The following is a 132,852-nucleotide window of genomic DNA, read 5'->3' as shown; positions in this document are numbered from 1 at the left end:
CGCAGATGGCTTAACCAACCAAATAACAAAACTACTACCAAGAAAGGCCATAGTACATCTTATCAACATAACCAACGCTATCTTAAGCTACCAGCATTTACCCACAGCTTGGAAGATCGCAAATATCATACCATAGAAGAAGCCTGGAAAGAACCCCCATAAACTCGAAAGCTACAGACCAATCAGCCTATTATTCAGCCTTCTAAAAGTGACCGAGAAAGTGCACTCAGAAGACTTCAAGCAGAAACAGGCAAAATGGGAATTTTACCAAATGAGCAGTTTGGCTTCTGCAAGGGCCATAGCGCTGTTTAACAAATACACCGGCTAGTGGAGATCATCACAAAAGGCTACAACTGGAAACAACATACAGCTGCCATCTTCATCGATGCGGCAAAGGCGTTCGACAAAGTATGGCATCAAGGCCTTCTGTATAAATTCATAAAATTTAACATGCCAGTTAAGTTATCAAACGTTATCCACTTATACCTGAAAGACAAAAATATGCAAATCAAAATCAATGAAACAATATCATCCAGACGATAGGTATCGGCAGGGTTTCCTCAAGCACCTCTCCTGTTCTCAATCTTCATAGCGAAAATCCCTCGGAACCCAAGAACAACAATCACAGCATTATATGCATACTGGCAATACATATGAGCCCAAATCTGGCAATTAGAAAACTACAAAGTAGCATTCATATACTAGAAAAATGGCTGGCAGACTGGAGGATCCAAGTAAACCCCGAAAAAAGTCCAGCCGTACTGTTTTCCAGAGAGAGAGTCCACAAAATGGATGACATTCACCTCTTAGGTGTCAAGATCCCATGGCAGAATGAGATCAAATATTTCGGAGTAATACTCGATTAAAAAAAAAAAACTCCAGTTCAGCAATCACATAAAACACACTGCCTCAAAGACATCGAAAGTAATCGCTCAGCTCTACCCTATGATCAACAGAAAAAGCAAACTGGATACAAAAACTAAGTTGCTCATCTACAAGATGGTAATACTCTCGTTTATCACATACGCATCCCCCCGCATGGAATCATACCACGAATACAAACATCCAGAAACTACAGAGAATACAATACAAATGCCTGAGGATGATCTTAGATGCCCCTTAGTACATCAGAAACTCACTCACAAATCCACAGAGAAATCAACATCCCTTACATCTCTTCCCTACTCCTAGATCTAGCTGAGAAGTTCTTCACCAAGACAAGCAACCACCCAAACCCGTTGATCAAGGAAGCGTCAGAATATAATGAAGAGGAAAGATACAAACGCAAAAGGCCCAAGTCCATCTCCATCCTGCGTCCAGCTGAACACAGCTAAACTCACAGCCATCACGGGGCGAGCTTAAAGTTCATTAAACAATCCACGCAAAATACTTCCTTCAGAGACAAAGGGGAAAACGAAAATCATCTTTTTGCTTCACCCATCCAGCCAGTAATGCTATGCGTATATTAGATAACAATGTTTGTTTTATATTTTCAACCATTTCAGTGATTCTTCGATGAACAGTACTATTTGAAAGGCAAATCCGATCAAAAGACCTTTTTGCATTATCTTCAGTCATAATTTCCGCTATTATTTTTGCTGCAGGCTTGACCAAAGGTTCACCAATTGTATCCGCTGCACCATTTTTTGCTATTAATAGCGACACACGATATGAAGCTTCTAAAAACCTTAATATTTTCACCTCGATATTTCACCTTAATATTAACAAGTTCGACATCAGTTTATGAGATTCTTTAAAATTTTTAGTTTATTTTGAAACAATTCTACAGGTTTGTGATTGTATTCGTTATGTTTCGATTCAAAATGGCGATTTAAATTAGATGGTTTCATGCTTTCATTTTTTTTAAAGTTTTACCACAAATGACACATAATAGAATAGGTTCCTCTTCATTTTCTGTCCACGAAAATCCACATTTCAAGTAATTCATATTGTACTGACGAAGTGTTTTCATTTTCACCCTAGTTGATTCTTTAGAGATCTCAGAAGACACACCCTTATCAATTTCATTTGATCCAGGTAAAATATCAACGTTTTCTTGTTGCTTACAGCTATTTGTATCTGCTATATTGCTCTCCTTTGTGCGTTTTTATAATGTAGTCTTTCATCCATACTTAAGAATTTGAAAGCTAAAAATTATATTTATTACAGGTATTATAACTTCCGTACATTATTAAAGCAATAATGTCACTGCAAAAGTAGTACGAATCTATTAATCGTTATTTTAGCTAACAACAAATTTGTAATATGATCAAATGATGAAGCACACTGATTAAAATCTGCTTAACTAACTCCCACATCTACTTAATTACATCTACTATAATGATTCATATAATCAGGGCCGGCTCTACCGACGGTGCAAGACGTGCATTTGCACGGGGCGACAATTTTTTGGGGGGAGGTGGCAAAGTTGGCATAAACTATACGAAAAATAAGGGAGAAGGAGCAGCAAAATATGCTGCTACACGGGGCGACAAAATTCCTATGGGCAGCCTTGCATATAATTACTATTTTTATCAGTCACTATCGTATGCTCTTCATGTTGTTGTAGGCTCGCAAAGTAAGTTCATATACGAAGTTGAACGAAGTTTCACGAGTGATCGCTCACAAATTTACAAACTATTCAAATGAAGCAGTTATCACAATCTGAGTATGAGAATTGATACACAATGTATAAATAATTGAGAAATATAGTAGTTTAAAATAATTATTTTTTTCTTAATAATGATTCCATGCTTTAAATGATGCATAGCTGAAAATTGTCACGTAGCCCACTGAAGCCCTTTCAGTACCCCCAGTGGGGGTGTACGGGCACCACACTTTGACAAACACTGGCATAAGTCAACATATTCTTACGAGTTGCAACACCTGTCTCCTGCATTTGTTTCATTTTGTCTCGTACATTTCTTTTCCATTTTGTCCCTTACATTTTTTTCGTTTTGCCTCCTAAATTTTTTCCATTTTGTCTCCTACATTTTTTTTCATTTTGTCTCCTACATTTTTTCATTTGTCTCCTACATTTCAAAGTGGGGTACGCTCATCACACTTTGAGAAACACTGGCATAAGTCAACATATTCTTACGAGTCGCAACACCTGTCTCCTGCATGTTTTTTTCATTTTGTCTCCTACATTTCTTTTCCATTTGTCTCCTACATTTTTTTCATTTTGTCTCCTACATTTCTTTTCCATTTGTCTCCTACATTTTTTTCATTTTGTCTCCTACATTTCTTTTCCATTTGTTTCCTACATTTTTTTCATTTTGTCTCCTACATTTCTTTTCCATTGGTCTCCTGCATTTGTTTCATTTTGTCTCGTACATTTCTTTTCCATTTGTCTCCTGCATTTGTTTCATTTTGTCTCCTACATTTTTTCATTTGTCTTCTACATTTCAAAGTGGGGTACGCGCATCACACTTTGAGAAACACTGGCATAAGTCAACATACTCTTTCGAGTCGCAACACCTGTCTCCTGCATGTTCTTTTCATTTTGTCTCCTACATTTTTTCTTTTTGTCTACAAAATTTTTTTTCCATTTTGTCCTATAATTTGTTTTCATTTTGTCTCCCACATTTTTTTCTAATTTTTCGTCTATATTTTGTTTTCATTTTGTCTCCTACATTTTGTTTTCATTGAAATGGAGATTTTGAATGTAAACGTCGTTGAGACTTTTTTTTTTTTTTTTAGAAAAAAGACTCTTGATACGATAAAACTATAAAATAATTAAAGAACTCGATAGGAAATTGCGCATAATTTCTAAATTGTCTTTCATTTTACAGCATACAGCATACTGGGAAAAAAATAAACGTGTTATTGATCGCAATTTCACAAAACATTTACTACAAAAAAGGATGTTCATACACTCTGGATAACAAATGAACTAAAAAATATGATAAGGACAAAAGAGAAGCTCTATCACAAGCATAGGAAAAATCCCTACAATTTAATGTTTGAACACGACTACAAAAATTTCGCTAAACACCAAAAGGAAAAAATAAAGCACGAAAAAGAACATTTTGTTCTATCGAAATTTCTTTCTTGTAATAATGATAAAAGTAAAGAATGGAGATTGGTTAATATGCACACACACACACACACACACATACACGCACAAATGCACACACAAACTATTTGATTTTATAATTTATTCAGTTTAGATTAATTTTTTTTAGTTCAGATGAGATTATTTTTTCATTATTTATTCTTAGAATAAGCAACAAGCTAATAACATAATACAGACCTTTCAGTCATTGTGTTTCCTTGCCGCACTTGCAAATTATGTGTGTGTGTGCATGCATAGGTAGTGAGCGGATGTTATCAGATGACTGTGATAACATCCTTCGATATTATCTGTTAGCTTATCGTTTACTACTTCGATAAGCTAACAGATAGTTGTGAAAAATAATCACTTTGTTTGGTTGGTGGAAAGGAATAGTAAACGTTGATAGGAAAGGAAGGTCGTCAGTTGTTTTAATCATGTAATGCTATTCTCCAAACTGGTACCTGGGTGTAAGAAAAAGAAAGAAAAACTTTTGCCGGCGGTGAATGTTTTGTCATTTTCAAAGCTTGTATTAACTTCGGTTTTAAGTCAAAAAATAAAATAAAAATGAATTGTAATATCGATGGATTAGCATACATTTATAGTAACTTCACCTAAAACGATGATAAGTAAGACAAAGTCCACGAAGCCTTCCAACTCAGGAAGATTCCCACTAGACTGGATGCTAGAGTAATTCCTAGTACATTCAGATGAAGAAACATCAATTCAGATGATCACAGATGCTTGTAGATTTTTTCCCATCGTCCTACTTTGACATCTAGTTATTCCTTACAAATATACTTTCGAGTTCAGAATAACGTTATATGAATAACTTGGTGAAATAAAAACTAAAAGCATTTACTGCTACTATGAAATTTCGATTATTATCAATCAGGGGCAGAAGGAGTTACAATATAATCTAATATTCTTTTATTTATCTAACAATAAACATTTTCGATGCTTCCGTCATATTTCTACTAAATTAATGTTTTCCAGAATATCTGAAATTTCTCTTTAATCGTTATAATTGTTTTGTTCTTAATGATATGCAAAACCAATTTTTCATTTCTTATACGTTGCTAATATCCACTATTGAAATAAATTACATAATCTCAACTAAAATTATTTAATACTGCTAAGAGTGTTTAGTTGAATAAGCTCTTACGTCATTGAAGTCTTCTTCACTTCATATCACTTCCAACTGATTCAAATGTATTTTAATTACTGAATGAAATCAATTTTTGAAGACTTGTAGTGTGGCAATAGAGCACACGTTTTGAACTGTGACCTTCCGTTTATATCTATTCCATAGGATGCTGTTGAAGGATGCTTACCAGCGCAGTATTTTGGAGCTACCATGAATGCGATAGCAGTCACTGAGCTCGTAAGCAAATATGGATGATGTAAGAAATATGACACCAATAGATAATGCGGTATATGAGTCTTAACTAAAAAAATCCTAGTGGTAGAATTGCCGTTAATTTGAATGCTAAAAGTAGAACGGCAAATTCATACTAGAAGTACGAATTGATGCTAAAAGAATGAACGAATACTAAAAGTGTTTTTAATAAATAAATAAATAAATAAAAAACAGAGTACTGTTTCCTCAGAATATTATGCGTCGTACAGTCGCTACGATTTTGTCGCGAAAGTAAAAATAAAATTGAAAAAGTGATTTTTTGAGTTATCAAAGTTGGCAAAAGAATAGATGCCACTCGGGAAGACCCAGAAAGCAAACGGAAGTTGTAGAAATTGTAGAAGAATCTGTGGAATGTAGTCCGAAACGATCCTTTAGAGGAAGGTCACTCACTTGGACGTACCTGAAACATGCTCAGAAGGAGAGGGACTCGTTGATGATCTCTAGAAATACCCTTACCGAATAGATACCAAGCAGAAGCTCCCCCAATAGTATAAACTAAAAGGATTTTGGAGGAGCTAATCAGTCTCTAGACTGAACTGAAGTGGATTTCTCACAGTTCAATTTAAACTCTGCCTTCTACACTCTCTATCCAAAAAGAGACCGATCTTTTGGTAGGAAATAAAACACAGGCCAATTATAATTATTCAAATCATAAATTTCAAAACAATATACTCTCCCTCAGCTTGGATACAGCGTTTGGCATGGTCAATTAATTCGTTAAATGAGTTTTTTAAATCACTTTTTTGGGATACTGTTGAGGGTCGTGGTTACTGCCGCTTGAACGTTTTCAATGGTGTCGTATCGCTTTCCTTTCATCGGCAAATGAAATGCGAAGAAGGGAAAGAAGTCACAGGGTGCTAAATCAGGTGAATACGGCTAGTGATCCAACACACAAATTTGGTTATTGCTGAAAAAACTGCCCTCATGAATATCGTAATATTCATGAATAGCACGATATTCACGCCGTACGCGACGAATTCTCGCTACTAATCACTTCAAAACTTCGAGATAAAACTCACCATTGACAGTTAGGCCAGTGGGGAACGAATCCTTTCTGAATGCCCTTGGAATCGTAGAAACAAATGAGCATTGTCTTTACTTTTGACTTCTCCAAGCGACTTCTTTTCGGATGTCCCACTTTTGGTGGTCTTCACTCAGCACTCTGGCACTTTGTATCGGGCTCATACTGAAAACACCACGTTTCTTCACCAGTAACGATCGTTTCAAGGATGTTTGAGTCCTTACGAGCGATTTTAATGGATTTCATGTAGTGTTCAATTCGATACATTTTTTGGTCGTCGGTCAACTTGGGAACAAATCGCGCACTGTTTGAATTTTGAATATTTTGGGGCTTTGTGTGTGTGTGTGTGTGTGTGTAGGGCGAGTCACCCTATATTTTCGGACTTCGATGCATGTTTGATATTAGGAAATACTTGGCACATTGGTGGGTTGGCACATTGGTGGCATGTCCATACGTGTCATTGTTGCTCAACTGGAGCATCTAAAATCAACGGTTAGCACTGTGATCAACAAATAGAGGAGTTCTGGTATCACTATTGTAGAAAAACACCCATGGTGGCCACCGAAAATTACGGACAGGGACAGGAGGATGTTAAAACGGGTGGCACGCAAAATCCGGCTACAATCGGCACAGACCATCTGTGATGAGTTCCAGAGCTCCATTATCAAAATGGTGAGAACTCATACTGTACTAAAAGAACTCCATTTACTGGGTTTCCACGGAAGAGCAGCGGCACACAAGCCGAGCGTCACAACGACGAACAAAGCAGCTCGTCTGGCCTGATGCAGCGAGCGTGTGAACTAAACAATTAACCAGTGGTAAAAGGTACTCTGGAGCGATGAAGGAAGGTTCACCTGTTTCCAGTCTGATGAAAATGTGTTGAGGCAGACTGGTGAACGTTTGTTACCACAGTATGTTGTGCCCACAGTAAAGTTTGGCGGTGAAGGAGTGATGGTGTGGGGCGCATTTAGCTGGTTTGGAGTGGGACCACTGGTCGTTGTCCCTGCTTCCATGAAGGCAGTTCAGTATCTTGATGTTCTGGATAATCAGGTGCTGCCTACACTGTGGAGTCTTTATGGAACGGACCCGTGTTACTATCAAGACGACAATGCCGCATACCGTAAAGTTGCAGTTCCTATGGAATGGTGAAGAGATGGGTGTTAAACGATGCCCTGGCTTGCGCAGAGTTCTAATTTCAACCCCATCGAACACCTGTTGGAGAATTGAAGAGGCGATTGAACTCCAAGCAGCGCGTTCTCGATCTATCGCTGAACTCAGTACTACTTTGATGGAGGAATGGAACCAAATTCCACCTTCCATCTGTGGCACATTAGTGGAAAGCTTCCCTCAAAGGGTGCAGGAGGTGATCAAAGATTGAAACCAGGCAAACATATTAGGGTTCGCCTACCTGGTTTCAATGTAAATTGCTAAAATGTTCGGATAATTATTGGTAGATAATGTATAAAAAACCTTGCCTTGGTGTACAGTTGGTGACAAAAAAATCAATAACAGATTGGCCGATGACATTGACCTGTTAGCAGAGAACTAACATCCGTTACAATAATTAGCAGACGGACTTTCTAAGCCACTTGGTGATTATGGATTAATGGTTGATGATTCACAAATCATGAACGATTTCTTCAGGCAATAAGTATATGAAAATTTCAGTTATTGATGAAAAATTGGAAGAGGTAGAAAGATTCACCTACTTCGGAAACGTACAACAAAGAGATGGCCGGCTAAACTTTAATATCATGTTTAGCTATTGCTAAACATGATATTAAAGCATGCATTGCAAAAGTAACTGTTGCCCTTCAGAGGTTACAGACACTTTGAAAGGACAATAAAATGCAACCAGCTACAAGCCTCTATCTCATCGATACCCTTGTTAACTCTGTCTTCTGTACGAATGTGAGTTGGACATTGCTAAAGGAAGATGAGAAAAGACTATTGTCCTTCGAGATCAAGTGCTATAGAAAACTGTTGACGATACTATGCACTGTGCACGTGACAAACGACGAGGTTAGAAGGAAAATCGGCTCTATTTATAGTACACAAGAAAATATAATCACTAAAACACGTCGTATGTAGCTCCGGTGGCTGGGCCACAATGCTACATTAGAGAGTTCAGGTAAAATAGCAGTAGAGGGGGTTTGACTTCTTGTTAAAAAAACAGCGGAAGCGGCTTAGTCACCTGGATAGATAATATCAGAAAATGGAGCAAATCTGCACGTTGTCAATAAAAAACAACAACCAAGATAGAAACAACTTGAGAGACGATATAAAGGCTGTCAGCTTGACAGTGGCGGAATGGTCTACATAGACTATGAGCGAAGGAGAATGTTTTGAGGATTTAATAACGTGTAAATTTAATCCATTATAATCCAACTACTTCAGTACCCCCACTCTTGCGTAAGGAATGAGAAACAAAAATGAAGGGAGTGGTGCTCTTCCTAGACCTTGAATAGCTGTTTTGTTATATTGCTAACGGTCTCTTGAGAAATTCACCTTAAAATAGGCCATGATGAAAGTGGGACTTTGTTTTTTTTTTCAGACATCGGACCCATCAATTTATTTTCAACAAAATTTGAAATATACTTGATTCTTTTGTTATATAAGGTTATTCTAACAATATTTTCATAACTGGAGCAATTTTTATCAGACTGTTTGACTTCTTACGATTCGAAATACGTGATGTTTTATTTTATGTATTGCATCCTTACATTCAGTACTTAGTATGCTAAGTACTGAAGAAGTGGGAATTTCTTAGAAGGGGAAAAACTGTACGACTTCCGTATAAAACTGGCTAACTCACCTTGTCAAAATGAACACTCCTATAAGGATTCTTCATTTTCTATCGAGACCTTCTTGCATCCTAAATAACTGGCTTACTTTTTTTTACATCTGCAGTGTATTTTATATCATAGACCGTAATTGAATTTCAACTTCTTTGAACCCACATCTTCATCTTTGCTTTTGATATATCCACCAACTCTTCTTCTTCTTCTTCCTTTTTTCCCTCTTTTACGTTGAGGTGTCGAGGGTTACTCCGGGCAGTTAGCCGAGTGGCTATGCGCCTCAAAACCGTATGTCATGAAAAGGCGTGTCCTGGGTTCGATTCTCGTCGCTGACGTGAGGAGCTTAGGCTCTTTCTTAGACATAGCCAAGTTATCCGGTCTTAGGCGCGGACTGCAGGGTTTTTATCCTGGGATTTTTTGTTCCGCAAGCAGGCAAACCAACCTTCAGAACTCCACGCTTCTACAGACATAGGATTCACCGGGAGGCACAGGACCGACCACTTTATCCTCGAGTACGGTATCCCCTGCGTTATTCAGCAGTAATTGCAGAGTTATTCAGATGTGATTGAGAGATATCTTGCGAATGAAAATTTTGATAACTGCATGTGTTCTCCAACCGGTTTGTCTGTTTTACAGGGGAAGTAAAACTTAAGATTTCAAGATGTTCACCTCCATATATGAGGCCAACTTGCTGGCCGACTCATTTTAAACTACTTGAAATAAATGCTTTAACATTCCTCTCATCCTGAAAAGAATTTACCCAACACTTTCTAAGCAAACGTCACTTGTTCTTACTGATCTACGAAATTACAAAATTAGACAAACATTCTATGAACTTTGTGTATTGCAGTCAATATTGTAGAAGCAATTAATGACAGACTTAGTCACAAATGTTGACTTTTTATCACTTATTGATGAAAAGAAACAACTTGTGATTTTCATTGCTTGAAACGAAGCGGCCTAACATAACGGATTCGTGTGATATTTGCTTTCACATCATTTAAATCCAATCAGCCAACCAGCCAACCTTCAGAAACACTCGAAAACATGACATGGATGAATATAATATACATAGTATAGGAGAGCAAAGACAGGCAACGGGATTGGAGACTTGATATTATGAATTGAAGGGATTCTTGGAAGAGACTTTTAAAAAGGCATCGAGTTTCATGAAAACGAAATGTTTGTTTACAAACTGAATCACTTTCAAAGTTGTTTGCTGAAACTTGATCACTTCTGAGTGTGTATACAGCACCCCGTTACTAGTGATCACCTCGAGGTGTTATAAATGATCCACCATTTACATTTCTAATGTAAATTCTACACACGAATGATTTTAAATCTATTGTACATTATAGTGGCTGGGCTAAAAGTTAAATAAATTAGAAACTCTACTGTTTAGACTCAACATTATCCGTGGAGTCAGAACGCGCAGTAGAGTCAGTAGTCAGTTAGGAGCGCTTCGTCTGTTAAAGAATTCAAGAAGAGTTATGATAGATACTCATCTTAGGAGACCCGAACTATCTACACAGTATCTCTCATACCTCTTCTTGAATTATTTGACAGACGAAGCCCTCACAACTGAGTCAGGTAACGCACTCCACTCATTGACAACTCTCGTTTTCATGAATTTTATGCATTTAATTCTTCAAAATATTCGAAATCATTTTCGTTCTACAGTGAAAGTAGAAGCTATTAGTAGTTGTGAAATGCTATCATCAATATTCTATAAAAGGGTCTAGTTCTACAGTAGCATTATATTATTATTATTGATGAAATCGATGGTCGAGAAACATATTTAGGGTTACATACCTGACAGATATAGTATTTCCCAACTATAAAGGTCTGAATTGGAATTTCAGTTGCGATAACTAAAACCACAAGAAGTATTGGGTATTAATTTTGTGTATTTACCACCCTTTTTGTCCTTTTTTCCGGAATATCAAAGGTTATCAAGAATGAAACTCTACTACCTCCTAATGAGACTGGCTAACTTATCTTCATTAAAAGATAAGTAAAAAAAGAGGCCTATTGTTCATAATATGTGATATCACAGTACAGGACAAAATACTACACTATCACAGCAGCAAAACCGTATATTTATTCCTGATTCATTTTTTAGTCCAATTATCTTCTTTATACGTGTATATTTGTTAGTTAAGGCTGATTTATATAAAATTTAATTAATTGGTATTTTAGAGAAAGCTTTATTGAAAAATACTTAAGTAAATTAATTAATTTTCAGGCGCATCCGGATGATGGAGGTGATGTTCAATGTGTTGGCCTTTGTGTATCACCAATAGTTGATTCCGCTGTTTACACGGATGTAACTGATCTGTCGAAAGGTTTCGCACATGACGTGCGATTTGTCTTTCAAATCTACCAGGTGAAGAACTTTGACCCGATACATCATGCTTTTGAGATAATCCCCAAGACAAATGTCGCAGGTGTTAAGGTCTGTTGAACCCGGTAGCCATTTCATAGAAACTAGGCAACTGATTAATTTGTCCTCTGTAAAATGTTGACTCCATAATTGTTGAATTTCACGTCCTATCTGAGGAAGTGCTCCATCTTATATCAACAGCGTTGTCTTCAGGCATTCTCTTTGCTGCAGTTGAGGATGGGCGAAACTGCTGAACATATTCCAATAGATCCGGTCATAGATTCAGTTTGATGAATTTTTTTCGAAGTTTCTTCGGGGCCAGATAACGAACTGAGACATAAATCCTCTCCATACTGAAACCTTTCCTATAGTGAATGTAAAAGAATTTGATATGCACTGAGGTCCTGTTTAGTTAGATGCGGCAGTTTTGAGTGTTTACTGTTCCACAAACGTGAAAATGCGCTTCATCACTCATACAAATGTCCCAAAGCCAATCCTCGTCCACTTCCGTGTGCTTGATAGAAATGCCATCCGAATATTTTTCGGATGCTGGCATCTCCTGTTTGCAGCTGTTGGCTGTTACTGAGTTTATACGGGCACATTGAAGCGTTGCGCAAAGTTCTCCATACCGATGTGTATGGCAAATCTAATTGTCCTGCTTTTCAAGTGTAATATTTTGAACTAATTGTTTTTATTGTCATGATTTAGTTAGGATATTCTAACCACTACTGATTCCTTCTACAGATTGCTTTGTATAGGAGCGCTCTAATTTGAAACATTACGTAAGTTGGGGTTGTTGTTATTATTTGTGACATTCCAGTAAAGTTTTTAACTGACACCTGTGACTTTCAAAAATTTTCATTTAACGTACTCATTTGACTGAAACTAAAATAACACATGGGGATAAGACCACACCTTGAATGGGTTTCTTGGGGGATGAGGAGGAGGTAAAGAGGATCCAGAGGCGAGTGACCAAGATGATATCAAGTCTATGTAATGGACTTTATGAGAACTTAATGAAGGGTTTTTATAAGAATAATTCAGAGGAAATTTTTTAAAACAAGTCTGATAGTGGGAGAACTAGGGGACCATCCTTGGACACTGAGCAAGAGTGTAGTGACACAGCAGGGGGTGTCAGGAGTAGATTTTTTGCTTAGAGAATGGTAAATGAGTGGAATAGGTTGTCAGAATCTGTTGTGGCATAACTACGAATAATAATAATAATAATCACATCTAGGTATATTTTTGATTTTATCCAAACTGTTCGATTATTCACTCATTATTATAGGATCATGTTTTACAATTATTGAGTCAAAACCAACGACTTATTGAAGATGAGATGGATTCTGGTTATTTACCCTAAACCAGGTGAAAATGATCTTAGGGTACACGTGTTATATCATATTAATACTTATATGTTGATAATGAGCTCATGTGGAAGGTATCAACATTAATGACCCATTAATATTTTTTAAACACTGTATTCAGAAGAAACAACCATAGAAAATATATCGCAATGAGTCGCTTACATGAGAAATAGTGTTACATAATTACTACCAATAACAATCGGTTTAAGAATAAAAAATGACTCTGTAGAAAGTGAAAAATTTCTTGGAGAGAGTGCCGCTAAGCAGTCCAATGAAATCGAAGAGAAGCGAGTGATAGATTGTCTTTTGAACATTCAGACACATTCATATAGCTTTACAAACGGCTCCACCATGACAAAACATAGCTCCTTGATTGTCTAGGCAGAAGAGTCAGTTGGTAGAGTTCTTGACAATGGCACATCCTGATGTCTCTCTCAAGCTTTTCAAGAGACATTGGAGTTGTCAATCAGGGTATTCATTTTCCAGTGAGTCGATCTGTGAATACCATCGACTGCGGGAAGTAGAGTAAGGCGGACCAATGTTTACTTGTCTTTTCTTTTGTAAGCCCATTTCTCTTTCGACCAGTCCTACGCCTCCATCATCTATATCGTAATCATCTTTATAGCCCAACTGAATGTGTGTTTCGTTGTTCTTTCCAGAACAACGAAGTCTGAAAATAAAAAAAAGGGGAAAAAAGACAATTAGATCTGTAATAGATTTCTTGTTTATTAAAACTAAAGTATTTGCTTTAAAACGAAAATATTTTAACCGATTCATTCATTCAGATCATGGGTTTACAAGCTTCTTAATGACACACTTTGCTCAAAAATCTACATAGCTAATGAGACCCAATTGTTTCGAAACAAGTATTAGGCCAGCGAACTACTTACTCAGTATCATTTATAAAAGACAAATATAGGGAGTTTATATTTGTGAATTCAGTGAAAAAAAATCTGTGTTTTTGGTCTTTAAATATAATAACTATAAATTAACATAATTTTTGGAAATACTACATTATTAAGCATGCTTATGGAATATACAAATCTATATTTTTTGTCAGATTAGCGTGTGGACCACAGCTTATGCATTCATAATTTAGATAAAATGGAATTTTTTAATCATATTTATTTTTTCCCCCTCACATTTACCTGCTCCTAAGCCGGACATCACTGTCAATATAATTTTCTGCTACCCTCTGCCATCTATTAGTTAGAGAGCTCGTATTAAATTGATTAACTGGAGGTAACCGTTGCCATGTCGTATCGATAGGTGGCAGCACTTCCGGTTCTGGTTTATCTCGAATTGCTGGTAGTCTTTCTTTGAAAACTATGTTGGGTTGCTACAAATAAACAAAAGATGTAATTGACGTATTTTGGCTTCTAAATGACTTTAGATTTTTTTCCTTAAATATAAAGAGCCAATAGGCTTCATTTATAAATGAAGCGATATAAATATTATTTAAATTAAGGGGATATTAAATCCCACATTGTTTTAAAACCGAATAAGAAACTCAAAGATTGGAATCAGAGAGTTTCATGCCGAATATAGTAAACTATAAAAGTATCGGCGACTACTAGTGTGAGCTAATACACGTAATCCAAGTATGTAGTACAAACTCGGGCAACTCGTAGCAAAGGTGGTAAAGTTCTCTGATGAAGCCTCAATAAAGGCCGAAACCGGTCTGGGTAGTGACCTCCCACCATAATGTATAACAGCATATATTTCCTAGGAAATGTGTTTTTACATTATTGAAAATACCAAGAATAGCGATCAGAACTTTACCACCTTTGCTACGAGTTGCCCGAGTTTGTACTATGTACTTGGATTACGTGCATTAGCTCACGCTAGTAGTCGCCGATACTTTTATAGTTTACTATATTCGGCATGAAACTCTCTGATTCCAATCTCTGAGTTTCTTATTCGGTATTAAAACAATGTGGGATTTAATATCCCCTTAATTTAAATAGACTTTAGATTTATTCATATAATTGGATAATTTAAGTATATTACGGGTTATTGATTAAAATGGAGAAGTTGGATAGATTTAAAATTGTAACTCCTTAAAAATATTAAATTATTAACTACTATATTAACTACTTAAAAATATTAACTACTATATTAACTACTTAAAAATATTAACTACTATATTAACTACTTAAAAATATTAACTCCATGTAATATTCTTCCTTAGTTATTTAAATATTTATTCTTTAAATTATCATATCATATATTTATTGCTCAAAGAAACTTGAAATAATTGCAGAAAAAAACTAATTTTTTAAAGGAAAAGCAAGAAGACCAGTTTTTTAAATATAGTTTACAAAATTACATTACAGTGTTTATTCGGGAAAGGGAATATCTGGAATTGTAGAGATGGAGCCAATAGGAGAGAGACTGAGTGGATAACATAAAATGGCAAGAGGAATTCATTGGGAATGAGATTAATGTTACCTGGAAGTTGATAAAAAGGTCTCCGTGAAGGACGTTGCCTTGCATCCCGATAGTTAGGCAGATAAATGAATTAGATGTAAACTATCGAGTCATGAAAAATAGGAAATATGCAGAAGATAAAGGTCTCAGAGAAGGTATAAGTAAGAAGGTGATCAACAATTGAATGATGCATATAAAGTACTAGCTATTAACGAGACAGTTCTGGTAAAAAAAAAGTTGAAGAAAGTTATGAAAAATAATCCTGATGTAGCATCCAATTCCTTCAGAACGATTTACACTCATAAGCCAAAACATGATCACTTACCCTTGGTCGAGATAGTTCTGCATCCATCTTTGCATCGGGTTCACTAGACTAGAAGGTGTTCTGAGGTATTCTGGCCCATCTAGATGGAATAACGTCTCGGACATCAGCGAACCAACAAAACACGGTCATCGATGGGCGGAGGTTGCGTTTCGCTCGATCCAACAAATATTCGATGGGATTCAAATAAGCAGACAGGGGAGCAGACTGTCATTTTGGAAGAGTCCAGATACGTCGGGCAACATTGTCACCATGTAGGGAGATACGTGGTTCGAAATAATCTTCCCCAGGTATGAATTGTCGATAAAAATGTGTGGTCATTGGGGATGAGAGGACCCAGTAATGTCCACGAGACCAATTCTCATATAAAGATAACAGAAACACTGGTTGTTTCCAGCAAACCGAGAAATCTGTTTGGCTGAGTGGTCATAATATTTGGGCTCATAAGTGTGGATAAGCTCTCGCTGTAGGCATAAAACGCTGGCTTTCTGTTTAGTGTCACATTATATTTTGTATATTGAACAGAATAATGGGCGGAAGTAAAGTATAGGAAGTTTAGGAAGCAAAATATTTGTGGTGATTTTGGGAGTGGGAGTTGAACTCAAAAGGATATACGCAAAAAGGTAGTGAAGATGCCAGAGGATTGTTGAAATAATCGAAAGGATACTACTAAGTCATACAAAGACGTAGTTGTGCCATTACAGATAGTCGTTAAATTGATCGAATCAACGAATTATCGAAAAAACAGATTAAATATTAATTCAATCATAAAATAAAGAGGAACAAAACAGATGGAATAAAAGTTCATACCACAATTGCTTGTTCCTTATTCTCACAAATTGGCAAGGAGAACTTGTGATCCTCTTCGCATATGGCTTCAAGAAAGATAGGTTTCTAGGAAAAAAAACGAGGCAAGAGTTAATAATACAATATTTCCAGACTGGCATATTATTATTGTACACTTAATTAAAAGTTAGGTTAAATAAATTTAATAACGGAATGCAACAACGACACCTTTGGAAAAAATAAATAAATAAAAAATATGCTGTTTATTCTTTCGGCAAATGAAAATACAGATTTTCTTATTATCTAATTAAAATGTGTTTGTTTTTAAGTACAGAAAAATAAAGTGAAAAATAAAATAAAAATTATATATATATATATATATATATATATATCAACTGACATTGCAGACCATGAAGAATTAATAATTTAAATAAAAGTCATAATAGTTCGTGTTTTAGAACTACTACGAAAAGTAATATATATATATAAACACACCCTCTGTCCAAAAAGAAACCGAACTCTTCGAAAATAGAAGAAACTATTGGCGCCACCTGTTGTATCTTTTTGTTGTCGAAAGCGGCAACCTTCATTGGTGTTGTGTCAACTGTTTATGACATTTGTTTCATTAGAAGCCGAGTTATAGTGCCAAGAGTGACAGTGTGTTTTGACCAACGGTCGGAAAATGAGTTTCAAACAGAGAGCTGCGATTGACTTTTGTGTTAAACTTTGTAAAAGTTTCACCGAAAAACATGAAATGCTTTAAAAAGCATACGGTGATGAATGCTTATCCCGTATTCAAATTTACACGTAGTTTAAGCGATTTCGAAGTGGTCGTGAGACACTTTAGGGCGATGAAAAGTCGGACTGTCCAAAAACTGGACTGAGCGAAGTTAACATCCTAAAAGTGCGTGATTTCATCAAAGAAAACCCGAAATCGTCCGTGAGAAGATTGATTGAAGATGAATTGGGAATTCCAAAATCAACTGTGCACAAAAATTTGACCGAGATTTTGGGCCTTCATAAATTGAATTCGCGATTTGTTCTCGACAAGTTGACCGACGACCAAAAAATGTATTCAATTCGATACATTTTTTGGTCGTCGGTCAACTTGTGGAGAACAAATCGCGAATTCAATTTATGAAGGCCCAAAATCTCGGTCAAATTTTTGTGCACAGTTGATTTTGGAATTCCCAATTCATCTTCAATCAATCTTCTCACGGACGATTTCGGGTTTTCTTTGATGAAATCACGCACTTTTAGGATGTTAACTTCGCTCAGTCCAGTTTTTGGACAGTCCGACCATTGGTTTCTTATATTTTCGAAAAGTTCGGTTTCTTTTTAGACAGAGGGTGAATATATATATATATATATATATATATATATATATATATATATATATATATATATATATATATATATATATATATATATATATATATATATATATATATATATATATTACTTTTCGTAGTAGTTCTAAAACACGAACTATTATGACTTTTAATTAAATTATTAATTCTTCATGGTCTGCAATGTCGGTTGCAGGTGGCGTTGTTATTCATCATTCGTCTACTGTTTTGCAAATCATTATGCAGTATATAGTCGAGATTTATGATTCTCATTATTATTATTATAAAAACCTCCATGTAGTCAATGACTCATTGTGGGAGGTTCGATTATTACAGACATAATTGATCATACCGCTCCTTAATATGCTCGCTGTCTATGTGATCACCACACTCTCGGGCAATGCATTCCACTCATTCACCTCTCTCCATGCAAAGAACATGCTCCTCAGCCCCTTGCGGACACTCTCCTTATACAGCTTCCAGGGATGATCTCTTGTTCTCTTCTTTTTCTTTTTTCACCCATTCTGTGCAAAACTACCCCGACATTAATGTAGTAATAACCACTTAAGAGCTTCTGTGTCCCGATCATATCCCTCTCCTCCTCCTTCTATCCACCAATTTCTGCAAATTGTATTTTGTCAATCTGTCTTCATACTCAACATTCCAGAGTCCAGAAACCACCTTAGTCAATCGCCTCCGAACGTTTTACGACGCAATTTCATCTTTTTGAAAACCAGGTGACCAAATCTGTGCACAGTAATCCATATGTGGTCTAATCAAAGCCTTATGCAAGCGATCTATAACATCCTTACTTCTACCAGTCAGTGACCTCCGCTGTGTTGTCCTCACAATTTTAGGTCCTTATCTACAATTACTCCCATATCTCTCATCTCCTCTACCATTTCCAAGATATTTCCACCGATTGTGTACTATACATCCCATCTCTGCTTCTCAAATTTAAAAAGCTTACACTTTGCAACATTGAATTGATATCCCCATTCAGCCAGTATATTCAAGTCCTCTTGCAAAGCTACAGCATCCGCTCTACTCCTGATAGCTCTCCCCGACTTTGCATCATCTGCAAACAACTGCATATCACCATTCAGTCCTCTTCAAATATCATTTACATACAAATTAAACAGCAATGGACCCCAAAACAGACCCTTGAGGTATACCACTAGTAACTTTCCTCTACTGGGATATTGCTCCTCCATAGACAACTTGCTGATACCTATCAGACAGCAAATCTCAAATCCAGCGAACTAATCAACCTTTCAGCCCCATCCGTTCCAATTTAATTACCAGCTTGTCATTTGGCAATTTATCAAACGCCTTTGCAAAATCTAAATATACCACTGTATATGCAACACCTTCTCCAACGCATTCGTCACTTTATTATAAAAAAGTAACCAGATTGCTAAAACAATCTTCCTGTAACATATCCATGGTGGCCACCAAAGAGTATTTTTCTATTGTCAACCCAATTCTGAATCTTGGTCCTAACTTCTCTAACACCTTAACCACAACTCCAGACACACAGATCGGCTATAATTCAAAGCCTTAGTCTTATCACCTCCCTTACTGAATCAGGACAAGTTTATCCTCTTTCCACTCCTTTGGAACTTGGCCCAGTGCAAAAGTCACGTTAGAAAGATATATAAAAGCTTGTTAACTCTCCGGAACATTCCCTCAAAACATGTGGTGAATAGTATCAAGTCCCGCAGCCTTATTTACATCAAGTCTGTTCAATTCCTCATATATCTCCTGTTCACTTACTAACAGTTCCTCCTCCTCCTCCTCCTCCTTCCCCACTGCTTTCAAGTTCTGCATGGTATCACATTCACAAGAATGAAATACCTTTATAAACTGCTCATTAAATATCTCAACTATATCCTCCGCAGCCGTTATCATTCCTTCGTTTTCACCAGTGTATCCCATCTTACAATAATCATTCTTTCTTCTACTGGCCACATATCGATAAACTCCTTAGGATTTTTTTTTGGCCGCTTTAGCTAACTACTGCTCATACCACACTTTTGCTACCCTTATCAAGCGAGTCACCTTCCTCGCCTTCTCTTTGTACTTCTCATGCAACTGGTTGTTATAAATACTCATCTTGGGTTTCTTCCATAATACGTTCTTCTTCCAAATTGTATACCTTACTCTTCATTTATCCATTTCACACCTGCTCTATTTACCCTCTTAACCTTTGGAGTACATTCTGATATTCCCTCCACCAAATAGTTCTTGAGTATGGCCCAAGCAGCATCGATATCCTTTCCATCTAGTTTCTTTTTCCAATTTATTGCCGCAAGCTGTTCCTGAGCTTTTCCTAATTACCGGCCATATAATTCCACATATTTCCCTTTCTAACAGACGTCCTTGAATGACTGGTCACCCTGCAAGTGATCACCTCGTGGTCACTCTCACCAACTGGTGGAAGATTTGACACCTCATTTATAATAACATCATCTGATGAGCTGATCAATTCCAATACTCTTGATCCTCGTGTACCAACTGTTACGTACTGCCTAAGATAATTGTCTTTCAAAAACTCTAAAAATTCATTTTCTTTATACTCAGATTGAAGTCAATATTAGCATAATTAAAGTCGCTCATAACGATCACTCGTTTCTTGCTAGCTGGGCCGATTTTTCTATACATTTCCTACTCATTACCATAGCAACACCTACCTAAATATTTCATCCTGTTTACTTCTACCTCACACCATACTGTCTCAAAACCGTGGCCACTATATACATCTTGCAAATCCATCTTAGATGAGCACAACTCATCTGCTACCATCAACAGAACTCCCTTTCTTCCCTGCCTGTTTTCACGAATAATATCATATCCGTCCATCTCTATTACTGTCAGGGTGTCATCGTCATCTAACTATGTCTCGTTTATATTATGGGGATTTTAATTACGGGGATAAACTCAAGCAAAGTAACAATTTCGTTCCCCTTATTTCGAATACTTCTAGCATTAGTGAATAAACACAAGAAACCATTACTGCTTCTACAAGTCCTACCTACGAACGTCACTTTTCCAATGTGATTCTTCAATACTTTCTTCAGTCACTTCCTATTACACAAATCCCTAAAAGGTTTGTATAATTTGTAGAATTAAAATCTTTTGAACTAAAAATATTCCGAATTTGGCAGTCCCAATGTGTTTAGGTGCTGTTCATGTGAGTGTGGGTGGCTGGAAGCGATTTAGTTGGTGTAACAAAGAATACTAAATGCAAATACTGTAAGCTTCAGTGCTGTGTACGAAATTATCTCACATTTAGTCCACTCACGGTACACTAAATACGATAGGGTTACAATCTTCATGGGTAGGATTCACATTAAAAAATGAAATAATGTTCTGTATTTTTGGTATTCTTTCAAAGATCACACGCAAACCACTGGACACGTTATACAACATATTTCGTAACCGTTGAAGAACAGATTACAAAAACGAAACAGCAGACAGCAATTAAAGATTGAGCAAACACAACGGATATTCTCATTCTAGAAATCCCTCAGTGTTGGGCAGGACAAAAGTAGAAATGAAAGAAAATAAAGGTTGATATCCTTAAAATTAGACCAAAACTATCGGCGACAATTCTGATGAAAAAATTAATTTCTGTGTAAGATCGCACACAAATTATTATTAACGGCATGTTTGTTTGCATTTGATTCCTTCCGTTCATCGATTTCTCTTCTTTCTTTTTTTTTCTTCTATTAATCAGATTCATGCATTGAGGTCATCTTTTTGCAACAGATACTACAATTAGCATTAAATAAATGATTATTTTTTCTGCATTTAGCGAAATATCTTCCTTTGACTGATTTCATTTCGATTGGTTTCTTTCGTTAACTTGGGACTGGAATTATTTTTCTCTATTTTTAGATGTTCTTTCATTTTTTCCGTTCTATGATTTTTTCCCCTTATAATTGACATTAATTACTTATTTTGGATAAATTTATAGCCTTTTCGACTCTACTGAGAATACCAGGCGACATCCTTAACATTCTTTCCTGTGTTTCTCTTAGCTGGTTTATAAAAAGAGCATCTCACAGAACTTTGGAATTCTTCAAAAATCATTAATCTGTTGAATTACGTTTTCTGTAAGGGAATGCGAAAATTATTCAAGTTAAATGGATTTCATTAAATACGTTTAGTTTTGGGGATTCTTATATCATTAATAAAATATAACTGTATAAGTTATAAATAAATAATATTTAAAATTATTATAATTCTTGACCACAGAGATTAGTGAATAACTAACTCTTATTTAGAAGTATTTATCAAGTGTTAATAAACTATTTAATAACCAACTAGTTTCGCCAGCTATTGCTGTCAGCATCTTCACGGTACAAATAAGGTAGGCAAAGTTACATGCTAGATGTTAACTGACAATTCTAATTCAATAAGAAAATAGTACTGAGCGTGAAACAATACACGTGTTGCGGATACATGATTTACTTGTTGAGAAACATTTTGTGGTTGGCGCTGAAGTTCATTTCATGTGTGTTTAGTGATCTGATTAAGGTCTTCCATATATCAGTAGGATTAAACCTTGATTCCTATTGACGTTATTTGTGGAACGGGCGACTGTAGCTGCTTCTTTGAAGATTCAGGAACGGTAGTGTTCTTCTATATAAGGCATAAAACTTTTATTCCATTCAATAATGTGGTTGGTTGTAGAGAAGTGGGAAGAAAGGCCAGATATATCTTGTCTGTTGTTTCTTACATAACCGATGTGTTCCTTTTGTCTCATTTCGAAGCTTCTAGACGTCTGACCAATGTAACTAAGACCACAGGAACAAGGAATGTTGTAAACTCCAGCATACTTGTATAAAGGATGGAAGTCTTTCGGTGATCTTAGATATTTTTCTGAATAGTTTCAACTGGCTTGAAGGTCACTCTAATATTGTGTGGTTTTATATTAAAAACTCTCAACATTTTATTGAAAATTAAAAAACGTCCCTATCTCTGAAGATGATATACTTGCTAGCCTTGATGTTACTTCCCTGTTTACCCACATTCCAGTAGTTGAAGTAATCAACATCTTAGACAATTTGTTCCCACAAGACATCACTTCGTTGTTTAGTCACTGTTTCTATTCTAACTAGAAATTTCTAGTTATGGAAGAAAACCATTTACAAACAATTAACTGGATTGGCCATGGGTAGTCCTCTCTCACCCTCTTGTGCTGACCTATTTATGGAAGATCTTGAAACTAAAATCTTATCTCAGATTAACCCAAAACCTACAGCATGGTTTAGATACGAACCATCTTTATCATATGGAACCGCAAAAAGGAAGAGCTATTGGATTATCTAAACAAAATCAATTCGTTCCACCATACTATCAAATTCACACTAGAATTTGAAAAGGAAAAACAGCTACCATTCCTGGACATCATAATAAAGAAACAAGAAAATAACAGTGTCCACTTATCTATTAATAGAAAACCTACAAATACTGGACGTTATCTACACTTCAGCTCATCACACCACATCTCCCAAAAACTCAGCATTATTGATATGCTAAACAAAAGAGCTATACAGTTTACTACGGAACAAAGTGATCTACAAAAAGAATTGACTAAAATATCCAACGACCTATCCTTAAATGGCTACCCTAGAAGACTCGTCAACAAGATTATCTTCTCTGACATACTACAAAGACAACGCGATGTCACCCAATATATCACCACTATAACTATTCCATACATTGGTACCATTTCCAAAAAACCGGCTCTCCTCTTAAAACCACACAATATTAGAGTGACCTTCAAGCCAGTTGAAACTATTCAGAAATTTCTAAGATCACCGAAAGACTTCCATCCTTTCTATAAGTCTGCTGGAGTTCACAACATTCCTTGTTCCTGTGGTCTTAGTTGCATTGGTCAGACGTCTAGAAGCTTCGAAATGAGACAAAAGGAACACATCGGTTATGTAAGAAACAACAGACAAGATATATCTGGCCTTTCTTCCCACTTATCTACAACCAACCACATTATTGAATGGAATAAAAGTTATATGCCTTATATAGAAGAAAACTACCGTTCCAGAATCTTCAAAGAAGCAGCTATAGTCGCCCGTTCCACAAATAACGTCAATAGGAATCAAGGTTTAATCCTACTGATATATGGAAGACCTTAATCAGATCACTAAACACACATGAAATGAACTTCAGTGCCAACTACAAAATGTTTCTCAACAAGTAAATCATGTATCCGCGACACGTGTATTGTTTCACGCTCAGTACTATTTTGTTATTGAATTAGAATTGTCAGTTAACATCTAGCTTGTAATTTACTTTGCCTACCTTATTTGTACCGTGAAGATGCCGACAGCAATAGCCGGCGAAACTAGTTGGTTATTAAATAGTTTATTAACATTTGACCAATACTTCTAAATTAGAGTTAGTTATTCAAATAAATAATATTTTCTAGTTGGATTTCTCTTGTGATCATCCCCGATATATACGAGGGCTATTCGGGGAATGATGGAACAGCCGAAGGTGGCAAGAAGTTCTTGTGTTACACTGGTCGTGTGTGGGCCGGCGTTATCATGAATCAAAACAATGCCCCTGGTAAGCATGCGACGTCGTTTATTTCGGATCGCACGACGCAGTTTCTTAAGGATTTGACATACTCGCGTTGATTGTGGAGCCTTGACCCAAGAAGTCTACCAGCAAAATTCCTTGTCTGTCCCAAAACACAGTGCACATGATTTTCCGAGTGGAAACCGTTGTCTTCAATTTCGTCTTAACTGGTGATGAGGTGTGCTTCCACGCCATGGACTGTTGTTTGGATTCGGGGGTTGCGTGCGACACCAAAGTCTCGTCCCCAGTGACAAGTCTGCTCATGAAGCATCGCCATCCTCATGGTAGCATGTCAAGAATTCCAACGCACTGCCCAGCCGATTCACTTTGTGTTGTTCTGTAAGCAACTTCGGCACCCAGCGTGCACACGATTTCCGATAATTCAGTTTTTCCGAGACACAATTTCTGAAGATATGAACGTGAAACTTCTGGAAATTGCAGCGAGAGTGACGTCATAGTGAATCCCCTATTCTGTAGATTCTTCTCTTCATGAAATTTTATGAAACGCACCAAATCGTCAGTCGCTAAAGATGGTCGCCCGCTCCGTTCATCATCATACACACCTCTCCTTCTTTCATTAAAAAGTCTTACCCATCTTCGTACCATTGAAACACTCATTGCGTGTTCTCCATAAACCTCAATTTGCAGATGAATTTCAGCTGCTTTAACGTTCCTCGCATTCAAGTAACGGATAACTGACCTACTTTCACATGCGGCTGGCGATTCGATTTTCTTAGGTATTATAAACACACACACCAAGAATCGTACGCACGCGAGAATGTCTGAAAATGGCACCAACGACTTGCTAAGGAATCGACAAACTCAGCATGCATGCCTAACATTACGATGTTGCGCATGCGTGCTGAAATATTTTCATTGCATCGCTACAATGAAAATATTTAAAAACGGAGGTTATTTTCTGGACGTCCCTCGTATCATAAGAACTGGTAATAATACATAATAAATGAGCCAAGATGAAGAACCGTTTGCATTTTTTAATCGTAATGTTGTACAAGGGTTGACTGAAAGGTTCTCGGCATAACAATGAAAAAACGAATTAATCATTCCAAAATCATTTTTGATTTTTCAACATAATCTCCCTTAAGACTAATATATTTATTTCAGCGATACTACAGTGCATATTATCCCTATAGTGGTTCTCAGTAAGATCTGCAATATACTCCTCTACTGCAATCACCTCTTGATTCGAAGGAAAACGCTGACCAGCGAGGAAGAGTTTTAGTTTTGGGAAAAGATAGAAGTCAGAGGAAGCCAAATCTGCGGAATAGGGTGGATTTCCCAACAATTCACAGTGCAGATCCCTTAATTTTCCCATTGCCAAAACACTTGATTTTTTGACAAAAAAAGATGATTTTTTCCTTCTGCAAACCGAGTCTTTTCTCACGAATTTTTTCGTCTAGTCTGATTAAAAGATAGGAATAATATTCCCCAGTTATTGTTTTACTCTTTTTCAAGATACTTTATAAACAAAATGCCTTTCCCATCCCCAAACACCGATGCCATAACCTTTCCTGCTGATGGAACCGACTTTGTCTTCTTTGGCGCTGAACAACCGGCTTTTGTCCACTGTTTTGACTGCTGTTTGGATTTTGGTGTGTAACGGTGAATCTACGTCTCATCCATATTAATAAATTGACGAACTAAATCAGTTTTATTCTTGTTAAAACGCTCCAAGCACTCTTCAGAGATTTTCATGCGAGTGCTTTTTTGATCTGCGCGGCATCCGTCTTGCGTAAAGCTTTTTCATTTGCAATTCTTCATGAAAAATATATCCTACACGTTCTTTCCAAATGCCTGTTGTCTCAGCAATTTCACTCAGTTTGACTCGCGGGTCATCCAATACCATATCGTGCACTTGATCAATGATTTCTGTTGTTACACTTTTTGGACGTCATTCACGTGGATCATCTTCAAGGCTGGTACGGCCATGTTTAAACTTGGCAGCCCATTTCTTAATTGAAGAAAACGAAGGAGAAGAGTGCCCATAAACCTTTCTGAACTTCGAATGAATTTCGGTTGACGTTAAACCTTCTTTTACAAAGAATTTTATAACCGCACGATACTCAATTTTATCTATTTCAAAGGATACAGACAACACTTTTTCTTCAGCTGCATAAAACAAACTGCTTGATAGAATGACTTGCAATTTCATATGGATGCTTCGACAGATGTAACAAGTTAGAAAAAAATCTCTTGCTGATAGTGCTACCATCTATGGTCGAGGCCGAGAACCTTTCAGACTACCCTCGTATATTCTCTTGTCCATTGCTACTGTAGTTTGTGATGTATATTCTGCTTTCCTCTCTTTTGTGACACCACCTGAACGAAATTATTTGTGTGATTTTATAGCTCTAAATATATGTCTCATTTTCACAGCTGCTTGGTCATTGAATCTGTTTCATGCTACTAAAAATAGTACAGAAACAAGACAGATATATTTTCAGGTGATCGATGTTTCTTTTACGTGGAATGGAAGCATGGATTTATGGGAAGGATGTTTTTTAATATCTCGCTGAGAAATAACATTTTATATAATAAAATCATGAAAGTGTTGATTATGTGGGATTGTTTTCTTATACGAGCTTTAAAAATGCGCATTCATGAAAAGAGTTGCCAAACCCATATCAAGTTTAATTATATGATAAAAATTGTAAAATTAATTAGCATACCGTGATCAATTAATAATTTAAGGTAATGTTCTCTATCATAATGAATTTTGAATTAACTCTGATTCTCATTTGTTTGTCGAAAAATGTTTTTCGACATGCATGTAAAATATTATTACTATTTTAGAATTCTAATTGCTGATTCATTGATATTGGCTTCGGGAAGATTTCATTTGTACTCGATTCAAGTAAGTTTAATTTTGTGAATCTTGAATGGTTAATAGCTACTTTGCTGTTTTCTCAGTACTTGATGAAAGAAAAATAATCAAATTTTGTCTGCACCGCCGAATTCCCTTTGAAAGTGATGTGGGGTACTCGAAGACGCTGGCCATCTGCAAAAAGAAAAGTTTATCCAATATTAGAATGAAAAGAGCTGATCGGGTTAGGCTGTCCTTTCTGCACAATCCTGGAAATCACTGGTTAAACCGTGGTTGATTACAGGGACGACTCGTGCACAGGCACAGGGAACTGCAGCATCCTTAATTTTTCTCGATGTATAAATATGTTTATTAATTTATTTATATTTGCTTGTAATATTTAATTTTATCATCAACAATCCTTTACAATTCTCTTATTTTGTATAAAAAATAATAAAAATCCATCTTGTAGCACTTAGGAGGGCGAAGGACGCTAGCAGCACTCTGTTTACCCCATTGTCATATTGCTACGCGCGCATCATAGTGAGATGCGAGCTATCAGCGTAATGTGGCACTGTCCGTCGCGCAGTTCCACTGTTGGTTATATGCAGTTTGTGTCAGTAGTAGAGTGTTCGTAGTGCTTATCGGGTTTACTCCGTCCTCTTTAAATATTTGGACATTCCAATTAAGGACATTTGTTATAGTTTTCATTTTAGAACATTATTGGGCTTATTGACAATTATGACCTCAGAATTTTTAAGTAATTTTGAATTATACCAAACTGTATAATTTTATCGATAATAAACAATATTTTTTCATGTTTAATTTTTTTTAAATTTTTACCATAATTTTGATATTTTATCCAAACACGTATACACTGTACTTACAGTGTGTATGTATATTTCGAAAGTTGCAGCACCGCCACGATTTCAAGCCACCAGCCGCCACTGGTTGCTTAACACAACAAATTAATGAACTCCAGTTTGTAGTATGAAATATTCTGGTGAAGGTCGTGTCAGGGTGTCATAATGTTTGCTGATATCTTGGCGATGATTAAACTTGCCTGTCCAACATTTGATGTAATTATAACAGATATGAAAAAAAGCAAAAAGAACGTATAATTTTTTATCTATAGAACAAACGAACAATGTTAGCAATTGTCTTTGAAAAGTAACTAAATTAATCGATTTAGTTTATCAAAACATTAACGTTCTCGTTCTAATGATGTCAGTGACATTTCTGTATGTCGTTCACTGTTTTTGTATTGATTTGCGTTCATTCCGTATAAAATGTTATGACTTGGTGAGCACTTGTGAAATATTAATTATAGGAGACCTTTCAAAATAATTACATTTTATCCTAGTCATCCACGTTAAATACTTTATCATGTCAAATGAGAAAAAAGTATTATTTTTTTCACTAGAATACATAAACAACGATTTATGTATTCTAGTGAAAAATAAATAGGCCACGCTGTAATGAATTACCTTTGTGAGAGGACCCAACAATCAATTTTTAATTATGATAAAAAGCGATACCATTAAGTGGATTTAATGTTTAAGTAAATTGCTTATTAGTAAATGTTTCTATGAGCTGGGACTAAGTTCCAGCTCATACTGTCTCTTTCATATTGAAAAAGAAAACGTAATTGATATTAGTACTAAAATACGTATCATACTCCTGGTGAGAGTTAGACACCTATAACACACGTAATACTGTACTATAGATGGACTGAGGGCTAAATTATCTGGAAATCCTGTTCTAGCTAGAGACCGCCAGTATATTTGCAGAAGTGGAAAGTATAAGATATTAAAACGATAATATAGGGAATCATTAACACGATGTAACTTAATAAAGTGAAAATGATATAGAATACCTTGAGGTACGTGTTACCGAAGAGTGGGTCATAGTGGTTCGGTACACGAGGTTGTTTCGCATAGTGAACTTCCATTTGGAATGCAGCCCGGATCTGGTCTCTGTACGGCTCTTCTCCCAAGAATTTTCTCTGCACCTCTTCGGCTTCCTTTCTCTTCATTTGCACGTGTTGGTCCACCGCCTGCAGCGCCGACTGATGAAATAAAGAAACTACTCAATAATGAATAAATGCAAGTTTTCAAACATTTCAAAGAAAGATTCAGGAAACTTGGCGGTTTTATTACCAGTAAATAGTTAACTTATTGGTTAAAATATTTTACGTGTGTAGCATCGAATGCTGTCCAATCGAAAAAGAAGATGAAAGTTTGACTTAGAGCTTAAGTGAGATAATCGAAAGCGCAAGGCCAGGTTTTTCCTCTCCATTCTGTGGAATGAACACGTTTAGGGAACAATGCATGCGTCAAGTTCGAATTGCAACAGCAATGTATGAAATATCACAGCAAGGCATTCAAAAAAAAACAGTAGTGAATTGATATGAGCTTAAAGCTTAAGTGAGATTCTTCTCCGGGATGAAATACTGTGCACTCTGAAAGGAAAAAAAAAAGATTTAAACTTTGATATGTAATTGATTTCGACATTTCCAAACTCGTCTACCACAAATGTTTTGAACAACGGATGGTTCGCTCGTCTAAATCAGTGGAATATCACTCCTTAAAGGCGATACACCACTGAATGATTTGTATATGTTTTAAGTACATCTGAAAATATAGATTCCAACCAGAATCTATAGAACAATGAATGAATTGAAAGTTGGGAAGAGACAGAGAGAGAGAAAGAGAGAAGCACTGATATGTTTGACTGAAATAATATTGATTGTAGTCATTGGGAAATACTGGTGAAATAGATGTTTTCCAAAGATTAAGATACAAAGAAAGAATAAATGGAAATTGAGTCATTTTAGTCCTGTGAGTTTGAAGTTGTGCTCGGCTATTCATGTTTTTTTTTAAAAAACTAGGGGATGGAAGGGCGAATATTCATAATTCAGTTGAAGATTACTATGGACGAAACGCATACGTGATCGAAAATGGAATGGAGTGGAGTGGGAAAAAAAAGCCACATTTCAATTCCATTTTCCTCTCTTTCTAAATTTAGCTATATAGCTCAGATATCGTCTTTTCTACCCATTTACACGGTATTTCAAGTATTAACATTTCTCTTAGAACTTCGTTTAATAAAATAAAATGATTTTTTTGCGTGACAATGTCAGAGGATTAGAAAAATGACTCGCTTTGAATTAGCAGATTGAACTAAGTTTCATGATGCAAGTAACTTGATCAATTGCAGTAAGAATGAAAAATTAATCACACAGAAACATGAATAATACAAAACACTTTAGGGAAAAAAACTTTTCTACAGAAATATGTAGCGTTCCGAAAAGAATTTTGCTCTATCTCTTATTAAAATTTATGCCTAATACACAACCTGACAGGCATACAAAACTTTCTAAAGTGTTCAATTTTTTTTGTTGATTTCGGTTTAATATGACACCTCGACAGTTGTTCAATTGACCTACTTAGCACCTACGAGACTAGACACATATATACCGACTACTGGCTAGTCTTCCGTCATAATCTTCAGCTCGCCTATGTAGTTCATTTCATTTCTTACATTCATCAGTCACTCTTGTCAGTATTAATGAGTTATTTGAGATGGAGAATGGTGTGAACCACTTTTCGTTTATTATTTTTTACGCTCTCTGGTTGCGAATGTAGACGTGACAAATTTCACTCTCAAAACGTGTTGAACTTTTCAACAAATCTGGAAAGTTGACAATCTAACTAATGAATGATGTGTATAGTCTGATGTAGCTTTGACTAATTTTTCTCGTGAATTTTAATGTTTCTTTCTTACTAGTTTCTATTAAAATCTCACGTAGTTTCAAAGATTTACTAATTGCCATTTGACTGGAAAAATATTGCCTTGAATCCTAACTATGGTGCGAGAAACGTACCTTTATAAGAGCATTTTTTAGCTGATCTGAGTTAGTTGGTGTTATACGGAGCTGGAAGAGTTTTTCATCCCACAAAAACAAACTTCCAACCACAAAAACCGAATGAATGAACAGCTTCTCTTTTGCTATAGGCAATGATTTAGAATTCCACTTCATGTTTGTGAATGGCAGTTAGATGGCAGATGATTTTCATCGCCAGAGTGAAACCCTGCTTATTGAGGCCTGAAGTGGCTTGAAAATAACATCGTGTTGATCTCTAGAGCATGTTTACCGGATTGTTTATCCTTTTTGCACACTTGCTAGTACTCTGAGTACATTTCAGAGTACGTTAGTACTCTGAAATGTGGTTGGATCTTATATGGGGATGGCGCGTTTTTTTTCAAAGGAAATTCAGGTTTTTTTTTCATTCAGTAAATAAACGCAAACCGACTAGAACATATGAAGTTAACAGAAAAAATTCATTGTCCTCAGTTGCATCGACAGTAATTCAAACAAACCCCTGACCAAATGTAATCCACGTACGAACCATTGAAAACTTTTAGCTTGTGGGACTCACATTTGAGATAATTTGGATTTGTATTTTTTTAGCAGTTTTCTGTGACTGTTGTGATACATCTCTTTGTTTACTGGACATCTAATATGACATATTTGGTCACCACAGCATTGTTTTGGCTTATCTTGGTTCACATGGTTCTAGTGCATTGCAGTATTGGTTTTCAATGTTTCGTGTGGTGCTGCCATAATATATGAATCCTAGGAAAGATGTATAATATACTGTATATCTTTTACCCGCTTTTACTTTAATGACCACGATAAAAACATAGACACGACGTATATAAGTCTTAAATTTCTATTTTCTAAACTGTGAGGTAGTGAGGTATTTCTCTAGAGGGGTAATGTGTGTAAGAAGTCGCGCAAAGTAATTCCAGCATCAGAATACTAATGATACTTTTTTCCCCTTTTGCATTGCGCTTTTGTATACATTGTTTTCTACATGTACTCTTAAATCAGTGCGTATCATAAATTGCCAGTTATAAACCTATTTCGAACGCAGATTTTATAGAAGAGAATTAACGCAGTTGATACAATTAACGCATTTGTATTAACGCAGTTAATACAAAGTCGCCAAGTGATTCAAATTTTAGATCACACCTCATTGCATTAATTCTGTTGTACAAAAGCACTGCATCCAAAATAATGTTTACAACTAATTTAAACAAATATTTAAAGTTTAGGATATCATATAATGATGTTGCATTCGCTATTTTAAGCATAAGATTAAGAGTTATAATAATGCACATTAATCGAAACACGATGAAAAATTTATAAGCTGAAAAACATATTTATGTTATTTTCATAGTTAACTAGGAATATCGCATTAATAACTTAAATTTTAAAAAATATATATTATTTAGATGTGAGACAACATATTTCTTCTTATTCTTCGCTATCTGTCGCTCATACGGTAAGTGAAATTTCTAGAAAGAGTGCGTGCACACACACACACAGTACTGCAGTTTAAATATTTGATGTTGAAGCTAAGACACAGAAAAGTGATTTTTCTACGATCATGTCAACAGTATCTGTCGTACTGGAAAGTGGTGCCACCTGGGATATGAAAATGGAACATAAGCACGGCGTAGTTCAATAATTTTCTTCAAGGTATGTGCAACAGAAATGTTTAGTATAACTTGCAGATTTTCGTTTATTGAGTAAAATGAAATATTAGACATTCGTAATTAATAAGAATTCTTTTTTCCCCTGTGTTATCTTCATTAGCTCGGTGTGAACATCAATATTGTACAAAGACAATCTATCTACAAATATTGTATATATTATATTATCAAAGATTCTGCATTTTCACGGCAGGGTATAAATCAGTGTTGTGTTCAACCTTTGCATTAAAAATATAACACTCGAATGAGATCATGATTATGTTTAAAAGCAATTGTACTTTCGTAATAAGGTATTTTGCATTTCAAAATGCGTAACACCAATTAAATCTGTCTGTCCGTAGGCGAACTATTCCTTAACTATATCTGGATGTATTATATTCATATTTGGTATTTGGAATTCGTACAAAAAGTTGTCAACGCATCTTAGTTTTCGTTTCAATTTGGCTATTTGCGTGAGCTAAATTTGGCAAAATGTTTCACAATATAATAATAATATTATTATTATTATTATTATTATTATTATTATTATTATTATTATTATTATTATTATTATTTAACACCTCCAGGGAGTCCAAAGACTCATCGAGGGAGGGCACCTACTCTACAACTCTCCGTCTCCACTAATCCACCAATCACAACTACCTTCATCATATACCACAATAACTCCTTTTTGGCCGAATATAATTTAATAAAGTATGGTATTTAGGATGTTCACAATATCCGCTTTTGTGTGTAAGCATTCGTATCTCTTGGCAATACTGGATATTATCCCAGTTAAAGAAACGGAGGAAAACAAATAACCCGAATCATAAGCTTTCTCTTTTCTAGATGTGGATGCACAAATAAATTTTGGATAAAAAAAAAAGTGTGGGACCAGAATTCACGTTATCTAGGAATGATACATTCCTATTTGAGTTTTTCAGGCTGCATTTTTTACTCATACATAATTGGTGTAAAGTGCTATTCATTACTGCATTTTGTAAGTCGAAAATTTCGATGAAAGGCAGTCGCGAAATATTTGATTCTTATAGACAACTTTGGCAACTTATTACAGAACCAAGAACTTCAGGATAATACTAACCATGGAGAATCATTCCCCATTAAGCATTTCAATCATACAAGGCCATAAGCAAAGGATGCAAGAGTATTTATTATTAAATGCCAAGTTTAGGTCTGAAGTGGCTAGAGATAAGCCAGTGTGTAAATAAAGAGATCATTTGGTCAGTAGTTAAGAATATTTTTGAATTCTATTTGACATATGAAAACAAATGTGTGGGATCGTTACTTATAGAAGACTTGAACGAGTATACCACGAAGAGTGAAGTTGAAAAAAAAAAAAAAAAGATTCCAAGTTGCAAATGCGAAGGAAGATCTCCAAGAGCTTTGCAATTAGGAAATTACAGATTATAAAACGTCAAAATTTAAAGAAAATGATAAAAAATAAAGACCAGAATAATATACCTCGTTTAAAAGAAACAGATGATATGCGTGGCTGTAAAACAAGCACAGATGAATATTATACAGGAAAACACAGAGATACTAAGATCATTCGGCGTTCTCAGTTTTGTGTATACAGACGGGAGCGTGTGCTCCTTTTTCCAACCCGAAGTGAGTTTCTCTCTCCACTGTATCTGTTTGTTCAACAGATCAGTCATCCATTTGAAGAACTTGATTTGTCTTGAACAGTTTTTTTTTGTGTGTGTGTGTGTGTGTGTGTGTGTGTGTGTGTGTGTGTGTGTGTGTGTGTGTGTGTGTGTGTGTGTGTGTGTGTGTGTGTGTGTGTGTGTGTGTGTGTTTATTGTGAATTCAATTGTTTATATGAATCCAACCTACGAAATTTAGAAATCTATGACACATTAGTATGGGCTAAGATTTAGATAATGTGACAATCCTAAACACGACTAGACTAAATATGAAATTTCTTCAAGCCACATCAGGTCTTCAGTGAGCAGGAAAGGTAGTGTCATACCTGGCAATGAACTTCATCTGCTATCTACAGACATCATAAGCATCTATTGGCATAGTGGAGTTTGAAACCATAGCTAGTTTGGAGAGGGGAGATGCTATTCACTCGGCATTGTCCAACTAGATGGCATTTCTTCACCTTTGCACTAAAATGATCAGTAAACCTTCAGTCCCGAAATCACCTGAATAGAAAAATTATAAAACTAGATTATCCACTGATTAGTCTGTCTGCTTAGCCAAGTGAATAGCATCTTCTCAAATTAATAGAATGCAAATCTCACTTTGGCCTGAATTATGCCATTCTTTATGTGGTAAATGGATGTTATTACCCCGATTGAAATTCGGCTCTACTTATTCCAGGGCTGGATTTCATTCTTGGCCTTCACAACAGGATTCCCAGATTTCTAATCGTTACCCACCCACTGCACTAATGTTTACAACTTTATGTAGGTAGGACTGTCACGAAAAATAATATTTACAACTATGCAACGTTCCTCCAACTTATTCTGGCATTATCAGAAAGCTATTTAAATTATACTTTAGCGAATTTGCATATTAAAATGTCTACACAGAGCAAAGAAAGAACGTGTTACTAACACTTGTTGCGTTCATCTGTTCTACTTGTACTTGAGTGCTTATGAATTTTTTCTTAGACCTGTAATTTAACAGGCTTGTATGAAAAATCTTACCGAAGACGAGGCCAACCGATTTACAATTCAAGAAAATTCACAGCACTTAGGCTGCTTCCAAATGATGGATGACATTTGTCCTTTTCACTCCACAAAGCAGTCGGAATCCATATTATTATTTGCATGCTGTGCATTCCGATTTAGATTGCATCCAAGCAGAATTCATGCTTCATTCTTCTTCTTTATGTTAACTGTTTTGCATTTTGCATCCAAAATATACATTTAAAAAAAAAAAGTCCTATTTTGCCTATTGTTCTTCATCTGAAGAACAATAGGCAAATTTGTGTAATCGGTTTGTGGAACAAAGGGTAGGTATTTGAATTGCTTTTCTAGTAATTTAATGAATGATTTTCTATTATAACCACACATTGCTGTTCAGTATAAAGTCTTGTAAAAGATGACATGTTTAGCTCCTGAGGCCGGTTTAGAAAATTCCAAGCTACTGGAATAGTCGACAACGAGACGTGTGATGTTGGTGTTTGGTAAAAATGCATCTTGTTTGTTTTTGTAATGACACGTCTTTACTGTATAGCTCACTATAGTTACTTATCATCACTGAAAACCTATATTGTCTTAATAAGTGATCGTGTAATATAAATGAAAATGAAATTTTAATAAAATTTAGCACCCGGAGAACCATGATTTTTAAAACAAATTCCTTTGTGAAAATAAAATCACAAACGTTTACACGTTTTACTCTTTTGAGCATACTCTTCACTAATTTATCGTAAATTGAGACTGGCATTTTCACCATTCTTCCTTCAAAATAAGCAATAATCCATGTCCAGTTCGTGGACGCACTGGTCTGACCCCTAACAGGTTCTAGTTCGTCTTAAATGTATCTTTCGTTTTGATGTAAGGACTCGATGTGAAAGCCAATCCAGATTTTGGTTTATGGTTTTCCATAAAGCGCATAGTATTGGTACCTGCATTATGATATGGTGCATTTTGTTGAAGAGGATATGGATATGTTCCATACCTTTCTCTTGCGATGTAGGAAACATTACATTATCCAGAAATATTGCATGTCGGTCTTATTTCATCCTTCTACGAACTACAATCAGACCGAGTACATATCAAGGGAAACAGCTCCAGACATCACACCTTTGCTACCAAACTTCAGAGATGGACAATGAACTCGGATATAAGACATCACCCAGGTATCCGATATGTCCACTAGAATGGAAGAGGATGTAGGTTGATTTGATATTTAGCTTATATGCGACTCGACTGATGTTCTGTAAACCAAAACTATGCAGCATTTTACGTAACGTACTGCGTCTACTTCAACAAAATGTACCATATGCATTTTGTTGAAGTAGACGCACCAATAAATGCACCAATATGTAACTGTTATGATATCCTGTGATAACGGTTCTTTTGTAGTACCTAAGTTCTATTGCATGTTTTTGAGAGCGTAAAGGTTTAAAGTCGATTCTTGACTTATAGGTTTTTTCTTTGTACAACATTATAGGCCACTCTACATCAGAAATATACATAACAATATGTGGCATTTTAAAATGGAGGGGAGGAGAGATATCCCAATACTTTATTTTACACACGTATGTGATCTCTCAACAGTGTCTACTTGGTTTTAGCTCTTGGTATCTTTTGAGGTACCTTATATTGTCTATACTAAAAATTAAAGATGTCTAAAATTCTGCTAGTTTAGATACGTCACAGCTCTGATAACTGAACATGATCTGTGTTTTCCTTCCTTATAATTTATGATTTTTATCCGAACTGATTTAGGCATACTGGATTTAAAAAAGGTCTTGGTTTGGTAGATTGGTTCTAATAAAAATGGAGCTGCAATAGCTTCCTTTATTTAAAATCCTCATCAGAAAGAACTGAACGTATAAGTTTTCTATCATTTCTCATTCTAAAGTTTTGTAATCTTCAGCAAAAGGGGAATGTCTAGAATAAATGAAATTCATTAGAACGAACCAGCCTTAGGCCGCTAAATAAAATTGAATTAAACTAATATTAATTATTGTATTAGCAGATAATTATATAAGTGTAATTATATAAGTGTACAATGAAATCTTAATATAACTCTGCATGTCGATTTACAGTTTAACGTTTTATAGTTTAAAATTGACAGTTTAAAATTTATAGTCATTCATAGTATAACATACATACATACTCTATCATAACTGATAACAGGCAAATCAAATGAAGAGTAATAAAAAAAAAGTTCTTTAAAATTAAAGAATCTCTAGACATCCATAGACAAACATGCGCCATTTTGTTATTTGTTATTCGTTCGGTTGCGCCATCTACTAATTGTTCCTTTATATTACAAAACTGCGCGTTTGGAATTAAAATATGTATTTGTTCACAACGAACCGTACACGAAAATATAAAAGATTGGCATTTAAATTTACAAGATAATTTCCAAGATTGAATTGAAAGTGATATGTTTACCTTTACGGCCTGTCTTTCCTCTTCCAGCAGCTTGTGTACCATGGAAGGATTTTCCCGAATAGTAGACATGGACTAGAAAAATGTTGAAATAAAAATAATAAAAATGTAAAAGCATTTCCTCATTTCATATAACTTGGGAAGGTTTTAGGAAATTAAAAAAAAAGTCACGTAATGAAACCAAATATCAAATGTACTTACATTCATTTAAACGAATTTGATATTATTCTTCGTAGTAAGTATTGCTCTCTAAAGATACGGCTGGAAGCTAAGCACTGTCTATGCGTATTCCAATAATTACTATCTTCTTTCAGGTCAACAACCCTCTCTCTCTCTAGGTGTCAATCTCTCGTTCTCTCTCCCATAGTACAAGTCAAGTGGCGACATTAGCGATCACTGACTTTCTCTGTGAGCCACCAGTGCACGTGTATTACATCTACAAGGCGCGGGCATTCCGAGAATCATTAACGATACAATATAATATATGTAGATCGGTATAAGGTCATCTGTGTGCACGTTAATTAACATCTATCCCATAATGAATCCTTAAGAATGCGATATCCCATCTCCACTGACGGCCGATTCATATGATATTTAAGAAAAATATATTCTTAATTTTAATTTGATCTAATTTATTGTTATGTTCCTGCTAGAGGTAAATCGTTTCGTTACTACTAGATCTTTTTTAAAACTATACAAGATATTATATGACTTTTTTTAGCAGTTATAAAGCAGGCACGATTTTCCTAGAATTACATTTCTGTACTGTTCCAAAGATTTGGATTTTCATTCATTGAAATGCGCTTGCGTGTACGTGTTTTATATATTATTCAGTGCTATATCACAGGAAAACAGTCACTTACAAAAAATATAATCATTAACATTTGGTAATGTTTCGCTGATGTCACGCAGTAATCCCTGCAGATAACTATAATTATCATGGCAGAAAATAATTACTGATTATATATATATATATATATATATATATATATATATATATATTTCGAAAATAGAAGAAAGTAGTGGCGCCATCTGTTGTATCTTTTTGTTGGCGAAAGCCGCAACTTTCATTAGTGTTGTGTCAACTGTTTATGACATTTGTTTCATGAAGCCGAGTTATAGTGCCAAGAGTGACAGTGTGTTTTGACGAATGGACAGTCGTCACGAGATTGATGCCGTACGCGACGAATTCTCGTTATCAATCGCTTTAAAACTTCGAGATAAAACTCACCATTGACCGTCTGACCACAGAACGAATTCTTTGTCGATAATGCCCTTAGAATCGTAGGAACAAATCAGCATTGTCTTTACTTTTGACTTCTCCAAGCGACTTTTTTTTTTTGGATGTCCCTCTTCTGGTGGTCTCCACTCAGCACTCTCTGGCGCTATGTTTCGGGCTCATACTCAAAACACCACGTTTCGTCTCCAGTAACGATCGTTTCAAGGAAGCTTCAGTCCTTACGAGCAGTTTTAATGGATTCCTTCCAGTGTTCAATTCGATACATTTTTTGTTCGTCGGTCACCTTGTGGGGAACAAATCGCGAATTCAATTTATGAAGGCCCAAAATCTCGGTCAAATTTTTGTGCACAGTTGATTTTGGAATCCCCAATTCATCTTCAATGGATCTCACGGACGATTTCAGGTTTTCTTTGACGAAATCACGCGCTTTTTAGATGTTAACTTCGCTCAGTCCAGTTTTTGGACGGCCCGGCTTTTCGTCGCCCTCAAGTGTCTCACGACCACTTTGAAATCTCTTAAACCACTCGAAAACTTGAGTGCGGGATAAGCATTCATCACCGTATACTTTTTGAAGCATTTGATGCACTTCGGTAAATCTTTTACCAAGTTTAACACAAAAGTCAATCGCAGCTCTCTGTTTGCAACTCATTTTCCGACCGTTCGTCTAAACACACTGTCACTCGTGGCACTATAACTCGGCTTCTAATGAAACAAATGTCATAACAGTTGACACAACACTAATGAAGGTTGCCGCTTTCGACAAAAAAAGATAAAAAGAACAGGTGGCGCCATTAGTTTCTTCTATTTTCGAAAAGTTCGGTTTCTTTTTGGACAGAGGGTGTGTATATATATATAGGATTAATCGACCTATCGTACCATTAATTGGATTTCACTAAAGCTAAGTTACTTGGCTGTGACAGACCATCGAGCCTGAAGCAAAAGATGCCACAGGCGCATTCAAAAGGAATTGGTTACAAAGTTGAACCCTCTTTCAAAAATGTCAGAAATGGTGAAGCGGGATATGAATGCCAATGAATAGACAGAGATTTATTAATTATTTTATTTGTTTTTGCTAAACAGTACCAAAATATATTGACTAGTTAAAATTTCATCGAAATTGGACAATCTTTAGTAAGTAAATTATGCTAAACGTTAAGAGTAAAAAATAAAAATAAATAAATAATAAATACACCTTTTTATTCCATTATAGGGAGTAGGCATATGAAAAATGAATTATCATATTTCATAAAATACTCGAAAACCTTTAGCAATGCCATTAAAACGTGTAAGTGTTATTCTAATCAGGTTAGTTTGCATTAGTGTTCATTGAACTGATTAACTGACTAGTTTTGAGTTGCAGCACGTTATAAATAGTCTGGTTATGGGCTACTGGATTAGAAATCTGTGAGTTGAAAAGAAAAAGGATATATTTATAAACAGACCTTCTTTTACTATTCAGTTGGATCATTTTCGTAATTTTTATAGAATGTGAGATGACAATTGTAATAGGAATTATGATGTTATTAACTTTTTTCCTCAGAAAGCATGTCCGTGATGATTATATTTATTTGATCATGATCACGTAGTCAGTCATGCTGTTGACACCAGTCAGTGTGTTGTGTGTGTGTGTGAGAGACTGATTACATGAGATCGTGCTAGTCAAATGGCGCATAATGTTTGAAACTAGCACACGATCTGAGACTTAAAAAAACACCGGAAGAAATGCTTCTAAGCGCTTGCTAGAATCTTGATAGAAAAAGTCCGAAATGTTTAAATTAGATTTTTATTGTTTCTTATCAAAAATATGCTATCTGATTAAAAAAACATTCAGATATCCCATGACTCATACAGGTATAAAAATAAGCACACAGTCTTGTAATCCTTTATAGACAAATATCGAGGCGTCACCATCAGGATGACCTTTGCAAAAACTCAGATTGGGAAATTTCTACCCTGCTACAGCTGTCCCGATCAATAGATGAAGTAGAAATGTCTGGGAGCAACAACAGCACAATCGCAACTGGTCAGCCACATAAAATCACAGAGCAGGATCGCCAAGTACTGAAGCGCGTGGAGTGGAAAAAAAAAAAAAAAAACAGCTCCACACCTGTTCGTTCGGAGCCGAAGAACATAGATTTCCATGGCCTTCCAGCCACATACAAGCCTAACATCAGCAATGAACCTCTTAATCGGGTGGAGTGATTCAAAACTCGCCGCTATTGGACTCTGGAGAAGTGAAAACGCGTTCTCTGGAGTAATGAATCACGCTTAACCACCTTGCAGCGCCCGAAGAACGAATATGGGTTTTGCAGAACCAGGAGAACACTGCCAGAATGTGTTGTGCTAACTGTGAAGTTTGGTGGAGGAGGCATCATCATCTGAAACTTTCATGGTTCAGACTGTGTCCTCAGCCTGGGAATTTTGAGACTATCGCTTACAGTGACATTCTAGACAATTCCAAGCTTGAAAAACTTGACTGGCATTAATCCCTTAACATACAAAGACGTCTGTGACACGTCTTTTGTTTATTGCACCAAAATTGATTTTGGATTTTGGTTTCACATATAAATACAACTGAATAAATATAAATACAACGCCAGACAATCTTGTGCCTATTTCCTTTCAGCCGAGAAAAGTTGCCAACGGCGTGTATCGGCTATTTCGTTTGCGTTTGCACAAATTCATCATTATTTTTCAAATAATGATGAATTTGATCCAGAAAATCACTCTCGCCCAAAAAATTGGCAGAAAAACGATCGCTTTCTGATTTTTAATTGGTACGTTAAGGGGTTAACAGAGCTGTGATTTCAACCTCATCGAACACCTGTGGGATGAATGGAACGCCAATAGAGAGCTTGGCCAAATCGTATAACATCAATGATCAACCTCACTGATGTCCTCCTGAAAGAATGGGATGATATGGTGCTGTGGTAAGCAGCAACATACCAAAAATGTGGAAAATTTAGTGGAGAGCCTTTCCAGAAGATCGAAGACTGTTTTTGAAGCAAAGAATGAACCAATCCCATATTAACACATTTCATATTAGAGTGAGAGTTGGGATGAGCAGGTGCCCGGATATTTATGATCAGACAGCGTAATGCTTTTGTTTATTGCAGTCCATCCGAGTCACTGGCACATTGTGTCATATTTTTGGCTTCTGAAATTTTGCCTAAGAGATTCGTTTAATTCCAATGACAACGTAACAAGCATTTCAGAACAAAGTTATGGTAGTTTGACTCTAACATGTTGTTCTTCATGGCCAAATGCTAGGCTTGTATTTTACACACACCGCACATTTTTGTGATTAAGGAAAAAGAAAAAAACATTGTCAATATGTGTTCCCAAGAACAGAATTGAATGGAATAAAAGAATAGTTGATTCTGTAGGCATGAAGGCTGATAGTGAATGGATGATGATCAAGAGCTGCTCTTTTTTATTATTTATAGGCGTAAAGAAAAGTGGAAGAACGATGTTAATGAATTAACAGCACAAGGCCCATGAAAAATAAAAGGCAGAAACAGTCGTCTGTGAGAAAATGATTAGAGCAGGCTGTGAGAGAAGTGCCATCTGTTAATCGGATTTTCCTCTTCTGGACAGCAGCAAACATTTTAGGGGAGAGATGCACCACCCAATTATGAGAACAGTGTTCTAATGGTGGGCTGATGTGGGACTTATATAGTTTATTACAGGCCAGTAGTAATGTCTTGAACAAGAAGTACACCAAGTGACCAATGAGATAAATGTGATACATATCTAGAGATTTAGATGTTTTCAAAGATAAGGAGAAGTGAAGTCAGACATCTGTCTTACTAGAAGAAGAAGACAGATTGTGTTTTGGTAGAACGGAAGTCGAATATGTTGCCTTCGGCTCCTCTTAAATGGTGAAGATCATGAAGCTGGATTAATTTTGAATGACAAAAATTTATCAAATGCAGAAAAAGTAAATGTACTCTCATCAGCTTGGATTCTTTGTTCGTTTTAGGAGTCATCTTTGTAAGAGACTGGCTAAGTCACTTAAAAGCCCTTATAAAGGTTATTTGCGTGCTATACCAATTTCTAACATAAGTATTTCCAACCAATGGCATCGTCTATATCGACTGATCCTCTACTGTCATTGACAAAACTATGGGTAAAAATTTTGGCCAGCGAGAGAAGGCACATCGAGGAAATGTATGAGGAAAGTGCTCTACTGAGGAGAAATCTGAATTGGAATGAATGATCAACGAGAAAACCTCGCATAAGTGTGAAAGGCAGAGCACGAGATGGTAGTTTGATAATTAGGCCTGCGTCTCAGACCTGCTCAAAAGTCATGAAAACGGGGATAACCCGTTTTCATGACTTTTGAGCAGGATAAAGTTTTGAGTGTGGTAAATCCGACAAGAGATTTACCACACTCACATCTTGTGTCCGAAGAAAGGTAATATTAGCTAGGATAGATAATGTGAATCGAGAGTGCTGGCGAAATCCACATGTCACTAACTAATTAACTGATAAGTTGGTGGTGGCCAATCTTACGTGCTGACGCCATCAGCAAAAGATTTGTTACAATCCATACTAATCGGGATTCTTGTGCCTTTCTAGCGACAGACCAAAGGAAAAGTTTCATTTATTTCAATTTAAAATTTATCTCAGTTCATAAAATTTGAATTGAGGTAAATATTAGCACAAAGAACTAAGTTGATTGGATGTATATAACGGATTTTATCTAAATATATAAAATCTATTCTCGAAATTCCCATAAATTACGTTTTTGACATAAAATTGTCAAACTTCAGCAATAAATAACATGTCAAAATTATTTGTTTTATTAATACTTGTATAACATATTAATAAAACAAGCAAATGAATATAATTAATTTGTTTAATTAATATAATTTTCTTTCATTTAGTCTCGTATATTTTTAAAAACGATTCTAGCTGTCATAATAACAATACAACAACTACCTTATGTTTATAGAATCACCAGGAGTCGAAAATGACTCGATGGAAGAACATGCCAACAACAAAACAACTACCCAAAAATTATCTATAATAAACAAATCATCTATATAGACGAATGCTACAGTAATAATATAATGATTCCAGTTGCAGGCGTTCATGTATGATAGAATGTGTAAACCAAAATAAAATTTTAATGTTGACATTTATATTTTGCAAGTAATGCATAACTATCTCAGCAAAAAAAGATATATTTTTAAATGTCTCCTCTGTTGATAATGTTGTAACATAATAACAATGATGAATGGAACTAATTATAACGTCTTACTGCCCTAGCTATTAACAATAGTGGGCAATATATGACTGTTTACAATGATTACTGTAAATCCGAAGTGGATTGAAAACATATCATGTTTAGTGTCTGCAGCAAGGTTACTAACTTATCTATCGAGGGTTCCTATCATGGATCTGGGATAAAACCTCTTTCGTCTGCCGACGATACTATAGATCGTGCGCAGACTAAAGAGTCTATAGATTCCTTAGTGTGTATCACAATATGATTGAAGCCTTTTAATAAATAAAAAAAAACAGTGACTGTGCTTCTATCAATTCTTGATAGAAGCACAGTCATCATGAATAGGGATTTATGCACAGAAACAACACTTGGAGATAAAGTCTAATAAACGAAGGTGAGCTAGACGGTTGTATTGCTTGATAAGCGATAAATGTCTTTTTGTATAAAAATTTTTTCTTCAAGAATAACTTTTTTTTTTCTACAAGGAGATACAGAAACTAAGTTCCGATTGTTTGCCGACATTTTTACTATTATTTTATTGTTATATATATATATATATATATATATTCTGATATTGATCTAAAGCAGTTCTCCCAAAGCTGCTGACGACGTTAAGTGAGCTTTGAGTATGACTTGATGTATGAAAATAATATGTAAATATGGCCCGATTTAAATTTATTTATTGCGGAGAGAATTTTTGGTATTTTGTTTGGGTTCCTAGATATTAGTTCAGCTCTCATATGCTTTGAAAGTTTGTGTTTTCCTTTCAACTGTTAGAGTATCGATATAACACCCAAGGTATTAAAATACTTCTCCCTGTGCGAGAATTTAAGTCTCCGTAGTTCAGGTCGATATCGAGGATGCCATTTGGTACCTGAGTTTGAATTCTTACTAGGAGCATTTCCAAGACTTTACAAATAGAGGTGAGTTATTCGGGCTCATATATAGGTAAAAGGAATTTTCATCGCAAATTAAAAAAAATATAATACAGTGACCTCGTATCCTTAGTTGCTTCTGTCCAATTCACAACAACAACAGCTTAGTGCATGTAGTCATTTATGTTTCCTGTTATTTTTAATATTTTCGGTTTCATTGCTTTGATCGTTAACCTAATCAATGCTGCGTTTTCGCACAGATTATCTCGTGGATTCTGAAGAGACTGAATTGTCAGAGTCAATAAACACATCATCCCTGAAACTGCTTACGGGGAGCGGTTGACCTGAGGAATCTCAAGGAGTTATTTCGTATCCGTTTCCTGTGAGCTTGAATATGTATTCAAGACCGCATATGAAAATGAACTACGATAGATAAAATCAAGACCTTCTTCATGTTAGGTCAGAAAGACGCAAGTAAGGCAGTCTAGGAGGAAAATTAATTTTTTAATAGTTAGTAAATGATTTAACATATAACTGTTATATTTATATTTCTATATTGTGCACGCATGATAATTATTGTAGTTGTCGAGTATAATAATTTTAAATGTTTTATTTACTAATTCGCAATCGTAACTTTGAGCCCAGATGGACATTTAGAATTCCATCATGAGATTTAGATTAGTAGTTCAAGCTTGGAACTTTTGAAATTAAAGAAAAATTTCAGCTTAAAGAAACAATAGTACTATGACACACACACACACACACACACACACACACACACACACACACACACACACACACACACACACACACACACACACACACACACACACACACTACAAGAAAAATATTACTGTTATTCTTTTATTTTTGATTTATATTTGTTTTCTTTCATTTTCCTCTGAAGATGTGAAGCATTCACATACTAATGGAAACAGATTTATTACAAAGAAATTTAATTATTTTAATTCTGGGCCGTTTAATTATAGAGTAGCTGAAGGGCCGTAGCTTCGGCTCTTCAGCTACTCCAGTGTGTATATGAATTGCTATTTACGAAGTCAAATTTTCACCACCAATCTAACCATTGTCGAACAATAACTATCATACCTTAACTTAATCTCATCCACCAACGAAACTTTCATAACCCTCTAAGCAAACGACATTCTATCCAACTTCCAGGCGTGATCAGTTCTCTCCTTCCTACTATGTAATGAAAAAAAATCTTCGATGCCAATCCTATAAAATCCTTTTAATAACTCATAGGAATGCTCCCTATTCGCATAGGGAGCATTCCAACTTATCCCAATCTTTGTCATTCCTCTCTGGATCCTCCCCACCCACTACTTCATCCCTAAGGAATCCAGGTTACCGTATTTTATTCACGGCTTATCTTATTTAAGGCCTTATTAAAGCCGTATAAGGGGAATAATAACCTCGCCATCCCTGCTTATCAGCGTGTATGAACAACGTACTCTGATGTACTACTTCGATCACTTTTGCAATATGACCTCTAAGCTTCATTTCTATCACTACCGTAGTCAACTTGTGATATCTTCATCCTATAGTACATGACCTTATATTTGGCAACGTTGAACTGGCAGCCATTTACCTTTGCCCGTACTGTCAGTATATTTAAATCATCATACAGGATTTCTACATGATTAGTTTTTCCTGCTTTGCATAATCGACAAATAACCCAATATTTTCTTAAATGACTTCCTATATCATTGATGGACAAATTAAACAACAACAGGGGATCAAGTACTGAGCCCAGTGATACACCATTAGTCACCCGCATTCTCCCAGACTCAATCCCCCGCCTCCACAGCACTCTTTGATATCTGTCAGTCAATCAGCATCTTATCCGAATCACCAACTTTATATCGATCTCCATGAAACTGATTTTTTTCCAAAATTCATAATGACACACGAACAATGATATCATATGTATTCTTTGATAGTTAAATGGCTAGACAACACACTATACTTAAATGCTATCAATGTATATTCAACGCTGTCAGACTACCCTGTTTATTGGAAGTGGCTTCTAGAAAAGTTCAGTGTTCAATTTCTAGGAGTGGATTCCCAGATTATTTAATCCCTAGCTTGACCACACTCTTGTGTAACATTTGTTTTCAATCTTTCGTGTGTAGTTGTCTTAAAACTTGGTAAGAATAAAACTACATAAATTAAATATTCAGACTAGAGCAAACGGAGTTTTTTCAGTTTAATTTCTCTCTCTCTCTCTTCCCTTTTCGACCCCAGAATTGGTGGGTCGAAAAGAGAAGAAAATTTTATATTTTTTTCCAGCAGAAAGTTACTCTCATCAATATAATTGTAGTTTAAGAAAGGAGATGAAATTTCCATACCACTCTTGTTGTTGACGATGCATATCTGGGAATGTGGAATTGTCCGTTGATTTTCAGAACGTCCTCTTGATTTCCACTGGATTCTTTTAGAGGAACATGTCGAAAACCTATTATTGTCTTTCTTCACTATGTGTAGAAAATTGAAAAGTCTTCGGTAATGACCTAGTCATTATTTAAGATTGCGAGTACCAACCTTCAATAATGACTTTTTTAACTTGTAGTTCAAAGGGAAGAAACTGTCAAAATAGCAATGAACTGAAGGCATTCGTTTTTAAATGTGTTCACCATCGGATATGTGGTAATTCTACATAAATTCAAACGATGGACCCACCATAAAATGTAAGCGATATATACAAGCAGCAGTAATAAACATTAATTATTAGCTAACTGTATAAATGATTGTTATTGTTTTTCTAGGATTAAGCAACATCCTTCATTCCAAACGTTACAATAATCCGAATATAAAATAGGACTTTATTAATTAAAAGCATTTTTGAGTCACAAAGAACATCATGTAATGAAACTTTGTTTCAATTAAATGATGCTCGGAAAGACAAGTGGAACTTTTTATGAAAATTTTACATTACTTAAAGAATGGAAACTAAAAATGTGCCATCGTCAGTTACAATGTTCTGGTGCAAGTATAATACTTCCTCAATGTCAATGATTAACATTAATAACAGCTTAACCGTCCTTTTTATCATTATTATTTGCATGACTTTGGGAAAAAACCTGTTTTTTGAAACGCGCTTCGTATTGAAAGAGACATTTTAATCATACCTGATGAGTTTTCGTGAAAATCAAACTTAGAATGAAGTATATTTGTTCTGCGCATGCTTCTTACAGCATCTATTGCGTACATGATGTATCTCTCTCGCGCGTTGATATTCATAACATTCCTCTGTTTTTCTCTCTTTCACATACTGACAAATACACACCCACTAAAACTCACTGTAAACAGAGGATCAAAAACAGTGTCACTTACCCCAGGGAAGGTACGACTTACAATATCAAACTTCCGGCAGGCATATTGTTTATCTTTAGGATGACCAGCAACAACCATGATGTCGGTAAATATCCTCTGATCAAAAGTGTGTAAATTATTTCGCTGCCGTGAATACAGACTTCTACTATACATGCACACAAACGTATCGACTACACGGGAAGACTACACACTTACACTTCCTACTTCTTTCGCTGCTTACCTGTAAATGTCGAAACTTGTTACTGTCTAGCAATGCTTTCCATTTTGAGCCCACAGGGGACGGTGGCGATTCGGGCAAAGGCTTGAAGGCCATTGGTCGAAACCAGTTTTTACCGATTATCACTTTTCCCTACAAACGCCCAACTGGAAAATCGTGTCCAGTGATCCTTTCCCTTGGGAGTTGAAGCCAAACTGATCTTCTGGTAGAGTAGCGTTTGGAGTGTTTGGTTGCCAGGAAACGGAGCGATCCTTATGACAACACTTATGGAGGTAAATTGCCATTAAATGAGTGAAGTGCATTTATTTTCATGGCACGTGGGGTTGCTAGAGAAACTGTAGGCATCGTAATTCCGAACGTAAAAAGCAGACAGATGTGTTCCGCATCACCGCTGTTCCATTTGCTAAGTACATGAGTCGGGGGTCACAGCTGGATGCGATGTCCTAAAGTGTCGCGCCTACAACTGACATACTGCGAGAGAGCGGTATTTAGGAAACTGGGCTACGAGGAGTCATCAGCTCCTGGAAAAATGATTAACTCTTCTACAGAAACACTATACGGCACATATTTTAATTGGCATCTTTTAGAGTGGGCACGTGTGAAAAGAGAGTAATTTGTTCCGAGTATCATACCCGCATGTATTCATCCTTCAGTTACAGGCCACAGATTCCGCCCCTCTTTAATAATCGAATTAAGGTGTGCCTGTTTAAATTCTCTCTTAAAAAGACACGCCTTACTTTCGTTTTAAAATTAATTAGCAAAAGTAAAATAAAATCACATAGATATTAATTCTTAGGTTAATTCGTAAGCGAATCTTAGGTAAGTATTGCCTCCTTAAACAGCATATCAACACCAACTAAGTTCCTACGTTGCAAATGACTTTAATTCTCCCATCCCCATATTCAGAACAAAGATCCTCCGATCTCTACCCCCCCTTTTTTTACACGCAATGCAGGTAATTAAACTAAGGATGTAATATTATTCAATTTCGAGGAGAGAGTCCAGCAGTAAATCAGTTCTGCGGGTCGATCGTTAGATGGTACATGAGTCTGAACCTGATGGTAAGTATCAGGTGGCTTCCCTATAATCATGCTGCCATTTTGTGTATAAAGGGAGGTCAAGTATAGCAGGACGCAAAAGATGCTGTAGAGAACACGGATGCACACGAGACCGAATGCTTCCTATGAGGGAAAAATGTTCGGAACGCTTTCATTGCTACGCTGTCTCAACTCTAACTTTCGGACTGTGAAGCCACCATAGATCAGAAAAAATTTCCCACATCAAAAATACAACCAGTTATAGATCCAGTTATAGGTTCGAACGTTTGTTCAAGGAAAGCGTGGAGACCTTACTCCATCGTCCCAACCTGAATCGTAATGACTGTATATCTATATCAAAAATCTGGGAAAGTCTAATCAAGATTACTCATTATTATTTTTTTTTAATCATGTCTCTACTTCAAAATGTTCCGTTTTATACTTAATACTTGGTGATATAACATCACGCGGCGTGTTCTATTTTTAATGATCTATTGTTAGTATTCTAGCTTGTATTTTTTAAAACTGTTCTTGTAATACCACTGAGGATGATCTGCTATTTCCAGACCGAAATATTTGGTTAATTAAATATCTTTCTTGTATTTACGTGCATTTATCATTCAGTCTTATGTCACGAGTATCCTTAAAACAGCAAATAAAATGGTTATTTTTTCCCAATTTCCTGATGTAGACACCTATTCCAAATGAATAAATGAAATAATACTAACTGGAATGAGGCAGGGCTTTCACCGGCATTCCACCTGAAAACTTCGGTCTCCAACAAGTGTGTCAAAGCCGTTAAAGATAAAACTATGCATATCTCTGGTATATGGAGTCAAAAACTCTGACTACACACTCAGCCTGTAGATTGCATTTAGCTGTTATTGAATCAATTCCCACTTTGAAATGGTCAAATGAAGAAAACTTGTCTCCTGCGCTAACGGTAGTTCTAGTCTCTTGCTCCATCGCCAAGTTATTGAGCGGAACTTTTGCTTTCCACTTCTCTCGCTACCACACACACACACACCACTGTGACACCTTGACAAAAATAAGGCTGATTGCCTAACCTCAGACTATCCCTCCAATTCTTGTATACACAAAAGCGCCACCTTCCACCATACTGAGAACAACTAACTTCATGTCTCTTCTTATATTTTGTCAGAAAGCCACCAAAAGAATTCTCCGTACATTGGATACCAACAAATCTTCTATTCAAGATGATAGCCGAAGATCTATAGAGTTATGTTCAATAGCCCTTCAAAATTAACGTCCAACCTATATCCACTTTACAAGCTGACATACTCGTCTGAAATTTATCCGATAACTCAGAAGCAAGCCTATATTCAATCCATCTTAGAAAAAAAGACGCTCATAGTCAACTATAACAACTTAATTAGTGAAAGGTAATATGCTTTACAAGGATTTCCTACTAAAAGAGGTTGGGACATACTTATGGGCTTGCTCGTCATATTTCCATGACTTTTGATTAGGTCTATCAGAGGTCTACTCTTCAAGCTACCATCCTTTGTTATGTCTTCTACGTTTGCAGCAGGTAAGTTACCTTTCGAATGTATGTCCTAATGTATGGTTGTTCTCTTTATAATTTCCTATTTTCCTTTATAATTTAAAATGATTAAAAATACCAATGAAGCAAAATATTGTTATGATCAAACATTTTCCGTTTTTCCCTGTACAACTCTGATATACAATTGTTATTTTAACACCTCCCAAAATTAAATTGTGAACATGTCTTGGAACACATTATTATTATTATTATTATTATTATTATTATTATTATTATTATTATTATTATTATTATTAGGTTAGAATAAAAGGAACGACATGTGGCATCTGTTTACACTGTTCTAAATTTTGAACGAATCTTTCTTTATATATTTGGAAATCCTGATTGCTGTTTATCTAATCGCTTCCTTCTGATAGCAAAATGTATCGACAACTTTGCTTACTTTTCTGATTTGGGTGGAATTTGTTAACGAGAATATGTTGGCCCTCTAATATCGCTCTGAGTATCAAATTTCTGTAGTCGTACCAAACTTTAGTTATGGCAACCTTTTGGTGAGATAACAGAGTAAAACGTTGGTGTTTGCTTGTAATCGAAATAAACACACCGAAGTAGCAAGGAAAACGGATGGCGAACCTATAAAGAGAGACTGGGTTTTGCCGCTTAGTACCCGTAATTATGCGTCGAAGCTTTATTTCCTTATTAAGTTAAGTTATCGTATAAGTGAAGGGAAAAAACTGGTGTGATCATAAGTGCTTGGATCGCTTATTTGTTCGACTAGCTTTATTCAGTATCCACGTGCATTAGATAGTTAGAATGTAAGGGGCGAAATAGTTGAGCGAAAAGTCGTAGCCAATCTCTTTCTCAGGACTTTAAATATGGTAAGTTTAAATATTAGTTTTATATTCTAAGAAATAGGGGTTATCGTGCCGAAGTTTAAGACTTAATATTTATGTTTATTTTCTTTGTATTGAGTTGTAAACTATCATTGAAGCAATTTCTGAATCTGCCATGTTTTCTTTAGTTATTGACATTTCGATTGTATTTTGTAGAAAAAGATTTTAAAATAATAATATTTCAAATTAATGCTCTTAATTTGTATTATTTTTTTTCACAAACGATCGCAGTGAATATGTAAGTTCATTATAGATTCACTTGCTTGCATAATTTATTCAAAGGCAAATTCTCGCTGTTTAGCAAATGCGATATAATCCCTCATATCGAAAGTTAGTTACTGGTTTCCTGGGATAGATTTTTCGCAAGTATTCGCCGATCTATAACTAATGGTTGAGTAAATATAACTAATGGTTGAGTAAATATGTTTGCATATAGTAGGTTTTCTTAGGTATCACATATATATAACTTTTAATGGTGTAGATTACTAACCAAACTGGTTGGCTTGTTCCCATAAGCCAAGCTATTCATAATAATTTTTTTCGTTTGCGTAACTGACGTCAAATTAATGTTTCCTGTAAGTTATTTATGCACATATATAATTACCTAAAAACATTATTAACCATTACATGAACTACAAGTAAAAAACGTCTTCCTGGTTACTGTTATGGATGTAAACGGTGGAATCGTAACTGTAAATTACATTCGCACTAAGTAGATGGGAACAAAACCGTCTTTAACTTTAGTGGCCTATCTACGAACACTAACTGAAAATTATTAATTATTTCGTGCCTTGAATCCCATCTTCGTCTGTGGTTGCCATTTCCGGATGATAATTCACATAATCGTTTCCTATAATGTTCTCGATTGCATCACACAAGTGCTTCCATTGACAAGAATTATTACTTTCAAGTTGCCGTTTCCTCTTTGAACACTGGTATAATTTAAATTTATTTTTATTTTTACTTGAGTCTTTTTCAAGGACTCTGTCATTTAATAAAAGGAGATTATAATAAAACTTCATTTGAAAATTACACGACTCTTTTTGAAACTTGGTATCAGTAGGTGGCTCCATGAACGAAGCGATCTTCTCTGTAATTTTTAAGTTTCACTATTTTTACGTTTCATTCATTTATTCAGTTTCTCTAAGCTTCCTTTGGCTCTTATTGCCAATATAAAATGATCGTGAATTTCTATAGCTATAGTTTCCAACGATGGTGTTCTTCGGTTGGATAAGATCTAGGTTAGAATGGTGTCAGAATGTAAAGTGCATTTATGAGAGCTGTGTTGTGTAGATATACAATACTGTACTGGCAAGGGATTTTCTCCCATCGGAACAGATAAGACTGTTTCTATTGTATGTCCGCTGTAGAATATGGCTACACTGAAATGGCATCACATAATAGTGTAACCAAGTCCTGATAGTGGATAGCTTGGAATTTGTGTCTCATCCCTGTGACTGTAGCTGTTGTCGTAATATAGAAGTGAAATGTGTTCTGATTTGAGACTTCTTGTTCTTTCCAGATATACTTATAGAAGAGGCGGATTAAGAACGATATGGGCCTGCTAGGTCAATTCAGAATTTTTTTTTTCTGAAAACAGGTCCTTATCACGTCTGTATGGTTTTATGCAACTGATTGCTTTAATCCTTTAATCCTTTAAAGAAACGAAGAACCCATTTCTTTAGTCAAATCAATCAATTTATTCCGAATTAAAATGAGATATTTATAGAAAACGTTGTGTGTAACTGAAGGCCGCCAGCTCATCCAAGTTTAAAAAATGGAGTTACAAAAGTCACAAATATTTTCACCGAACTTGCCTCATGTTGTGTTATCAGACCTTTCGCATTGTTCTTATTCTAATTCTAGTTGTAGTTATGACTACTACAACATCATTTATATCATAGTACTAACTCCATCCGTCTAGATGATGACAAACCATGTACGAGGAGAACGTAACCTGTTGCTCCATACGCATCGGCAGGAACTGGGTTTTGTCTCACAAACGTACATCTAGTAACCAATTACAATTGGTTACTTATGTATGTATATCTTTTATAGAATGTTCTTGATAATTATGTGATGAATATAACGGTGAAAAAAAGAGTCCACTAGGTTCTGTTACATGCCATAAAGGTGACAGGAACGCATTTTCATCTGGGACATTGTTCCTACGCTTCCCATATTGTACTGTGATGTCAACAGAATCATCGTTAACTGTTGATTAATGGGAACGAGGTGCTTCGTCATTCTTTTGCTCTTTATGTCACTTGACAGTTTCTTCATGGAAAGACCTTAGCTTGGTTTTTGTACTATGCACCGCAATCATTGTCAGCTGTGAGTAATCAATTTGTGAGCTGAGAGCATTCAATAAGCCGTCCGTATTTCAGAGAGGAACCGATGCTCTGTTCTAGGCGATTATGCCCCTTTCTCTGACTTTTTTTCATAACTGTCAATGTAATATTCTGTTTGCACAACCATATACACAACTCCACAGCATACGATGCTACACATGCCATTATGTTGCGGTAGTTGAAGTGTTGTATTCGAGGGAGGATATTCAAATTCATCATCGAATCAGGTTTTTTTTAATTAACTTTTTTTAAATTTATGTGAAACTACTTATGTAAGGAATAGATATATTGCCTTTGAATCTAATTGTTTCTTCTGAGTGATATCTAGGAGGATTAAGAAGGAATCTTTCAATGATTCTCTTGAAATATCCATTAACTTTGAAAGAAGTTTTGGGATGGTTTATTTCTGTAAGAAGTTCATTTGCATCATCCAGAAGAGAACGGGCTGTATGTCCCAAGGTGGAAATTATTCCAAGCTTATGAGGAGAGATAGCTTTGGTTTCAAAATCTTCTAAGTAAATATTTGCGCGTACAGGGGATAAAGGATTACCCATAGCCAGTTCATGATTCAGAAGAAGTGCTAACATTACTCAAGGACAAGTTATCAAAAAAAAAAAAATGTTACCCCTACTTACACATTGCATCAAGTCTGGTTACTTCAGATTTCAAGATACTATATACAAGCGAAATCATGGACTGGCTCTGGGTAATCCTTTATCCCCTGTACTCGCAAATATTTACTTAGAGGATTTTGAAATCAAGGCTATCTCTTCCTTTATTTTAACACCTAAAGATTGGAAACGCTATGTAGATGATGTCTTCATTATTTGGAGCCATGGACATGAATCCCTTATGGTTTTCCTCGAACATCTCAATAACCGACATCAAAGTATTAAGTTTACTGCTGAGCTTGAAACGGATAATTCCTTGCCTTTTCTGGATGTCAAACTGATTCGCTCTTCTGGTAAACTCAAAATATCGATATATAGAAAGCCCACACATACCAACAGATATCTACATAGTCAGTTCCATCACTTCCCTCCTCATAAGCTTGGAATAATTTCCACCTTGGGACATAGAGCCCGTTCTCTTCTGGATGACCCAAATGAACTTCTTACAGAAATAAACCATTTCAAAAATTCTTTTAAAGTTAATGGATATTCCAAGAGCATCATTGAAAGATTCCTTCTTGATCCTCCTAGACATCGCTCAGAAGAAACAATTACATTCAAAGGCAATATATCTATTCCTTACATAAGTACAGCTTCACATAAATTAGCAAAAGGTCTAAGAAAATACAATATCAGAACCTTGTTCACTCCACTTCCAAAGATCCATATCTAAATAAGCCACCCAAAACCTTGTCATCATCATCTCAAATACCCCGGTGTATATAAAATATTGTGTGATTGTGATATTCCTTATTTTGGACAGACAGACAAATCTGTTGAATTACGTATAGAAGAACACATGAGGGACATTAGGGACATGAGGGACTTACATGAGACAGCGAGCCAGTGCATTATCAAGTCAAATCCTTTTCTCGGCTAATCCTAATGATGAAAGCCAAAGTCACACAGTCTGCTGGGAAAAATCTACTAACATCTTCCGTTGCAATGATGAACAAGAGAGAAAAATCGTGGAATCTAGGGAAATCATCTTCAATCCTGTTCATCTAAATAATAACTTGAGCTACAACCTCCTAGTCATTCAGCTGTAATCATGTACTGGCGTTCACGAGATGTTACTAGCACGTACTTTCCCAACAATACAACTAACGAAAGAACAGCTTTAAATACAACCACAACGTTTTAATGACAATTATGTATAGAGACTCCCTATGTTGTTCATAGTTTATTTAAGCTTCAGTTTTAGTGTTTTTTTCTTTTTTCTTTCTTTTATAATGTCACCTGATGAAGGCTGTTACAAGCCGAAACTAGCCGTGTTTTTATATTAAAACATTTTGTACTTAAATCTCGGTTCTAGTCATTCAATTCTTTTTAATTTATTTATATATATATATAGAAACGTTGAAGGGAGGTAGAGAACATCAAATCAACCATATTCACATAGGAAAGCATGACCGAAAAAGCCACCGGAAGGTACTAACAGGGACACAAAATTACAGAAATAACACAAGGCAGTAAGTAGTGTAAAAAACTTTATTAGGCGTAACTGAACAGTTCAATAGTAGTCTGATACAGAATATGGTTAATGAGGTGCATATCTGCCATCTCGGCGTTTGTAAAACGACGCATGTTCTTCGTACGACATCGAAAGATTGAATGAGGAATGCCCAAATTGCTCACCTGGAGCGCTGGCGAGCAGCCCCACTTACTTTCGGGTGGCGTTTCCGGTCATGCTTTCCTATGTGAATATGGTTGATTTTGATGTTCTCTACCTCCCCTCAAAGTTTGTATGTGGAATTTTGAACCACCCTGTGTACAAAAGGAAGAGGATGGGTGAGAGAACAGAACCTTTTGGAATCCCAGCATTAGTTTAATAGTGAGAAGATAAGGAATCACCTACCATCACACATAGCGTGCGTCCAGTCAGGAAGCTGACTGGTTTATTTGTTTTGTGCCTTCAAGGTGGTATAGAAGCCGGCTACTGATAGTTCTCTACATTACTTTAGACAGGACTGAGGTGAGTGAGATAGGGCAATAATTTGGTAGCAGTTATTTGTCACCCTTCTTAGGAAGATGAACATAGGCCATTTCCAGGCTGTGGGGTAGATACTACTGGAATAAGATAGTACAAACAGACGACATAGAACAGCGGCCAGTTGTGGTGTACAAACTTTCAGGACAACTGAAGGTCGTCAAGGCCAGAAGGCTTTTTTGTGTCTAATTTGGACAATTTCTTCTGATCTGTTATTGGCGAAAGGACAGAATAAGCATTGAGTATCTGGAATGGTCCGAGGGAATTTACCATTGTCAGTTATGTGTACATTGGAGGTCAAGCGTGAATCAAGGAGATTCGTTTTTTTTTCTGTGCAATGGAGTAATTTGAGTGTGATATGGGTGGAAGTAATGTTGGGCAAAAGTTCGGATCAAAAGGCTTCACCAACGTTCGTGCAAGATGCCAGTTTCCTGCTTTTTGCTCTTTCACATCTGTATTGGAAGCATTGATATTATTCTTGCAACTGTTTCGGAGTTTTTAGTGTAAGGCAGTTGTGGTATGCTTGTTTTTTTTTTCTTGTACAGCCTTAGCACCCTTTTTGAAGAACCACGGCTTAGTTTGGGGAGGGCCATTCAGAGTAGTGTGGGGAATGTACGTTTCCATGACAATAAGGATTACTTCAGTGATATCTTTGGTGGATATGTTTAGGTTGGAAGGCTGGAAACAATAGTCCAACAATGGGAATGAAGCAAAGAAGTCACGGAATCTGTCCCATTTGGCACTATTATAATGCCAAACTACTCTTTTTTGAGAGTCACTGTGTGAGCGTCGTTCAATTGGGAAAGAGACAAGCACTAGATTGCGGTGTGGATTACTTAAAGATCCCACTACATTCACAGTATACTTGGAAGGGTCACTAATGAAGAAAAGATTCAGATTGTTTGAAGAGTGGCTTGGATTATCTGGTATGCTGGTAGATATGTGAAGATTTTGTGTAAATCATTATTCTATGTAGAACATACGAGCTTAAATCAAAGTATCCACAAAATATGTATTAATATTGGCATAGAGCTCATTCGGTTTCAATGGTTAAGTTTCGTCAAGTGTCAACAACCACTCCTTGACCTGAATTCAGCCGCTCCTAACATTGAGTAAAGACGCTGTTTGCAGCCGATTCACCGAATACAGTTGCTGCTTGAGATTGCCATATCTGGATACCCTCACTTAGTTTAGTCTGTGGGTCGACACAGTTTACCAGGGTGTGTCTGCTACCAGTTTACAGTAGCTTCTTGGAGCCATAAATGAGAGTTAGGTGTCCAGTGAGAACCAATCCATCTGAACCACAATTATGTGCGACCGTCCAAGTGGAGAGGTACTATCTCTCCTCGACATCACATATACCTCAGTATAACAATAATAAACAAAATCCAAGAAAGAAGACTGTGATGGTTTGGCCATGTGACCAGAATGGGAACAGAAAGACTACCATCTAAAGCTCTGAATACAACGATGGAAGATAAAAGATCCAAAGGACTGCCCCAGAATTAGATGGATAGACAAAATGAAAGAGGACCTGAAAACCAAATCACAACAAGCTACACCAAACTAGACAGAATTGTTCGGACTCTCCCGGGACAGACAGAAGTGGAAAGAGTTCATTCGGCGTCATCATCATCATCCACATTAAGAAGAATATTGGCATAAAAATGATGGAAGAGAGAAGAAGAAGAAGAAGAATATTGGCATAAAACAAATACGTAACATACACATTTGTGTATGTTACGTATTTCCATGGTCCTCCTAGTTTTGAATATATACGTAATCCAGAGTATCACAATTTACTGGAAAGAAATCAGCTGGATAGCAATGTCCTGATAGATAGAAAATTATCCCCTTTCAAGATCTTTCTATTTGTCCCAAAGCGGTGACATTCTGCGGATCATGGTCTGCATAACATGGAAGATGAGTAGGAATCAACTTTTCATTGTTTCAGACCAAAACAGTTTTGCCTTGTTTGTGATCAGTCTTTCGCAAATCTAGGATGATCGAGTACCCAGAATGAGTAAACTGTAGAGCTGATTTCCTACTTAATCGTTAGTTATTACCTTCCTGTGTTCCATAATAAGTCAGCGAGATTTTTGTTCTTATCACTCGTCGCACGCGCGCGCGCGCGCGCGCACACACACACACACACACACACACACACACACACACACACACACACACACACACACACACACACACACACACACACACACACAACCTTCTGATGTCTCCACTGCTGTTAAAAATTGGAGTCACAGGATTACTAATTTGACTCAGTGACATATTACAAATATTCAATAATTATTTCCAAACTTGTAGGGAAACCCAACAACTGCTTCTCAACTAATCTGTAATTATAAGAGATTCTTTATGGATTCTAGTATCTTCATATTTGGTTTTCATGTGCAGAAGGAGCAAGCATCAAGAGTAAGCTGGATGTTTAAGGATGCTTTTAAAGAAAAGTATACATACATTTATCAGATACAATAAGGATGTCACTTTCCGTGTGTATATGCAAATAAACTCAAGTTTAATGCAACTCAATGGCTCTCGATTCAGTTGGGATTGATAGTATTGCACAAATACGACAATTACTACAAGACTTTGCTACTCCACATTATGAGCAACTTGATAGTGATGTAACAAATATCTAATTAATCATGTCGCAATTCTTGCGTGTGCGTGCGCGCAGGTGTGTGTGTGTGTGTGTGTGTGTGTGTGTGTGTGTGTGTGTGTGTGTGTGTGAGGGAGGGAGGGAGAGAGAGAGAGAGAGAGAGAGAGAGAGAGAGAGAGAGAGAGAGAGAGAGAGAGAGAGAGAGAGAGAGGGACACAGTTGCGCCAGAAATTAATTAGACATAGGGAAGAGAGATACCTTTATCTAGCGGAGTGTGGTTATCTCAAGTAAATTGGGTCAACCTTGAAATCATCTGCCAAATGATCTATTTATTTGTTGAACTGTGAAATCCATAAAGAATCTGATATCTTAGTGAAGACGGCATCCGATGACAGCGGGAAGAATAACAACCGATACCACTACGGTGTATTTTGAGCCACGTTTCTAAGAAATTCTTATGAATGAAGGGCAAAATTATAAGAAAATAAACTAATATCGATGGTTATACAGATAAATTGCTAAAGTGCGTGCATTTTATGTCTCTCTAAATGGAGGATATGAAGACATTTCTTTGAAAGTAATTTAATTAAACCCTTAATTGTGTTTATAATTTGCAATGCAAAAATTTGACTGGAATTCAGAATGCCATAAAAACGTTGTGCGTTGAGCAATCAGCCTTGAGTGAATTCGTCAGCGTCATTGGCGAGTATTTCACATGTATCGAAACCCCCCCCCTTGTATTTTCTCATTAGATTATTTAGATTTCTAAGCTAGTTGCCGTTTTAAACTCTACCTTTGCCGTTGCTTTCTGATCACCTGGTATTTATTTATTTGACTGAATAAACAATATAGTAAAGAGTTTTTTTAGGATCAGAGTCGTTAGATTTAGAATGAGACGTCAAGGATATCTGTTTTCTCAAATCCCGGAAATCTTGAAAAGAAACATACAAATAAAATTCTGAAATGTAATTTTCACAGGAGTTAAAAAATGATTAAATCCTGGAGAAATGTAAAATATGAGAACCAATCAGTAAATATCCTGTTTTTTCAGGCAAATATTTAAAATGAAATATTCAAATTTGTGGATACATCCGGAATATTGTCGATGGTAACTTGGTTAATTTGCTACATAATCTAATCCTTTGTGGTCTTTTATCTTCAGATGAACAAACACAACAGCGTATCCCAATATAATGGACCCCCTTTTTTAATCTCTAAATTATACACGACTTTGTATTTATCATGTATATATCGGATTAACTTACAAGACCATATGAATATTTTTTGCAAATTCTTGAAGCCCCAGAGAAAATATTTCGGTATATAATTTATAGATAATTTATATATGCATTTATCATTTTTTTTTTAATTTATAAAAAGTAGTTAATTAATGGTGCATGTTCAAGTCCGTTTCTAATTCTGTATCTGAGGTCCCTCACCAAGATATTGTCTTAGTAAGGTCTCAATGCTGACTTGATAGTGGCGATAAGGGTTTGAAATCTGATACCACATATCGACGGAATCGGCCTATTAATGCGAAGGCCTGCAATGACGTCACTGCTAAAAGAAACGTCATGCGCTAATTTTTGCTGCCTGCAATGCCACTCTTTCAGTTGCACACGATAATCTTCTTTAATGTTTGCTACAGTATAGCACAGAATTTCTTATAGTTTTAAATGATTTTTAAATCTACACTTAAAATCAGCGAGATTGAAACCAAGATTGAGATGATTAAACCAATTTTATTATTATTATGCTGACACCTCCTTTGAGTCCGAAGACTCATCGCAGGAGACCCAAACTATACACCCAATCCATTAAACCTTTCCTTGAACTCATTGACGAAGCACTCACAACTGAGTCAGGCAACACTTTATATTCATTCACAACTCTCCAAGCGAAAATTCGATCTTACACCCTTGTTAACCACTGTTACTTAATTTCCAGGGATGACTTCTTGTTCTTCCACCACTAGCCAACTGCTGAAATATTTCCCCTGCATCAATCTTATAAAAACCTTTTAGTAACTTAAATCTTTATATCATGTCCCCTCTTCTCCGCCTATTATCCAACTTATTCAACCGACAAACTCTCAATATATCAACATAAGGAACATTCTCAGACTACTCACCAACTTGGTCACTCGTCTCTGAATCTTCCCTGCTTGTCAGTGTGTTTTTAAACAGCTGAGTACTCTCGTTAGTACTCTGGCTATTTTAGCAACAGCCCTCTAAAATTCAACTCTATCTTCTACTATCCCCAATCCCTGGCTTCATGAATTTCCTGGAGCATAGTTCCATCAATGTAATACACAGCTTGTATTTTTTTAAAACTGATATTATTTTTTGTCCATATTGCCAGCTTATTTAAATCATCCTGCAAGCTCTCTAAATCAACTTGATTAACTATTACGCTACCCAACTTTGCATAATCAGCAAACAACTAAATATATCCATTCAAATTATTTCTTATATCATTTATATACAAATTAAACAATAATAGTTCAAGTACAGAGATTTGGGGAACACCACGCCACCTGCTTCAATAAGTATTCATCATAATTTTAATAATGGATAATTCCGAAAAATACATGTTTTAAGAATGACAGATATTCTGAAGATCTGTCTTGTTTCAAATGAACCAACAGGTTCGAAACACTTGTCAGTTCAATCGTTTCATTAATGAAACCCTTAATATACGAAGTATTAGTAAAAGAAGAATATATGCGCTTACAGGCAGAATTCATAGCTTTAAGATCATGCTAAATAATCACTCTGAGTCTTTTTAAAAGTTTGAAAGGCAAACACTTTGGATTACTATATGGTAACGATGGATATTTATTATCGGTATAATGTAAGTGTGATAATAACCAATACTTTAAAATAGATATCGTATATTTAGGACTGTCATTAAACAGCTGATTCCAATTTACAGGCAGACCCAAGTAAGCAAAAGAAAACGAAGCAAGTTTCTTCAACAAAGGCAGAAGAAAACCCAGACGTTGTTACAGACTACATCCAGTTAACTGGAGGACATGGACCATGGCAGTGGACTGTAGTGTTAATTGTTTTTATTGCATGTTTACCTTACGCTGGACACGAACTTGGGATAATGTTTTTCTCCTATGAAGTGGACTACTGGTGTAAACCCCCATCTCAGTACGAGAACCTAACGGCAGACGAATGGAAGAATTGGAGTATACCCCTGGAAACTGTAGATGGGGTGTCTAAATACAGTCAATGTGAGATGTACGATCTCTCCGAAACGTCCATATTTTTGCGCACGACGAACAACACTGTTCCCTGCACAGAATGGGTGTTTAACAATACTTTTTATCATTCCAGCATCATTTCTCAGGTAGGTAAGAATACCCAATGATCTAACAAGTGTAAGAAATCTGAAGTTTATTATATGTTTATTATGTGCTATACTTATATGCTTAATAAATATTTTAAAAAAGATAATTGACAAACATTTAATGAAAATGAAACGGATATAACTAAAGAAGGATTAGAAATCAGCCTGAAAGAAACAAGAAGTGGAAAATCACCCGGAGAAGATAAGTTAGGTTCAGAATTATATAAATATGCAGGAATAAGGTTAAAAGAAAGATTTCTGTTATTGTTAAATAAAATCTGTTCAGCAAGACCTATCAATAGAATGGAGAAAAGCAACTGTGCTTCCTATCTTTAAAAAAAAAGTAGTAGAGATGACCTTAAAAATTATAGACGTTTAAGTATTCTAAATTTCTGTTACAAAATATTTAACAGAATATTAAATCGAAAACTAATCTAATATTCTGAAAGCTTTATTTTAGAAGTACAAAATGGATTTATAAAAGGACGTTCATGTATAGAGTAGGCCTTTTGCCTAAAATTCATAATAGAGAAAAGAAGAGAATACAATTTAGAAATTTGCATTTATTGACTTTGAGAAAGCATTTGATAAAGTTAAAAGAAACATATCATTTAATATATTAAAAGAAAGACAAATACCAAATAATATCCTAAAAGTTATCACAAGTATATATGAAAATAATCAAATACAAATAAGATTAAATCACGAGCTATCATATACAAGAGAGATAAACCAAAGGATCCGACAGGGATGTTCCCTCTCAGTAACTCTTTTTAATATCCACTTAAATGAAATAATAATAAAATGGGATAAAGATTTACATCAAGGAATTAAACTTTCTCCTACAGTAAACTTAAACACTCTCCTCTTTGCCGACGACCAGATAATAATTACAAATTCTGAAGATTATTTACAGAAAGATATTTTAAGTTTAAATGAGATAGCCAAAGATTATGGTATGATAATATCCACAGAAAAATCAAAAACTATGGCCTTTAAAGGACAAGATCCAGCAAGAACTAAAATAGTAAGAGATAACAAGATCTTAGAATAGGTGAATTAATTTAACTACCTATTTAACTATTATATAAATTTAACTATAGGATGTATGATCACATATGAAAATGAAAAAGTAATAAACGTAAAACTTTCAAAATATTTAAAAATAACAGGTGTAATTAACTCTATATTTAAACCAAACCTAGTTCAAAAACAAACCAGGCTAAAAGTATACAATACATTAGCCTTACCGGTCTTAATGTATGGAAGTGAAATCTGGACAATAAAACAAAATGACAAACGAAGAGTAACAATAGATGAAAAGAAGTTTATGAGAAAAACTGCAAAGTATACTCTATTTGATCACACAAAAAACGAGGAAATTATGAAAGAATTAAACCAAGAACCAGTAATAGTAAAAATTAAAAAAATATAAACATAAACGGATGGAACACGTTCAAAGAATGAAAACCGAAAGATTACCAAAACAAGCCTTAAAGTACAAACCATTAGGAAAAATAAAACCAGGACGTCCTCTGAAGAGATTCAGCGATGACTGCTATGGCCGGATCAGGCCACGTTGGACCTAAATCCTTGACAAGCATGATAATGTATCTGCTATGGGAATGTTTGTTATTTTCACTGTCCTTGTTTCATTTTCGCGTTCTCATTTATTTGCTCTTTCTTCAAGTGGAACTTAATAATTCTAAAAAGATGTTTAATAAACAATAATAATAATAAAATTTAACACTTTGTATGAAGTATATTCTTGAAGATACTTCGTGTTCACGGTTCGGTATAGATTATGTGAATTTCATTGTACGGTGTGCGACCACCGCCAACATCAACGTGATTATTGGAGGTCCGTTTTTTATCTCTGAAGCAGCTTGGAAAAAAGTTTTGCCTCTAGACTAGAATTTCTGCATTATCTAATTAGCCTACAGTATTAAATGCGCGTATGTTTACAATGGTTACAAATTGGCAAATTTCATATATAGGTTTTGCAATGTACGTGTCGGATGGATATATATATATATATATATATATATATATATATATATATGTTAAAGATATCAGGCAATAAATGACACAACACACACACACACACACACACACACACACACACACACACACACACACACACACACACATATATATATATATATTTTTTTTTTTTTTCGAACGAATATTTAAGAACGAATATTTTCATACCTTAATTTTATAATTTATTAAAAGAAATAATTTAATTTTACTGGCTGGTTAAGCGAAAGGTTATAAACCTATGATACATTGGACTGCGACTGAATGCAAGTGATGGGGTGGTATCACACCGAGAGATCAAAATCATTTACCACTTTTATAACAATTTTTTATATGTTATTTATTCTACTTGAGCTGATCATAGAAAACCTAAATAGTTCAGTTTTATAACAAATAGGAAAGGCAGCATCAAATTGATTACGTAGTTCTTCATAGTTGTTCGGCTCAATCAAGTGATGCCATTCTATATCTTCATTTTCCTGACTAGTTATTACTGCTGCTAAGATTATTAATGTTCTGGGATAATGTGGGTTTATGCAGTGCAGTATTATCAATATGTTTATCCTCATCCGTGATAATGTGTTCTATGCAGTTGGTAACGTTATCCACTAGAGTACTGGTGATGTGTGCCCTTCCCACACGAACATTTTTGTAGCCAAGACACAAATAAGCAACTTATAATTCTTTGCATTAGCAGGTCACGCTTCAAACGTATGTTAAGGATGCCGGCATCATGTCAAGATCATATGATAAGGTCATTAGGCTCCCGTGTGAGGAGATACACGAACTCTCGTAGTTCATGTGGATTTTCCCCATGGCTCATTTCCATATTTTGTTTTCTTGATTAAAAACGAATAAACAAGGGCAAGTGTCAGTGTTGCATTATAATCACTACACAATTACCTACCTTGACCTTGTCTTTGTGTAGTGTCGCTTTGTTCATGCATTTTAGCGAAGTTAAATGTTCAAAGGGAAACTGAATGAGTTGCACGACAATTTTTATGTATCGTAAACGTGGTTTAACTTAATGCGTCCTCAGTTCATTATACATGTGCCACTTTTGTAATTAGTCTAATGTTATAATGCTGATTTAAAAGTATTTTCCTATAAATTGAGATGTCTTTCATATTTTGTCATTAATAATAATCGTATGAGCAAGTTGGTAAATCTATAGTTAAGTTAATTTAAGATACTATTCTTCTGTGTTGTTATATTTACTTGACACTTTTGTATTCAAAGTTGTATATATTTAAAGAACGCCATAATCTTAAATGAGAACCATCCAAGTTCCTTGTAGCAGTTTGGTTTTTATTAATGTGATAACTTTGAAGAACATTTTTTTTTCACAAGTAGCCTGCACACAATGAGTTTAGGTTTCAGTTATGCATCTCATGCACAATATATTGATTGTGCATGAGATGCACAAGATTGTGCTTGTTTTAACACAATACTAGACGTATACATATTTTAACAGCATCTAAAAACTAAGAATTACTGTACGTCCACAGATGAGAGACCCCCTCGACACTTCTGCGCATATCAGAAGAAGGAGAATCCATTCCGATAATAGGGTAATCAATCCGTCTTGTGGGATGAGTGTTTATTATTACCCATCAGAAAATTAACTTCTCTTTTATATTGTAGTTTACTAAGTGGTAGCTGTTTTGCTTGCATAACAGTTGGAAAATATTACGTATAAAGCACGTGATTTCGTGTGTTGGTGACCAATTCGTACATCCTTCATTTTTTTTCTCCCCTTCAACATGAACTGACTCTTCTTGAAACCAAGTCAATTGTGGTTCTCGTATCTGTGGTCGGACAATAGTTCAGTTTGACTTGAACAATGGTTTCAGTCACACGTGCTATTGGTTTAGAACAAGATCGCTCCTTTTGAATCTATTGGGGGTTCCATATAAAAAACGTGTCTGATGGACAGTGTATATTTTATGATTAGTAATAATTTCTTTGTAATTATTAAAATATTTCTCTTAAATATCTTTATGCATAAAATATACGGCTTTCTGCCGGTATACTAATACGTAGCCTACAAATGTGCTCAATTTTTCTGTTCTTTGGTATCATTAATTATTTCCAATATAGTTTCCAATGCAGCAGATTAGGGAGCGTAACCAGTGGATGGAAAAATTCATTGCTTTCATCCACATCGGGTATTCATCCAATTCATTCATGCCTTTGTTGTTTATCGATTTATATCTTCCATGTAACATATTTTTTTTTACCATTCGTAGAATACGATTGACCAATTTAAAGTTTGATTTGATTGTACATTTTTTATTTATTTTATTTTTATATACAGAATCGCCATATTTGAGTTTATCTAACTCGTATGTATCTTCCTGTGAAGTTGCTTACTGTGCTTATGGAATACTGTAACTAATAAATGACACAAACTCTTTCTATCAGTGTTTATATTTTCTCTCACTAACTTACGAAGCTAGTATTTGCATCCTTATCTTAGTACACACATTTTAACAAGCTATTAGTGATATTTGTATATCTTCATTATGATTGCAAAACTTCAAGCGGTTTACTTTGCAATGCTTTAAAAATAAAAATAGTACAAGACTAATTTAATTTTTTTTTCAGTGGAGTCTGGTATGTGAAAACGAGTGGCTGATTTCCTTGAGCCAATCCGTGTACATGTGTGGATACCTGGGTTCATTGCTCGTATTTGGACAAGCTGCCGACAGGTATGTTAGATTTTCTTTCACCTAGTGTACCTCTCTCTCTCTCCGTCTCTCTCACACACGCGTACACACTTGTCATGTGTCAAACTAAAGTTAGCAACATGAACCCTCCGTTCATTATAGTAACATTAGCAGTTGTGTCGGCGAGGGTAGGGGAGAGGAGGGATGTGAATGAACTTTTCAGTTTCTTTTTTTCGAAATAATTACCTTTTCCTCATAGCTTTCAAAAAAGAAAAATTTTGCGTTACTGACTAGAAAGATAAGTTTTCTGTTGTGCACTTTCTTTATGCTCAAAATGCTATTGATGAGCTTCTTATATAGGAAGCTCCTTAATGTGTTTTGGAAGCAATGTTCACGCAGACCAATTGTCGAGATATGCAGCAGAAGTTGACTGCTCTTCATTGGAATAATTTTTATATTTATATCTCTGATGCAGAGTGATTAGTCGATAAAATTATGTAACGACCTCAGGTTTTGCAAGATAGACATGATGTGACGTAATAATTTTCACACAGCTACCAATGCCGAATATTGTCCTTGAGTTAGGCTTGAGAACTGTATTTACGCAGTAAATTGTGTGTGTAACCAATCAATTCCCATGTTAGAGTTAGCGCTGCAGTTAGCTTTATAATTTGAAATTAAAATTTTAATTTCAAATTATAAAGATTTTCATAAAAACTCGCCCTCAAGTCAGAGAATTTTTCCTACAATTATTAATTCAACTTTCCCAACTATATGAGTGCAATGAATGAATTTTATTTCTTCTCTATTGATAGAAATAATTCAACCAGCTACTATTCTTTTTCATACGTAAACTGAACATTCAGAAGGCCTGTTTATATACAATTTTAACAAAACGTTTTTTTGCATAAAAATTTCTATACTGGAATTAACAAAAAAGCCAAATTACATTCACGTTTTTCATATTAATACGAGATAACGTAGAACAAATGCCCAGAGAGGGTATATTAATGTCGCACTTTAGACTAGAGATTTATTCTTGTAATTGATTCTTAAATAATGATAAGGGTAATAATAACCAACACTGTAATAATAACCAACTCTTCCAACACTGTAATACACGAACATGATTATCTGTGTTTTTCTTTGCTATACGATGTTAATATAGATTTTATTGCTTCTTGTAGATTCGGAAGACGTCCCCTTATCATCGTTAGTGTGGTTCTGTTGCTCGTGTTTGGAATGTGTACTGCATTTTCCACGACATATGTAATGTTTCTGATCATGAGAATATTTGTAGCATCTGGAGAAGCTGGCCTTATGACGAGTGGATTTGTTCTGCGTAAGTAATGAATACGAAATTATGTGATTTCAGTTTCTGTCAGCACATAGTAGGTTTTAATTGAATGTAATTGTTAGTCCTAGAGTTTTTATAATCAGATTATTAATTCAATTTCAGATCAGGTGATAACAAAAGTGCCCATAATGCCCACAGACCAACTTCTCTCTCTCTCTCTCTCTCTCTCTCTGTGTGTGTGTGTGTGTGTGTGTGTGTGTGTGTGTGTGTGTGTGTGTGTGTGTGTGTGTGTGTGTGTGTGTGTGTGTGTGTGTGTGTGTGTGTGTGTGTGTGACATATATTCACCGAATTGCCATTTTCTGCATAGCATCAAGTATTTTTATCGTGATATTTAGTGCACCATCCCTCCTAATCTTATCAGATTAGAAGCAGTGTCCTCAGCCAAAAAGGACACCCAGTTTTTAAGAGACTGGAAAGAATATGATTAGGTAATTTTCACCTCTAGTCAGGAAAGGCTTCAGGTGTAAGTTAGCCTTAAAAGAGAAACCTTTTGGAAATTTGAGCATCGGTAAAGGTAAGCCGAAGTGGAGTAAACTGTTTCTTGTGAGATTTCTGCCTTCAGGGCGTGATGCGTTTTGCAGACACTCCTGTTAAAGAAAACAGTCGCTGCAAAAAAAAAAAAAAACCTCCCCTTTTATGCATATTTTAAATTGAACCATTTTATTGCAATTAATTACTGTACTTCAAGTAAAGTGGTTCTTTAGATGAAAGACGTTTCGTCGTCCTGCTTATCAGAGGCCTAAAGTGGCTCGAAAAAAGTACCACGTTTGTTTTGTAGAGTGGAGTTATCAGATTATCTAATCCTTATCCAACCCATATATATTGAGAAATATCAAGCCTTTTAGTATAGATTTTTAATAACTTTGTAACGAAGCTAAACAAAAAATGGATTTTACATTTTAACTAGCAATTTTTCGTTTAACTAGCAGTTCTCTTCTAGGAATGACTCACACCTCTAGCATTATTATACGTAAATGCTCCACATTCAAAAGCTTCCCTTGGCCCAATGGTAACATAGAATAATGAATTCTGCTGGATTTTGGTGCTGGCCTGCACTACCAACTGTGCCTTTCTGGTCATCGGTTTCAAATTCAGGACTACAAAGCCTTTGGGAGAAGAGAGACGGGGTGTATGCCTTATTGTTACAGAAAGAAATATAAAAACAAACCATCTTCAATAAGATTTATGTGCTAGTGGTTACCCCCGAGTTTTTTTTAACTTTCGGTTCAAACAGTAATAACTTGAACTTCAAGTGGTGTCCAATTTCTAATGTACTAAAATGTGACACCATTTTTATCTTCTAATTGCAATTACGTGTCGCTTGGGGGCAAATTGTGTAGTATTATATGTTGAAAAACGTCAACTAAACGTAAGTTAAACAGAAAATGTTAGCATTAACCTGTTCGTAGTTTATAATTTTAATATATTGCAGTTTTATTGCAGTGATGGAGATTTTAGGACCAGAATATCGTTCCACATTTTCGATTATATCAGCATTGGGTTGGTGTATTGGGTATTCGTCTCTGCCTGGAGTCGCATGGCTGTTACGAGATTGGTTCTATTTGCAAATAACCATCACTCTCCCATACGTCATCGTTTTATGTTCATTATGGTAAGTAGTGCTTTTCGTTGCTTCTTCTGTCAATAAGATGAATGTGCACGTGCAGGTTAATCACTTTTCAGAGGTAATTTTTTTAGAAGACACCCCAACTTTTAAACTTCAAAGAATTTCAAAACATTTTGAAATTTTGAATAAAAGTGATCCATCTGTAGTAGTAAACTATTATAAAGAATAATATTGATTGAATTATTGATGCAAATGGCATCTAGTGGTGACATGGATAGAAACTACACAAATCGAACACATACTGAGGTTCAATTTCTATTTTACTGCTAAGCATACTTCGAATATTGTAGAAAGTGATGTGGTTTCTTTTTTTGTTCTGTTAAGTATACTGGTTTTTTTTTTAAGTTTAAATAATTTTAAATGCGGATTAATCTCCGCAAATTTGCATATCCGAATCCGCGTTGTAAGTAACAAGTGAATATAATTTAATACTTTGCACAATAAAGGGAATAATTTTCAACTTTCAGTAATTATCCCGTACTGCTTGATATAATCAAATAGTTTTTAATTTAAATAACACATTTCATTTTCTCTCACGTTCGGTACATAGAGGCTGATCATTTTAGATGAAAATCTAAGAAATATTTGTAACCGTCAGTAAAAGATCAAAGAACTTTAAACCACATCATTACGAAGTGTTTACTATTTATTACCAGTTTTTTTGAATACACAGTGAAGTAATGCGTTTGAACAGTGTTTCTCAAAGTGTGGTACGCGTAGTAACCTCGGGGGTACGCGAAAGGTCTTCAGGGGATACGTGGCAATTTTCGGCTATGCATCATTAACGCCTGGAATCATTATTAAGAAGAAAAAAGAATCATTTTGTCTATAAGATAACAGTCTGCCTGTTATCTCGCATGTAATTATAAGTAGCGAATTCATATTAGGGGAAATACCCTTTAGCACGCATGTACCTCAATTGTTTACCGTATAAAACGTTTATGTTGAAAAATTGTCTTCGTTTTCTGCCAGGAAAGTGCATTAAAAATCATAAGTGTGTGTTAATCTCAAGCTGAGCACTTTATTTTCCGGTGAGTTACATACATTATGTAATGCTTGCTTTTTTGTGTAAAAAATTATTTTTATAGTAATGGCCACTTTGCGATATACGCTTTTGTTAATAGGGATAAACCCACCCACTGTAAACTGCCAAGGTGACAATTGAACAAGACTGAAGATAGATTCGGTTTCGATCAGCACATGAGACGCAATCTTCGCGAACTTCTTCATAAGTGCTCCAATCTCTTCAATAGTTAATTAGTTGATGGGGAAATAGATTTAAATGAAGGGGAACTGGTACAATTAATAGACGACGTCGAACCAAATGGCGGGGAAAGTTCTGCCGAAGATTCTGATTGTGATGAATCCGTTAAAGAATTCAGTTTAAAGAATTCTTGTAAGGAATTAGCAGAAGGATTGGACTTGGCAAGAAAGTTATTTTATGGATAATGATCTGTCAATGGAGCGCTCCGGAAAATTCACGAGATATATTTGGATATTTGTTTCGTCCCGTATTATGAACTTAATAAAAAATTGCAGCATAGTGGTAAGCAAGGTCTTATTACTGACATCCACGTCCGGCCACTCATAAATGAAGAACATCTACGAAATGTTAGTATTGAAGACAGTGATGACGATTAAAATATACACTTTATTTTATTTTGCCTAGAATATTTGTATATTATGTGCAATTAAGTTTACGTTGAATTTATAATTTTTTCCAATTTTATGCTATGTATTTGTTTCATTGTTTATATGTTTTCTTAACTTATTATTTTCTTAACTTTCTTAACAAAGGCAAGTTAACTTTCTTACTTGACTTTGTCTTCAGTTCGCGCGATCTTTTATTAATACCGCACCAATCATATTCACTTCTTCATAGCTGCTCTATCTCTACTGGCTTACCATTGCTGTCTGTTTGGCGCTCATCTTTTACTTCTCATTAGTCATTTGTGAAGGATTGTTCATTACATATCTCAAGTCTTGCAAATTACTGGTAATTTTTGCTTGAAATAATGGGAAAGAAATTTATCTACGCTATTTGGGTAGATGACTTTGAAAATTCACACAAGGAAATTGTTCTCGATGCCAAAAGTAGCGATAGCGAGTAGGAGAACCTTGGTAAGTCACATTTTTTCAGTTTTTTTTCTGAATACTTTAGTTTCCTAAAATTCCCTGCATATATCTCGCACCACGATAAATGAAAAATCTTCGTAAGTATGGCATGAATTACTTGAAATGTGGATTTTCATGGACGGGAAATGAAGAGGAACCTATTCCATTTGTTCTATTAAAACTAAATCATAATTTTGTTTACATGAACATATAAATTCAAATAAAATAGACATTTACAATGAAATATACTTTATTTATTTATTTATTATTTTGATAAGGGAGTACTTGGTAATAATGGAAATTTAAGAAGGGATACGCAGATATCTGAATTTTGAGAAACACTGGGTTAGAAGATGTCATCTGAAATGTGATAATGTGCAGTTGTATTGTTAACATCCTTTACTCTCATAATTTGCTGCTTACATCTTCGTTTTTACTCCATTAGGCTTATACCCGAATCTCCACGCTTGCTATTAGCCCAAGGAAAAGTGGAGGAAGCTACCAAAATAGTTGAAATCGCAGTAAGAAGAAATGGGATGAAAGTCACCGACGTGAAGAAAAAGCTTGAAAGGCTATCAGAAGAATTAATAAAGGTAACATTAAAGTGGAACTTCATAAGCAAATATATTCTGTGTTATATTTTTTTCTATTCTTGTCGGAATGATCGGCATAATCCTACGTTGATGCGGTATATTGTATAACATCGTTTTGTTTAATTCTCGCTTCATTCTTCACAAGCAACAAGAGTATAAAGATGGATATCTGTATTCTCAAATGTGTCCAATAATACCGTAGCAGATAGCTTAAACAGTTTCTTTGGGTACTGTTTTCTTTCTCTAAATCGATTATCTTCTTTTGCTAACTACAAATTCCATTCAGAGTTTCCTATACCAATCTTTCTTCTCATATCAGAAAAAACATAACCTTCCGCAATATACAGAACACAACAAACAAACAAATTAAGCCCAAAAAATATCCACCTCCAACTTCTCACCTTCTTAAATTCATATCTGTAGTAAAATATTCTTCAGTATGTCGACCAGCATATAAATTCTCCAATATTCTGTCTGTTTCATCTTCCTCTACCCCAAAGGCTAAATCACGACAATAATTAGTCTATCGTCTTCATGGTTTCATATCAAAAGAGCTTTATTGATCAGTATTTCTTAGAAATTATGTTCATATGCTTATTGAGAAAGCGATATATTTCTGAGAAATGCAAATTATACAAACATCGGCATTTACGTCTTCTCTGTGACCTTGACCTCACCTATGACCTTTCTAGGTATATTTCCCACTAGTTTGAGAGAACATCTATCAAATAGTTTAGCTCATTCTTCCTTCGATTTTTTAATGATACTTGTGACATAATGATTAGAAACATATACACGTTAACACAAGAATAATGTTTAATTTGCCAAATATTTCGGTCTGAATATTACAGACCATCTTCAGTGGCTACATAGGAATAATTTTAAAAAAACAAAGTGGAATGCGAACAATTGATCATTCATACATGGAACGCGCCGCGTGATGTCATATCGCTAAGTATTAGAAGAGTAAACATTTATTAAAAAGCATAATTAAAGATATTAATTCAGAAATTCATATAATGATCTTAAATAACATTAGACTAATATAGGAAATTTACATTAAAAACAATTAATGTGTTATCCTGATTAAATTTTCCCACATTTTTGATACAGATATACAGTCATTACGATTCAAGTTAGGACGTTGAAGTAAGGCTTCTACACTTTCTTTAAATAAACGTTCAAATTTGTAGCGACATCTGTGTAGGAGGAGAGTCTTGGATCAAAGGATGTTGCGGTTTGTTTCTAATCCATGGTGAGCTAATCCAGATTTCTCAGGTTTGTTGTGTTGAATTGATGACTGATGCTCTTGAATTCTGTTTTCTATGGAAACTCCAGTTTGTCCAAAGTAAGAAAGATTACAATTACAAGGAACTTGATACACACCAGGTAGAGATAAGGTTGAGCGTTTATCTTTAGATGAAGGAAAATGGGTGGATAATTTGTTGATAGGTGTATAAGTGGCTGTTAGATTATATTTCTTTGGAATTCTCGAAATTGGTTCTGAAATCCCGGAAATGTAAGGAATTGGAACTCGACGTATTGAATCTTGGTTGTTCTGTGTTGGTTTATAAGAATCGAAAAGATGTTGTGTACTCTTTTCGGAGAAGCTATATGGCCTCACGACAGAGACTCCTTACCTTCCTTTTTAAGCAGTATCAATTCCTTACATCCTGGTATAAAGTTTACCATGGAGATTGAAAAAGACAACAAGTGATCTTTTTTAGACGTCCTTCTCATCCGTTCACTTTCTGGTATTCTTACAACAACAGTTTATAAAAGAAAACCAACTTTCACAGGTCGTTATATTCTCAAAGAAAATGCTCATCACCCTTGTCAAAAAACAGCAGTCAAAAAATGTTTAATCCGAAGAGCCAACACTAGCTTTTCAACTTCTCATTTATTACAGAAGGAACTTTCAACTATCAAACATCACTTGAAACTAAATGGCTTCTCCGAAAAGAGTACACAACATCTTTTCGATTCTTAGAAACCAACACAGAACAACCAAGATTCAATACGTCGAGTTCCAATTCCTTACATTTCCGAGATTTCAGAACCAATTTCTAGAATTCTAAAGAAATATGATCTAACAGCCACTTATACACCTATTAACAAATTATCCACCCATTTTCCTTCATCTAAAAATAAACGCTCAACCTTGTCTCTACCTGGTGTGTATCAAGTTCCTTGTAATTGTAATCTTTCTTACTTTGGACAAACTGGTCGTTCCATAGAAAAAAGAATTCAAGAGCATCAGTCATCAATTCAACACAACAAACCTGAGAAATCTGGATTAGCTCAGCATGGATTAGAAACAAACCCCAACATCCTTTGATCCAAGATTCTCCTCCTACACAGATGTCGCTACAAATTTGAACGTTTATTTAAAGAAAGTGTGGAGGCCTTACTTCAGCGTCCTAACTTGAATCGTAATGACTGTATATCTATATAAAAAATTTGGGAAAGTTTAATCAGGATAACACATTAATTTTTTTTTAATCAGTATAACGTTATTTAAGATCATTTATATGAATTTCTGAATTAATATCTTTAATTATGTTTTTTAAAAAATGTTTACTCTTCTAATACTTAGCGATATGACATCACGCGGCGCATTCTATGTATGAATGATCAATTGTTCGTATTCCACTTTGTTTTTTTTTTTAAAAACTATTCCTATGTAGCCACTGAAGATGGTCTGTAATATTCAGACCGAAATATTTGGCAAATTAAACATTATTCTTGTGTTAACGTGTATATATTTCGAATCATTCTTCCTTCAGCATGACCACCAGTCCATGTATCGGTTTTGGAACTTGAATGTAACTTGATGAGTTCTTTCTACAGGTGTTCTGTTAGGTTGAAATTGAGACCGATTGTGCTAGTCAAGTTTCTCGACATAATTTTCCTCACACGAGATCGCAGCAGTGCCAGGAGAAAGCCGTAGTAGTAGGATCCTGGCCTTCTGATAGAAACAGGGATCTGTTCCAACAATTCGATACATTACAGAAGTGTTTTTATAGTAACTAGCACATTCTTCTCTGTTTATTACCATGGCTGATGTTTGCATAGAATATCTTCTGTTGTTTCCTTTTCTTTTCTTTTTTTTTGTCTTCTTTTCCTTTAGCAAAATTTATACCATATTAATATCATGTATGGTTAGTTCGTAATTAATTTACTGTCATCATTGTTCTAGGAGGAAGAGAAGAGAAAGGCACATCAAGCCACAATTATCGATCTCGTACGATATCCCAACATTCGAAAAAAGACATTGAATATTTTTTTCCTCTGGTGAGTGTGTTTTTGAAAACTACTTCTTCTGTAGAATCTACTTCTTCTTCTTCTGTCAACTACTTTCTTAAACACGTTCATTAACAGTAATAATAATATAGATAAAGAGATTACGAGAAAATAATGGCACCTTCTCTTTCAGGTTCGTGAATGCCATTGTATATTATGGCCTTGCCCTGAACGTGGGAAATCTTGGCGGCGAATTCTTCCTTAATTTTTTCCTTTCTGGAATCGTCGAACTTCCAGCCAATATTGTGTGCATTTTACTTCTCAAGTACTTCGGACGCCGGATTCCTTTAATGAGCGTGATGGTCGCTGGGGGTGTGGCTTGCATGTTGACGATTCCCATACCTGATAGTAAGTTTCTTTTTGTTCGTAGAATTCTACAATTAATAATAATAATTCGCGGTATCTACAGGCCCTTTAAGTCTCACAACTTGCCAAGATTGGCTTTCGTCACCATGGGTAGTCTATGCTTAAACATCTGCGTAAGTTGCGTGTGTTTTCCTCGGAGATTTGCCCAGCTGCGGTATGAAAAGCCCTGATAAGGATTCTTTGCGTCCTAAAGTGGATTTGAACTGAGGTTTTACTAAAGGCTTCGTTGAAACCCAGCTGATTAACGCAGACTCTTTCATGAAGAACTTTATTATTATTATTATTAGTATTACTTTATATAAGGTAACCATAATATCAAGAGAAGTTACGCATTTGAGCTCAGGCAGATACCATCTCCCCCCGGAATACACACATATATAAAACAATGCGCTATAAATTACAGTCAAGCCGTGGTTACGGTGTACAGACACTGAATTATGCTAGTCATGGATTCGCTGTAAATACGCAGTCTCCCCTGTTACCAGAAGAACGTGTTATTAGCCCGACTGATGAACTGTGCTCTCTTTCCGCTATAAAGAGCAATTTACTCCGCAGGCGTCGATTTATTTATTTACCGTCTGGGTCGGAAGCTCTCCATATTTTCTCTTAATGTGGCAATAAACAGAGTTTGCTGCCACTGAACAGCAAGATGCGCCCACTTATTAGCAGATGTTGGTGACTGCTTATTTTCTTTTCTTTTTTTTTTTTTTTGATAAGGCGATCTAATTCAAAGATAGCAAAACCCCAGTTTTCAACTTCCCTAATCAAGCTTTAGTTTAGTTTAGGCCATGGTTTAACTTGCGATACAGTCAAGCAAACTGATTAATAACTACGGTACATTGCAGAGAGTTAGTTAGCTGTAAGGTAAGCGAAATATGTTTCTTATGGCATTTATGTGCATTTGTACACAAACATAATAATTTATTTGTTACCAACGTAGCATACACATGATATATACTTTTAATAAATCATACCATTTATCTTTCCAGGTCTTCTGTGGCTGAGAGTGATGCTAGCCTTAATCGGCAAGTTCTGTGTGGCCTTGTCGTTTACAGTTGCATACATTTACTCTGCAGAAACTTTCCCCACAGTAGTTCGCAATATTGGAATCGGAAGCAGCTCTTTATGTGCGAGGATTGGCGGTATTGTGGCGCCTTTCACTAGAGAAATGGTAAGGTCACATGGATTCAAACCAACCGATATTTGTGGGATTTAGTAGTTTAAGACAGGATAGTTGTGTGGGTTTAAACAAATTTTTCGGTTTCAATTTCTAAGAACTGTCTCGAAATTGCATCTGCATTTTTCACCATAAAATGTATTTCCTATTCAATCAAGAGTTTCGCTATTCATATGCCAGCTTTTTTTCCATGATCTTAATTACAAAGCATTGAAGTAAAGGCTAAATATAAGCAAGCTTTGAGTTATTAATTAAGCGGTATTCTCAACTTCGAGAATAAATAATCTTGGATTGTAATTAGTTCAGGAATTCGGTTAGCATTTATAGTTCTTATATTTATGTCCAGGATATGAAAAAATATCGAAAAAAGAAATATATCGAACATAGGAAGATATTGATCACATCTTAGCTGGACATGGTTTCGGTGGATTCCAAATTTAGATATTTGTTGTTGTTTTTTTATTACAAGTACCTTTTTGAATGTCAGACGAAGATTTTGATATTTGTGAGCTGCCAGTAGCTTGAACAAGTATCTAACTCGGTTGATGATGTATGAATCGTTTCCACGTTGTCGATAAACATGCTTAGTTATGCACTTTTGGCAACCCTTAAATATGTGGCGTACAATCTAGTGATTGGGTTGTAATCTGATTTTGGCCATTTTCCAAAAATTTCGATTAAGTCATAGTTCTAGACTAAATTTATCGGTCTTGTACTATAATGTATTCGTTGTTGCATATGATTTAGTTGTTTTTATTATTAGTTGAGATGTTGTTACATTTTGGATGCATATAAAATTTTTCTGGGCAATCTTCCTAGCCCTTTTTCAATATTACCCATCGTGTACTTTTAGGATAGGTTTAAGTGTCGGTGCAAAGGTTAAATTCTTTTAGATTTTCCATTCTTTAGGCGTTTATGTTTATTGTATTTTATTGTGTTAGTTTTTCAATTCTAATTTTTAGGACGCGCGCACACACACACACACACACACACACACACACACTGTTTTTCCCAATAATAGGGCAATTGCAAATTTTCGCAGAATGTATTCCTATCTTTTATATTCTTTATTGAGTTCGGCTAACCACACCTTAATTCCTTTTGTTATAGGCCAAATACACGCACATAGGAGTGGCATTAGGATTCTATGGGATACTTTCTGTGACTAGTGGACTGCTTGTGTTATTGATGCCAGAAACAAAAAATCGAGTTATTCCAGATACTCTGGAGCAGGCAGAAAAGTCTGTCCGGTAATTATTGAAGAAGATGCTTTATTTATAAATTTGTTATTCAATTCTAATTCTTCATGAAGACGAATACGCTGTTTTTATAGATGCAATTATCGAGAATGAATCGCGTAGTAAATTTTTTTTCTATTTTTATTTTTATAGGTTAAGTATACGTAGAAGGTCAACCTCGTCTCAATCTCAATCTCAGCACCACATTGATCGGATAGCGCAATCTCAGCAGCAAATAGACCAAGCTCCAGACGGAAGAGAATCAGTCGTATAGATACCAGGAGATAATCTGTTAAGCCATCGTTACGAGAAGAGGGGGAAATACCCCATTCTAACAGGTGTGTTACTTACCTCAGGGTTCTACTATGCATTCAAATGTCATCTCCATTCTTGGAAGTTCGGAGCACGGTGGTTACAATCAACGATCCACAACTATCTAAAGCTTGAACTCTTTTCGCAAATTTTAGTGAATTACCGATCATGGATCAAGAACTATTTACAAATAGGAAATATAAAAATGCGTATATGAATAAAAACTTTTATATCTGCTGATTTGACAGTACTAACTTGAGTATTTTTGACATTTTCATCCTTCCTGTCATTTATACAGAAGTCAGTCATGCACAGGTTAAATAAAAAAATAAAAAAAAGAAGATGAACTCAATCTAATTATCTTATAAAATGACTTACTTTTAGGTTGGTCTGTCTTTACTAGGTAAGTTGCTTTGTTCAAGATAATTTTCTTATTTTACTTACTGCCGACTTATAAAAGAAACTGACCTGCTCTGGACCATTGTTGAAGCGTGATTTGAAATTAGAGTATGAAATGTTGCCTAGCAACTTGTCGCTAATCTCTAACCAGTCAGTTTTGTGCAGTGTGTCTTGAATCTGCTAAAATGTTCACTGCTTACAATGCACGATTCGCTTTGTAAATGATTTGGAATGAATTATCTGCAATTTGCATATCTTTTGTAGAGTTTAACGCGTAACTTTATGATGTTAGATTATGACTGTTTTTATCTTTATTACTATGAATTGAATGTATTAAAACTATTATAAAGATAATCTAACGACTATTTTATTAACTGTTCTATAAATAACGGAATAGGCAATATTCAACCAAATACCTCAAAGTTCTGGTCTGTATGTCTTAGCGAAACGGCTGACCCCGATGTTTCGTACGGCTATTTTTTTCGGATGAAATAAAGTGATTGACCTCAATATAAGGATTTACGCAGTAGCGAATTTTTATTAAAACAACCTCCCCACTTTTATAGGAGGTGTGAGTTAATTAGCCCTACTTGTTTTTGAATACGTGTGTAGTATTAAATTAACTGGGAAATAAAGTGGATACACTTTGGTCAATGACCCGCTGTCAGTCAAATTTCGTTAAAATTTCTTTATAGTAAAAAAAACGTCACTTCTGATAAAAATGGGAAATAGTACTTATAATTGAATAGGCAATATTAATAAAAATTATCCGGAAGTGTAGTTAGTATTCATTGGAGAAAGAACTCTTGTTATTCAGAGGGTATGGAAGATGTGTTTGGTTGGAAAAGCCTTGGTTTTTATCCTCCAGGACGTGAAGAATCTTTAAACGCTTTTAAGAAGAAATATTAATTCCTTCTCATGTTCAAATATGAAGTGAATTTTATAATTTTTTTACTGGTTTTTATCCCCCTGTATAGCCTAATCCTCGCCCCTTCATTTATAAGATAATATGAACTAATATAACGACCTGAAAAAATCCCGTCACTGATAAGAATTTTTTTTCAGGCTGGGTAATTATTAATTTCGATTATTTGATGAGAATACTGTAATCCTCTTTTTAATATGAGTTTCCTTTTGCATGCAGTATCTCACTGTCAAAATGACTTATCTGGTTCGACGCTTGGCTGCCTTCTTTAAGTGCCAATGCAGCTAAGCCCGCGAGATTATAATTTCCAAGACAAATTACGACACTGATGAAATGTAGTGAAAATGCCAACATTGATTTCTAGAATTGTGACATGAATTCTTGAGTTTTTCCGAATATCTTTCGCTGTGATGCGTAAGCCTCGTTTCAGTTCCAAAGTTAAACAGGCGGTGACACACCGAACTGTCATATCATTGGTTAAATGAAAAGTGATTAAAGAGGATTTTAATTAATAACCTAACCTGAAAAAGTTTTATTATTCAGCTAATTACAATCACAAGAATCATCATCCTCACCTAAAGAAATTCAAATTAAATGATTGCGTTTTATTATCCTTCATAAATTTAAAGAATTCTCAGATTCAAAAAATGTAGACATTCTTTTGTAATCGTATGAATAGTAGAAATTACGTGTGAATATTTTTAAGGAGAACTCGTTGGTATGCTATCGCAGCTCTCCCTTATCCAGGCAAGTTTGTCAGAACTCACCACATGAAAAATTCTAACAATGCCTAAATGAGTGTCGCTTGCCAAGGTTGTGTGTGTATGCACTGATGCACAACACTGCTTATTAATGTTATACGGCGAAGAGAAAGGTTATGTCTATGGTGATGGCAGTGAAGGTAGATGCTTGTGTCCAAGACAACGGGTGATAATAACCGTGACGATACATGCCACTTGATGGGGAAATACCCACACTAACTAACATACACTGGAGTTTAGGCAACCTATGATCAAATGATCACGTTAAAATCACCACATAGTGAAATTCCATTAAAACATGTTCAGCTTATTATAGATCTGTTAAATGGTTCAAACATTTAATAAACAAGATAACTTCGAATTATTCCACTTTTCTAAACTTTTCTATACGTTTACATGTATTCTCCAGCCTTGCGCTAACAGTGATGTACAGCAGATCTTTTTTTAATTGCCTCTATTCGTATTTTATGCATTCACTTCTAGTACATTGAACGACATTTTCATCTGCTTGTCTCATATTAACGAGGACTGAAGCCATGAATTATTTATTTTTAGTAGGGAACTCTTAATTAATTAACGTAATATTATCTCGTAAGAAGCAAGAGATATGCATTAGGTAATGAACCCTATGAAAGAGGAAAGAGAATATTAATTTATTTCATCGAAAACAAAATATATCCAATGTGCAATGCACTGTATAGTATATGCAATGCACTGTATATATATCGAGGTCAAACTTTAGAAACTTTAGCCGGTATCCCATAGAAACTTAAAATCTTTCCTTAATAAAAACTTAATATTGATATTTTATTAGATTCTAATGCAACACTACGTTGTAAAAGTTATGTGGACGCTGCGGTTTTGCCCAGTACTGTGTACCAATAAAAAAATTAAAAAAAAAAAAAAACCCGTGGACTTGCAAAGGACGTACACTAAATGAGTATATGATACAATAAATGGGGCTTAAATTAATGAAGACTAGTTTCCTGGGACATGTTATTACAGGCTGCCATATTAGTCATCGTTCAATCTGTGCAAATACGGCACAACTAGAACATCTAAAATCAATTATGGCTGACATTAGTCAAAGAATGAAATGTGATGGTGAAAAGAAATAGGACAATCACAAACTTATACGGGGGGGGGGGAAGGATACGCGAAGGCTGGAAAATTGCCCCATCTTCCTTTTGTCAGAATCCACCACATCAGTGGATTTAACAAAGAGTGTCTTTGATTCTACAAGTCGGTGCTAGAAACGATGTGTGGTGAAATACACAGCCTCCTTTATTTATGGAAATGTCTTTGCGAACACATTTCCACAAAAAAAGTTACGTTAGGATACACAGTTCGCCAAAGTTGGAAAGATATACTTCACGAATTACGTTATATGCTAATGAAATCAAATAGGCGTTTTGGGATATCTTGGCTGCCAGGAAGCAGTTATTTCTCACAATGTGTTTTGATTTGAGGAGGACTTCTCTGGTTTGGGACCAGAACTTCTTCCTTGTTGTATACTGCCTGAAAAGAATTCCGGACAACTATTATGTCGATGTTCTGAACGCTTCTATGTTACTTACATTGCGACAATTCACAATACTTACATATTTTCTATCATTTGATCACAATACTTGGAAATATATGAGTTTGTTCAGTTGTTTAACATTTTGGATACACGTAATGAGATATCCGACACACAAATTCTCATACTGTGGTAAGCCAACCCATATCTCATCACCACCAGGCATCATTCGTTCCATACGCGATAAGACATAAAGAATTGCTACTAATATTCGTAAAAAGGAACCAAAAATACCTAAGCTCAATCCTACCAAAGAATGGTTACAATAGAATATGAATAAAAAATCCCTACGTAAATTTCCAAAACATTCATGGATGGGCAAACCAAGACTTTAGAGGAGCAGTGATTCTTCCATATATATATGGAAAATGATAAAACGTCCTGTACAGTGCAACAAAAACAAGGGACAATTTTAGTCAGGTTTGGTCGTCACTAATTCATCACATCACGCACATAGTTACCAACAGTCCACGAACCAGCAAATAACGTCATAGCAAATGCGCAGTTTCCATTGTTATTCATGTTCAAATATGTATAACTGTTATTATTCCATTTTTAGTTTTTTTTTTAGTAAATTCAAGTACCGTAATTATCGTGATGACGTAAAATCAAACGATTTTCACGAAACTAGTCGTAACATCAATAAAAATCGTATAGTGTCGACGAAGGATATAATATTAGTAAGTTACATACAGTTCTTTTTTCTCGATCTGTTTAACTCTGATGTTAGTGACATGCTGACAATAAACAGAGTTTATTGTTTAAACTTTTAAACAATAAACAGAGTGAAAAATTATTGCCGCCTACCGGCAAAAATCATACATTACGAAATAAACTAATTTTACTAACACACTTCAGTGGAAAAGTACAAGACACATTTAGAACAGCATTGGTCAAATTTGTTTATTTCGTAATGTATGATTTTTGCCAGTAGGTGGCAATAGTTTTTCATTCTGTTTGTTGTAGTAATTGACAAGAGGTTTAGAAGATATATGAGATTTCGAAAATAATAATAATAATAATAATAACAAAGGTCTCGTTGAATATGTTCTTGATGGTGATTTAGAAGAACACTAGAGTATGCAGGGAATTTGAAATTGGAACTGAACCCCATTTAATTTTGACCATGATGAAAATGAATTTCATATTGAAAAGAAAATTATTATTATTATTATTAAGAGAGCCCTCCAGGGAGTCCACATAGTACACGCACCAGCTAACATACTTATTCTTGAATTCTTTCACACTGCTTGCACTCACAACATCCAATGGTAATCCATTCCAATCACGCACCACCCTCTGAGAGAAAATTCTAGCCCTCACCTCCTTCTTAGTGGCATTCATTCTCAGATTCCAAGGATGACCTCGCATCCTTTCAGAAGTTTGTAAGTCTCAATCATATCACCCCTGTTTCTCCTGTTTGCTAGTGTCTGCAGTCTACAAATTCTCAATCTGTCTTCATAATCAATATTCCAATATCCTGATATCAGTTTTAACACTCTCCATTGCACTCTCTCCACTGTATCAGAATCACAACGGAAACCAGGAGACCAGACCTGCGCACAATAGTCCAAGTGAGGTCTTCTCAAGCCCTTGTAAAGACGAACAAAACAACTTCCTTTCCTTGCCTTTTCATGTCAAGATTCGTTTCAGCGTTGCAATTATTTTCTGAATTGTATTTGCAATCTATGATAATATAGTCCTCGAACTTCAACTTCCTATCTACTAGCGCTCCAAGATCCCTATCCTCATTAGCTTTTTCTAGCATAATCCCACCAACTTATTATGATATTCGTTTTCTAATCACCAAAGTGCATGACTCTACATTTACTAACATTAAACTCACAGACATTTTTAGAGTCCCCAATTCCAACCCTATTCAAATCATTCTACAAGTTCTGCATATCAGCAGCACTCCTGATTACCTTACCTAATTTTGCATCACCAGCAAATATATCGCATATCAAATCCACCCCAGCATCATTAATGTACAGCTTGAATAACAACGGACCAATGACTGTCCTTAAGGCGCACCACTGATTACCTTAAATCTTGCAGACTCACTTCCCCATGTATCCTTTGATATCACTTTTTGATATCTGTCACTGAGCCATCCTTTTATGCATGCCAAAAGCCCATCCAAGCCCATATTCTTGAAAACACTGAGAAACAGAGAAAAAGGCACTATAAAAGGAATCAGGGTTGATCAATGTGACAGAAAAATTGAAAATATTCTAGATATCTGGAGTAATCAGCCTGATAGCTTGTTATACTATTAAATGAAATAAGCAGTGATTACGTTCCTCTTGAGATATTCAATGAGAATTCAATCAGGCGTATAACATATGAATACTTTACGTAGCAAAAGCATTCAGAAAACTGATATATGGAAAATCAGCTGGAGTTGATGGTATTCGACCAAAAATGCTCAAATACGGAGGGATAAAAGTTTTACATCACTGGAATCACTGCAAAATGACTGATCAGAAAGTCGAATTTCAATTAATTGGAGTAAGGCTCTTGTAGGTCCAATCTATGAAAAGGAAAGTAAAATGTAACTTGAGAACCTTCCTATTGAGGGTTCCAGGTAAGATACAAGCAAGGATATTTGAGAACAGGCTAAGACAATTGTGAAAAAGAAACTTGGAGAAAATACGTTGAGCTCAGGACAAACAGAGATGGTCACGATCAGAATTTCAATTTAAGAACAATAATTGAGAAACTGTGGGAATATAACAAGGATCCGTATTATACTTTTGTAGATCTGCAAAATGAATATAAGAGGTTCCAGGACAAAACCCCCTCAAAACGATATAATTATATGATATAAATGGGACATTATACAAAGCCATTTTCCATATTAAACGTTTCAGTTATTTAGATACAGTGAAGATGGTAGACAATATCAAAATAGACAAAAGAATAAGCAAATCTGGTATGGTAGAGTGTCAACTGAATATGGAATAAGAGAGAAAATGCTAAGATAGCAGGAAAAGACCCAGAGAAAGATCAAGTCAGAAGGAAATTATTGTAGATAGGAGGTTAGTAATAAAGAAAACGTACTATCATAGCATCCCTTTACGGTACATAAGAAATTTATGATGAGAACGTGATACCCACTTAAGTGAGTATAACCTTCGGCATGTAAGATGCCTCGATATCGCACTGCTTAAAAACAACAAACTCTTGCTGGGATCGAGTCTAATTCGCCTTTCTTTTATTCACTGCTCTTATAGCTGTTTGAATGGTTGGTTGTCGGTAAAAAGTTGGTCAACTTCCTGGGGAGAGTTAGTCCTATCCTAGAAGTGAATTGCCTTTTCTGTTAAGCTCTAGTTAGAGAGAGGTTCAGCCCCGTGCAACGAACTCCTGCTGACTGTCTTATATATTCTTACACATTTTACCGCGTAAGCTTCCGTAACCGATAATTCAGTGAAATAGGTTGGTTGCTCCTTATTCCCGATAGTATCCCATGTCTGTCAAAGCGTGTGTTCAAGGGACCAGTTTGCCAGCTTTGCGGGATGAAAAACCCCCAGATAAACTGGTGGGAAAAAACTCCACGCCCAAGACCGGCTAACTTGGCTATGGCTGAGGAAGATCCTTCGGCTGCTCACGTCGTCGACGGGAATCGAACCTAGGACACGCCTTCCCCAGGCATATGGTTGCGAAGTGCATTGCCACTAGGCTAACCGCGCAGACCTTGAATTAATAACCTGAAGAAAGATGTCCGAATGGATGTCAAGAATTCTCTTGACATCCATTCGACTTTGCGTTATTGGCAAACAAAGAAATTTTATTCTCAATATCTGAACCTCAATCACTTATAATACAGTAAGCTAAGAGGGAATATTATAAGATCTCCTCTAAATATATAAGGAGGACGTGAGCAAGAAGGTGATGAGCAGAATTTTTTTTTTGTATGGAGAGTGATGAAGTGATTGGAATGTACTGCTCGATACTATTTAAGTCTAATAACTAATTTCGTATCCATTTTACCAGGAATTCATCATTACCTACTTGGCACATTTCATCTGTAGGCACCTACGTAAAAGGCCTTGGTAAATTGCAACTAAAACAGATCGTAACCATTACCTTGGTCTATTTCCCTCGTGGCTTCACATAAAAACGATCAGTTTGTCATAAGTGAGCTACATTTAGCGCAACCACTCTGTGTCCTATTCAACAAATGACCCTTATCTGAATATCCCAGACACGATTACTATTTTCCTTTACCTTGTCTGTAACTTTATAACTGCCCACTGTTTGCTATGCCACTCTTTTGAATTGGAATAATCCTTGCAAATCTCCAGTCATGATAAAACTCCACATCACAGAGATTCATTGAAGACGATTAAAATTTGAATTGATTTACCACGAAATTTATGTGCTTACACCAAACCAGTACACTATTTCCACTTTTAGCCTTATCAGTTGCCAAATGACTTAGCATAGCAACAATTTCCTTCTCATCCTCCTCTTGTCTCAAGCGAATTCACAGAATAATATGCCAGTTAGGATTACAACACAAGAGGGCGACAGTGTGCTTTTCGCTTTCTAGCCTACAAAACGGGAACAGGAAAGAACTCAACATTGCGGTCTTTTAAATAATCCTAGTTTCAAATTATTCATTTCTGCCTACCATCAACACCTTATTTTTTCTTTCATTTTTATTTACATGTAACATTATTTATATGAATGAAATAAAGAGCCAAAAGGCTTCACTTCGGCGGTGTTAAAATTATTTAAATTAAGGGGATATTTAATCCCACATTATTTCAAAGCCGAATAGGAAAACTCTAAGATTGAAATCAAAGAGTTTCATGCCGAATATAGCAAACTATAAAAGCTCAGCGAGTCCAAGCGTGAGCAAACACCTGGGTGGTACAATATCGAGCAACTCGTTGTAATGGTGGATAAAGCTAGGATCGCTATTCTTAGCGTGGGATTAAACGTGGGATTAAATATCCCCTTAATTTAAATAAATTATTTACATCACTTATTCCATCTCCAAGAACTCGCGATATAACCTATGTAAAGTATTCCCCACTTCTGTCATCATAGACTCTTCATAAATTCTAAGCCTACTCGTTTATTCACCAAAAGCCAGCTATTGTCATCTGAGATGCGAGTAAAATTATCCGCCATCCCTTTTTCGCTTTTAGTCCCGGACCGCTCATCATCCCCTAAACTGCCTTCTACTAGATATCACAATTCGCTATACAATTCACTTTCTACCCTGTTTCAGACTTACTATCTGCAATATTAGCTTTAATTTAGCTATTTTTAAGCTCACAAATAAACACACATTCACATTATCTTCATTACATTCTTCTAACTTCCTATGGTTGACAACTCCATTGGTGCCAACCATAAGAAGTTAGAAGAATATGATACGCATTTAAAACTGCATAATTTGCATAAATCACCAGTGTTTGAGATTATGTATGCAGCACATAAATAATAACAGTGATATGATTGGCATCAGTATTATTGCACACACACCAGCATCTCTGACTGGAGAGGCGAAGCATTTAGATGAAGGTATTCACTTACCCAGAGGATAGTCGCCACATATACTCAGACTATGGTGACACTCTCTAACTTTATATCGTTGTATTAGACACAACACAGTCCAACCATGAGTCGAAACTTAAACAGCATTGCTATGACTGGTACAATTAAGGGATAAGGTATAATTTTAATAATATACGTTCCCATATACTAAATTTCATCAAAATCCATCTAGCAGTTTAAGTACTGCTACCAGGTGAGATAAAATATCTATTTATTGGCCTACCAACCTTCTTTGCAATTAAATCTTGCCAAATATAATTAACAGAAATCATATGATAATGTCGCTTTTACCAACGATGGTTGATTATTCACATAGATTGTATATTGATAAAGCATAAGTGGAACTTATTAAGGGAAATTTAGTTCGAACAAAAAAAGCACATGTTCTATTATTAATATTCTGTCACTACAGACAGTACATGCTTTCTACGAACACCATCATGTGAAGTTTTCTAGTACAGTGTACTAGAGCATGTGGAAAATTATTGTGGCAATAATTAAAAAAAAAACATTAATTTAAATATCTGCGGAAGTTGAAGATGCAACTGTCTTTGTTGTGGAAAACTTCGGATTCTTTTTCGTACGATCGCATCCTATAGATACTCAACTGGACTGAAATGAAGCGAGGCAATCCACCAAGATAAAGTTATAATCATATTTTGGAAATTTTCGTGGATGGTGTATGCATTGTTATGCTGTTGGAAGTGTCGTGTAAGGCAAATGATCAATTCTTGTAATTAGCTAAATGTTCAAAGTAGACTGCACTGTTCATTCTGATGTTCCTTGCCGCCTTGTCATGCCTGTATCTGCTTGTTTTTACACACACACACACACACACACACACACACACACACACACACACACACACACACACACACACACACACACACACACACACACACACACACACACACACACAAAGGAAACCTTGGAGTGTCAGTCAGAGAAGCGATAACTTGTTTTGACTGTGAAGCTGAGCATTATAAAAGGCAAGGAAAGAAGGACCAAGGGGTGGATTTGTTAGAAAGAGACAAAATTATGTTTTTGAAGTCTGGAAGGTGGCTATGATTTTATCGCCCGATCGAAGGATAGTATGAAGATTGGTAATTAGAGAACTAATTAACCATTCTTCCTACTCCTTTGACATACCTCTACGAGGTTTTTCAAAGGCGTAGGAAGAATGGAGAGTGTTATCTCATTAGAAATTATTATTATTATTATTATTATTATTATTATTACGTGACATCTCCAGTGAATCCAAAGACTCTAGGGAGGGTACCTACTCTGCACTTCTATCTCCGCCAATCAATCCACCAAATAACAAGCAGCAACTACACCAACGCCATCTACCGCCCACCACCACAACTAGTGGTTTCACTGAGAAACTGAAGAGAGACTACCCTCCACCATTACACACAGCGAACGACTCGAACCGAGAGAAAACGGCAACCCAGTTGCAAAGGGTGGAAGACAGTTTGGCATCAAGGTCTTCTCGGCAAATTGTCATCTTATGATCTTCCACTTTTCACCCCTCTGTAATTGGACCGCTAGTTTTCTCTGCATGTAATGGTGGAGAATGTTCTGGCTTCAGCTTTTTCTAGAAACTTGGACTGTTGCACAGGAATTTGTGCAACAGCCAAGTTTCTCCAAACCTTTTCATGGCATGAATTCAGGGTTGGACGATTCAGGCCGGAATCATGACTGACAGAATTTATATTGGTAGTTACTAATTAGTTGACTGTTTTCCAGGTGTTGAATAAGTTGACCCCTGATGACCTTTTCCATTACTTCAAACAGCACTGATGTGAGAACAATAGGTCGATAGCATGATAGCAGACATTTGTTTTTCCTTTTCCGTCCCCCCCCTTAATTTGCTGTATATCGGTTTGCGTGTATGCTGTAGGATGAATTTCGGCTGAATATAGCGATAATGAAGGATCTTGAGCACAGTTGGCGGGATACCATCAATTCTTGTTTTTAGTATACTAGTTGTTTCAAAATTCTTCTGATGACTTTCCGACAGACGGCTACGGGTGTCATATAAAGCAATGCAATCTTCTCGGTAAAGTTGGTGGTCTTTCTTGGTCATCTGTGCAGGAGTTAGATTAGAAGAATGGTGTCAGCAGATCATCTCTATCTTTAGGTGGTGTTGCAGTATTGCCATCTGAGTAAGAGAGGGAGGCAGAACACAAATGGACAGAAAATACCTCCTCCTGTCAACGGCTTGTAAGGGAATAGAAGGAACAACGACTGTCATTGGTTTGGTGCAGATAGCAATTGTTCTACAGTTGGTCCTTTCAGAGTTAATCTTAACAGTAATTTTGATTGTTTTGCAAGTGTTACAGTCGGAGTTTTTTTTTATCATAAGCCAAAAATGCTTCCAGGATATTTATAATCAACCTTCAGGTTAATAACTATTTTATATCAGAAAAAGCACACATAATGCTGTAAAAATCAAGCCATTTAATTCATGTTACAAGGGAATTACATCAATTTATGACAAAAAAAAATAAACATTGTATATAAAATTGATAAACATGAGACAAAAAATAAGTTGGAAAATTCGGGTCATTTATGTATTTAAATAAATACGGTTCAATTTAGCTAATTTACTGCTTTTAGAGGACCAAAACGATCCACATTTTCATTGCTCTTGCAATGATAAAATATTGAAAAAAAATGAAATAAAAATTTCACATTAACTATCTAAAAGGAACCTACTTAGATAAACATTTGCAAGATAATATACTGCAAACATTCTTTAAATATTAATAATCAGCAACATATTTGTCGATATTTGGGATTCGGATTAGTTACGTGCACTGGTTTGGGATTAGTGCTACTCATTCAACTCATAAAGTGATGGTCACGCTATCATTTTTTCCCTTCATTTACTTTTGAATGACAAGTTGACAAAAATCATAAACTATTTGGAGCTTAAAGGAATCCTCGTAAATCTCTTGTTCAAATCGATGAGCTAAACCTGATCTTTCTTCTGTAGTATGAACTATATTGCTGTGATGTTCCTTTTTCCTTATCTCAAAACTTTTAAAAGTCTGATCTATGTGTGATCACCACAGGAACATGAAATTCTGTGAACCCCAGAATGTTTGTACAAAAGGAAAGGGATATTATCTTTGAGAGCGCGGAGGAGGAGGATATGTATGATGAGAACAGGTTTCAATGTCACTCTGATGTTATGAGATCGGAGGATCGCAACCTTAGTCGAAAAGCAACCGATGTGAAGAATTATATAGTCCGTTTTAGGATTTGGCTGCAGAATAGGATTGGAGAAATAAGCACTTTTTTTAAAACAATATGAATAATGCATATGTGTTGTGAGGGAGAATGAAGAAAGAAGATGAATAGAAGTTCTCAATTGATGAGTTTTAGAACTTCATCCACTTGGATATTCCTCTACAGTGAGATGTCAATAATGGGAAGGATGTCCGATGATATGATTGAGATCTCGGATAGTTTTTGGACGAAATGGGAAGAGTTCTGGATGAATGAATCCAAATACCGGATATGGTTTATCTAGCAAATTTCAGAGGTGTTTGAATAAAAAGTAATTATCTGAACGTATTTAGCCTGCTATTGGTGTTAAGATAATACCAGCGTTATGGATCTTTGGACTACCGTTCAATCTTGAAGTTAACGGATGCATAGACTCGAGTTGCTGTTTTAAATGAGTAGGCCAGGTTGGCATGCTTCCTAGGTGGGTTTCTTCATAAGTTGCCCATTTAGGGTCGTTTTCCGGTCATAGTCAGCCGTATTCATGATGATTGTTGGTTGATGATGACTCTTTCTTGGTCGAAATCTCTTTTAAATATGAACATTTAAAATTCCTTGATTGGGAAGTTAACGGCAAAATGCGTCTTTTAGAAAAAAAATATATAAATGTAAAAAGGCTATGCTTTGGAACATCTTACAACCAACTTAGAAAAGACAACGCTTTCAACTTTAAAAAAGAACAAAGGCTTCATCGTTCTCAAAGTAAGGTATCACTACAGAGTAACGTGATCTAGATGCCGCAAGATAAGCGACCAACGACTTTGAAGCAAGACAAAAGGATTTTCAACCGAATAACTGAAGTTAAAATTGAATTTTAATTCAAAAGGAGAAATGCGAGAGTTCATATCAGTAAACCATAAGAGCATTTCTCTGAATTAATGTCAAACACGCATTCTCTAAAGAACCTCATAGTTTACACAGTAAACCATTAGCCAACTTTATTAAAGAGCGAAATATTCAAACAGAATATTAGAAAAAGTTATTGTAAATACAATCTCCCAGCACGATTAGTAAAGGCAGTTGGATATGACATCAGCGACTCAGTTAAAATGCATTCAGCTATTTATAGCAAGCCGTAGAAACATTATTCGGAATAGAAACAATATTCGGAATAAAATGAGCCAAGTTATCACTACTATAGAAGAATTCAAAATTCAGGATATAACATAAACGTTTAATATAATCTAGACGGCGAACGAATACATGATTCTGAGACACTGGACGAAAGCTAGGAGTGAGGATGAATTCTCGAAATTACAGTATAAGCTCTCTTTATTTCACTATGAAATGATTAATATACTGTTTTGCAACTTCCAAAAAAAGGCAAGTTTTTTTTTTTTCTCACCAAATTTAGAAATATAAACACGAAAATGAGACCTTACAGTGTATGCTGTATATATTCAATGTGAATATATACGTAATCCTAAAGAGCTATATTTACATTGTATATTCACAACAATTCCGGTTCCACATCTAAAGTGTTATTATTGCACTTCTGCAAAAGTGATCGCTGAATGAGGATGAAGCCTACTAAGTTTGGTAGGTCTTAGTAATGACGGCTATTTGAGTTGACTCACTTTGTTTGTCGAAAGCCTGCTTGCGTTTTGCAAAGAACGTCCTTCCTCTGAAAGAAAAAAAGAAAAAAAACTATTAATGAAGTATGGTAACCCGATTTTTTACAATTCTGAATTAAAAGTAAGATCAAGAGTAGGTGTTTTTTCTTTTCGCAGATTTCGTTCTTTTTTTTTTTTTTTTCGTTTCAAGAAAATCGAGTTTTAAACGCTAAAAATTACAGCATAACTCACTCTATTCCAAACAATAATATTGTAGTAGGGTTTATAGACGCGAGATGGCAGCAGTTGTGTGCTGTACTCTCGCAACGGAAAAGCCTTGATTATTGATGGTTTGAACTCACTCTCAAAGTTTTTTATTTTTATTTTTTTATATTATGAAGCAGTAGCTATACAAGTGCAATGCCACGCAGTACCATTATTTTGTTTAATTAGTTTCGCTGTTACTTTCAGATTTTAATTAGTTATTACAGTTATCTCGTTAAATGTCTTTTTAAAATGAAAATTGCTATTAAAACGAATTAATTACAAATACTGCAGATAGTTATGAGTAAATCTAGAATACTGAAGTGTACTAAGTGTAAACTTTGTGGGAAAGTCACTGAACCCTCTCTGTGTAACCGATTAGCTGTTGAAAGATCACCTAAACATGACAATTATTTAACTGCTTGCGGGAAAAAGATAAGATATAGTAGCTCTGATATCTTGTAACAAATAGTGGTAGATATTTTGGGGAAAAAAAGTTAGATTTTCGTGGACAAATTGGATGGAAAGAGTTTGTAATAAGAAGGACTCCTTGTTCTTCATTATGTATGTGATAAAGATCGGCTTTAAGTGCTGGTGTTAAAATGTATGCCTATTATGTGGTAAGAGAAAGTCAAGGAATATTTTATGTTGGTTAGCTCATAAGAATGGCGCCAAGAAACAGAGTATGTAATCTAAATAAAATTATGTGTATACAGAAAGAAATTCTGAGGTTTTATGCTAGTGAATGCGAATGATTTAAACTTCGGGTCATTTAAAATAGAGTCATATGGGGTATTAGATAAAAGTTAAGATTTTTTCATCAATATGATGTCCCGATTTGATTGAGAGGAACTCATGGTCAGAGCAACGGCAACTTACTGGATGTTTGTAATTAATTTATGTGAGATGCGTATAAATATGACTTTATTAATTTATTCAATTATTTGGTAAGAATCAAAAATGGTTTAGTTGTTACGGTATTCCACCTAAACATCGAGTTAACTATCAGCAGTGTTTACAGTGTTCTTTATCCTGTATTGAAGTCGATAACGACATATAAAACTTTTTATATAGAAATATAGAGAACTTGTATTATCTTGCTGAAAGTCAAAATCAGTTGTAACACATTTTAGATGCTTGGACGCAGCGAATAAAACTATTAAATATTCCTGTTCTCTAAATGAAGTGATCAGGAAGACCACATGGTGTACTACATAGAGCATTCTAATTAAGGTGTGTCACTTTGACTTGGCGCAGGTGTGTGCTTATTGCCGGAGGAACAAGGCGGAGGAAGTTGTGTCGTGTCGTTTTATGTGCTTCTGAGCAGTTATGGAGATAATTGTCATGAACCTGGTTAATAAGATTCAAGTAAAAAAAACATTGGCGTGGGGAGCTTAATCTATGGTCTAAAAATCACCCCCTACTCCCGCACACAGGGAAAAATATATACATAAGTAAACATTAACTCGGGTACAATAAGTGATCAAATGCATTATCGGCGTTATCCTCTATTTCTTAATATTTTTTTTAATTTAAAATAAAAAGCTCGGTGATGGTGAAAATTACCTGATAACCTTTTCAGCTTGCTCGAGCGTATCAGGAACATCCATGTTTCTAGTTTCTGGCAGCAGCAAAACCAAAAGTCCGCTGATCACCGAGAGGCTTCCGTAGATACCCAGAGCTACTCCTATGTGAGTGAGTTTCCCCTGATAAAATAATAACAATAATAAAAATGCTCACTGTTCTTTCTCTTAAGAATATAAACAGAGAGAGAGAGAGAGAGAGAGAGAGAGAGGTCATTGAGGCAACTCATCTTAAAGCAGAAATAGATTTTATACAACAGTTTACCAGGCCAATGAATTATTGTGAATATGATTTACATTTGGAGTTCCGAGATTATAGTTGAATTGTATAAATAAAAGAATTAAAACTAGTCTAGTTACAAAAGTTATTTGCACTATTTGGACTTCAAAGAATATCTTTGATATCCTGTCAACATCACTGACTGACTATCCTCCATCGGCCGGCCTTGTTGGTTGTTGGCCGAGTGATTAGCGTTCTCCAGCCCAGAGGCTGCGGGTTCGAATCACGCCGTGAGCATGGATGTTTGTGATTTTCCTACTAACCATTTACCATATGTACTGCTGTAACCTGGTGCAGTATGACCTTTGATGTCTTTACGCTATAAAAAACCAAATCAAAATCAAACCCTGCATCGTATGAGGTGGTAAAACTAGACTCAGATTTTGCATCTTAAAGAATAAGAAGTCTTTTCAGATTTCTCAATGGACCAATTCTTATCGATGCATTCATCAGTACGATTTGTTTATACCTTATATATCTGTCCATATAAGTGCCTGAGCAGTCTCAGCATGAGAATCTTGTGTGTTAAAGCACTCTCTTTAAGCTCTCCAAATAGTAAATGAAAAGCCAAATAAAGGAAGATTTCGTGTATATTTTTGACAAGTATTGCATCCTTGGACTTAAAAGAATTCAAATGTGACTTAAACTTCAATCAATAATATAATTAAAAAAGTTCAATTTAAGTAGATACAAAAGCTCTTGGAAGAATTACTTACCACTTCTTTCATAAATGGAGCTAAGATCGATCCCAACCTCGCACACGTTGAACTGGATCCAACACCAATGTTGCGCGCAACGGTGGGATAGATCTCCGCAGAATATATGTAAATGGCACAAAAGGACGCCGTAATACAGAACTTTCCAATCATGGCTAGAGTGATCTTTAACCATAAAAGATCTGTATATAAAGAAAAAAATAAGAACAGCCGGATTAATAAGAAAAATATTTTAATGACACGCATCAAAAGATAAATTACTATAACTAAATAATATATAATTAGTATATTTATTAAATTTATTTATTTATTTATTATTGATGACTATCGATCTTTTAAAATATTGATGTTTTTTTTGTAATTTATTGAACATTCTGTTTTTATAGTTTCTCTATTTAAATCAATCTTACCATCTGAAATGGGGATGGTTAACATGCATGCCATACCACCTGCTACCATCATACCCATTAAGGGAATTCTCCGCCCTATATATTTGAGCACAATAAGGCACATCAGACCTGCAGGGAATTCGATGATACCAGCAATAAAAAAGTTGATGTAAAGGTTGCCACCGAGGTCGCCACTGTTCAAGGAAAGACCGTAGTACACGAAAGCATTTACAAACCTGTAAGATCATAAATAAATAAATAATGCTATTGTGAACTTTCAAATTAATATTCAGTTATTTATTTAGGAACAAGTAATTACTTTTTTTCCTAAATAAACAAATATTTCATTTAATTTCAGCAACAATTATTGTCTGATTGAAATTTGACAATTTTTCTTGCTATGTAATTTTCCTTGGCGTTGCCATATTTCAGTAAGTTGAAATAAAGCTACAAGTAATAAAAATGATTAGTTCTTTTGTAAGCCAACCAGGGGCGGCTCGTGTAGGCACTGCAGAACTGCAGTACCCCCAATTTTTCTCGATATATAACTATATTTATTAATTTATTTATAGTTGCTTCTGATGTTTAATTTTATCATCCACAATCCTAAACAATTCTCTTATTTTGCATAAAAATAATAAAAATCCATCTTGTAGCACTTAGGAGGGCGAAGGACGCTAGCAGCACTGTGTTTACCACAGTGTCATATTGCTACGCACGCAAGTATATGCACGGCATGGTGAGATGCGAGCTATTAGCGTAATGAGGCACTGTAATTTTGAATCATACTAAACTGTAAATTTTATCAACAATAAACAATATTTTTTTATGTTTAATTTTTTTTTAAATTTTTATCATAATTTTGATATTTTATCCAAACACGTCTACACTGTACTTACAGTGTGTATGTATATTTCGACTGTTGCAGCACCCCCCACGATTTCAAGCCACGAGCCGCCACCGAAGTCTACACTTCATAAATCAAACGATGTTAATAATTGATCGGATGTTCTCTTGAAATTATACTTACCAACAGAAATATACGTTCAGAGTTTTCTTTCTCATGTTGGGAGTTCGCAAGAGGTCTAAAATTGTTGCATGAGATATTTTTCTTTTGACTACTTCCTGAAAAGAATTGTTTTATTTCAGTATACAAAGTCGGAATGAACAAACTACAGAATTACGTTTCATACATTCTCATAGCTGATTAATACTAGCTTAAAAGAATTGTCAAACCAAACATGCGAATACTTGCTGATAAAAGTGTGCATTCACAATATTAAGACGTTATTTTTATAAACGAGTTCATTTTTTGTCCGGATGATAATATTTTAAATGACTTACCATTTCTGCCTGACAGCAGAGTTTTTTCACTTTGGTTTCCAAATTGTCCACATCTCGATCTTTGTGATTCTTTTTAACAGCAGTTCTTATGACGTCAAGGGCTTCTTCTAACTTTCCATGAGCTAATAGCCATCTTGGAGATTCAGGAACGAACCTGAATGGAACAGAAAAAAAAATATAAATACAAACCGAAAAGATTTGTAAACATATTAAAGGGATTACTTGAATCAAAATTTAAAAAAATAATTAAGGAAATCCCTTTGGGTTGACTTACCACCAAGCAGTAATCAAGGCTATGGACGGGATGGTAATAGCTAGCTGAATAAAAAACCAGTCTCGAAGCACCCAGGCGATTCCAGGAAGGATAATGAATCCAACAGACCAGCCAAATCCTAAAGTGATCCCAAGGGTGGAACGATATCGCGCGCCTATGATCTCGATGACTAAATAAAAATAAAATTACTGTTAATAATTATACACTCAATAAGGAGAATTTTCTACAGTAAATTTATTTAATTTGTGATAAGAATTAGGGGTATTGTTCGAACTTCAGACGTCTTATTGGGTTGGATATTTTTAAAATAATCACATTAGTAATTCTCGAATCTTCGATGACCTTCGGTTTTTCAAATCACAAGTTTCTATATTCGAACCGAATCTACTGAATCCACTCTGGCCTGAGAATCGATATTCGTTGGTGAATCCGGATGGATTGGATAACCTCTGCTATGCCAACAGTTTATGTTATATGCTATATAGGAGGGTTCATAGAGTTTATTCACCTTGTCTGGGAGTCGGCAAAATGCCAACATTGTTTGGAGATTTATAATGAAGACAATAGTAAAAAAAAAAAAAAAACAGGAGGTCAAAATGAGATTGTCGAAATGCCTCAATAAGGAATATGGTCATCACCCCTCATAGCAATACCGCGCTCAGAACGATGCTTCATACTGTCTACAATGGTGTCCAGCAACTCAGCTGGTAATAAAAACCAGTTATCCTTCAAAGCTCTTTTAAGTCGCTCAAGGTTTTGGGAGAATAGGCGAGAGCAGTATGTCTGCCTAGAGCATCTCGCACATGCTAAACAGAATTAAGGTCAGGAGACGTGGCTGACCAGTCTATACGTACGATAGTCTCTTCTTGAAGATATTGGTCCACGAGCTTCGCACGAGCGTTATCGTATTGTAGAATAAATCTCTCCCCATCACACCCGCATACGGATGAACATAGGAATCCATGGCCGCTTTTCTATAAGTTGTAGCATTTCTGGTTGCGCCTGGAAGATCTGGAGCTCGGTGTGTCCACCCAACGAGATGCTTCCCCAAACCATCAAGCTCTTCATCGCGTGTCGCTTTCAGAGATAGTATAGAGATAATAACGTGTCCCGTTCTCTCCAGATCAGAGCCTTTTAGAACAAATCGGGACTCATCCGTAAAAACCAACACCCATTAATCTTAAGTCCAGCTGACTTAGAGGTGATGATGCCTCTTCGAGCCTCCTATAAGCGGCGGAAGTATTTTGCCCGCTTTCCACTACCTATTAGCTTTATCAGAGCAGATGCCAATACCCTTGCACATTCCCCTAATACACCAGCTTATACGTCATCTAATCCGATGGGCATGCTTCTCGTGAAGCAGATACTAATAACATTATAGCCGACGCGAGGTCAGATCGCAGGTAATTCTGGGTAGTATTCCCATTTCGGCAAGCAGATAATCGTAGATATTGGTCACCTATTGCGGTTGTAACCTCACTGAATCTCCAGGATGCTGTTTGTGACTGTTGGAATGGGTTCCACAGTCTGTGAACCACGAAACGACTCGCGTGCAACCATCTGGCTACCTCCGCTTGACTTTGGCTTGCCTGTAATCTTACGAAAGCTCGCCACCTGAATTCATCAGTTCTATCCGAAGTCTTGCAGCCATAATCTAAGAATTTTGCTATCATGGCGTGTTCTCACTTCAGACGGGATACTGAAAACCACTGTAAAACGCCCACTTTTATGTCATTTGCATATACCGCTGACAGCGCCACTCATTTGTATACGATAATCAGCCTCAGCGTCACTTTTTATGTAATGTACATGACTTTCACATGTTTTCTCCGCCCCACCCCGGAGTTATTGCAATTTTTCTCTTTATTGTTTAATTTATGCAAAGCCAGTTTAGTATAGAAGAAAGATACGGGTTGAGTTCTTCTGTCTCTGTATGCTAACTGTCAACTTTCTTCAGCATCATGGACTTCTTTGTTCTTTCTATCTTTCGCGGTGCAATAAATGGACTAATGTTCCTTTTTAACAGATCTTGAGGAACCGATCAGTTTATCTCAATGAATATACCCGTTACTATTTCCGGAGCTGCGAAACCAGAAGCATTGACAAGAAATTGCAGACTTTTCAGTTCAGGTAAAAATAACACGCTATGTAAAGGATCCAAATAATGATTTTTTTTTTAATTTGGAGGTTATCTTACTATTGTTTTGTTTTCGACAGAATTAAAAATAATTCCCGTAATCAAAAAGTAACTGATATCGTCTACAGAACAACTCAAAAAAATTTAGAGTAGTTAGAAAGAATGCCAGTTCTACACTGAAATCGGTTTTTATGTAATTAAATAAACTTTTTGTGTTTAATCTGGAATACAAATATTATACTTTACGATAATTTCGTAAGTATGTTTACCACATTCCATGATACCTACACAGAACAAATCCGGTCGTATACATCCCGGAAGCTCCCATGGCTACAAAAAATCTCATGATCACAAACATCACGAATGAATTAGAGAAGGCAGTTGCCATCCCACTGATGAGGAGGATGATGATATTCAAAATGATGATCGGCCGTCTTCCGTATCTAAATATGAAACAAATGTTGAGAATCTACTGAGCAGAACAATAAAAAAGAATATCACGAATTCGTCACAGTTAATAAAGAAAGATATTTATAGTATTTGGAAAAGAAAGAAGAAAACAAAGGAAAAAAAAAGTTTGTTCAAAAGAAAAAGACGATTGAAATAACATACCTGTCGGAAAGCTGCCCAAAGACTAAGACAGCAATCAGAAAACCGGCCATGTACACCGACTGGCTCAAAGAAACGAGCCACTCATCATCACACACCAGGTTGAACTGAGAAAGAACAAGAATATTTTATTCTACTTGCTACCATTAGAATTTATTATTTTAGTTGAATGTAAAATGCTTCAATGGCATTGGTACTTTTAAAAAGCACTTTATTATTATTATTAAAGAATGACGCAACAATGACACACTCAACAAACAGAAAGTCAATTATCGTATTCGAACAGGATGTATATTTGATATTCCGTTTTTGTTACTTGTTATGATGAATGTGCAGAATATATGTCCTGGCGGTGTAGGGAAATTAAGGCTTAATGCTTCTGGTCATTGTGTAGCGTTAGTTCAGGAGAATTTTACGTGAAAATACAGAATAATTTACAGATGGATATAATGAAATACAGGTAACCCTCGTATAAAACGCGGATGTTAGGTTCCGCAGAAATGCCGCGTTATATAAATCGCGTTAAGCGAGTCTCAGATCACATAGAAAAAGTAGGGTTAGGTTCCGAAATGGGTTTTTTTTTAATTATGTAAACAACAATGACATATCCAACAAAAAATATATTTTTATTTAATTCGGGTAATTCATGCAAGTTATGAAAATATATAAATTATGACACAAATACATAGTATAAAATTATAAAAATTACAAATTGTAATTAAGCTTCATTGCACGTAATACATAAATGTTTTAGACAAAAATAAAATAAAATAAAATAAAATAGTGCATATTTTAATCTTTCATAGCACGAAGATTTATTAATAAACACTGGTTTTGTCATGTAATCACCTGATGCATTACTACAAAACAGTAGAGTAATTCTATCTTTGGAAACTTCGAATCCAGGAGCTGATCTTTCATTTTTCGAAATATAGGTGCGCTTTTTTCCAATATAACCCGGATTCATCCGCACTGAACACCTGGTGTGCACTATAAATGTTTATAAACTTTGAGACTTTTTTGTTTAATAAGATTTCCATCCATAGGAATTTTCTTTTGAGGTGCAATCTTCTATCGAAAAAATCATTAGAGATTTCTCCATTTTTTCTATTAGAATATCGCGTACACGAGCAAAGCACTTTGCACTCATCGTGCAAATGAGTGCAAAGTGCTTTTTTGATCACTTTGCACTCATTTGCAAATGAGTGCAAAGTGATCAAAAAATGTTCATTTTGTTTGATTGTTCAAATTGTTGATTCGTTTAAATTCAAAGTCCTTTCAACAGGCTCCTGGTTTTTCTCCATTTTTCGACCGATCCAAAATTTTAATTTTTTCTTCGAGAGAAATAAATTTTCTTTTCAATGTTAGTTTTTCCCTTTCGTTGCAGTTTGTGGCCATTATTATAATTTTTGTTTGTTTTTTTTGCATAAAAAAAGCATTACATATTAATTATGTATGTAACTCACCAGAAAATAAAGTGCTCAGCTTGAGATTAACACACTTATGATTTTTAATGCGCTTTCCTGACAGAAAACGAAGACAATTTTCAACAATAAACGTTTTATACGGTAGACAATTGATGTACATGCGTGCTGAAGGGTATTTTCCCGTAATATAAATTCGCTACTTATAACTACATGCGCGATACGGGCAGACACAAATTTAACGAAGATAAAATTTGATTTTTAAGTCGCGCGGTGAAAAATATATGAAAAGATAAAGGGTTATTACAATGTAGACATTGTATTTTTATCGAAACCGCGTTGTATAAGTACCGCGTTATACGAGGGTTACCTGAATGTTTGAAGATTTCACAAGTGTTTTCATCCCATAATCTCTGAAACATCGTGCTGAATAAAATTTTATTCAACACGATGTTACACTTTACAAATGATTAATCTCTATAGCTACAACTTTGTAATAAACTGAAACCGACTTAGTTGGATGCTATGGTCAGGGCCGCGCCTACCCGAGGATGCAAGGGGTGCACCGCACCCGGGCCACAACATTGATGGGGCGGCATTTTATGTAGCTAATATCTAATTTGGATTATACAATGCAGTATTAGGGGCAGCCGATAAAAGTTTGCACCCGAGCGTCAAATACCCTTGGCGTGCCCCTGGCTATGGTAACTGCGCCTAGCGGAGATACTTTGTATTAACTACAGTGGTGTCACCTGGCGATCAGTCTCACCTTGTAGTTAATGATATTTAGATTTGCGTTCGGTGTAGAATTGATTACTGTGTATTGGGTAATGCAAACTGTATCATATGGATAGACAGCGAAATAAGTAACTGTTTTCTTAGTATATGTATATATTTATAGTGTACAAAAACTTATGTGTGTGTTATATTTTAAATAAGACTCCGACTCCCGATATGTTGTTGTAAATGTAATGTAGTATTAGTATTATTATTATTAGCATTAGTGTCATGGTTAAGCTAGTTATTTTTTCATATGTGACGTCACGGGACGCCGTATGGAGTAATTACTGGTGTGATCCCGTACTCATAGGGGTTTTAGGAGTGAAGCCTTCCGTTAGAAGTGGTAAGGTCGGAGAGGTTCTTCCCACGCAAAGTTAATAGGACAATCGCAAACATCCATGCGCATGGCGGAATAGTTGCTTTGTGTTTTGTGATTAAAATTTGCGATTTATTAGAAACAAATTGTTTGCAAGGTGACTTCGTTAGTATGACGAGCCATTTTACTCCATAATAGTACGATGATGGGATTATGTCAAAAGATGAGTAAGATGATTATTCCTTGTGTTTGAAGTCAGTCACTTATATTTAGTTTACCCTAACAGAAGATATATTACCATGCAATTTAGCACTGAATAATGTCATTACAAGAGATCTTCATCTTGGATACCTCTTTGGAGAGAATGAAATTACAATTCAGTCTACCGAAACCTTTAATTACAATCATATACGAGTTGTTCATTGGAGGTCAGTGCCTTTTAAGTACTGCAATGCCAAGTCTAATGATGTCAAAGGTTTATATTCGCAAGGTTTCAACCATTTTCGACACGTGTATAATTTAAAAAGGTAAACGTGGTTGTCAGTTTGCTTGGTTTGCATAAAATAATAATGAATGTTTTTTTTATCTTTCTTTTTAATAAAATCTATGCCAATGCATAGATTAGACTCTTTTTTGCATTAAGTTAATATTTGCAGATATCGTGGAAATGATTTTAAGACAGGAAAAAAAATAGTCTGTATACTAGAAAGGTTCATAAAAATTACTTTATGATATCTTTGAGGAATTTGGAAAAATTATTTTATATATTTTGGGTATTATATATTTTTTCTCTTTTTATTTCACTTTGAAAATACACATTTCTTTGAATTACTGCCACAATATATCCCATCGGACTATCGATCAATATAAAATGGGTATTAAATTCATCTGTAAACGTTCTGAGCAATGAATTTCAGAAATCAGTTGGTAGCAAAAATATAATTGAATCGTTTTTCAACCATGTTTAAGATGACGATGGGAATGAAATGCGATTGGGTTTTTGTTGTGAATCAAAATGCAACACACAAAAGTCAAGAGAGTGTTTTATTTAATAAAAAAGATAACCCTAAATACACTTTGTCAGCAGTTCCACCAAATTCATATCAATCTCTTTTACTGTTAATATTTTAATTTCTGTATATTATCTTAAAATATTAAGAAATCCTTTATCATATAGTTATGTTGTTATATTGTGGAATAAATTGACAATAAAGGCTGAATATAGATATAATCTGAATATTGTTGTCATTTTTGATTCAGTGATATTTATTTATTGTTACGTACAATGAAGAAGAATATATATATATATATATGTATATTGTTGTGTTCTGGTAGTATGGTTGTATTTTATTCTTCAGTGACGTTATTGATTTATTCATTTATTGTTACGTGCAATGAAGAAAGATTCTGTCTTCATGCCTTTTTTTATTTGTTTTCTTTCGAAAAGATGGAGAAAAAGTAAAGAAATAAAATATTCACCACAGACATTCAAAGACGCTTTTAATATAATATTAAAAATAAAAAGAACATTAGCTAGGATTTCAAAGGCAGTGCACAGATGTTACGCTAACTTACAAAGTATGAAATCAATTTTTAGTTATTTAAGTTAGTTACAAAAATTAAAAAAAAATGTATTTTGTGCTTAATCATAATCATAAACTATTCCATGTGTGTTGCTAAGATTTTTAATTTTTTTTTCTTATTTCGTAATGATTATTTATAATGACCATGGTAACATTGCTGATAAACTAACGTACCATATCATTATTTATGCTTGCGAATTAACAACATATAATAATAATTATTGCTAATTATCTTACATTTAATAGATTTAGACTGCACTGTTTAAATCACTGCTTGAATCTTTGAATATACTTATATTAAAACAGTTTTATGATCTAAATAAAATTACTTTATTTCCAAAGGGGAATTCGTATTTTTCATACAAATTAACTCGTAGGCATACGTTTTTATTAATATTCTAGTTGAGTTTAAAGTAATCTCTGACAAACATCGTATAATTAGATGGAGGATGTATTCCTCGTGTCCGCCACCAGAACTTTCGACTGGTGGATTCAATCTCGGCAACCACCAGACGAGAGTTCTTGTTGCTGACAAAGGAAGTTCGAACGAACCATTCCATCCATGGAATTTGTTTGTAACTTGGATTCTTGTATGCAAGAACCATTCGAAACTCAGGTGATCATAATAGTAAAAGTTGTTGAAATAAAAAAAAAAAAACATCTTTACTACCATCAAGTGTATTCTATCATTGTCTATGCCATTGTGTAGGTCACCATACCTTCAGAAATAATTCTGATATCGCCAAAACTAAGATTAATTTCCTCTTACCTGAGTGACGAGCGTTGACCGATAAAATGAAGTATCAAACTCCCATGACTGGCAGGGGATTGTCGTATTTGAATGATCTGAAACATTGATGATATTATACATCTTACAATGGCTGTATTGGCGGACGTCATCTTTCGTTTCCACTGGTATGGTGAAATTCTTCCATTGTTCCACGGTCCAGTTGCTGTAAAGTAGAGGACGTGCACACCAATGGTCCACGTCGTAGGACAAGAAAGCGATTCCTAAATGGTTCCAAGCAACAGGAACTGAAGCTAAAAATAAGATCATGAATACTTCCCTTTGCCATGGCCCATTACCGCCAGTGATTTGGGTGCAATCTGTAATTTGGTCCGATTCCTTTTCGGACGCCATTGGTCACCTTGATAGACGTCGCTGCAAAACGGAGATTACCTGGAAATAAAGAAAAAGGGTTCAGAATTTTGGTAATTTATGAAAGTCTTTATGTGATAAATAAATGTCATCGCTAGGTATCAGACACCATCCAGATTACTAAAGACTTGAAATGGCTTAGAAAAGTTGCATATTAAGTCTCAGAGCACACTTTACGGCTTATCTCTGTATTAATTATCTATGCTGTACTAACTAGTTAATAACTAGTGCATGTGAGACAGTGCTGTATAAAACCAGATATCTTCGTACTCATTAAATATAAAGTAAATATAAAAACTTATTTGCAGAAAATGAAATATATTTTTATCTGTGATAACTAGTTTGACATATTTCAAAATCCATGAAATTTCGTTAAAGAGAAATTTTTCTAATAAAAATTATCGACTCCAATATATGAGATATTAACAGATGAACACAAATATTTGCTTAATCTGTAATGTGCATTTCGCTTACAAATTTTAAAAGGAGATGAGAAATTTGAAAATTCTTCTCCGATGTAAGTAACGATAGGTTACACGAAAACATCTTGTTTAAGTTTGGTTGACAGTGACATATTTTAACTCAGAATAACATCAGATTGGATTGTAAAAAATGTAACATATAAAATACATCTTGTACGATTACTATAAAACTAATGCCAATTTCTAAAAATGTCTACTAATTTAAGGAAATAACATACAAGGACTCTCTATACTTGCCATGAGTGAAAGGAGAGGACACTAGTATTCGAAGGTTGTCGACCCGTTACAAAAATAGAAGTCATATATACGTTTAACTGTCAAATGACACGGCTTTCAAAACAGTTTTATTTCTAAGAGACGTTCCAAGTTTAGCAGATATTCGACAGACATCGCAAACGTTCTTTCTCAAAGGCAAAAAAACAGCAATAACAACACAAGTGAATATCGTATGGGTGCTCATGTTACTTGTAACACGATTCCAAATCTTAGAGAATTGAATTAATATTAAAAAAATGTCGAATAAACTCTTTACTCACCTAAATAAGGACGAAGTGAGCTAATAGTTATATGAACGGAATCAGCTAAATTTTTACACTTCAATTTTTCTGGAAAAATAACACAAAACAGCGGATAAAAGGAAGCCAACCATCCACATTTATGATAATACTTCTCGCGTGCACTAAATGCGAAGTTAAAATTGTGAAAGACGTTCAAAGAGAGGAGGTAAAGAATGCGTTTCTGAGACGTCCAAGGACGCCTTTCAGACTGTTAGAGGGGAAAAAAAGGCCAAGCTACTTTTGGGTTCTTTACGTCGAACTGAAAGGAGAAGAATCTCTTTCGTAACGTGCTTGATAAAAGAGAACGTGCCTGTGTTTATTTTGACCCTCTTCACATGATAGAGCCACAGACTAATCGAAAAAAGGGTTGATGTGGTAATATTTCCGATATAAAGGCACTCACCGGATCATAGGTTACGGCTTAATGAACAAAAATGCCTTTTTTTTCTTTGAAACGTATTGCTGAAATCAATCGATGGTATTAGAACTAGCTGGAACTGCATTTTGGGACAGTAAGATTTCATTAGCAGATCAGATACGTTTAGAATTCGATTGACTAACGTAGTGTTCAATATTGTCGCGTACTCGCCATAGTGTTTTACACGTTAAAACAAATAAGTTTATTTTTATATACGAGACCAGTGGATTGAAAACAAAAATCCAAAATAAACTCTGCAATAGAATAATTGGCATTAACTACAAAGAAAATAAATATTTCATGAAATAAAATAAACATAATTACAATATAACACGTTCCTTGTAAGCTATTACCTTTTACGCCTTTTGGAGAACAGTTCCTACTCTGATTGCATTCTTAAAAATGATTATTTATTTTCAAGATTCCAAAATGACGCTGAAAATTGTTGTCAACAGTGTAGTAATTGTTTCGTTTTAATTCCCTGTTAACAAGACATTTCGTTACTGGTCAGAAAAACCCGGGTTCGAACTCCGTCAATTATAGGAAATAGACCTTAAAATTAAAGGCTCGATCTCTTACAGAGATAGCAGAATTTTTCTCTCTCTCAGAAACTCATAGTTTCTGAAAGAAAATTCTAGGTTTTCCATGTCTAAAGTCAAGTAAAAATACAAGAAAACACACAGTGAAGCAGGCACAATATTGGTCTCACAAGCAACTTAGTTCATTCTGGTGAATCCAAGTTATACTTAAAATACTTAAAACAATAAATACACAGGCATGCCTAATAATATGCACATTACAGACTTTAATCAGAGCTCTGATCTGTTTTATAGTGTTTCAACAAAACATTATAGTTCTCTTATATGCATATGGGATTTACAGACTTCAATTAATGATCGTAAACATACATTACAGACTTCAAAGAATAAATAGACAAAAAAAAGTGTATTTTTAGTCCCCTAGGGTTACTTACAACTAAAGGTCAAACTTACTTTAGGTGGATGTTATTTTTTAAAGAGATTTTCTGTTAGTAGGAGATGCGATTTTTTATAATGGGAGACGCAGGGGGGGGGATCCAATGTCCAAAGATCCAGAGAGGGAGAGAGAGAGAGAGAGAGAGAGAGAGAGAGAGAATGCTGGAAGAATTTAACCAAGATCCATAAAAAACTTTCAGTGAAGAGTGTAGTTTCTTTATAGGGTCCTTACCTTTCGATTCTTACCTTTCATGGCGAATTATTTACATGACCCCTTTTCAAGAAGGTTCGAAGACGCCGAAAAAAAAGCCGAAAAACAACCATTCCATTTTACTTTCGCAGAGCATTCGAAAAAGATCAAAATAGCTATCGCATGATGAGAGCCACGTCAGATCCCCCACAGTTTCGGCCATCCTTTGTAATAGGTGTCCTAACTTATTCTTGCAATCCACTCTTTATAGCAGCTGCATGATGTAATCATCCCAAGGTCGTAATAAAGTCTCGATACCCTCCGACCTTTGGGGAGGTTTGTTTTTGGTACAAACTGACCTTTCGTACTGGAAGGTTATAAGGACACGTATCTAAACTCAACGAGTTAGATAGCAGGGTGGGCTATCTTCAGATAAAACGCGCAATTGCTCATAATTTCTACACCACAAGCAGAAAATTTTATACATCAACACCTTCTGACAGATCACTTCTACATCCTCAATGTAACAAGCACTTAAATCCCACATTACAGTTCATTCACTAATAATAATAATAATAATAATAATAATAATAATAATAATAATAATAATAATAATATATTTCGGCCAACCAGTAGGTTAGTAGGCTCACTTTTATTGTACTCACAGGAGAGCCACATGACTCTGTATGCATATAACTCTCCAATGTAAACAGAGACCACGGACACAGATATTAAGATGGCCGCTAGATATTTTTGTAAGAATTCCAAAAATTCAAGGAAAACAGAAAAAATAATAAAATCTAAAACAAATTAAATAAATAATCCATCCAAAAAACCCGACTTCCACTTTATAAATAACGTGCACATCCTTTGACAGTCATACTCAATGGCCTATTTATAACTAAGCCCCAAACAGCAGCCATAACAAACCCTCAACTACGCTCGTATCGATTCCTTGTGCATTAGTACTATTCGGATTCCCTTGCCAGAGAATGCCGAACTTAGAATCCCCTATTTTTAACATTCTGTGACTCAAATTTCATCTTCCATTCTGCAATGTACAGCTAATGTCTGTGTATCAATTCAAATTTTAATATTCATTCTGACTTTTTTTTCATTATTTATCTTCTGAGCTTGATATATATATTTTTTATTGTAACTGCGTATACGGTGAGGTTGAGTCCTTTGCAAACGGATATTTACAACTCAAACTAACTTCCCGTTTCCGGTGACCAAGTGCTAATGCCTTCAGCAAATTAAATCCTCCACTTATCCGAATATTAGGGAATTTTTCTACTGACAGAAGCGAAGTTTCAATAAGCCTCTGTAGTTCAGTCATTAACTAGCGTGTATGGATGAAAAGGAATAGGTGTTCCAGTTCCGTGTAGGATGTGAAAAACTTTTACAAGAGTCTTTATTTATTTTTAATTGAAGGTGAGTTAGCTGGTCTGTCTCCATACGGCCATGAAAGGTTGTCTTTATGGAAGTTGAGTTTTTCAAAAGAGCAAACTAGCCAAGAAAAAAATATTTTTTCTGGCTTCATATTTAAAAGACGCTTGCTTGAAGAAGATCCAATTCAATTAATGTTTTCTCTACTATTTCTTCCAGGTATACTGCCACAAACTGAATTAGAAATTTTTATTTAATACCATGTTGGACCTCCTTTTGCACCAATTATTATAGCACCTATTGCAGTTGGGCGTAGATTTCACAAGGTGGTGTTGAATTCCATCTATGTATAGAACATAGCAGGCATTCATCACACAGTCATTTAATTAGCTCAGATGTGACGGAAGACGACTTTGCTCCAGGATCTAACATGTCTCATACTCAATGGAGTCTAGATTCGGACTTTGTTGTAGCCAGGGAAGATTGTGGAGGTCGCTATCATGTTCGCTGATCCACTGCTGAACAATTCTTGCGCGATGGATAATAGCATTGTCGTCCATGAAACAAAGGCCACCTGCTGGATAAAAAGTCAGCATTGTAGGATGGACTTGATCGGCAACAATGTTCAGATATTCCTTGGACATTCGACCTTTCAGCAATATCAGAGGATAGCTCCGTACCAAAAGAACATGCCCCACACCATGACTCTACCTCCACAACCTTGAGTTGTGTTTATAAGGTAAGTTTGGTTGACAATTCCCGGCGCATAGTTTTGTGAGATGTGGGTCGGGAACAGCCTTTATTAAATACTTCGGTACAGCAATTGACTGAATTGTTAATTGTCAACTGTCAATTGTTAATTGCTGCACACTTCCTGTGGTAAAGCCACAGGAAGGTCTATTTGTCCGTACAAGCCTTCGCCGACGAATGGAGATATTGTTCCTGACAGGCTGTCTTAGGACCAAAGTTACTCCTCTTAGACAAGCAATGTGGGGTATTTTTCCACTGATTAAACACCCAGGATATCCCACCTTTTGAGAAACCAGTCATCTGTGCTGTTTTCAAAATCATGGCCCCTACCAGAGGTAGGGGTCATGATTTTAAAGGATCTCTGAAGGATCCTTTGTTTTTCCCCGTTGTGATCAATACTGTTGACAATTACTGACCAGCAGCATTCTTAAGATTTCTAATTCAGCGGACAGTATGTGTATACCTCCTGTATATTCCTTCCTGGTTGGTCGAGCGGTTAGCGTATTCCTTCTCCACCTAACAGCCTGCTGGTTCGAATTCCGCTGTGAGCATGTTTATGATTGTCTTTAGGTTTGAGATGAATTTCATCAGCAGGTGTGAGACCACCGCCTTGCTTATTGGAGGCCTGAAGGTGGCTTGAAAAAGTTCCATGTTAAATCTCTAGAGCAGGGCTTTCGGATTAGGTAAAAATAAGTAAAAAATATTTTTAAAAAATCACTAAAATAGAAAAAAACACTTAGCTCTCATGGTACAAATGTAATACAGGTTTACAAATAAACCTCTCGTGCGTCGGAGCCATATAAATAAATATACATATTAAGAACGGTGCACTGCAGTTCCTCTTGTGATATTTATCCAGAACGCCATCAGAAGAATCTTCGAATAGCTCCGAGAAGTCTGCTAACATAATTTGGAGAATATTCGCATTGTTCTGGAAGACATACGGGAATTTGAAGGATATCCTCCATATCGCGCTCACCACCTGTTGTCCGGATCTAGCATCCATCCTAAATCTTCTCCACACTCTTTCGTACTCATCCTACATCTAACCAAGTCTATATTCAGCTCATTCCAAAATAAAATAGGGGGGAAAGGAATAAAATCTATGATCAAACTAATGTCCTATTTAATCACATGATTCTCTTAAAAGTAAAGGATTTTGGTTATCTGAAGAAAAATCAATTTATTAGCAAGAATCATATGAATTCTCTCAGCACCTCTTGGCATTTCTAAGGCATTAGATCGTATTTGGTGACAGATCTACTTAGCAAATTACCACCATCTATAGTCACCTTCTATCCATTGTGACCACGTAACCAGTTTTCTCTTCAGTTCGTTCATTTCGCTCCATGGTTCACGACTTCCTCCTTCAGTTTTTCCTACCAGTGCCTCCAGAATGATTTAGGATTTCGTACTTTCATGATATGATCCAAACTAAAATCGAAATCATCTTCTAAATACGAAATTTCATTACGACTTCTTTCAGCATACATGCTTGTATATGTTTATGGATGGATAGATGAACGATCCTAACAGATGGACTTATGCAGTTGGACAATGCACTTGAAACAGTGATTGAACTATCGGTGATTACAGAAAGTTATCTTTATCCTTACGAAGATCATTGGTGCAGTTAATTAGGATTTATTCACCTGAAAATTCGGTTTATGAACACGAGATACAATACTTGCCTATCGTACTTATTTCAAGAAGTCTTGCGGTAGCCTTAAACTCAAATATTGGTGACAACGAGCAAGTTTTTATTTATTCGTATGGAGTTTCCTCCCTCTTTCTCCCTCGTCCCTACTGGGGCGAGTTGATCCCCCTCGTGGGGAGTTAAGTATTTATGACTGTAGATCCGTGTGTGTTCACTGGGCCGGTTTGGCTGCTTGCGGGATGAAAAACCGCAGATAAACTGGTGGAAAAACCCTGCTGTCCACGCACAAGAACGGTTAACTTGGCTATGGCTGAGGAAGATCCTTCAGCTCCTTACGTCGTCGACGGGAATCGAACCTAGGACACTCCTTCCCCAGGTATATGGCTGCGAAGCGCTTAGCTACTAGGCTAACAGCGCGGACAACGAGGAAGTATAGATTGCTTTACAAATTCCCCAAAGCTAGGGATAAGAGCAGTAGCATCTAATCTATTTGGAGAATAAAAGGCGCTAGATTTGTTATTATTATTTTTTTAATTATAACATTTTAACGATTACAATTATTATTAATATTACTCAATATTTTTTCTCCAGTTTATTAACTATATTCTTTCTTTATTTGAATTACTCTCGGAATTTTAGAAATTTATAGAAACATAAGATTAGCCATTTATTATTTTTAACAGTTTCATTTCAGCCGCCATTTTGAAATTTGAATTTTGACGTTTTTTTTTTTTTCGTGAATTTCTGTATTAATTATAAAAGACCACTTTATTAATTAATGAATTAAGTCCAAAATTAAAAATGGATAATTGTCTCTGGTCTCAGAGTAATATCATCTTTTTAGAAGTAGCTTTAACCTTTAAGACCTTCCAAACTTGTGTTTACATTTGGGGAACGTTCGGGAAATGTTTTAGCTACTAAAGAGAGAGATAAGATCTCCAGATGGAAGAAGAAAAAAAAAAAAAAACCTTTGCTGATTTTGCATAACTGGTTTACGAAAACTGATCCAATCAGGGATAGATACTTGTCTAAAGAAAGGAGAGTTTAATACGAAACTTCCATCCTCGACCTTGACGCCGAAAAAAGGCGTTGAAAGATATAAAGAGGAAAGAACTAACACTAACAGATCGAAGACTTGATGTCTCGGTCCTAGAGAGAGAGAGAGAGAGAGAGAGAGAGAGAGAGAGAGAGAGAGATGTGTGTACTGCACAGTGATCACAAGATGAATTTATAAAAGTAAGAAAATACGGATAAATAAGAGATGTTACACGATAAAATATTTATATACGAAAAACATAGAGTATTTTTTTTTTTAAATTTCACTTCGATTTTTAGGCACACTTCGCAAATTTCTCATTTTGCGAAGGCTTCGCAAAATGCGAAAGTAGCTTCTAATAGAATTAAATAAATAAATGCTAACAATAAACCTGTACCGTACAAAAGCCAAAACAATTCTCAGTTTAATTGTTGGGGCAATGAATTGATATCATTAATAATTTCATTAATATCACTATAAAACACATCGAAATGACTGCAAATTAGTTCATTTGTATTCTTTTTTTTTATTCCTAATTGTTTTATATTTACGAGTATATCGTCTACACATGTCTATAATTCAATGATCACATTAACATATTTAAAAAAATTAGTATTGACTAAAACCGCTGACATTTATCATATGGAAGCATATGATAAAACAACATTTGGAAACATGCTTAGATAAGAAATATATAATCACCTAATTTTGATTTTATAATTTGACCTTAAAACGTTACCATCGGAGGATGTTTTCTCGCATCTATACACATAATAACTCTTCCTGTCAACCATCGAACCGAATACTGTACACACATTTATTCGCATCCACTATTCTCATCATGAAAGGTTCCATTGTTAGATCACTGCTGGCTTCCTGCTTCGTCAACCTGATTATATTCACGACCATTTATTATTGTCCAATCAGGAAACAGTACAGTGAAATGAAATATAATTCTTCACCTATCAATAAGTATTTTATGTTATTAATAACTGCATTAAAAAGATCAAGCATGGAATAAATGAATATTCGTTTATTTCCACTGATATTTTGTTAGCGACTAAATTTGATTGGCGTTATCCTGTTTAAAATGCTCTGAGCTTACGAGTTTCCCTTTTATAAGTTTTGTCGCATCCTGCATCATACTTTGATTATTGTTCGAGAATTTTTTTTTTATTCTGATCTCTATACGATGTTAATTTAACCTATGCTGTTTCAGGCTATTTACATATAAAGTACAAACATTACGTATATCAGTAGCTAGCACAAATGCTTCCAGTTATGTTCAAGGGGTTTTTAAACTATATTACTGAGACTAATATAGTACGCCATCAACCCAGTTAGCTACTGTCAGTGTGGGAAAATCAGATTGTATTGATGCTGGAGAATTTAGTAGCTAAACAGTAACAAAAAAAGTATCTGTTTTAAATTTGAGTAGTCTTAATTACGCCCGTTTTTCTAATCGTGTTTCTTAAACCTAGAACACGTGGAGAAAATAATATGACCTGCCATTTTGAACCTTGATCTTTGGTTCTGGCTACTTGGATTTCTGTTATCTATTGAAGATCTGTATATTTCTGTTTCGACAGTCATAATACTTCTCCGTCTTCCTCCTTCTGCTTCTCTGTTCTTATCTCATTGGGTTCAAAGGTAAGAATCAGTATACATCCTACTTCGATTCTTACAGAGTTGAAACTCGTGCATTTTTTTTTAATGAAAACGTCAATTTAAATTATTTAAACTTATAAACGAATATTGGAACCTCCGTCGGTTTCGAATCTCAGTGAAGGTTACATAACCGGTCTCGTACGGATTTGGAGGGATTTTTTCATCTCACAAAACGGGCCATAAAAGAACACATGTTGTGCATAATCTAAATATCCAGACACTATCGTTAACTTGATATTATCCTCGTGGGCTCACTTTAGTGAGTACAGGCATGGCAAACCCAAGGTACCCGATGCTGAACCATGCCTTACTTCATGTAATATATATCTGTTATATTATCTGTAGACTGGTCCCTTCCTCCCTTGCTTCTTTCTTTCTTCTCTTCTTGCTCCTTACCCCCAATGCTATTAGAGTATTCGAGGGCTAGGGGTGAATCTTTCATATCTTGCTATGTCATTTCGCCTATTGCAGCCACTGAAGGGGGCAAGCTAGCCCCCAATAGGTTTCGGTCCCAAGCCTGGATATATGGCGAAGGTTGACGTCAGGAAGGGCATCCGGTCGTAAAACTTCACTGCTAGCTCTAGTTATGATCAAATGAGTCGAAAAGAAAGTGATACAAGGGCTAGGGCGTACCCCTTAAGCGACGCCCAGCCACATCGCCCTATAGCTGCGAAAAGTGGACGAGGGCTACCGCATCAAGGGCGGGTGCGGTTAAAGAAGCGAGCACAGCAAGTGGAGAGAATGTTGCGAGTGGGAACGTTGAATGTTGGAAGCATGACTGGAAGGGGAAGAGAGGTGGCAGACATGATGAGGAAGAGGAAGTTGGACATTTTATGTGTGCGGGAGACAAGGTGGAAAAAGGCGAAGGAACTAGGAGACGGGTATAAATTGTCCTACTCTGGAGCGAATAAAGAGAGAAGAAATGGTGTCGGAATTGTGGTGTGTGGCAGAATGAAGGGCGAAGTACTGGAAGTGGGTAGGAGGAACGACAGGATCATGGGAATGCAACTGGTCGTCTTATGTATATATGCCCCACAAGTTGGCTGTACAGAAGAAGAGAAGGATGAATTCTGGAAAGTGCTAGATGAAGAAATGAGGGAACTGGAAGAAAAAGAGATGGTGATTGTCGGAGGAGACTTGAGGACTGTGAAAGGGTACATGGTGGCCATGGAGTGGAAATGATGAACCAGGAGGGAGAGAGGATTTTGGACTTTGCAGTAGCGTTTGATCTGACAATTGTGAACTCCTTTTTCTGTAAGAGGGAAGAGAGTTTGATAACATTCAGAAGTGGCAAGAATAGTTTACAGATTGACTACATTTTGACTAGAATAAAACATCTTAAGGCAGTAACAAATTGTAAGGTAATCCCAACAGATCAGGTGGCACAGTAGAACCAGCTACTGTGCGCAGACTTTAAAATAAAGTCGAATATAGGAACCTTTGGAAGCCATGAGAGGAAGAAAATTAGGTGGTTTCGCTTAAAAGAAGAGAGTGTGAGGAACCGTTTTAGGGAGAAAGTGTTAGAGAGGATTTCGGATGGACTAGAAAGTGTACAAGACTGGTGGAAACATAATTCAAAAGTAATTAAAGCTGTGCAATTGAAGTGCTTGGTTAAACATCCGGAAAGATTAGAGAGCAGAAGGAGGGTTGGTGGTGGAATAATAATGTACACGATGCAGTGACGGCTAAGAGGAAGGCAAAGCAGAAGTGGGACAAGTCAAGAGTAGAAGAGGACAGAGAGAAAAAACGAGAAGCCAAAAGAGTTGTTGCACAGGCGAAGGTCATGGCATATCAAGACCTTTATGATCAATTAGAAACAAAGGAAGGACAAAGAAAGATTTATCGATTGGCAAAATGTAGAAATAAGGCATCAAAGGGCATCGTACGTGTGAGGTAGATCAAAGACTCTGGAGGAAGGGTTTTAAGGAGGGATGTGGATATAAGAAACAGATGGAGAATATACTTTGAAGGACTTTTGAATGAAGAAAATGCAAGGACTGACAGAGAAGATGGGGAGCCTTATGAGGGGATGGTGCAGAACATTAGTAGAGTGGAAGTGAAGGAAGCCGTAAAGAAAATGAAGAATGGAAAATCGGTAGGCACTGACAGGATCCCAGTGGAGGCATGGAAGGTACTAGGGGAAGAGGGAATTGACCTGCTGTGGGACCTGTTAATAAAAGATTGCCAACAGGAAAATATACCTGAGGAATGGAGGGAAAGTACTCTTGTCCCCATCTACAAGAGTAAATGTAAGGGGATGCCTAAGACTGTAAGAATTACAGAGAAATAAAGTTGATGTCCCACACAATGAAGATCCTAGAGAGAGTTCTTGATGGAAGATTGAGGAAGGAGGTGGAGATTGCAAAGGAGCAATTGAGCTTCATTCCTGGTCAATCGACGACAGATGCTATTTTTGGGTTACGACAGATGATGGAAAAGATTCGAGAGAAGCAACGGGAGCTACATCTGGTTTTTATTGATCTGGAGAAAGCTTATGATAGAGTGCCATGGCAAGAAGTCTGGAGATGTTTAAGGGAGAAGAAGGTATCGTAGAAATATGCCAGGTTGGTGCAGGAGATGTACAGAAATGTGAAGACAAGAGTTCAAACCTGCCTGGGAGAGACAGAAAGTTTTCCAGTGACAGTTGGCTCGCATCAAGGGTCAGCATTAATTCCGTTCCTGTTTAATATTGTGATGGAGGTGAGAGAAGACGCGCCTTGGACTATGTTGTATGCTATGACATCGTGCTGTGTGCAGAATCAAGAGAAGAAGAAGTGGCAGCTAAACTGGAAAGTTGTAGGAAAGTACTGGAAGAGAGAGGTATGAGACTGAGCAGAAGTAAGACAGAGTATATGTGTTGCACAGTGGATGGCAGCCAGGAGACAGATCTGGAGCTGGAAGGAAATGTCATCAGGAAGGTCGGTGACTTTAGATACTTAGGTTCAACATTGAAAGAGGATGGTGAGGCTGAAAAGGAAGTGGGATGCAGGACACAAGCAGGATGGAGAAACTTGAGACAGATGGCTGGAGTGCTATGCGATAAGAGGGTACCAATCAACCTTAAAGGCAAAATCTACAAGACAATAGTGAGACCAGCTATGACGTATGCCATGGAAACTGTGGCCCTTAGGAAAAATAACATCAGCAAGATGGAGATAGCGGAGATGAGAATGCTTAGGTGGATGTGCGTTGTGACCAGAAAGGATCGTCTGAGAAATGACTATGTCAGAGGAACAGTGAAAGTTACGAACTTAGGAGCGAAAATACAGGAGGCAAGGTTGAGATGGTTTGGTCAAGTGACGAGAAGGGAGGACGGGTATGTGGGAAGAAAGGTCATGCAGATGGATGTGCAAGGAAGGAGGAAGCGCGGACTGCCAAAGAAGAGATGGAGGGAGATGGTGGAGGAGGACTAGATTATGAAGAACTTGGATGTGGCTACAGCCCAAGACAGGAGGTTGTGGAGGAGACTCACCACAAACAGCGACCCTACGTAAGTGGGAAAAGCTTCAGAAGAAGAATAATAAGAAGATCGTTAACTTGATATTGTTGCTAATAATTATAAAAGTGATTAATGTGTGTAACATTGAAGACCTCTCCTATGTTAGCCAATCACAGACAGAGTTACACAACAATGGAGAGACTGCACGTAACATGCCTAATGATACACGTGATTGAACTAGAATTCCAGTCTTTTCAATTTCTAGATATTCCAGGTTGTTGAAAACGTTTATATTTTTGTCGTTTTTCACTGATAGTTTGAACTTATTTACAATTGACTTTTATATTATCGAATTTAGACTTCCAGTATTTTGGTAACATCGTTATGACGTCTTGATGTCCGTTACCAATTTATACGTTATTTACAGAACTTTTTTGTGTTTACAAAGAGTTACGAATCAAACCATTCAGTAAACATATCAATAGGCTTTGAAACTTCTTGCGTACGGCAAATATTAAAATAAAAAATAAAACACACACACACACACACACACACACACACACACACACACACACACACACACACACACACACACACACACACACACACACACACACACACACACACACACACACACACACACACACACACACACACACACACACACACACACACACACACACACACACACACAGAATCACGTCTACAAAAATAAACTACGAAGAAAAAGTCTACGAATCATTAGAAAGAGGATAGTAACAATGGAAAAGGCAATTAAATATTGTACAAAAAGCTTAACTAACGTAGAAACATGGAAGAATTATTAAAATAAAACTATTTGTACAGTAGAACTAAAAAAAAGTATTGTGAACTAAGTTTATGTTGCGATCATAAACTTCAGAGCACAAGAAACAGTTTGTTACAGCACGCGAAGCAACAACAATCCGGTATAACAATGGAACCAGTTTAAACAATTGCAACGGTCAACACAAAGACTAAAGTCCTAATTAAGCGCCATCTATGTATAAAAAAAAAAACAGACAGAGAGAAAGCAGTTATTAATTAGGTCTTAAGATGACTGTCCCTCAAATTTTTGGTAAATTTATACACCCATATACAAACTCCAAATACTCTGAAGCATACTTGGAGTATGCTTCACAGCTTCTGTTGATTCTATCCTAAGGGGATTATAGCTATTGGCTAATAAGGTGTGTCGTCATGAGTGAGTTCAGCAGTGAGAACCGCGTTTAAACTAGTTACATTGTTATACCAGATTGTTGTTGTATCGTGTATTGTGACAAACTTTTTTTTTTGTGCTCCGAAGATGCTGGATATAATACCAACGAAATATCAGCAACAAGTTAATCGGTAGTTATTATTTTCTTATCAATCTGTGTTCTCATTAATACATTAAAAATAAATTAACATATAAGACGAACACATACGTCTTTCCACGCGTTTGAGTTATTGTCACAAATAATGAAGGCGGTAATATAACATTTTTATTTTTGGATATTTATACCAATTTTTTTTTTATATAAGGGGGACCAGAAAGCAATCGATTATTTTTAATAGGTCATTTTTAGCCGATTGGTTTTTTCTTAAATAACACATACATTATTAAATTTGATTTTTATTTAAATATCAGCATTACTTTTCTATTTAAAAATCTTTTTTTTTTTTTTTAATTTTAGATTATTATTTTTAATATGGCAGACTTTAAAGTTGAAGAGCATCATTTACGTCATTGTATGGTGGATTTGTTTCACCAAGGAAAGAATGCTATCGAGGCTACCAAAATCATTTGCTCAACTTATGGAGACGTATTGAAGGTTAACAAATGTCAGCGATGGTTTAGGAGATTTGCAGAAAAAAATTTTGATCTCTCTGATCGTCCTCGATCTGGAAGACCTCTTACTCTAGATGACGATGCTCTTAAGACTCTCGTTGAATCAGATCCAAAACAAACCATACAAGAATTAGCAGAGAAACTTAATTCATCATGATCAACTGTCCAAGAGCACTTACATAAGAGTGCAAAGTTCTTAAACGGAGTGTATGGGTACCGCATGAAATGTCAGAAAACAATAAAGTCCAGAGACGGGCGATTTGCAATTCATTGTTGACCAGACAACAGAATGACCCCCTTTTGGAACGAGTCGTAACTGGTGACGAATAATGGGTTCTGTATAAGAATAATAAACGCAAAAAAACAGTGGCTTTCTCCAAATCAAACTCCAATTCCAACACCTAAAGATGGTCTTCATCCACGAAAGGTTCTGTTGTGCGTTTGGTGGGCTATTCGTGGAATTATTCATTACGAACTCATGGAACAAGTTAAGACTATCACAGCAGCCATCTACTGCAAACAATTAGAGCGACTACATCAAGCATTGTTAATCAAACGTCCTGCGCTTGTCAATCGAAAAGGGGTAATTTTGCAGCAAGATAATGCAAAACCACATTCTGCAAGAATGACTCAAGAAAGAACTAGGCAGTTAGGATGGGAACTTCTACCACATCCTCCATATTCGCTGGACATTGCCCCTAGCGACTATCACTTATTCAGGTCCTTAGAACACAGCATAAGAAATAAAACCTTCCGTACGCAAGATGATGTCCAAAGGAGTTTGATATCATTTTTTGCCTCCAAAGAAAAAACTGTTTTCAAAAAAGAAGTCTAAACTTACTAGATCGTTGTAATAAGGTTATAATTAACGATGGCAATTATAGAATTGAATAATGTTAATTTTTTCTTTAATAAAATTTATATTAAAAATGTAGTTAAAAAATTGATTACTTTCCAATCCCCCTTATACTCTATGCACGTGACGTGTGTTACGCATGAAATTTTATGATATGAACAACTGGCAACTACGTCACATTTGAAATACCTCTAAATGTTAACCCAGACTAAGGTAACTAGCGCCACGGCGAAAATTTGAACTAATTGATCAGTTGTCCTGTCAAACACCACAGTATTTAGATACATACGGATTTTAACTGTCAAAATAAATATTCGGTTAGTTAACCTATTTATTGTGGTATCAAACTGGTGTTTCATTTAGTGTCAGGTAATGTTATGCACAAATTAATTTTTATTATGTTATTATGTTGAATTTGTGTTTTGACTTGCAGGTAAATTTGTGATAATAACCCCCTCCCCCTAATATGAGTTCAAGAGAAAGAAAAATAATCGAAGAAAACATAGGATTCAATAAAATGTGGATAGAGAAATTTGCATTTATAGAAGTAAATGAAAATCCGTAATGTTTATTTTGCCATCTACGACTTCAAAATAACAAATCAAGTAATGTCGAACGACATTTTCGAGGACAACATTTAGACTTCAGTAAAAAAATATCCTGAGGGTGATAATAGAAAAAAAGCTATTGAAGAATTACAAAAGAAAACATTGCTTCAGCAAAGAAATTTGTCAACTTGGGCGAAATCTTCGTCGAATACTACTGAAGCAAGTTTTTTGTTATCCCTTGAAATAGCAAAAGCGGGAAAACCTGTCAAGGAGCGGATTGTAACAATTTCTGCAGAAGTTTCAAATGTGCAAAGGATGGATATTAATTCTGCCGATTTTATATCTATTGCAGTTGATGGATCAAATGATATTTCCGATAGAGCACAATGCTGCGTGATGGTTAAATATATCACATCTTCCGGTATTCGAGAATAACTTCTTGATCTGCTAACACTTAAAGGACACACTACAGGTGAAGATATTTCAGAAAACCTTCTAACAAGTTTACAGAACATATTCCACGTGGAGGTATTTCATTTCATTGCATTTTGCATCAAGAAGCTTCAGTTGCAAATTCTTTGGGATTATTACCACAACTAAAAGAGTGTTGGATGTTGATGTGCCAATGATCAATTTCATCCGATTCCAGGCGTTGAATCACAGACTTTTTGACACATTTTAGAGAAACTGTGTAGTCAACATAAAGATTTAGTGATATATACATCTGTACGAAGGTTATCAAGAGGAAAAGCATTAAAACGTTTTTCTTTTCAGTGCTTTAAAGAAGTAACAGTTTTCTTAACCATAAAAATTATAACGTAAATCATGTGGAACTTCTCAGTAATCCCGAATGGATACAAAATTTTTGTTTTTTGCTTGATATGACAGAACATTTTAATAAGCTAAATTTGAAGTTGGAAGGGAAACACATCCTTACAATTACTAGAGGAAGTCCTTACCTTGGAAGAGAAATATTTTATTTCTGTTCCAAGGTAAGGACTACTGTTCAAAAATTATATTTTGAAAATCTAAAAAATTATAGATTGAATTTAAATTGATTGCAAAATATTCGCTGAAATGATTACTGTAATTTTAGATTCATTTACAAGCAGGTTTCAGGATTTTAAAAAAACATCAAGAGATAATGAAATTTATATTACATCCGTTAAATTGCAATTTAAAATGAAAAGATATTAAAGATTTTCCCGGAATATCAGTTGCAGAACTGCAATGGAGCTTCTGGAAATTCAAAATAAAAGCATCCGGGTACAAAAACTTCAGGAAATGGTAGCACAAATTGAAGAAAATGAGGAAACTATGGAAAAAAACACCACAGGAAATTATATTTAAATGTTGGAATTCTTTCCCAACTAATTATTCAAATGTCAGGCGACTTGTTTTGGGGGTTTTGACTCTTTTCGGTTCAACTTACAATTGCGAACAATTTTTTACTTCAATGAATTACATTAAAAATAAGTATAGGAACAAATTGACTGATGAAAGTTTGAAAGTCGAATTACTATTAAAGTGATAGATTTAAGAAATTTGGCTGAGAAGATGCAAAATCAAAGGTCTCATTAGTGAATTTTAAATTAAAACAATTAAATATCTATTAAAATACATAATATTGTATTTTTATTCGGAATAATTATTTTTGCAATTAAAATTCTGACTTTTTTTGCAATATTCTACTTACTTAACACTTTCATTGCCAAGCTGAAAATTGGAATTTCGTGTGGTGACCAAATTTTTTTATTTTTTTTATTTAGTTAGCGACGTCCACGCGATAACGCGTGATCGGCCGTTTGGTGAGGTCTGGCGTCGCGCGATATCGCGTGATTGGCAATGAACGTGTTAAACATGTTTTGTGATTAAAAACTTAATCAAACTTAATGTTGTTTTATTCATTGAACATATAAAAATTTATATGCAAACATGAAAGTGGTTTTTGATATCTGGAAGTACTGAATTAAAAGCAAATTTACCTAAGTTTGAACTAAGTGCAACTTTGAGTCACCAGGAAAAATCGAATTGAAGTTGCGGCTCGCAAAATTTTATTTTAATTAATTTTTTTGTTGGAATGGCTCTTTGTTCAAAAAGGTTCCCGACCCTTGGTGTAGACAGTGGCTTTTCACCTTTCAGCAGATCCAATTTCCTTCACTTTCGACAACAGCACCGTACCATAGTAAATTGACTACAGGACACCCTTTTAGCTTTCTCTATTCAAAGCTTGAATCACTTTTTCTGCGAGGTACGTAACTAGCCATATCAATCACAGCGCAAAAATGGGAAAACTACCTTTTGTTGTCTATTTATAGCATAACAAATTCTGACGCAATACAACGAAATTTCAATGATAAACCAATGAAAATGACCATTTAACTACTAAAAACTATATTTATACAAGGTGATGCGGTTTCTATGAACATGAGTGTATTTAAACCATTCTTGGAACAAAAACGATGAATAATCGAACTGTCTTTATCCGAAACCAACTTTATTAAGTAGAATGGAAGCATGAACTCTAAAGAATGAAAGATGAAAAACGAATTGAAATTCCTCAAAAAAAAAAAAAAATATATATATATATATATATTTTTTTTTTTTTTTTTTTTTTTTTTTTCTGGATTACGTATATACAGGGTGTTCGGGATAAATTTGACAGTTTCGTAAGGAAAAAGAAAATCTTCTTTGTATCTATTAAATTTAATGAATTGACAAAAAAACATTACAGGCAGAGTTAATTACAATACTATCAACAAGATTTACTCAAAATAACCACCATTAGCATCGATCACAGCTTCAATTCTGCTTCGGAACCTCGAGCAAGCTGATGCTACAGTCTCCCTGGGAAGGGCCGCAAAAACTGTTTTAATTTTATCCATTAACTGGGCTTTTGTATTACTGGAAGTGCGATTGGTGTCTTTTTCAACTGCGCCCCATACAAAATAATCCATGGGGGTTAAGGTCTGGGGAGTTTGGAGGCCAAACATTTGGACTGGTGAAGTCGTAGAAATTTTCAGACAACCATTTTTGACTTTTCCCAGAGGTGTGGCAAGGGGCCGAATCCTGCTGCCATACATACGGCCTACCATTGGCTACCCTTGTTATCCAGGGCTTGACTACAGTTAGCAACTCCACGAACAAAGCCCGAATTCCAATGCCAGGGTTCTTCAACACCTGTTCCTGCAGATTTGCGAGGAATTCTGCTGTACGAACGCAATCAGATCGTCTGCTAGGGATCTTTCTTCTTGCTACATCCTCGTAGTCACCATTGCAAGTCTCTAGTTCATGCCTGATTGTTTTTACTGTATTCAGGGAGCATTGGGCAGCAGTCGTAATATCCTTATTTTGATGGCGGGCACGAATCATCATGATACAAGTTATTCTCTTCCATGATTCAGGTGGGTTCCAGCTATCCATCCTTTCTGACATCTTGTATATGAATGAAGAAGGGTCCAAACTTTTAAATGAAGAGAAGTGTGTGTTAATACATGTAACTTACGGAAAAATATAATTAATTATAAATATGTCAAATTTATCCCGAACACCCTGTATATATATATATATATATATATATATATATATATATATATATATATATATATATATATAGCTTATCTGGATATACCATGTGGAACCACAGAACAAGTTAAGGAATTTTGGATCACTTTTCCTGTAGGCTTGCAATGAGGTCCTGCACTATTGTAGAACGGGCATCCCTTGACCTCATCCGGTGCTCCAGTTCATCCCGCAGATGTTCAGTAGGATTGTGATCAGGGCTCTGCGGAGGTGCCAGTCAAGTGTGGTGACGTTCATGTCCACGAACCACAAAGTTAGAGCAGCAGTCTTATGACACGGCGCATTGTCTTGCTTTGACAATTCCGTAGAAACGCAACACGGTACCTCTAGGAGTTCAACGTTCGTGGCACCACAAACAAAGATAAGAGACCAAACCAGGAAAAACAGAACCATATTATCACATTCCCACTTCTAATATCATAGTTGAGTTTAAACATTCTGGTAAGAGACGTTCACCGAGCATCCGACACCCCCACACCACCCATCTGTTCACTAGAGGGTATAGCATGATTCATATCTCCATAATAACAGCTTTTCAAGCTTCCAAGTCCCAATGTATACGTTCTTTCGACCATTGAAGACGACGCTGCCTGTTGGTTCGGGTAATGTGGGGGCTTGAGTATTGCTGTCCTACCATGGAAATCGATGTTGTGGACTTCAGTTCCGAATGTTTTTGTACAGATTCGTGTTCCAGTCGATGCACTGAACATATGACGGTTTTTACATATTATCCTTCGTAGCACTCTACGGTCACGTTTGGGGAGTGTGGTGGGTCCACTGCGGGGAGTGTGGTGGGTCCACTGCGGGGAGTGTGGTGGGTCCACTGCGGGGAGTGTGGTCGTCCACTGCGGGTAGCACTGAAAGGTGAATCGCTGAGCTTTCATCTCAGTCTGGTATCACTGATTGTTGACCTGGGATGGCACAAGTTGTCCACAATTTGCCGAACAGATAGACATGCAACATGGCATCCTCTGACAGCCCTCTTTCGAACTCCGTCAGTTCCCTTCTCGCAGCTATTTCACCCGGACACAGTTGCACTTACTTGAGAGCATCATATTCCTCCAATTTATACAAACACGTGATTCGTTACGTGGCACGATGCACCTTGCCTATGGTGGTGTCCGTTAACTTCTTTCTCATCAGTGTATGTATGTATATATATATATATATATATATATAAGTATTTCTTTGAACTGTAATTCTTATGCATGAACAAATCATTTATAGCACGATTTCTGTCAAACTGACACTTTTTTTTTTTACTTAATGACGTCACGTCTGTTAAGACAAACTCTGAAATTAACATATTCATATTGTTTTATTCATGTACTGGGAAATGTTGAAAGGCTAATCAGAAAGAATTGTACGCATGACCACGCAGGTGCACGCTTTCTAGATTTCCTCAAACAGGCACGCACAAATAGACATGCAACGAATCAAACATGAAAATTACAAAAAAGGAAATTTGATTAATTCACTGAATATGCAGTTTTAGTACAAAAAAAAAGAACAAAGAACGATGCAAGAATAAATGAAAATCTTTAGATGTTAATAATATTCACGTATTTTTTAAGATTAACGATAACTGAATATTATGCTACTGTCCTTGAATAAAAAAAAAATAATTTCATTTAATAACAAGATGAAAGAAGACTGCTTAATTTGTTTCCAATTATCTATAATTTTTAGCACAAAGGAAACACTAAATTAGGAAGTAATTATGAATCTAATAATGAGTTAAGTAGTATTAATTCAGCTGATATAAGAAGAAAGCCATTTTCGTAATTTTTGCAACATTTCTTGAGTTAGAAAGCTAATAAAAGCAACATACGCAATCCACAAAATGAATATTTTATTTTTAACGGCGACTTCGAAGGCGAATACCGTAATTGATGTAATAAACAGTCTAGCATGTTATCCAATAAAAATCTTCTTAACAATCAACAAGCTCGCACGCAATGCAAACTACTCGTGCCTATAAAAACACGAGTTGCATTCTTTTTTTTTTTTTTTTTTTTTATACTTGCTTAGTGGGATAGCCAATCAATACCTTTAGATTTGAGACAGCGTGCAGTTGAATGATTGAAGCTTGGCAGTTGCTTAGTTTACAAATTTACCGAAATTTTTAAAATTGAACTATTTGCAAGTTTTAGCTCTTTTAAAGACAAAGACATTGTAATATCTGGGAGTGTATTACTGTTCAACCACTGTTTACAAATGCAGTTAGATGAAAATACCTCGTATAACGCGGAACTTATACAACGCGGTTTCGATAAAAATACGGTCTACAAATTGTCTTTATCTTTATCTTTTCATATATTTTTCAACGCGCGACTTAAAAATCAAATTTTATCTTCGTTAAAATTTGCGTCTGCCCGAATCACGCATTTAATTATAAGTAGCGAATTTATATTAGGGGAAATACCCTTTAGGACGCATGTACCTAGCAAGGAAGTCAGCTTGTGCTCTTGCAGCATACAGAGAAAAATGTAAGAAAGCGAAGCATTGTGTAAAACTAGTTAAGCAAAAATTATTGGCAACACTTTGGTAAGAATCGAAAATAAATATCAAGAAGGTGTCAAGATATTCTGGAAGCTGTTCAAAAAGCATAGAAATTAAGGAAAGAGTATACTTAAAAGGAATCAGAGATGATAATTTTTTTTTTTTTTTATGTTGGGCCCATATACGAGAGGTTGGCTGGTCAACCTATAGTACTTTAGTACCGTAAATGGGTAGTGGGATGGGAAAGGAGGAACTTATTAACATCAAAAAATCAGAAAAAAAAAATCAGCTAACGCCTTTTTATTCCCGTATACGGGAGTAGGCGAGGCCATTCAGCCCTATCTAACTTTTGGAGACTGAGTGGGCAGTTCAATCTCCACTGGTACCCAATCAGAGACAGATGGCCCAAAGCTATCACCAATTAAGCGGTACGCAGTGAAGAGAGACGGCTGAAATGTGCCGCCATCTCGTGGACCCTAACCCTAACACAATATATTTAATGTCTGAAATAATGTGGGTTCTACGGTCGATTTTCTTGAGTTTACAGGACGAAAAACCCGAGTTTCCGGGAGAAAAAACCTGCTTGCCGGTGCCAGAGATCGACTAACTCGGGAACCGGTCGAAAAAAGGCTTAGAAAAATTTCCTCTAGTCGCCGACTAGACTCGAAATGAAGTCTTCCTTCGTGCGGCCAAGTGCGGTGGTGTGCAAACGCCACATCCACTGAGCTACACAGGCTCTCTATACTTGTTAACATTCGATTTAAAAGCCTGTATATTGTATTCCTTGGGAAGTACATCAGGGGAAGATTGTTCCACAGTACAGCAGAAGCAGTGGGTTTCAAGGTGTACTGTGAAGGGATGTTAGGAGGTGGCTGTGCGTGTTCCAATGGGTTTAGTATGGAGTGGGGGAATTATTGATATTGTTTCGGATGAGCATTTTCCATGAAAATATTTGTAGAATATACAAATTGCAGAGACTAAACGTCTATGTGAAAGTGGGGGAGTGAGTCGGTAAGAGATGGATCATTTATCAGTCTAATTGCTCTCCTCTGTATTGAGTCAAGCATTTTGAGGGAGCTTTTAGGAGCTCCACTCCAAATGTGAGAACGGTATTCGATAGCTGGGCGGATTTGCGATTTGTATAAGGTTAACAGCTGTTTTGAAGTGAAGTAACGTCTTGAGCGAAAGAAAAAGCCTAGTTTTTTGGAAGTTGAGGATGCAATGGTTGTGATGTCATGTTGGAGACATGGATTGTATACAGCACTCAGAAAGGATTAAAACAGGAACAGGGTTAATACCCTGTTCCTGTAAACTGGCGTACTTTGGACAGACAGGCAGATCAGTTACTATCCGCCTGGAGGAATATAAGTCATATATCTGCAACCACGACTATGGTCAGTCAGGCCTGGCTGACCATGTCTTGGATACAACCCACAGGATCTCATGGGGAAAAACCACCATGCTCCACCACAGCAAATTCAAAAGAGAAAGACTATTCTTAGAATCAGCAGCAGCTCTCAGGAATCAACCAAATCTTAACACATATGGTTGCATTAAGCTTTCTAAGATTTGGGAAACGGTTATCACCAGATGTCCACTTTACATTCCAGGCCACCTACAACCGCGCTTACAGGGCGCTCCACCGAGTTAGGACTTTAGTGTCACCCACATGGTTGGGATTAGTATTGTTTGTTATTTGTATTTATGTTACATTAGTTTTTTTGTAATCCCTGAAGATGTCTCATTGACTGATACGAAATATAGGAAGAATTAAATTCTGTTTTAATCCTTTCTGAGTGCTGTATACAATCCCTTAAGCCTCCAACATGATGTCCTCACAGCACGTAAGCCTCTGCACACGGTTTGTGATGTGTTTATGCCAGGAGAGGCCTGATGTCATGGTAATTCCGAGAAGAGAAATTTCATCTTGTCTGGGAATTTGGGTATTATCAAAAATACTGGGAGAAAATGTTTTTTTTTTTGTGGGAAATAAGACAGAACTGGGTTTTACTAGCGTTGAAGTTGAAGAGGTTATCTCAGCCCCATCGGAGGATGTTTTGGAGGTCTGCGTTAATGGAAGTTGTGGTTGATGTTCTGTGGGTTGAAGTGAGTTGTGTAGGGTAAGGTTTATCAAATGAAAGGGAGGAGTGCAATCTGCTGTCATCTGCAAAAGTGACATGAAACTTCTAGATGTCTGGAGTAATTACTTTGAAAGTCTGCTGAATGAAGTAACCTTTTCCTGATGTGGAAAAGCAGTAGGAGTATATGGTATTCGACCAGAAACGCTCAAGTATGGAGGTATAAAAGCCTTGCAGTGGCTGCACTACATAGCTAAGAATGCCTGGACAGAGGAACGAATTCCAGATGATTGGAGTAGAGCTCTCGTTGTACCCATCTATAAAAAAAGGGAATAAAACTGAATATGAGAATTACACAGGTATTTCCCTATTTAAGACTTGCATAAATCTTACCTTCCTGGTACGATTTATGCAAGTATACTTAAGAAACGGTTGAAAAGTATTGTGGAAGAGAAGCTTGGTGAAGATCAAGCTGGATTCGGGCCAAATACAGGCTCTCAGGATTAGATCTTCACTTTACGATATAGTCGAGAAAGCATGGGAATATAACAAAGATCTGTATTTAAGTTTTGTAGATCTGAAAAGGCATATGACAAGGTGCAAGAGAGAAGCTATTCAATACGCTGCAGTTATATGGTGTCAATGGGGCATTATATCAAGCAATACTTAGTCTTTATTTGAGTTGTAAGTCAGCAGTTAGAATTGAAGGAAGTACAGGAAGGTGGTTTAATGTCAAATCTGGTGTCAGACAAGGATTTGCATTATCCCCTCTGTTATTCATTATCTATATGGATCACGTTATGAAGGAAAGTGGTATTAAACCTGATATCAAAATTGGAGATGTTAATGGCAGCTCTTTGCTTTATGCGGATGATGTTATACTTCTAAATAAATCTGCTCAATTAAGTCAGGAAATCTTAGTCTGCAAGATTCCCTGACTTAATTGAATAACTGTTGTAATACATATGGTATGAAGGTCAGCAATAACAAGCCAAAGAAAATGAAAATAGGCAGAAGATTGAAAGTATCAACTGCATTGTGAATGGAGAACCTGTGGAACAAGTAAAGAATTTCAGCTACTTAGGCACGATTTCTAGTGAAGACGGTAAATTAAATGTGGAAATAGACAACAGAATAAACAAAGCTGGTATGGTAGGAAGTCAATTGAACGAAGTCGTAATTAAGGATCTGAGAGCTGGGTCAGAAGTAAAACACTTGACCAAAGACTAGTAAAGATGTGAACAGATGGCATGAATGGCAATATCATGTTAAAAACGAGGATATTAGGAAAGAACTTGACATTGTTAGCAACCAGGAATGTGTTAGCAGAGCTAATGTTTCGTGTGGTCACTTTAACAGAATGGGAGAGGAAAGATTAGCAAAACAAGTGTTCTCTGCCAGGTTGGCAGCAAAACGACCTAGAGGAAGACCAAGATATAGGTGGATTGATACGGTACAAAGTGCCTTAGACGATAGAAATATAAGATCTGATAATGTTGGAGTCTTGACAAGTAACAGACTGATTTGGAGAAAAATTGTAGATAGGAAGTTAGTAATGATGTAAATTTTTCATATAGTACTATCATAATATCCTGTACATGGCAGGAATTTGATGATGATAATGATGATGGAGAACACCTCGAATGGAGATGACTTACATGTGTAACTTACTATCTTGGCTATTTGACATGGATAAATATTTATTGAAGGTTCGCTTTATAAACATAAGGTAAGATTTAATATACTTAAGTAATATCCTTATGTAAGTTTCCACTGC

At 35.7% G+C, this 132,852-nt stretch overlaps 3 protein-coding genes across 8 annotated transcripts; 1 reads left to right on the top strand and 2 right to left on the bottom strand.

The window, feature by feature from the left end:
- Positions 1-13,505: 13,505 nt before the first annotated feature.
- On the bottom strand, positions 13,506-80,749 carry LOC150096217 (uncharacterized). Its single transcript, XM_090409006.1, has 6 exons — positions 80,539-80,749; positions 38,004-38,075; positions 29,237-29,428; positions 16,606-16,689; positions 14,192-14,382; positions 13,506-13,713 (listed from the first exon to the last, which is right to left on the bottom strand). Exons 2-6 carry the CDS (start codon positions 38,070-38,072, stop codon positions 13,506-13,508), a joined length of 744 nt encoding a protein of 247 aa, XP_090265132.1. The 5' UTR covers positions 38,073-38,075; positions 80,539-80,749.
- Positions 52,105-80,400, top strand: LOC150096218 (organic cation transporter protein-like). Of its 2 annotated transcripts, XM_090409225.1 has the most exons (11): positions 52,105-52,359; positions 62,941-63,363; positions 68,011-68,114; positions 69,260-69,414; positions 70,873-71,041; positions 73,617-73,764; positions 76,964-77,058; positions 77,201-77,415; positions 78,423-78,604; positions 79,721-79,860; positions 80,002-80,400. In XM_090409225.1, exons 1-11 carry the CDS (start codon positions 52,357-52,359, stop codon positions 80,120-80,122), a joined length of 1,755 nt encoding a protein of 584 aa, XP_090265351.1. In that variant the 5' UTR covers positions 52,105-52,356; the 3' UTR covers positions 80,123-80,400. The 2 variants fall into 2 exon arrangements, with proteins under 2 accessions (XP_090265351.1, XP_090265352.1); XM_090409226.1 differs by lacking the exon at positions 62,941-63,363.
- Positions 80,750-91,838: 11,089 nt separating the features above from the next.
- On the bottom strand, positions 91,839-115,356 carry LOC150096216 (organic cation transporter protein-like). 5 transcript variants are annotated; one of them, XM_090409517.1, is made up of 11 exons: positions 115,256-115,356; positions 106,711-107,121; positions 101,842-101,945; positions 101,518-101,672; positions 99,093-99,261; positions 98,819-98,972; positions 98,505-98,599; positions 97,496-97,710; positions 97,086-97,267; positions 96,073-96,212; positions 91,839-94,313 (listed from the first exon to the last, which is right to left on the bottom strand). In XM_090409517.1, the coding sequence occupies exons 2-11, from the start codon at positions 107,080-107,082 to the stop codon at positions 94,220-94,222; spliced, it is 1,680 nt and encodes a 559-aa protein (XP_090265643.1). In that variant the 5' UTR covers positions 107,083-107,121; positions 115,256-115,356; the 3' UTR covers positions 91,839-94,219. The 5 variants fall into 5 exon arrangements, with proteins under 5 accessions (XP_090265643.1, XP_090265640.1, XP_090265642.1 ...); XM_090409514.1 differs by lacking the exon at positions 115,256-115,356 and adding an exon at positions 109,764-109,908; XM_090409516.1 differs by lacking the exon at positions 115,256-115,356 and adding an exon at positions 109,778-109,857.
- Positions 115,357-132,852: the final 17,496 nt, after the last annotated feature.

Source organism: Typopeltis vanoorti, chromosome 19 (genome assembly GCF_054136105.1).
Source record: "Typopeltis vanoorti isolate ZY-2024b chromosome 19, IOZ_Tvanoo_1.0, whole genome shotgun sequence".
Taxonomy (NCBI): Eukaryota; Metazoa; Arthropoda; class Arachnida; order Uropygi; family Thelyphonidae; genus Typopeltis; species Typopeltis vanoorti.
The sequence above is the reverse complement of the archived record's forward strand: the minus strand, read 5'-3'. Positions and strand labels throughout refer to the sequence as shown.

What these genes read in the sequence shown, in the direction of transcription:
- LOC150096217 (XM_090409006.1), bottom strand. Translation starts at nt 38,072, where the DNA reads ATGTCTACTATTCGGGAAAATCCTTCCATGGTACACAAGCTGCTGGAA. An exon ending in AGGAAAGACAGGCCGTAAAG is followed by an intron (nt 29,429 to 38,003) that starts GTAAACATATCA and finishes TTATTTCATCAG; the next exon opens with TCGGCGCTGCAGGCGGTGGA. An exon ending in TCGGTAACACGTACCTCAAG is followed by an intron (nt 16,690 to 29,236) that starts GTATTCTATATC and finishes TTTTTTTCCTAG; the next exon opens with AAACCTATCTTTCTTGAAGC.
- LOC150096218 (XM_090409225.1), top strand. An exon ending in ATTCCAGCATCATTTCTCAG is followed by an intron (nt 63,364 to 68,010) that starts GTAGGTAAGAAT and finishes TTTTTTTTTCAG; the next exon opens with TGGAGTCTGGTATGTGAAAA. An exon ending in CGCCTTTCACTAGAGAAATG is followed by an intron (nt 78,605 to 79,720) that starts GTAAGGTCACAT and finishes CTTTTGTTATAG; the next exon opens with GCCAAATACACGCACATAGG.
- LOC150096216 (XM_090409517.1), bottom strand. Translation starts at nt 107,082, where the DNA reads ATGGCGTCCGAAAAGGAATCGGACCAAATTACAGATTGCACCCAAATC. An exon ending in TCTGCTGTCAGGCAGAAATG is followed by an intron (nt 98,600 to 98,818) that starts GTAAGTCATTTA and finishes AATTCTTTTCAG; the next exon opens with GAAGTAGTCAAAAGAAAAAT. An exon ending in CTGAACGTATATTTCTGTTG is followed by an intron (nt 97,711 to 98,504) that starts GTAAGTATAATT and finishes ATGATCTTACAG; the next exon opens with GTTTGTAAATGCTTTCGTGT.